The 144,179-nt window shown below is 37.4% G+C and overlaps 1 protein-coding gene, 1 long non-coding RNA gene, 2 other non-coding genes and 1 pseudogene across 5 annotated transcripts; 2 read left to right on the plus strand and 3 right to left on the minus strand.

The window, feature by feature from the left end:
• Positions 1-42,470: 42,470 nt before the first annotated feature.
• On the minus strand, positions 42,471-43,007 carry LOC149255134 (uncharacterized). The gene is made up of 2 exons (XR_016266339.1): positions 42,624-43,007; positions 42,471-42,501 (listed from the first exon to the last, which is right to left on the minus strand). It is a non-coding gene; the product is annotated as an uncharacterized LOC149255134 (long non-coding RNA).
• A 1,461-nt stretch (positions 43,008-44,468) lies between these two features.
• On the minus strand, positions 44,469-93,678 carry LOC149255135 (arogenate dehydratase 3 pseudogene; annotated as a pseudogene). Its single transcript, XR_016265495.1, has 3 exons — positions 93,667-93,678; positions 46,140-46,336; positions 44,469-45,680 (listed from the first exon to the last, which is right to left on the minus strand). The product of XR_016265495.1 is annotated as an arogenate dehydratase 3 pseudogene (transcript).
• On the minus strand, positions 49,051-49,132 carry TRNAS-AGA (transfer RNA serine (anticodon AGA)). The gene has a single exon. It is a non-coding gene; the product is annotated as a tRNA-Ser (tRNA).
• TRNAI-AAU (transfer RNA isoleucine (anticodon AAU)) lies at positions 71,975-72,048 on the plus strand. The gene has a single exon. It is a non-coding gene; the product is annotated as a tRNA-Ile (tRNA).
• Positions 93,679-98,798: 5,120 nt separating the features above from the next.
• Positions 98,799-99,197, plus strand: LOC149255138 (uncharacterized). Its single transcript, XM_089454958.1, has one exon. The coding sequence runs from the start codon at positions 98,799-98,801 to the stop codon at positions 99,195-99,197; it is 399 nt and encodes a 132-aa protein (XP_089311084.1).
• Positions 99,198-144,179: the final 44,982 nt, after the last annotated feature.

Here is a 144,179-nt window from a genome sequence, read left to right on the forward strand (position 1 = left end):
GGACAACCTGCCAATCATCCAGGTGCCATTTTTCCACCAGGATTTTTTCTCTAATATTTTGAGTTATTCCTTTCCAAACTTCTTCCTGGGGTTTATGACGGTCTTTAAAAATCCTACTATTTTTCTCATTCCATATAGTCCACAAAAGAAAGCCCAACGCCATATCCTAAGCTTTGTTTAACACCGAACTGGAGAATATTCCTTTACGCCATAACATAATAGATTTATTGACGGTTTGCTAGTCTCTGTCTAGGCAGCCAAAGAGGTCTCCTAATTGCCTCCATTTTTGGTCAACAAAGGGATAAGAGTTTAAAATATGTTCCAAGTCCTCATTATGTTGGCTGCATAAGAAAAAAAGGATGGACCATGAATACCACATTTTGAAGTTGATCCCAAGTGAGAATTCTCCGTCTACAGACCAACCATAAAAAATATGCTATTTTCGACCACATTCTACCAGTCCATATCTTCTTCCATATGAGGTTGTGATGGTTTTGACCAAATTCCACCCAAAGATTGTATGCTTCCTTGATGTTAAATATGCCTCGGGTAGAATATCCCCATCGTAGAATATCGGCCCCTTCCTAGATTATGATTTTCCTTGATTGTAATTATTTGTATAGATGTTGCCATTGATCTGAAATGGGTGGGTTTAGCCAATCCTGGAATTCTTTCCATTTCCTCCATCCATAGCTTTGCTGGGTGGCCTTCCAAAACTGGTCCACTGTAGAGAAGTTTTGGTTGTTTGTAAATAGGAAAATCTCTCCTAAATCTTGTCTACTAAACAACTTTTCTCTTTGTTTCCAGGAGTCCTGCCAAAAGGATGTCGTTCTTCCATTTCTAATTTCCCAAAAGAAATGATGGGAGATGAGGTCACGGTTCCTTGCTGCTAGATTCCATATTGATGATCCCTTGGGAGGATCTCAATATCTGAGAATATCTTCAGTTTGGATTGGCATGCCATATTTTCTGGTCCATATATTTTTCCATAAATCTGGGCCTCCCCTTATCCATCACCACCAGAGTTTAGCACCCATAACTTGACTCAAAGTGAAGGGATCTCGAAGACTTAATCCTCCCTCCATCTTGGGCTTCATGAGGTTAGGCCAAGAAACTAGAGCCCATTTCTTCAATTGTTGAGCTCCTCCCCATAATTTTTTTTTAAAGATATCTACCATCTTTGAACATGAGGTTTTGGGCGCAACCATCCCTGAGAGATGGTAGATAGGAATTGATTGAAGGATAGATTTTAGAAGAACTATTCTACCGACCAAATTGAGGGCTCTGAAGGACCAAATTTTGAGTTTCGATTGAATATTTTGAAGAAGGGTTTTCCAACAAGAAGTTTTTAAAGAATTGAATGCCAAGGGCATGCCCAGATACTTAATAGGTAATGAGCCAATTCCAAAGCCCAAAAGTCTAGCTAGAAAATTTTGGATGTTCATCGAGGTATTGAAGAAGAAGATACTAGATTTTTCATTCTTCATTATGGTACCCGAATCTGCCATAAAGTCATGTAGATTACCTTTGCTTCTCCTGGCTTCCCTCAGCAAGACCTGACAAAATAGCATGATGCCATTAACAAATTGATGATGGGTAATGGGGAGGTCATTTCCCCATGGGTGGAGGCCTTTGATTTGAGATGAAAGAACTGTCGATCTCAAATATCTACCCAATCCTTCGACTACTAAGATAAAGAGAAAAGGAGAAATCGAGTCACCTTGTCTTAAGCCTCGAAAGGGGTTGAAGGGTCTAGATGGAGAGCCATTGAGTAAAATGGAGAATACATGAGAAGAGAAAATAGAGAAGATTCAATTTACCCATTGGTGATCAAAATCAAAATATTTGAGGACGTTATTGAGATAAGACTAGCTAAGGAGATCATATGCTTTGGATAAGTTTAGCTTGATCATCGTACCAGGGGTTTTAAGACGCTTCAGGGAGTGAACGATTTCCTAAGAGGTGATAATACCATTAAGGATTTGGCGCCCTTCCACGAAGCCAGTTTTCTTAGGGGATATGAGATCAGGAAGAAGAGGCTTAAGACAGTTAACCGTGGATATAATCTTGTAAATAAAATTACACAAGGAAATGGGTTTGAACCCTTGAGGGTCTTCATATTTGGTTGTTTTGGGGATTAAAGCAATGAAAGTAGAATTAAGGCCAGGACTTACCTTCTGATTCTGACGAGACTCCTCCACCACTTCTAGGATATCCTGCCCAATGAAGCTCTAGGATGCTTGGTAGAATTTGATCATGAAACCATCTGGCCACAGGGTTTTGGTTTTTAGCCATGCCTTTGAAAACATCCTCTATTTCCTCCATAGTGACTGCACGCATGAGGGCCAAATTTTGATCTCTAGAGATGAGCTTAGGAATATTACGAGTGATTCGTTGGATGGCTTCTGATATGTCTTACAAAGGTTCAAAACACAGGGATTGGAAGTGATTGATTGTTAGTTCTTCCATTTCTTCATGTTGAACCTGTCTATTCCATGCTTCATATTTAAGAGATAATATCTGATTATGTTGTTGGTGTTGGATCATGGCTTTGTGGAAAAACGAGTGTTTCTCTCCCTTTCCCAAAGCCATTGTATTATGGATTTCTTTTTCCATATGATTTATTCTTGTTTTCTTCTTTCTTCCAACTGGTTCACCAACCAGCCTTCCTCCTCCACTATTGCTTCATATCTGCCCTCATTGATGATATTTTTTGGATATCCTACATTCTATCTTGCAGTTGTTGCTGGTCCTTCACGATGTTTCCAAACTCTTCCCAATTCCAATGCTTGATCTAATTCTTATGATATTTTATCTTAAGCTGAAAGGTATGCATATGATTACTACCTTGAGTTGTGCTCTCTTTCCACCAGCTTTCAACTTTTTGCATAAATGAAGGGTCCCTTAACCATAAATATTCAAATCAAAAGGGACGATTCTTGGGAGCTATTTTCAAATCAATCTCCATTATGATCGACCAATGGTTTGATCCCAAGAAAGGAAGGATAAAGACTTCTAGAAAGATGTCTCGACTAATCACTTGTTCAGAGACTATAAATCAATCTAGATGCGATGTTACTTGATGAGTGCCCCCACGCCGATTATTCCAAGTATACACGCCATTATTTGTTGGCATATCCACTAGGTGTAGGTCCATGATTGTGTCTCTGAATGCTTCCATTTCAACATCCATACAACAGAGGCCTCCCTTCTTCTCATCCAGCAATGAGATCAAGTTAAAGTCACTACCAAGGATCCAAAGTTCCTCTGAGTATAACCTTCTTAGTTTTCCTATGTTCTGAAGGAAAACCCCTTTTTCTCCTGAAATATTGGGCCTATACACTCCTAATATAGAGCCCAATCTCTGGTACCGATGTGGTGGGATTTTCTTGAGAGAATTGTGGGTATGTTGACCCAATCTTCAAATATGATCTCGACAGGATTCCAGAGAATAGACAAACCAAATTCACTTCCCTTGGAATCCCAAGCTACCACCTCGTACTGGGGTTTAAACCCTCTGACAATTTCTTTTAATCTACCTTCTGAGATTTTTGTTTCTTGGATAATCATGATGCTCAGTTTGTCTCTTTTGAGCCTGTCTTTGAGATACCTTTGCTTGCCTCTACTATTGAGGCCTCACACGTTCCAGGAGGTTATAATATTTAAGAAGGCTTATTAATTTGGTGGAAGACTGCTAACATTAGCACCACCCTTCTTGAGTTAACCAACATATCTCCCACCATCTAGATGGATTCATGCTTATTATTTCAACCCCTTTACTTGGAATACTCGGATCTACTCCCTGACTTGGTTGGGTTCTCAAGTCGTCGAGTTGATCGAGAGATATTGTCCCTTGTTTGGCTTGATACTGTCGAAAAGTCTCTTGATATAATTTCTTTTGATCTTCAAGGATGAATCGTTCATCCAGATGGCACCATTTGATGAGCCTCACTATTGCAACAAGAATATTGCAACTCCCAAGGTTACCAACTTTAATTATCAACCCAGGGTTCATACAAACTTAAGAGGTATCAGCACTATATGTGAAACATACAATGTGTCCTTCTTTTGTTGATCTAATGTAATGGAGTGAATGTCATGAAATCAAAGCCTAAGCTAATTGCAAAAATGGAATTGTTACTCTATTTGCAGGAAATGGAAATTCTACTTGCTCAACTTGTAAATGATAGCTAATCAATTCATGAAAGGACAAAGGTTAATCTACTTGCAGAAAGAAAGCTATTTTATCTTGCATAATTCATCAAACTACATAATTGCATGTACCATCTACCTAGTTCACACTTGTTTGTAAATTAGTAACCTACTCACATCATACTTTTGATAAAGAAACTAAGTCTACTTTATTTTTACAATAAATAAAATGAATCGTTGGAGTGGCTTAGGAGCTTCCTCTAATCATAAAATCATACCTGGGGGTCATTATTCATCTAGACTAAGTAATAGTTGTAGTGGGATCAAAACTGATGAATGAAAGTGGTGTTACATGTTTGCTACAAGAAGGGGCAAATTTGCTACAGGAGGAGATAAATCACAGAATGACCAAGTAAATAAAATGAAAATGGGACGGGACAAATTTTTTTATTGAGTAAGATGTCTTATGTCTCCATTCCAAGTGGAATCACTCCAAAAAACCCTTGTTCATACATGCTAAAAAATAGCAGAAAATTACTAGTCTAAAATCTAGAAATTTGATAATTAGTGAGTTAGTTAACCTGTAAAATGCCTAACCTAATCAAGTGAAAATGAAATGGGGTGAATTTTTTTACTAACTTGATTTTTTTTATGATCTAATTCAAGTGGAATCAAATGAAATTAAGCTCATTAACATGTTCTAAAAAATAGCATAAAATTACTACTATTTTGCTACAAGGACTTCCAGAAATTCTAGATTCATGAATTAGTAACCCAATCCAAGTAGCTCAATGATGAAAGTGAATTTTCAAAGCTATTATAAGGATGCATAATGCTTGTTTCTCTCTAAATGACCTGTAAAATAACTCACTTCAATAATTTAACCTAATCCTACAACAAAAAAAGCATTAATACTAAATGCAGAGATAGGAAAAACAATAATAAGAGATGCATGTGAATAAGAAGTGAAAAGAAGAAAGACAAACTATACAAAAGGGATCTGAGGCTCCTGGGATGGCCAAGCCCAAGGATACTCAGAGTCCTATGGAGGATAACTTTATAAGCTAAAAATGGCACCAAACTTAATTATTTGAATCAGTCCAAGTACATCCCTGCAATAAATGAAAGTGGATCTACAAAAATACAAGCTTTCTCCACAAGAAGACTAAAAATACATGCCCCTAGAGGAAAATTTGAAATGGTACTTATAAAAAATGATAAGGAAGAATTCTCCTTGAAAGAATGAATCTTTTCCCTCCAAAATCCCTCAAATAGTGGATCTAGTTCCAAACACTAGGAATCTGCATTAAATGACAGGGAGCACATTCCTAGATTTTCTCAATCACTGGAACTCTAGAATTTGTGCAATAATTTCATAATATCCTATTGATTTATTATCCAATTTTGATCCTCCTATAGTAGGGAGAAAGACCCTATATTATCTCCTCCTCCAAATCTTCATAATCTACCCAATATTCTCACAATATTATACAAAAATAAATAATATTAGGCACAAATATGCAATTATCTTTAAACCTTCATAATGAACATACTAAAGCTAAAAATACATTATTAAGTGTAGAAGGAGAGGTTTAATATAGCCTTAATGTGCCTAAGAAAGGTTAGATGAGCCTTAATTTGTGTCTAATTTAGGGCCCATCACCATTCATTCAATAATCTTCTCATGATTCATTCCTTTGTATTATGTTCCTCCTTGTTACTATAAATCTCTATATTCTCTTGCTTTATTGGTTGGATCAGTGCTTCTTTCTCCTGAGGTTCATATTCATCTTTTCTCTTAGCTTTGTTTCCTCCCTTGGGCGAAGCTTTATGATTTTCTTTGCCTATTGGATCACTAGGTTCGCCAGAATTCTTTCCTTCCTCTGTCAGAATTTCAAATCTCTTGGTGGTATAATGGGATTTCCGTGGTTGCAATTCAGCAGAAGTTGGGGAGGTCTTCGCATTACATTTTTTTTTGGACTTCGTAGAAACCCTTTGAATCTTCCCGGTGTTTAGTTGGGTCCTTAGCAGCTCAAGGCTTCAGAGTTTCTGGTTGATTCAGAGGATAGTCACGATACATATGACCATATTCATGAAATCTCTTGCACCAGAATGGAATATGCTCGTAATCCAGAGGTTGCTGCCAAACCTCGTATTGATACTCCAACTCAATAAATTTAGGAAGCAACTATGTTATATTCATATACACACAAATTTGGGCATAAGAACTACACCGTCCTCTCCGTGTTGAATTTGCAACCTTGACAAAACTCCCAATAGAGTTTCTTTTCCCCCCAAAATTTATGGATCCCAGAAACTGACCGGAATGGAAAATAAACAGACCCATACCGAGGCAACGATGAATTTATCCTGATCCATAGTGTAGAATTCTTCCCAATGTCGCATTAAGAGCCCAACATTATAGAAAAAATAGGGCCCATTTTCAAAAACCCTCTCCTTGTCTTTGAGACTGGTGAAAATTACTGTGAAGAAGCCCCAAGCACCCAAGTTCAGATCGATATGCCCTTTTGGCTGCCATTTAAGTTGGATCCATTTCACCAGATCTCTTTCAGTGGGCCAAATGACGATAAACTTGCAAATTAGTGCATTGTCTTTCATAAATTTCTAGTAATTTTCCACTTTGTTGCCAGGAATTACAAATCGGGGCTTTTCTACTTCTCTTAGGAGGCATTGTCAACGCATTCTCACCTTCCATTGTGCACCCTGAATTGGGGTACCCTTTCCGCCTCCTACAAAAGCCCCTGATGACGCGACCATTCCTTGTGAGCTCGATTCTCCTGCAACAATGTTGCGATAGGAGGGGATATCTCCCCTCCTCGCTTGCAAATTCATACACTCTGCCAATAGAGCGATAGAGACGTCAGATAGAAAATGAATGGGAAGATGGCACCTTCGCACATGATATAGAGTTTGCAGGCCGAAACCCTAGCAGAGTACATTCTCACCTTTCATAAAGTTATTATAGTAAAATACTTTTTTAAAAACTAGAATGCGTAGATTTTTTATATAAATATAGCGCGCCCATTCGCAAACAAAACCAAGATTTTACATAGTTTTTTCAAGCCTTCAAAGGGCTGATGATATATCATTTGGTTTTCAAACTTGTTGTATAAGTTTTCTTTGTTCTTCTCACAAAAATTCCCCATTCTAGAGCTCCTAAAACTATAAATTCGACAAAACTGAAGCATTAAATATTTACATTTACATTGTGCCATTTAGAAACTGTGAGAAAAAAATTATAAAAACTAAATATCCATTGGCGTTGGACTATTAAGGTTTAGGCCAGTGGAGACTTCTTCAGTGCCTTTGTTCAGGTCCAACTCGATAGAGTCCTCCTCGTTTTTCTTGCTTCTCTCCTCCACTTTGAGCTTCAGCTGCTCAATTTGTTGCTAGAGTGCATCTACTTCATCTTCCAACTGTCGAATACACTCCCTCTTTTCTAGTTGTCTCTACTACATAGTCAGGTTCTCTTACTGCTAATGATGTATGTTACGTTGCAATTCAGCCATGCCTTCCCTTAAATCCAAGTGGCCATGCACATAGTTGATGTAGGTTGGTTGATTTCTCCTACCCGCCAGAGAAATTCTCACCCGCGGCCCCTTGACCTCAACATGCAACTACCCCAAGAGCCCGATCAGGAACTATCATCTACACTCTACACACTTGAATCTATCTTCAAACTACCTAGAATGTCCCATAACCTTTTGTCACTCTTTCTCAATTCCAAGATGCACTTGACCCACCGGTCTAGGAGGCAACCTTCCACCACCCTATCCACCTCACTGGCCTCCAACCAAGCCCCAAGGATTTGACCTAGGACACTCTCACAGACCCAAGGTTTATAAACCTTCTCTCCAACAAAAATCTTAAAACAAGTTGTGTTCAAACAAAATTCCCTCTGCAGGTCTACGCTCAATTCTTCCCCGAGGTTATGGACCCAAAACTCCTCCCAATTCAAAAAATTAATGACACCCAACCGAGTAACGACGCTCAGACCCTTAATTTCACTTAGACCCACGACCCCCTGAAGCTCCCCACTCGAAATATCAAGAACATCCAACTCCTTGAGTTTCTACCCATCAATCCAAACCCAACAACAGGCTCGCAGTGACCTCAACTTCAACCACCAGGCCTTCGTAGAGGCCACCTGAGAAAAATAGAACCTTAAACCATAAAAATTGAATGTACCATTATTCCTTTTATAGCATCTGGAAGAATGTGTGATGATGTTGTACCGTGTGGAGAAGCTGATGTAGCTGAGATCCCAATTGACTTCCATTATTTCCTAGTCGTCCGCCATAAAATCCAAACACTACTCCTGGTCCATCCTTCCCATTCTAAGAATCCTCCCACGAGCAAACAAGGTTGTTTTGTGCACCAGAATTAAATGTTGCTCTGAAATCCCCATAATCCTACAATCTCCCGAGGTGGTGCGCCATCCTTTTCACCTTGAACCAGGGCGTGGGAACTGAATACACACGTAGAGGTCTCTTTCATGAACAAGTGTAGTACTAGGGTGATGAACACTGACACGTCGCAGATGTAAGCAGAGGACGCTCCTACCACGAGGCTCCATGATAAGCCAGGGCTCACATGTAATGATGTGACAGGGCTCAAGGGACAGGGGGATGAGGTGGGCAGGGGTGGAGAACATAGTAGGAAGGAGGGGAGGTGGGATAGGATGGGAGAGGGGAGCGACGGGGAAAATGAGAGGAGGAAGGCAGAGGGAAGGGATGGGGGGGTTAATAGGGAAGAGGGTAGGCGAAGGGAAAGGGAGGGGATGGAAAGGAAAGGGGGAGGGCTAAGGGGAGGGTGGAGGGGCCAAATAGCCACCCTAAGAATTTCGAAAGCAATATCTCTGATTCCAAAATTTGTTGGCTTGTTTGCAAGGTGGAGAGAAACCTCCCCAATCCAAAATTTGTATCTCATCAACACACTTATGGGATGATAGTCGCGCTCACGACCTCATTAACAATGCACCTTTCTTCTCTCAACTGGCATGCATGGTTAGCATGTTTGTCGGCTTCATGGTTATTTCCTTTAAGAATATGGAAGAAAGACACCAATTCAAAGGAGGGGATCAACCCTTGGGATCTCTTGATAATTTGGTTCAAGGTAGTGTTTTTATTTGATGAAGCATAGTTCATATGCCTAATAATTATCATGGAGTCTCCTAAAACCTGTATTGTTTTTATGCCCTTCTTTTGAGCTAGTTTGATGCCCAAGAACAAGCCATATGCTTATGTTTGGTTGTTGGTCTTCCATCCAAGCCCCCAAGAATATCTATATTCAATGATTCCTCCGGGATTAATGAGAATCCCTCCCCATCCTACCACCACAGGGTTGCCTTTTGACGTACCATCAAATTGAAGGGTCCATTTATTTGTGTGGATCTGAGCCAATCCACCAGAGCTTCCAAGGACAACCTCAGAATCCACTTGGCCCGAGAGGGAGAACTGCACCCCGGAACCTAAGAGGACAGGGAGCACACCCACAAAGCCAACCAAGCGGATTCTAGCTGATCCAAGGAAGGGTCCATAACTGGTTTATTCAATTCCATACAAGCTGAAAGGGCAGTCATGGCTATTACCCCAGTCGGGGCCGAGGTCTTTTTAAACATTGCCTTATTCCTTGATAGCCATATTTTCCAAAAACGTACTTAGGAAGAGTAGACCATATTTCTTTAAAGTTGCTTTTGGCCTGAAGGGAGCCCAAATAAGATTTGGGTCAAGAGCTAAAGAAGATCAGGATGTTTGAAGGCCAAGCAGTTCTGCAGTATAGAGGCCCAAGGACTACAGACCAAAATTATTTAGCCACATGATAATGGAGAAAGAGGTGAGAGATAGATTCCTCCACAGATTCACAGAGCGAGCATCTTGAGGGGATGATTTGTCCCCTCCTCCAAAGATTTTCTGCAGTAAGAATTTGTTTATGCGATAGCAACGTGAAAAATAATTAAATTTTGGGATGGCATTCGTTTCTAGATTTATCCCCAAATAGAGTTTTTTGGAGGTAATGGGGAGTTTAAGAGAATGTGAAAATACCCTTGTTTGATAGTATAGCTGGCATTCTTCCATCGCCACTTGTCTGCCTCTGAAAGGGCTATGGGGGCACAACCTCTTAGCTTATTTAGTAGATTTTCTCTTTGGAGGAGAAGAGCTTCCGGGATATTTTCTAGCTTCCAGCCCTTCTAGCCACCTTGCTAGTTCCACTCAACAATGTGATCCAAATTTTCCTCCCCTCTATGTCTCAAGAAGTTTTTAAGATCCACCAAGGAAATGGAAATAAAATAATCCAATTTTTTTAATTTGTTTTTTTGTGCATAATTTATTCAATTTTTATTTTGTAAGCTTGGTAGGACTCTGCAATTTTCGTGTTTACATGTCCATTATTCATCCTGCTACGGGGGGAGAGTAGCACAATATTTGAACCCAAGACTTCCGGTTCAATGAGACTTCATTTCCACAACCACTACCACTTGAGCTACCCCAGACGGACATAGTTTATTCAATTTTTAATATAAAATTGACACGTGTAATTCAAAAATATTATTAATAATAAAAAATATTCAATGTAGGTCATAAATAAATATTTCACTATACAAGGTTAAATAATATTGACAAGCCCCAAGGGTTAGCTCAACTGGTTGAGTCCTCGTTGTTAAGCACCTCGTCGATCGGGAGGTCACAGGGTCAATTCTCCTCGACGCCTTTGGGGTTAGGCCCTGCTACTCTGGCCGATGGACTTTAAAAGATCCTCTTCAGGGTTGATCTGCCCAGATTTTCCTATGGGAAAAAAAAAGGTTAAATAATATTGACATATATTTAAAAATATATTAATAAAGGAATAATTATAAATGAAATATATCAATGTCCATGTTAAGTAAGATATTTCAATGTCAACTATGTATATGTGTATATATTATATGAAGAAATTATAATTTATAATTTTTATTACTAGAACATTTTAAAACATTTCAATAGTTTCACTATTTTACGTTTTGACCTATGTATATTTTCTGTTAATTTTGTTTATAATCTAGCAAAGTTTTATTGGAATTGCAAATTTAAGTTAGGTATTCTAAACAATCCAAGTGTTTTTTAGGAACATTCAAGGCATTGTATCTATTTATGCATTCAAAAATACAATTTAAACAATGAAAAATTACATATGGTGTATATCCATATATATATGAGTAGATTTTTTTAGAGGGGATGATATAAAAATATTTCACTTTCACTTTTAGAACCATAAATAAAATATTTTATATAATTCTAAGAGATAAACTAATTAATAGTTAAAAGGAAAAAGAAAAAAGAAAAAATTTTATTTTTACCTTATAAAAATTTCAATATACAAACTAAATAATAGTTTAAATATTCATGTTAACCAATATATTTAAATATATGAGAGTATATTGAAATGCATTAGTTAAAATGAATATTCAAACTATTATTTAACTTTTATATTGAAATTTTTATAAGGTAAATATTATATTTTTTCATATATATGTGTGTGTGTGTGGGGGGGGGGGGGGGTGGTGTAGGGGTTGATTATAGTAAAATATTTTAATGATAGTAAAATAATTCAATTTTTTTTCACTGCATAATTCATTAATATAACATTGATATGTGAAATTCATAAATATTATTAATAATAAAAATATTCAATGTATGCAATAAATAAATATTCCACTATACAAGGTTAAATAATATTTGACATATATTTAAAGATATATTAATAAAAGAATAATTATAAATTAAACATGTCAATGTCCATATTAAGTAAAATATTTCAATGTCAACTATGTATATCTGCATATATTATATGAAGCAATTATAAATTATAAAGATTTCAATAGTTTCACTATTTTACATTTTGGTTTGGGTATATTTAATGTTAATTTTGCCTATAATCTAAAGATTTATTGGAATTGCAAATTTAAGTAGTGTAGTCTATACAATCCAAGTGTTCCAGTCAAGGCATTTTATCTATTTATGCAATCAAAATTACAATTTAAACAATGAAAATTACACATGGTGAAAACCCTTTTTCAAGTTTTACACTCTAAAAGAAGTTTGTTTATTAGAGATTTCATCCCTTTCGACGCTTCGTAGATACATGGCTAAGATGGATCTATACTGGTATTAAAACAAAACATGTTAAAGAAAAGATCTTCAACTTCATAATTGTATGAGCTTCCATTGTATATAATACAAATTTTTTAGTAGGTAACTTAAAAGCAATATAGATTTATGTTAACTTTGAATCTATTAAATTTGGAAAGGGGATCAAATCTTTTGAGGTGCAAACCTATTTCAGAGTGCAAAACTCGAAGAAAGATTTACATCTCAAGAAATTTGATTTCTAGGATTAACACTTACATTAGTAGATTTGGTTTATTGGTTTGGATTGGGTTGTTGGAGATTGTTGAGATATTCTCTCAACAACAATATCCAAGTTTGGAATTAGTTGGATCTACTTCCAACTATATAAATGGTATCAAAGCTATTTCAATCCTGACTCTCTTATGAGAGGGGTTGTGGTCATGCCAATTCTACAAGCTTAAATCCTTGTACATAAGTTAGCTTGTGAGAGTGCTTATTTTTAACGTGAGTGATTGTTGGAGTGTTGAATTTGATAGTTTCTGGTGTGTTTTTTATGTGTGATTATGAGAAGGAGCTAGAGTTCAAAATCATTGTCCAAGATAATTGTCACCAGAAAAAATTGACCAAGAAAGGCCATTCGTTGTAGTGCTTCCTGGGTTGCTGAGTGTGAGGATACATTAGAGAGAAATCACTGCTACATAGGTGTGACATCATGCGTGAAGAATAAGTCATTCCTATGAATCGCTAATTGTAAAGCATCTTAATATCATCAAAACGAGGCCATAGAAAACACAAAATGTTGTCAAGATAGTTTCATGTTCATCGCTTCAAATTTTCGACTACAATTGACACAAACATAACCACACTTCTCATTCCCTTAATCAAACCTCTTTCCTTGTGATGTTTCTAAAACCACATTATGGAAAAATGAATCGGAATTTAAGACTGGAAGCTACGTTGTAATGTGTCTTGGCGGAATTTGGTCGGCTTAACTCAAAACAGGAACCTGGAAAAGGAATTACCTATGTCTCTTATAGGGTACAAAAGTACAAGCATTTATGACAAACAATGTATGGTAATGTTTGGCATTACATTATTTTCACTCCGAGCCCCAATGAATAATAAGCTCATTGTTCCTAGTGTGGTTATTTCCCTCTATTATTTTGGTTGTTGTATAATGGTGATTCTCATATGTTTGGATCCATGGATGGTATGAGTATTTTAAGCTTCAGAAACTACCTTCAGGCTCTCTTTGGTGTTGTTGCAATTATGGTTTACAGAGTTAAATGCAAGTTTTGTTGCCCCTGCTTCCTGTGAATTAAATGATGCTTCCTGTGAATTAAATGAGGTTTCCATAGGTGGATTTAGGAGCTCTTTGTGGTGGTGAAATTTATATTAGTTTCATGTTCAAAGAGTTTGTTAAATTATGGAAGGAGGTAAATTTTGTAAAGAAGTTTTCTTTTATTTGTAAAATTTATATAATAAAGAACCAATTATTGAATAGAGTAACATAGTTCAAGTTAGTGGTTCTTGACATTCTTTAGTGTCGAAAGAACACATCAATTTAATGTTTATGTCCATAGTTTTTTATATGATGGTGGTCTTGTTGTAATTTGGTGCTTAAGAATAATACTAACATATTATCTTTAAGTGTTTGTAAGTTTGTGTATTGGAAGAAACGTCAAGTCATATGAATGACTATTGGATACATTTAATATCTAGATTACCTACATATATAACTGTCAAAATTGTATCTTGTTGCATTTTAATACATGAAAGTATGTCCATACAATGATTCAGTATGGAGACTATTATTTGGGGTAGTCAAGAATCGTCGATTCTACAAATACATCAATGATGGTTAGAAGCAATGGTGTCTTAAATAGTGGATTTTTCGATGTGAGTGATTGTTGGAGTGTTGAATTTGGTAGTTTCTAGTGTGTTTTGTACGTGTGATTATGAGAATGACCCAGAGTTCGGAATCATTGCCCAAGAGCATTGCCACTAGAAAAAATTAACAAAGAATGACCATCCATTACAATGGTTCCTAGGTTGCTGAGTGTGAGGGTACATTAGGGAGAAATCATTGCTACATAGGTGTGACGTCACACGTGAAGAATAAGTCATTCCTATGAATCTCTAATCAGAAAGCGACTTAATATCATCAAAATGAGGCCATAGAAAACACAAAAGGTTGTCGAGATAGTTTCAAGTTCATGGATTCGAATTTTCAATTGCAATTCACACCAAGAGAACTACACTTCTCATTCCCTTAATAAAACCTCTTTCCTCATGATTTTTCTCAAACCACATTATGGGAAAATGAATCAAAATTTAAGGTTGAAAGCTACATTGTAATGTGTCTTATGGTGGCATCTAGTCGGCTTAACTAAAAATAGGGAATTCGAAAACCATTTACCTATGCCTCTTATAGGGTACACATGTACATGCATTTATGGCAAACAATGTATGGTCATGGTTGGCATTACATTATTTTCACTCTAAGCCCCAATGAATAATAAGATCATTGTTCCTGGTGTGGTTATTTCCCTCTATTACATGGGTTTTTGTATAATGGTGATTCTCATATGTTTGGATCCATGGATGGTATGAGTATTTTTAGCTTAAGAAACTACCTTCAGGGTCTCTTTGGTGTTGTTGCAGCTATGGCTTACGAAATTAAATGCAAGTTGTGTTGTCCTTGCTTCCTATGAATTAAATGAGGTGTCCATAGGTGTATTTAGGAGCTCTTTGTGGTGATTAAATTTATATTAGTTTCATGTTCAAATATTTTATTAAATTATGGGAGGCAAATTTTGTAAAAAAAAATTCTTTTATTTGTAAAATTTATATAATGAAGAACTAATTATTGAAAATAGTAGCATAGTTCAAGTTAGTGGTTCTTGACGTTCTTTGGTGTCGAAAGAACACGTCAATGCCGTCAATGCCATGGTTATGTCCATAGTTTGTTATACGATGGTGGTCTTGTTGTAATTTGATGCCTAAGAATAATAATTACATATATCTTTACGTGTTTGGTAAGTTTTGGTATGTGAAGAAAGGTCAAGTTATATGATTGACTATTGGTTACATTTAATATCTATATTTCTTACCTATATAACTGTCAAGATTGTAGTTTGTTGCATTTTAATAAATGGAAGTATGTCCATAGAATAATTCAGTATCGAGACTATTATTTGGGGTCGTCCAGAATCGTCGATCCTACAAACACGTAAATGATGGTTAGAAGCAGTGGTGTCTTAAATAGTGGAGTTTTCGATGTGAGTGATTGTTGGAGTGTTGAATTTTATAGTTTATGGTGTGTTTTTTATGTGTGATTATGAGAATGACCCAGAGTTCAGAATCATTGTCCAAGATAATTTCCACTAGAAAAAAATTGACCAAGAATGGCCATCCATTACAACGCTTCCTAGGTTGCCGAGTGTGAGGGTACATTGGAGAGAAATAATTGCTAAATAGGTTTGACATCACGCGTGAAGAATATGCCATTCCTATGAATCGCTAATTAGAAAGCGACTTAATATCATCAAAACGAGGCCATAGAAAACACAAAACGTTATCGAGATAGTTTCTGGTTTATGGCTTCGAATTTTCGCCTGCACTTCACACACACAAAACAACGCTTCTCATTACCTTAATCAAGCCTCTTTCCTTGTGATGTTTCTCAAACCACATTATAGAAAAATGAATCAGAATTTAAGGTTGAAAGCTACGTTGTAATGTGTCTTATGGTGGAATCTGGTCGGGTTAACTCAAAACAGGGAACTAGAAAATCATTTACCTATGTCTCTTATAGGGTACATGCATACATGCATTTATGGTAGACAATGTATGATCATGTTTGGAATTACATTATTTTCACTCTGAGCCCCAATGAATAATAAGCTCGTAGTTCCTAGTGTGGTTATTTCCCTCTATCATATTGGTTTTTGTACAATGATGATTCTCATATGTTTGGATCCATTGATACCTTTATGCTATCTTTGGTGTTGTTGCAATTATGGTTTAAGAAATTATATGCAATTTTTGTTGCCCCTGCTTCCTATGCACTAAATGAGGTATCCATGGGTGGATTTAGGATCTCATTGAGGTGGTGAAATTTGTATTAGTTTCATGTTCAAAGATTTTGTTAAATTGTGGAAGGAGGAATTTTTTGTAAAGAAGTTTTATTTTATTTGTAAAATTTAAATAATGAAGAACCAATTATTGAACAAAGTAACATAACTCAAGTTAGTGGTTCTTGACGTTCTTTGGTGTCAAAAGAACACATCAATGTCATGGTTACGTCCATAGTCTATTATATGATGGTGGTCTTGTTGTAATTTGGTGCTTCAATAATAATAGTTACATATTATATTTATGTGTTTGTAAGTTTGTGTATGTTAAGAAAGGTCAAGTCATATGATTGACTATTGGATACATTTAATATCTATATTGCTTACCTATATAACTGTTAAAATTGTAGTTCGTTGCATTTTAGTAAATGGAAGTATGTCCATAGAGTGATTTAGTAACGATACTATTATTTGGGGTAGTCAAGAATCATCGATCCTACAAATACATCAATGATGGTTAGAAGCAGTGGTGTCTTAAATGGATGGAGTGGTAGCTAGAAGTTGGTGGTTGAAGAAAGAGCAAATTTTATGAGATTCCAAAGTAGATGGACATGCTAATGAAGACTAGTCTAGACAAAAATATCAATGTGAAATATGTTAATGTGACTTCAATATTGTTCTTTGTAATGTAAGCATTAAGGGAGGGTGTTAGGATTAATGCTTACATTAGTAGATTTGGTTTGCTGGTTTGGATTGGTTTGTTGGAACCACAATCTCCAAGTTTGGAATTAGTTGGATCTAGTTCCAAATATATAAATGTATCATATTTGTGATTGAAATGTATACAATAGTTTTTTGTGTGTTCAATTACATCTTTTGTCATTTATTTCTCTTGAAAATTTATATATTTGAGGTTAATATGAATCTATACTGAGTTTCTATCAAGTTTCGAGAAAGATCATATCTCTTGAGGTGCAAACCTCTTTTTGAAGTGAAAAACTTGAAGCAAGATTTGCACCTCTAGATATTTGATCCTATGTTGGTGTGTCTACACATACACACACCATGTGCCTAACTCCATGTTGAGGATGGAACAAATTACACATCTCCTTCATTTTGAGCAACACATCAATAAAATATTTTAAAGATTAAATATTAAATATTTTCATTTGTTGTATATAATAAATAAATAGTTGACATTGAAATATTTTATTCAATATTGTTATTGAAATATTTTATTTATCACCCACAATGTCCACATTTTTTTTATTAATATATTTTTAAATATACTACCTCATCATATTGGGAAGTAGAAAGCATATATGTGTGTGTGATATAATATCTTACTCTTTATATATACAAATTGAATTATTTTTGTTATTAATATTTTTTTAGATGTTACATGTGAACTCCATATAAAACATCAAACAAAATACAAAACTTGAAATAAAAAAAACACCTATTAATGCAATAAGAAATATCTTCCTCGTAATGTTTTCTTTTAATTAATATTTTTTAAATACCACATATCAAGTCATATTAAGAATTGAATAAATTATATATAATTTAAGTTACATTATCTTTCTCTATATAAAGTTGATATAAAATTATGTTACTTGATATGGATATTGAATTATTTTTATTTATGGCTAATAATATTTTTTTTTTTGTTATTTTTAAAGTCCATATGTAAACTCCATATTGAGTTGTGAAGGAATTACACATATCTCTTATTTTTAATTTTTATCACTAGTATTTTAGTATGTTTAACGTACAAAAGATATAAGAAGTGTGAAATATGCCAGAGATACCACATAAAATAACACAATGTGATGATAGGAAATGGAAATATTCTATTAAGATATGCAACAATATTGTTCACTTCCCTTGCTATCTCTAACTATATATAGTTTCATAAGATCCAAAATCTAAACTACTTGTGGTCCCTTTCATAATGTGGGTTAACCACTTTGTTTATTAGCTATGGCCCATTTATTCATCATCCTTAACTAAAATAACTAATCATGGTCCCTCTTTTAGAATGGGGATCAACCACTTACAATCATCATTAATGTGGATAACTACTTACGATATTTATTTACTAGACTAACGTATCATGACTCTTATGGGGCCCCTTGTGCCTATTACATTAATAAAGGAGTTGGGGTCGAACACTAACATGTCCTCCCCCTTCAAAATCAGCATTGTCTTCTTGGCTAGAGCTACTGAAATTGTTGGAGAATAGTTGTCAGTTCCCATGTCACATCTTCTGGAAAGGTGTCTTTCCATTGGATGGGGACTTCCTTGGTAGTGTGACCGCGAAGGTTCCTTTCCCATAAATCCAACACCAATTCTGCTCATAACCAAAGAGAACCTTCCTCATTCAATTCAGGGAGTATGGTCTTAACCTTGCAATTGTGCCCCACTACTTTCTTTAGGTAAGAGGCATGGAAGATTGGGTGGATTTTTGAAGTAGTTGTTAGGCATGTTTGTAGGTGACGTGACCAATTCGCTGAATCACCTAATAAGGCCTATACAATTTTGGAGCTAATTTTTGGAAGCCTTTTCCTTTGAGAGATCTCTGCTTATAAGGCTAGAGTCGAAGAAACACTTGGTCAACCACTTAAAAAGACCTTTCTAAGTGTTGATGGTCGGCCTATTACTTCATCCTACTTTGACCTTGATTGAGATTATCCTTCAGAAGAGCGAGAATGGCGGCGCGATTCTAAAGAAACTTATCAACTTCCTGTGCTTTTGAATATCCAGGGAGATAAGAAGTCGACGAAAGGGGGGGGGGGTTGGACATACACCACCTTATACAATGTCATCTTGGTTGCTTCATGATAATTAATATTATATTACCATTCTACTAAAGGTAACCACTGCACCCATTGATGTTGTTTATTTGAAGCAAGGAACCGTAGGTAGGTCTCCAAACATTTTTTTACCGCTTCTGTTTGACCATCTATTTGGGGTTATATGATGTACTCATTTGGAGCTGTGTGTCGTGGAGCTTGAATAGCTCCCACCAGAAATTATTAGTGAAGGTGAGATCTCAATAAGACATAATAGAAGTAGGCATGCCATGTAGTTTGAAAATATGATCAATGAAGACTTGAGCCACCAAGGTTGGAGTGAATGGGTGTGGTAAAGTACAAAAATGGGTGTATTTTAAGAATCGATCAACTACCACCTTGATGATGGACTTGTTGCCTAATTTACGAAGACCTGGAATGAAGTCCATGAAGACGCCTATCAAGATAGAGGCTGGTAGTGGTAAGGGTTGTAAGGTTCTAAGTGTCTTCATTGTTTCCCCTTTGTTGCGCTAGAAATCATCACATTCAACTACAAATATAAGAATGTGTTGTTTCATCCTTGACCAAAATAAAGAGCGGTGTGCATGAGCATAAGTCTTTTTAAATCTCGAATGTCCTAAAATTGGTGAGGAGTGCAACACCACTAAGATATGGGGTTTGAGTGTAGAGTTAGGAGAGAGCACCACATGATCCTTATATTGAAGAATATATTCCTATGTGCAAGTATAACCCACTAGGGGGTTAGGATCCCATTATATCATTTTAATTATTATAGATAGGGAGGGATGGGTAAATTGTTCCTTGCGTGCCTCCTCAATCCAAGTCGATATGGGAAAAGATAGGGAAAAGAGAGTGTCGTCATCCTGGAATTGTCTAGACAAGGCATATACAACAACATTTTCTTGCCCCTTCTTATAGACTATCTCATAGTCATAGCTCAACATTTTGGTAAGCAATTTATTTTGTTTTGGGGAGGTTAAATGTTGCCCCAAGAAATATTTCAAACTATGATTATTAGTATTAATCTGGAAGAGTTGGTCATGTAAGTATGGTTGCCAAGTGTCCACTACATGTAGGATGACCATCATCTCCTTCTCATATGTATATTGACCCAAATTCCTACCACTTAATTGTTGGTTTGTGAAGGCAAATGGTAGACCTTCTTGAGTTAAGACTGCTCTGATGCCAGTTCTTGAGGCATCACAATCTAGAACAAATGGTTTTGTGAAATCTGGGAGAACCAACATAGGGGTGGTGCACATGGCTCGTTTGAGGTCCATGAAGGTCTTTTGAGCTACTTTTTTCTAGAGAAATGCACTTTTCTTGAGAAGATTTGTTAAGGGTTTGGAAATGCATTCATAATTTCTAAAAAAAAATCGATAGTAGCCCATGAGACCCAAAAATCCCCTTATAATCTTTAAGGTCCTATCTTGTGGCTAGTATTGCATTTCCTGAATCTTCTTAGAATCCACTCCTATGCCTTCTCAGACCATAATGTGGCCCAAGTACTCCGCCCCCTCCATCCCAAAAGAACACCTAGACAATTTAACAAATAGTTATTTTCCTTCAAAAGCTACAATATCTTGTCAACATGTTGAAGGTGTGTGTCCCATGTGTTTTTGTAGATGAGTATATCATCAAAAAAGAATAGGACAAAATTTCAGAGATATGGCTTGAGAAGGTGATTCATCATACCCTGAAAGGTGGATGGTGCATTACGAAGACCAAAGGGCATAAGCAAAAATTCATACTAACTTTCATGGGTTCTGAAAGTTGACTTGGGAATTCCTGGTTACTTAATTTGTATTTGGTGATACCATGAATGAAGATCCAACTTGGTAAAGAATTTGGCGCCATGGAGTTCATCAAGGAGATCATCGATGACTGCAATGTGAAACTTGTCCTTGATGATGAGCTTGTTGAGATACCTAAAGTCAGGATAGATGTGTCACTCCCCATCTTTCTTTAAGATCATTACTACTGGTGATGAAAAGGGGCTTGTACTGGGACAAATAATGTCTGCTTCTAATAACTCCTAAATAATCTTTTCAATCTCATTCTTTCATGTGAATGGATACCTATAGGGGCGCACATTTGGTGCTTGACTACCAGGAGTCAAAGGAATTCTATGACCATGTTCACCACAAGAGGAGGTAGCTCCTTGGGTTTTATAAATACCTGTTGGTGGTGACCAAACACTTGTTGCAAATCTAGAGGAATGGTGGCAAGGCTAGATTCACTGGCTTGGATTGCATTAAATTGAGAAACCACCCCATGTGCACCTTTTTTAAGAGCTTTTCCATTCTATGCGAGTTGATGATAGTAGGTGCACCTGCCTGGAGTCCCCTAAGTGTATGAGTGTGTCCATTCTACTTGAAGCTCACATATAGCTCCTAGAAGTCCATGGTGATTGGGCCTAGTGTTCGAAGCCATTCAACTCTGAGGATGATGTCACAACCTCCCATTTTAATAGAAAATACATGGGTTTTAAGGGTTTCAAGACCTATTTATTATTGAGAAACAATGGAAAACCCTAAACATCCAAAAACCTAATCCCATGAGTTGAAGCGCCAAAACTATGGGCCTCATTTAGGTAAATTGGTACATCAACTTCTTGGGGTCGTAAATTCGGCATACGATCTATGTTTGACACGCACAATACCTCGTTAGAAATATTTATCCAAGGACTACAACTTTCAACTGCAAACATCGATCAAAGATTCATGCTTGCCCGTTTCCCCAAAAAAAATGTCGTTTAGGACCGCAAAATGGCTACAGAAGTTCAGGGCCCAAAAAACTACCAAAAATAACAAATTTTGTTGCAATTAAGGAAACTAAAAAACTAAAAGAAACAGTGGTGGAGATCCAAGTGGAATAGGCGGGTGGCCACCAATATCCACCTGGATCACCCTTGGGCCTATTACATTAATAAAGGAGTTAGGGCCGGACCCTTACAGGTACAACATTGTATGTTCCTCATATGAAATATATATATACTAACAATGTTGTCAATATTTGTCATGTCTCTTGTGGGAATTGAACTTGGGTGGGAAGGATTCCATTCATTCCTCCCAACCACTTGGGATAACCCCAATTAAAAGACATATCTCTCATACTAAAATACAAAAAACTATATATATATATATATATATATATATATATATATATATATATATATAACTTTATCTCTATATAAAGTTAATACAAAATTAAGATGGAAATTAAGGTATTTTATTTATGCTCATCATTGAAAGAGTTTTTTTATCGTTACTATTTTTTTTATTTCTCAATATAAACATTTGCATATGTTATTTTTTTATTTGTCACCAAAAATATTTGTGTATATAAATTTCCATACTTCACAACCATAATGATTAATACTTTTAAAAAGTATTCACAATTTTAAATACATAATATTATTCCAAAAACAATTAATCACCAATATAAATATTACTTTACTATTTTTAAATATATAAACGACATCTCCCCTATTTTAATCTATAAACCTCTTTCCATCCATCCAATTATTCTTACCGTTGAATATATATATATAAAAGCTTTTCCATCCATACTAAGCTTATGATTTCAAACAAGATGTTGGGAGCATGATCATGTGAAATTCTGAGGGGATGTAATCATAACTTGACTTTACGCATAAAACCAAAAAACTCATTGTTTTCATTTTTTATCGTGAAAATAACATTCTAACTCCATACAAAGCACATAGTACGTTCATTTTCCCAAACTACTACTAACCGTCAACTTTCCGAAGCCCCTGAACTCCAGACTACCTTGCAGACCTGTGTGCTTCCTGCAAACAGTGCATTGTCACCATTTTATTTTTCAAACAACCAGAACCAAGTATTTACCCCATTTTCACTGAGAAACCCTATTTTCTTGCTGAACCTGAACTGAATTGCTTTAAAAATTAAGTAATTTAGTAAATTAAGCTGCCTGGTAGTCCTGAAATACTCTGAAATAGACCAATTGTTCCCAATTTCCTTGAAACCCTTTGCCCCGTCCTTGAATCCACAAGAACCAAGGATGGAAGCCCCAATTGCACTAAATGTCATGCCCATTACAACTTCTCACAGAGATTTGGACCACCTTCCACTTGCAGACAAATATTTCTAGATTATAGACACCTATGTCTCCAAATCACCTTTGAAACTTTTCTACAAATACCGAGACCAATACTTAAACCAAGCAGACTCCATTGGACTTTGGGAATCAGGTTTGCCTAAGTACCAGTTCCCCAGAGTGCATGTATTCCCAGAAATTGTACATCACTACCACATGAACTATGATCCCATCCAAAAGGCAGTAAGAACTCCTGACCAGTCTGTTCTATTTACTATCACTGTTGAATCCATTAACCAGATGCTTCAATTACAGCCAAGCCAAGGTCTAACCCGCCTTTCCATTGGAGATAAGCTGAACAGATACCCTACACTCACTTCAAACAGACTAGCCCAGTTATTCCAGACTTTTATCAAAGAAGAACAGTATATTCCAAAAGACCCTCCTCCTTATATATGGACCATATTCTCCAGCCTTGGTCGAGATATCATAGATATGATTTCTAGTGTACTAGGCTGCACCACTAGTGAATTTTTCGATGAGATCATAATATCCATCATGTCAATCTACTCTCCTGGCTAACCACCAGCTATCATATTTGACTATGCAAAGTTTATCATTGACAGAATGCATGATCAATTCATGAGGTTGGAAAATGAAAGAGTGTTTAAGTATTCCTTAGTTCTGTATCACTTATTCTTGTACTACCAAGCTGATAGATTTCCAATTGCCCTCCAAAAGCTAGATACTAGAGGAAACCCCAGACCAGTGATTTTCTAGACTTCTTTGATTCATCAGTTTGATTCTCAATACTCCTACACAGACTTCATAGACCTCTTTGTACATCCAGTAGCAACCATGTTGTGAGGAAACCCTCCACCTAGAATTAATGCAGACATCAAGAGGGTCCTACAATTGTCAAAGTAGTACAAAGTAAGGGATTGGTACTTGTACCAAAACCACACTGAAATCTGAATCTATGGATGTGAGTTGCCACCTTACAAATTGCCTAGATACCTCGCCATGAGATTGTTTGCTCTGAAGTACTACAGGCAAATGATCAACTCAGATGAGGTGCACTTTGTAAAAGCCAAGAAGAAAGCCCAACTCAAGATAAAGGATCAATTGGGCCCATTTATTTGTAACAATAGGGAAGCAGGAAAGGAGGCAGATGAAATCCTCCAAAGGTTGAAATTGAAACAGAGTTTCATGTGGACCTATGACCCCTTCAACTTCATTTGTAACAGGAGACAAAAGAATAAACTATCTCCTTACATCCACCACAAGATCCTCGAAATTGAACAATATGCTAACCAATCTGAATGGGTGGAAGGCACTTTAATAGATCGAGATAGTACAGATGTTGTTGTTGATAATGTATTAATGGACTTAGATAGAAGACTTGATAAGGATTCCTTTGTACAGGTTCTAGGAGAGTCCCAAACTTAGAAACAAGAACAAGGCCATAGTGGGCAAATAGAAGAAGCAGGTCCATCAGCAGAGGTAAGACCATCAGGACAACCAGAGTCTTTAGAGGCAGGGCCATCAAAGCAACTAGAGCTTTCAGAATAGCCAGAAGAATCTGAACAGCCTGAAATTTCAAAGGAACTTGCTCAACCTAAACAAATCATGAGCAATCCCCCTATTTTGCAAATTCCTCTTAATGAGGAAAGGAACCCTAAAAGAGACAGAGAGGAGGCCACTCCTTCCAATAGGCCTATTGACCAAACCTATGCTAAGAGGCAGAGGTTAAATCCATATGTAGAGCAAGAATACGCTGAGGAAGCAACAGAGATTTCAGGGGCAGAGAGGAAAGAAAGCAGGCACAACACTTCTTTAGGAGGGACACAAGAACCTTCCACCTCTCAAACTCGAATGTTGGAAAGGCAACAGAGTGTGGAAGTATCCTCCTTCAGGGCTCCCACAGGACAGAGCCAAGACATCAAAGAAAGATACAGGGAAATCAAGGCAAGGAGTGAAAGGCTAAAGGTGCAAAGCTATGCACAGTATCTGAGGATGGCTCCAACCAACCAAACAAGGCTAATGTCAGCTTTTGATATAAAAGAAGGCAAGATGCAGATGAGCTGTCTCAAGCCAACCATACAGCAACCAAAATCAATGGCAGACTACCTTAAGACAGATTTGAGGTATTGGGAAAGGATATCCATCCTATTGACCAAATTGAGTTGGATAAACAAACTGGAGAAATGGTATATTCCACTTTGGCCAGTAAGGCCATAGTAGCCCACCAACTTCAGAATTCACTGAATAACATCTCAGCACAATTTCAGTTGGAAAAGGCCTCTTCTCAGGCTAAAGACACTAGAATAAAGTCCTTAGAGGACTTGGTCATAGAGCTGGGACATGATCCCAAGGATGTTAAGGCAACGAAGCAACTGATAAAGAAGAAAAACGATGACATAGTTGCACTGAAGAAGCAGCTCAAGATTCCTCCTCTTCATCATCCTCAAACAGCTGAAGTTTTAGAAACACAGAAAGAGGAAGAACTTATGGACCTAGTCCTTAAGTTAAATGACCAATTGAAGGAAACTGAGAAAGAATTGGATAATTTGATACAATCCAAGCAGAGTGAGTTGGACACCACTCCTTAGACTGCAATACCCATAGTTTCCACAGTAGTACCCTCTACCTTGGCAGCTGCCTTGGCACCTACACTTCCTCCAACTACAACATTTCCAGTAACAGGTACTACATCAGGCACAGGTACATCGACCAACACAGAGGCACCAACAGAAAAAACTGTAGAGCTGATCAAGGCCATGGAAGAAATGAGTATCCAGGCCATTGAGCTCAAGAAACTCAGAGAGCAAGTGACAAGTTTAGAAACCAATTGTAAACTTGCACAAATACAACACAAAGAAGAAACTCAGAGGAACCTAAGGATGGCAGAAAGGATAAAAGCCCTTGAGAAGGATTTAACACTGCAAGAACCATTGGGAGACATGAAAGAAATCCTTTGGGCCAACATCATTGATTCCATCAATTATGTTTGGCCTTTTATTCAGATTATTTTTGAGCAAACAGAATTAGTCAAAATGGCTACAGAGGCAATCCACAAGACAGTGGAAGAATTTGGAAACAAACCTGAAGAAGCCAATCAGTTAATCACTTTTTTGAACAACAAAAATAGATATCAACTTGATGAACTTGAAATTGAGGACTGAACAACAACGATTATTGAAATAAAAAAGGTTCTCACCAAGAGGAATTTAATGCTTAATATGGAGAAAAGATGTCAAAGAATTCAGGTAAACATTGACAGCTTTATGTTGAAGTATGGCATCTTGAGAGAAAAAGGACTTCCTAGTCCTGTGGTTATAAAGGATAAATTAATGACCTAGGAAGATTATATTTATAAATTAAACAAGATGGATAGGAGCCAAGCTAGTACTTCAGGAGTAAAATCTTTACCCACTAGGAAGGTGCTTTATGATGGCCTGGAGAATCTGTTCTACATAGAACATGAAGTCAATCACTTATTCACAAGCCAACCAAATTTCGTTAAGTACACAAAAGCCGATGAAATCTACAGGAAAATGATAAAGATGAGTTACCTAACAATGAATGGTGGACCAGTTTGATTGATTTACTATAAGTTATTGTAGTAAATCTATAAGATAAAAGATAACTTCCAGGTAAAATAGGTGAAAGAGGATCAAAACAACACAGGTAAAGAGTATCAGTAGGTCAAAGATGAAAAAGATTCCAGCAAATAATTACAAAACAACTGCAAGAGCCAAATCTGAGTCATAACAACCAGCACGGTCACAATAAAAGGGACAGCTAGAAGACAGTTCTCCATCTGTCTCTATCTTCGTGTTGAAGATATTTTTTGTTTCCTAGAATAATTCTCATGTAGTTATGAGATATTTTTGTAAACATTTTTGTATAAATACTTCACAAATTGAAGTATTTTGGGTGGATTAAAATACATTTCGGTAGACATATTATTTTTGAGACAAGGAGCTATTGTACTCAAGACTGGACTGATTTTACTGGAAATGAAATAAAGTTGAGGACATTTCACTGGATTCTTGTGCACAATTGGAACAAATAAGTATCATTTCCTCGTGTTGAAATACTGTATTTTCTTTATGTTATGAAATATTCATATGTGTTCCTTATACAATCCTAAAAGCAAACAAGGAATGATATCATCAGAATTAGCTTAAGTGCTCTCTATTTTAACTGTTTGCTTTATTTATGTTTTCTACTAAACTGCCTTGGTCTGGGGATTCTTAATTGCCCCCTTACTTCCGTAGTTTACCCCCTCCTTTGGCCCATAGTTGAGGATTCTTCATTGCTTTTTGCTACTATCCATTCTTCCTTTCTTCATCCAATCCCAGTTAAGGATTCTTCATTGCCCTTGGCCCTGGTTAGGACTTTCACCCATTTGAACTTGTAGATTTGCTCTCGTTGTGCTAGCCTACCCTGTGGACTCTTACCTCAGTGATAGATCAAATCCATTTAAGGCTTTCTTGATTGACTCCATAGCTCAATGGCCTAAATATTTAATCTACCCATTTGTCTTCTTAATTCCACCACCCAATCAAAACAAACAATCCTGAACATTAAGAACTAGCTTGAGATCTTATTTAAACAAAGTTAAATCATATAGAGAGAGCCCTCTCTAGACTTAGGTTGGCTAGAACTCGAGTCTAAAAGATTGGTTTGTGGTTACCTCGGACTATTCCTTCTTTGATAAATTCTAGGGAAAAAATCTAAGTGATAACACATGTAAAGCATTTGGATTGAAGAGGGGAAGAAACCACTACCAATAAGGCTATTTTTTATTTTTATTTTCAAGTAACTAATATATATTAAAATAATATTATATTGAAATAGTTGAATGTTTGAATAATATCTTAATCTCTTTTTCATAGAATTTTAGCCATTCTTTCTTAATATTGTGTTTCCTCTAAATGTGATATATAATTAGTTTAGAATCCCCATCATAATTCATTTAGTAATCTATATTTTACCAACAAGGGTTAATACCTAGATTACTACTTCATATTTCGTTTCATTGTTGTTGCAATGCAATTCTAATCTGAATGCATGAGGATACACGTATGACTTTCTCCAAAACCTTTGAAAAGTATTTTCATCTTTTTGTTTAACATCTTGAATGACTTTTGTATCCAACCATGATGCTACGCATCTCTCTACGAAAATGGGTTATATATGGGATGTATCCATGTCAATCATACATTCTATGTACTTAATAGTGAGAACTTATAGTGCAATATTAATTTAACAAACACTTGTCAAGAAACAATTAGAAGCAATAATACATGTAGCTATAACTTCCTTCTAGTCACAATGCACTTTACCAAACAAATTTAGGAATGATTTGTTTCATTACATGAGATACCCATGTACGACTTAAAAAAAACATAAGCAAGTGATAATAACTTATGAAAAAGGAACGTTGTATTCCACCTTTGGAATCATGCACATTCTTGGCATCTTTGCTTAAATCTTTGACATCTTTGTTTATTCTTTTTCTTTGATCGTCCATACTCACCCGTCATTTGTTAGATTTGTGAATTCTAACAAAATAAGTTCACTACCATATTAAGGTCATGAGTCTTAATATGTATACTAATTTAATTTCCAAGGCTATAAAGACAAAATCTCCCATTACCATGTCTTCTTGTGCTAAGCTCAAGAAAGCAATTAACTCAAACACACCAAGTGGTTCTCATACTACTGATAACACAACCACAACTTTCATTCAATATGATGCAATGTAGTCCATTTAACAATATTTGAAACACACATGAGATGAAAAGGAATGGACAAAATATCTATACAGATCCTTGCTTTCCAGGACACACACAAAAGCTTATCATCTAGAGTATTACCACTTCTTTCGTTGTTACAACTTTGATTCTTCATTGAGAAACACCATATCCTCAATGATTCGCTAACTTTATTTGTCAAAATTATCAACCATATTGACCTACTCAAAGTTACCTTTATATTTTACCTCTTCATCTAAAGTCTTCTTTCATCTAGTTATTTTCTTTCTTTTGGTTTGGCTACACCATCTCTGCTAAACTTCACTCCTTGCTACACTTCATCAAGATTTTATCTTTTGCTTGTTTCTTTGTGTCTTCATTATATATGGTACTCAATGATTCCTACAAACAAATTTTGAATAAAAATTCCCTAATATCAAAATGACTAGTTCCATCACAGACTCAAACTTGTGACAATAACTAGTCAAACTCAATGCCACTACAATGAAAACCTGACTTTTCTTCTACCTAGACTTACCATAATATATTACATTTACATACTCTTTATTTCCAAGACATCTTAAGACTTCATCATAAATTTCAAATTGAGGTGTCATATAATATTGATCATGCACCCCAACTTCTCAAGCTAAGGGGTTTTACAAAGACTATCAATTCACCATTATGGCCTCTTATTGACCTAGACACATGCAATTTGATTTAACTTCCCCTTGACAAGACATAACCCCACATGACCATTCTAATCACATTTAAAGTATTCTATATGACTCTTCATAGAGTTTATCAACAAGAACCCTCTTTAACCACCACAAAATGCCAAGAGAATTTGTCTTACACTTTTGATTTACATTTGCAAACTTTGAATGACAATTTGTTATGACATTTTGACTCTTTACATCAAGAGAGATTGTCTTGAATTTGATTTTCATAATGAATTCAAAATAAGGAATTTACACTCATTTATTTATAAATTATCTTGATATAAATACCTCACCATCATTTTCCATTTACAATATTCAATAAGAATGGTTTATAAATTATAACTAGTTTGGTTATTATTGAACCCTTACTTTAAACTATGACATCCATCACCAATATACCATTTGACCAAGATATGGTTTCTAAAAGCAATGAAAAAAGCATGACTTACTTACCATCACATACAACGTAATAAAAAAAAAAAATCCTTGCCTTGACTAAACTATAAGCTAATTACTTGCCTTGATTTAAAAATTCATTTCCATCACATCATTTCCATTTGATTTTTTAAAGTAAAACTCCTTTTTCTTAAACCTCCATGCTTATACCATGTATAAAGGAAACTAATTATTGATGTGTAGAGTTCACTCACCAAAATAAAACCTTTTCATTTTTATGGAGTCACCTTCTTCTATAGGCTACAATTTTTCATTGAGGTAATTAACCATGTGCATAGGTATCTTGTATGCACTCTAAAACCTTTTATGAATCACATTGTCTAAAAATAACCTCCATGTTCTTTGCATTCTTAACATCATTAAACACCAAGACAATGGTCAAATAGTGGCTCCTTCATGCAACTTCTCCTTTTTTACAATCTTCTCTATACTCTCAACTCATCCATAGACTGCTTCTCCAATTTCATTTTTGCAAGCCTTGGTGGATCCTTTAGTCCATGGTTACTCACATGCATCATTGATCTCTAATGGATATAGACCCTTCATACACCTCACTGCATTCTAATAAGGGTAAGCAATCTACCCCTCTAGCTTCATTTTCCTAGCATTACCAAGCTTAGGAGGACCAAAAATAATCCCACAAAACACTGCATAGTCCCTCTAGACATTGGCACTATGAATAAGACTATGGGGATATTTGGTTACCTTATCCTAAACCAACACAAAGAAGAATCCCAAAAAATTAGCAAATGAAACTACCTTCTACGACTTACAACACATCATAATGTTGGAACACCCACATGACTAGTGTCAAAAGCCATCCATATTCACCTTTGTGCGCTTGTATTACCTCATTATTACCAAAGCATGGAGTGAAACTAGAACAAAATGAGAGCGAATAAAAAAGGCTAAATTTTCTTAATCTGTTATGGCAAAGTTGCCAGATCATAGTTGGGTCCTCAACCAATGTGAGTTTTTAAGAAACATAGACCCTCTTTGCTTCAACAATTTTATGGACAAATGACATATTCTCGCAGACAAACCATGGCCACACAACACACACTACTCTACTCTTTGTATGTTCCTGGGACCTCCTATAAGGGAGTTAAGCCTAGGTCAAATCTAATACCATATTAGAAATGTGAAAGAGTTGATGTTTATTTACACACAACAAAGAATGTGTTGAGCACTCTATTCAATCAATGCAATAGAGAATACAAGTACATGAGGATTTTTCTCAAGATAGAAAAACTACCTCAATCATGTAACCCACCTAGTTGAGTGAATATCTCATCCTCATGCCATAATTCCAAGAAGCATATAGTTGGAGAGAATATCTCACATCCAACTAGTTTTAACAACTTCATACAGACTAGGAACAAACTCTTTGTATAGAGTGGCAACTCAAAGTAATAATGACCAATAATCATAACAACCACATATATGATCACACCTAAGACAAATAGGAGTTATATAATATAACAATTTACCTTGAACCAACTCTACCCAATCGAATAACATGTGCTCATAATAAAATAATAAATTAATTAAAATAAACAATTAAATTAACACATTTGTTTTGATATCATTGATAACTCTTTCTTGTCTCATCTAATTCTTAGGTTTCTCTTCTTTACCATGGTTACCTTAAGTAACAAGGCCTTTGCTACTAGTTAGTCCTTAAGGACAAGCTTTTAACCTTTAAATGCAAGTTAGTTAATGAGGAATAACTACATAAAGCATTGAGACCAACAAAATTTCCCATCACCACCTTCTCAAATGGTGATTCCACTAAGGAGGCTTGCAAATTTTCTATCAATGACCTTTAACCGTTTATTATATCATGGATTCACTATTTTGATTTTATGTGTTTTTGACGACATTTATTATTCCCTTAAAATATTATCTCTTATTTTTTCCAACTGTACAACCTTGTTGAATAGTGGTTTGCCAAAGGCTATTGCTTCTAAACCAAAGGCTTAAAATCAACTAATATAGAAGAATTATATTCATATCACCCATGCTAAAAGATCTCAACTTACATAGTCACAATTTATTGCTTTAAGCCATAATCGATATTCTTTTGATTATAATTGCGCTGAGAGGCAATGTCTACCTCAGTATGGTAGAGATGTTGTAATGTAATGTAATGTAATGTCTTGTAAACATTTTAACTTCGTCAAAATAAATTATTTTTTATTAATTTAATAAATTATTATTGGTGTTTTTTGAGTTTACGAGAACCCATGGTATTCATGTGGAATATATCCTATTTAAAGGGGGAAATTAAACCAGCCTAGATCCATCTTAACTATGGATCTACGAATTGCCAATAAAGATCAAATCTCTTAAGATGCAAACCTCATTTAAAATGATTTTTTTTAATCCCTCGTGACTCTTGATAAATCTAGAATTACGATGAATCTAAACTCATTTAGTCATTAATTTAAAAGATCTTGATCAATCTACTACATCCTTCACTATTGTTACGCGGTAAGGCATTCCCTTTGAAAACAACTCCCTCCCTGCCACCTGTCTCATTTTGAACCATCTAGTTTGATGTTAGAAGATTGACGATTGAGATATTATGGGCCATAAGATTAAAATCCCATATTAATTAGTTAGAATGTGTAACTAAATTTTGCACTACAATATTTGTCCCCTTCACATATCCTCTCAATTGGAAGCAACAGTTCGCTTGCTGTTGGGAATTCAAGAAGATAGTTGGCGCAACCAGCGGCTTAGCTCAAGTCAAACAGTGAAATTCGCTATTGATCTGTGACTTGCAATGATGGGAAGGGGTCAAACAGCGTGAAGCCGAGCCATACTCTAGAAATTCCTTTTCAGGCTCAACAATTCCTGCTGCCAAGGACTATCGGTACTTAAATCCAGAATGAATTCCACAAGATCGACGTCTGCCAAGAATTCCATGCCCTACAAAACGGCCTTTGCCAGCAAGAAATGCGTACGCACTGTAGCTTCTCGTGTGCAAACCCTGAGGGAGCCTGTGCTGGAAAGCCACGGATTAGAGCTGCCTGTTTTCTTCCAAGAGACCGGAAATAATCAAGATGCAGGAAATCGGTTGGCTGGTGAGGGTAGAATGTTACAATGTGTTCTTTTAACTGGTAGTTTTGTTTTAAATGAAGTCTCCACTATTTTAATGTTTTAATTGACAGTTTGGTAAGCTTCTGTTTAATGCGCTCTACAATGATTTCTGGTTCTCCTTTTCAGTTTTTTATTACGCTCTTTTCTCCATGTAACAACTTCTGTTTTAAATTGGGCTTACAAGATGACTCTTAGTGTTTCAGTTTTTTTTCTATGCCTTTTCAATTTAGAATTTAGTCGGGAAAATGCTAAGAAAGGTGTTGTAGATCCGAACGATGTAAAAGAATAAGTTGTGTGTGGACTCTATAATGTATTATCTGTGAGAAGCTTGCAATTGAGTTGTTACCCCAGCGTCGTGCAAAAAAATAAAGATTTGGGTTATATGAATGTTTTTGATGACCAGACAAGTTTGAATCTATTATTTTGGGAAACTTTTACGAATCTCCACATACATGTTGAGCCGGTTGAATGTGATGTGTTTCTTTTTGTGTTGACATTCATTTATTTGCAGGAGTCGCTGGAATACAATGCCTGTATTTTTTTCGTTGAACTCCATTTTCTTGGTGGTGCTGATTGAATGTAATGTGCTTCTTGAAAAATTTAAGATCAGCATCTTTTGATTGTGTTCTGTAGAGAAAATGTTTTTTTTTTTGTTTGAACTCCATTTTCTGGTTGGTGTCGCTTGAATCTTTGAGATTCCACTTCACGAAGCCATAATTTTTTGTTTGTCTGTGAGATAAGATGGACTAATAATAACCGACTAACTCAGTTTTGTTTCCCAAGAATTTGGGCCATTCAAACCAATTAATTAATTCATTTTTCTCAAATAAATGTACATTCATGATTTTTGGCATTTATAACATTGTCTCGACCCTCGTGGCTTGGAAAATAGTTGAATAGAATCAACGACTCGGTTTTAGATTCATTTCAATTTCATGTCAAGTAGGTTTTGTTGATCGCTTAGTATATTTATTATTACACATTCTATTAAGCTTCTTTGATATAAAATTTACCATTAACCTAATTAGCATTTGCACCAGATGTTGCAAAGGAAACGCCGTAAGGCATAAATTGAAGAACACAAATACAACACAAGATTATTTTGATAAATAATAAAAATATATTGACCACTCAAATCAATGCCCCATTAACTGGAACCACTTAGCAGACATATCTATCAACATTAGGATTATACACAATGATCAAGAAATTTCCCATATACAAACAACACCTTCCACAACAATCTTTTGTCACGTCCACATTTTAAAAAATGCCTTGGAACATGATTGGAATCTCCCATATTGTCTTTTTCATTATGCAGATAAATCTTCCCTATTGCTATTTTCATCATGAATATTGTTAGTTCATTGTTGTAAAGTGTTAGTGTGTTAAAATATACAAACAGCACCTTCCACAACAACCTTTTGTCACATCCACATTTTAAAAAATGCCTTGGAACGTGATTGGAATCTCCCATATTGCCTTTTTCAATATGCAGAAAAATCTTCCATATTGCTATTTTCATCATGAATATTGTTAGTTCATTGTTGTAAAGTGTTAGTGTGATAAATTCAATACCATAAGTTCAACAAGCGAAAAACATTCCTCAATTAGCATAATATGTATTTTTCTATCACCGTGTATTCTTCAGTCATGCATTACAAAAATTCCATCAAAGAGCACAAGTAACAGATTAACTGATTTTTTTCGAGATCATAAACTGGAAAAGCCCTGAAACTTTTTGAGTTCCATACCTAAACCAGAAAAATGAACCACCCTAAGAAACCCTAAACCAAGAAAATGAAAAACCCTAAGAAACTCTAAACCAAGAAACATTTCACGCTGGTCAACATTGCTGATATATTCATGACTGATCATCTCTGATGGGTGTGCCTTTTGCGGATAACCTGAAACTATCAAGCAATGCATTCCTTCCACTCAAAATAACATGAAAGAAGTCATTAACCTATTTAGAGAGAGGATCTAACCCCTGGGCAAGCAATTGTGCACTTTGTTGTAATTCCTGTATAGCAATTCTGATATGTTCCACTTTCTCTGTTCCATCGACAATGTCAGACTACACCCTTATTCATCTATTCTTTTTACCTGGCCTTTGATGATGATAAGCAATGTTGAATTGGAAATGTGTATCACAACATTGCCAAAAGTGGCTCAATATTTGCTAGATGTTTTATAGGTGATAGAGTAAGGCATTGTTTAGTACAAGTTTTAGAGGTGATAGAGCAAGGCACTGTTTGGTATATGTTTTAGAGCTGATAGAGCAAATCACTATTTGGTAGATGTTTTAGAGGTGATAGAGCAAGGCATTACATATAAGCTACTTTAAGAGGAGTTTTTCAATATGAAATACAGCTCCATTTTGTTATGAAATGCATTGTTAGATGGACATTTAAGATCAACAAGTATACTGTCATTAACTCTTAGGGCTTAGTAAACCAGTACAAAACCATCTTTATGTTTATAGGATTTTCCATGCGTGGAAGCAACCTTAGTCCTTAATGCACTTACTTTTTTTGTTGCTTCTTTCATTGTCTTTGGTGGTATCTTGCTAGAAAATCCTTACATAAATTCCAATATATGTTCTCTAAAACAATATAAAATTCTCTCAAACGCAAGACATGAGCTTGGATACCACTTGGAGCAAAACCACATCACAAAAGACACATTGTACATTGAACGCACAAACAATAAGTTCCTTTCTTCCAATTTTTGACATTTTGCATTAAAGTAAACAATATCCAAGCCACTAAGTAGATAACTCTGTTCTTTTTCCTATCTATGGGTGCACTGAGGCAAAGATTTTTGTTTTCTGAGGAAACTAAAAAAATAACTGTCCATAAATATCTAATTGATAAAGACTATTTAGTAATGATTTTTAACTTATCACAAAAACCACACTCATTTTTATGCCATCACTAAGAATCGAAGGTATGCTTTTGTATGAAAGTTAGACATGGATGGAAGGAGTTTGACTATATTTTGTGGTTCTAGATGTCTACTAATACGACCTAATTTGACCTTGAATGATGCAAGTTCTGGTTTCTTGAGCTTTTTATAAAGACAATGTTGAATTAAGATTTTGAGCTTTTTCTGATCTTGAGTAGAGTTTAGAGGATGTTTCCTTCATTACCAATACAAGTTTGGATCCATCCCATAACATAGCTGAATTAACCTGAATGGATTTTTCTCCAATATTGTTTTTTCCAAGCCATTATGTTCCTTAGTTAGCTAAAGTCATCTACAGACACAACAAGGACCTTGAAAATCCAGCCATTAATCTGAAAGGATATATGGTAAGACCCTATACTGTCATTATGAATGTATGGGCATTAAAATATAACAAGCAACACTTGAAATGGACGACAGATGGCAATAAATCATTTGTTCTAAATAGGATCATATAGAATGAAAAGGGGCGATTATATTTCTATATTGTGTTTTAACATCCGGAAAATCATGGTTCTTGCAGGTGGGCAATGCACTTACAGACGATTTCCACGATCTTGTAGGGATTTTTGAATTTATGTGGTCTCATGGTTTGATATCAGACAACACCTACCGGTTGCCCAATATTCACTGTGACTTTTCATCTCTTGTGCATCCATCAGCTCTACGTAATATGGTATTAGATCGTGCCAATGTGGAAACGGGGAATATTGATCCATACAGTATCTACACCCGTCCTTGTTTGAATAGTACTGGAAGATATAGAAAACAATAGAGAAAAAGATATGTAAGTATATTATATACATTAAGCATTGTATATGCCAGCAGATCAGTTTGAAGGTATGCTTAAAGTCCAATTTCGTATTTTTTGCATTTGGTAGTCTCTTTCCCATTGACATGGTAAACTGTAAAATAAAGACCAGAGAAAAAGATGTGTAAGAATATTAGATACATTAAGCACTCTATATGCCAGCTTATCAGTTTGAAGGTATGCTTAAAGTCCAATGCTATATCTTTTGCATTTGGTAGTCTCTTCCCCATTGACATGGTAAACTGTAAAATAAAGACCAGACTAGATGATTGAGGTCATTTGTTCTCAAATTAAACACATTCTTGCGTGCCATTGAGGTCCACAATTTGTTGCATGGTGAATTTAAATGACTGGTATCCATCACCTCTAGATGGGGATAATCAGATCAGCTATAAGAGCACTACTGCATTCTCTTTCTCACAGAGGCTTGCTGCATCCACAACAAATTTATCGTGTTCTTCAATAACACACTGGCACCCTAAGCATTTTATGGTAAAACAAAACACATAATTTCAGTCAAACAAAGATGGTTACAAAGTTCTCAATGATCAAGGATTTTCTGATCAAATTGTTTTCTGTCGCTTTCTCTCTATCTGCCCCATGAAAACAATCAAGCCCATTAACTGGAGTCCAGTTTAGAGCTGATAGAACCCTACTCAAGTTTGTAGGGTGCCATGGGGATGCTTTTCTTGTGCACTACAGACAGGGAAACAGGGTAGGGTCATTTTTAGTGTCGTTTGTTGTCAATGGATTCCTTGGATATGCCTCCTATGATGGAAGACTGTCTATGGGACGTCCCAAATGTCAGGGGTTTGTCCTTGCCAAATGGCTATAATGGGATTCTGTTAAAAAAATGTTTTTTAATCAACCACTGGTTAACATGAGCAAGATTTTCTTGATTGTGAGGTTATTAGTGGTGTATTTATTCGGCCAGAGTTTTGAAGGATTTGCAGGTCTTACTATTTTTTGTAAGCATAAGCACACAAATCAGTATGGATATGTTATTGGAGAAGCTTAAACTCTGGTGGAAGGAAGCCATCATTAAAATGCTTATTATTTTAACTTATATTTTACTTGAAGCCACCTTTTCCCATTAAAAGACCTCACTCTCCCAAATCCCTTAAAGCATAGAAACAAAAGTCATAACATTTAATGGAGTGGCTTATAATTTCCCCCAGTCATCCCCTGCATTTTTTCCCTTGAAACTTTGGTGAATAGAGGCATGAGGAAGCATCGAGTCCCATTTCTTTGGTTGATGTTTGATTAGAAATTGTTATACAGGTCGTAGGCTAACAAGGTGACTTTTTAGTCTTTTTTTCGTGTAGATATTCTAGTAGATTTTTCTTAAAATCCTGTCAGAAATCTCAAAAAAATGTAGTTTTATGTTGTTGAGTCTACACAACATATGTTTTCTAAAGACTTTTTACGGTGCTAAATCCATTTTTGCATTTAAAATTACAATTTAAATGACAAAATATTGTGGTCTCACCAACAATTGTATTACTAGATTCCGGTGAAAAGGACCAAAAAAATATTCGCATTAGACTACATCCTTATTCATCTATTCTTTTTACCTGGCCTTTGATGATGATAAGCAATGTTGAATTGGAAATGTGTATCACAACATTGCCAAAAGTGGCTCAATATTTGCTAGATGTTTTATAGGTGATAGAGTAAGGCATTGCTTGGTATATGTTTTAGAGATGATAGAGCAAGGCACTGTTTGGTATATGTTTTAGAGCTGATAGAGCAAATCACTGTTTGGTAGATGTTTTAGAGGTGATAGAGCAAGGCATTACATATAAGCTACTTTAAGAAGAGTTTTTCAATATGAAATACAACTCCATTTTGTTATGAAATGCATTGTTAGGTGGACATTTAAAATCAACAAATATACTGTCATTAACTCTTAGGGCTTAGTAAACCAGTACAAAACCATCTTTATGTTTGTAGGATTTTCCATGCGTGGAAGCAACCTTAGTCCTTAATGCACTTACTTTTTTTGTTGCTTCTTTCATTGCCTTTGGTGGTATCTTGCTAGAAAATCCTTACATAAATTCCAATATATGTTCTCTAAAGCAATATAAAATTCTCTCAAACGCAAGACATGAGCTTGGATACCACTTGGAGCAAAACCACATCACAAAAAACACATTGTACATTGAATGCACAAACAATAAGTTGCTTTCTTCCAATTTTTTACATTTTTCATTAAAGTAAACAATATCCAAGCCACTAAGTAGATAACTCTGCTCTTTTTCCTGTCTACGGGTGCATGAGGCAAAGATTTTTGTTTTCTGAGGAAAATAAAAAAATTACTGTCCATAAATATCTAATTGATAAAGACTATTTAGTAATGATTTTTAACTTATCACAAATATATGACCACACACATTAGCCTATAATATAGGATGTATTTGATTCTTTATTGTTGCTTGGAGCCAACAAAATGCTCTCCAACAGGTCCAATTCTTTGTACAATGCTTCCTTTCTTAGATGCAAGTTGATTTGACTTTCTTGGCTTTAAATATTCTTCATCTTCATTGTCATCTTCACCATCGACTTCCTTATCCTCATTGTTTTCTTCATCTGAATGTCCTCTAATTCATCTAGCTGGGAAGCTTCTCCAGTAAACCCCTGACACATCAAGTGGAATTAATTTAAAGTCCTAACATAAACTAATGGCAGATGTGCTCCTTTCCTTTTCCCTTGTGTGCACCCCATTTCCCCCAGGAATTGTTCTGCTTCTCTTTGAGTAACTTTGCTCAACTGAGAGTCTATCAAAATGTAGACGTAAACACAAGAAGAAAGACTTCGTTTCTGCAGTCGACAAATACATATTAGAGACATTCAAAGAAGCACACATTATCAATGAACATACTTCTAAAAAAGCAGATATTGATGGGATTCTTCAAACACCTATCCTTCCTAACTTTTGTAGCTCAAATATGAAAAGTTTAGATTTCAAAGTTTTTTTGAAACACCAATAAAGAAACAAAATTACATAAAAATTTAAGTTCATTTTTCTAAGCTACTCTTTCCTAAGCTACTGCCTTACAATGTTTCCTTTGCCACATGTGATGCAATTGCTAGTATAATTCCATCGTAACAAATATGAACTCAACATGACACATAAAGAGATAAAACTGAAATAGAGAAAACAACAACATTTCGTCGATCTATCTTAACTAAAACCCAATTCACAACAAAAATTTAATTACACCCTTTGAATTAATTTCCAATCTTTATAATCTTTAAATGAAACGGAAAAATCCCATTGCTAAATTTAAATCTTTGAAATACTCATAAAAAAAAGCATCTATAATATAATTCCAACCCTAGCTAAACCCAATTAACAACAAAGATTTAGCTACACCCTATCTTCAATTCATTTCCAAACTTTATAATCTTTAACGGCAACAGAAAAATGCCATTGTTTAGTTTAACGCTTTGAAATACTCATAAAGATGCAAGGATGCCTTCTATAATATAATTCCATGGTAACAATAATATAATATAATTCCATGGTAACAATAAGTCTAACAGAATATGGTAGGTAATTAAGCTATAGTAAGTAAATAAGGATATATATTTTCACTCTATTCAGGTTAATTATGGTTGCTAACATAGACATGGGATAAAATTAGTAAGGGTGGGGAACACCAAAAAATCCTAAAAATCGGAAAAATATCAGGTAAAAATGGACAAACATCGGTAAAATCAAGATACCATCAAAATATCTAACATCGGTAAAATCAAGATACCATCAAAATATCTGTAAAAATCCGAAAACATCAGCTAGGCCAAAAAATCGTGATTTCAAGATAAAATCTAGATGCTTAGAACACTGATGTTAATTCTAGTTTTCGTTTTACTATCAGTCAACTGGGGTGTCATGGATTATTTTTTGTCCAAATTCTCATTTGTGAGATGATGATGAGATATAATGCCTTGATAAATATTGACTTTAAATCTTGTAAACATGTAATTGATTTTAAATATACTTGTGAATTCACCTATTACCAACAACAACCATAAAAATTCCAGTACCACTATCAATACCGCTGCCCTTATTAATTCCAGGTTTTACTACTAAGACCGATGCCTTTGCATATAAAAATTGGAAGTACAATTTATAAATGTCTGCCCAGCGTAATTCAATCTAACAACTCTTGCTAAGTGGCAATATGAAATTGTTAAAGAAAAATACAATAGGTTGAAAGCACTAATTAGTCCCCCCTCCTCACAAAGAGGGTTAGGCTTTACGTAGAATACAGCACAACTGTTCAACTCGGGAATCCTTTATTAGTTTCATCTATTAATTTTGGAGTTGTAGAGGAACAAATGCATATTTATGCATACAGGACAGCGTCACAGGATGGAACTTGGCACCAATGTACAGAAAATAAACACACTATGGAAATTTGGCCTCGCATCTTTGCCTCATTTTTCACATTGCCAAACTCAGCCATGGTGAACAGAGGAAATACCTATATCATATGAAGATACAGGATTTCCACAATCAACAAAAAAATCCTAATAAACATAGTTGTCGAAGAGGCTCATTCAACTCAACCTCTTCTCAAGATAAAGTGTCAACCAGTTGTTCAAGATACTTTCTGCCACGATGTGGAAGATTTGTACATTTTTAAGTGTATGTGAACTCTTTGGGAGACTAGGTCCAGCATTAGGATCCTAAAGCTCTTCCTCCCAAAGTGACCTTTCTCTTTTGATGGTAATGGCTATCACAGGTGATAGCTTTACAGAACTTCAATTGCAAAACTAGAGAGCCACACCAAATGCATGGGCATGTTTGTAACTGGACGACTCTGTCTATCCTAGCTACCCTAGCACTTCTGCGTTAAAATTTTAACGCTCTTCACATTATTCTTCTTTACAATCATGTAGTTATCATTGTTTTTTTATTTATTGAAACTATTGTATGCAAGGTACAGTTACATTTACGTCTCGCTCTAAACTCAAGACTTAGAAAGACAAACCCCATTGCAATGTTTGTTTCTGTGACTAGAATATTCATTAGCAAGCAAGATCCTCCCCTCAAGAACATACAGATTCATATAGAAATTAATAAGGTGTTCCTCATCGATATCTACGCAAGAAGCTGAACTCTATATACATTATTTATGTTGGCTGCATTTGGGGCCATTGCAGTCAAATAGAAGGGTAGAAAATCATTCGTTTTTCTTCTCTGTATGAAGTAGCGTCTCCAGAATAAAGAAGACAAATAAGGGACCAAACAGGGGAGGCATAGGCAGCTTACTAAAGGCCGCAGCCAGCTTCCCTGAGCTTTGCTTCTCAGATATACTGGCTTCCTTTCCGTTCACATGTGGTTCTTTCACATGATATTTTGAACTGGGTTTGAAATACACCTTTGTCGGCTGGTTCTGCTGAACGAGCCATTCTGCAATACAGACATGCAATATGAATGTAGTCAGGTTCCTAAATTTTGGAAGATATTAACTCCACAACTGGGAAATCTAATTTGACATTTTCAAGAACCACAAGGCTTTAATTTCATTGTACCAGCTTTTCTTGGATAGAACTTTTTCAGGATATTCTTACAAAGAAACTCCGCAGTTATCCACATACTCTAGGGCTTCAGTTCAGAACACAAAAATGAGACTTTTCTTTTTTGGTTAACAACCAATGAATATCTCCAATGACCTGCAATCCAAGTCTACAAATTGTTTAGTATGTGTTCTTGCTTGCACATTGCACATAGAAATTTTGCCATTAATTCTATCTTATGAAGTTTACAGCATTTGTTTAGGAAAGTCCCAATACGCCAGTTTGAACCGATCATGATCCACTGCATAATTCTCACTATATTCGCACTTAGAAATTCAAATACACAAACTAAAACCCCAAGACATATTTGCAAGTTTAGACAGAAGACAGTACCTAGAACAAATTTGGTTTCTCAGGAAAGATATACCCAGTAGCAAAGAACTCTCATACTATCAAGGAGTGGCAGCTACTCTATAGAGTGGACCTATCAATTAAGATCATGTGTTCTGTCCTTTGAGAACAAATTTGGTTTCTCAGGAAAGATATAACCAGGAGCAAAGAACTCTCATACTATCAAGGAGTGGCAGCTACTCTATAGAGTGGACCTATCAATTAAGATCATGTGTTCTGTCCTTTGAAAACAAATTTGGTTTCTCAGGAAAGATATAACCAGGAGCAAAGAAATCTTATACTATCAAGGAGTGGCAACTACTCTGTAGAGAGGACCTATCAGTTAAGAACATATGTTCTGTCTTTCGAGATCACAAGTTTGAGTCTAGTGGGGGAGGTTATGTAAACCAGCATAGACTCAAATTATCACTGTGCATAGGTGATAGGGATTTCATCCATTAATTTGGTGTCTGACTAGGTCAATTTGAGTCTAGCGAGGGTAAAGTATGTACACCTGCATAGACTATGTAGTCAAATTCAAAAAATAACCAATCAAAATACATTAGTGGGATGCCATGCTTGAGGTAGCCAATCAAAATGCATATAGAATCCATCAAAATACATTAATGGTTTGCCTTGAAAAAATAACCAATCAAAATACATTAGTGGGATGCCATGCTTGAGGTAGCCAATCAAAATGCATATAGAATCCATCAAAATACATTAATGGTTTGCCTTGAAAAAATAACCAATCGAAAAAATAACCAATCAAAATACATTAGTGGGATGCCATGCTTGAGGTAGCCAATCAAAATGCATATAGAATACTATGGGAAGAGCAAGCAAACTATTCTGACAAAAATGGATCCAGAATACTGCATTTACATCGACATATTTCTTTCTGCAGTCTTCTTTTAAAAGGGCTGGATACCAACAGAGATATCCACAAATGTTATAAGCCTGATAAATAATATCAAATATATAAAAAAATCTAAGAAAAAATAGCTTATAAATTATAATTTAATTATGCTTGGAAGCACAGTAACTTTGATACACATAACTTAGTTTTGGATAAAGGCCAGTTATGCTTTGAAGTGGATGGATACCAACAGAGATGTCCACAAACGTTGTAACCTGATAAATGATACCAAATAAATGTGAAAAAATCGAAGAAAAAATAGCTTATGGTTTAGTTCCTTTGAAGCATAGTAGCTTTGATACACATAATTTAGTTCTGGATAAAGAACAGTTATGCTTTGAAGCACAGTAACTTTGACACAATTTAGTTTTGGATAAATGTCAGTTATGCTTTGAAACATAGTAACATAGTAACTTTGATGCACATAATTCACTTTTGGAAAGATCTGAAATAATGAACTCGAATATTTGTCTAGAAAATAAATGTTAATCAGCCATATGCTCCTCACAAGGCTAGTCCAGAAATTTTCGGTCCATGAACAAACAACACAGTTACAGTTCTGTAAATTTTCCTCAATGTTGATAGAGTAGTATAATCAAACAAAATACATTTGTGGGATGCCGTGATTGGGATCGGCAACAAAAAATACAAATGGAATACTAAGGGAAGAACAACCAAATACTACTCTGCCACAGAAGGCCACAGGATACTGCATTTACATTTACAGCTTTCTTTCTGCAATCTCCCTTGAAGGCGGCGGAATGAATTTACAGAGGAAAATCCTAAGGTTCCATCAAAACTATAACAACAAAAAGCTTCAAATCACGCCTTCATCTGCTATAGATATTCAACAATATCATATAAATCAATTCATTCTCATTGCCCAAATCGCTGTAAGTTGCTCTGCTCTGCTCCCTCCTTTAGGAACCATGTACCATGTACCAGGAACCAGGAATATGTTTATTGATATGGAAAAAATATAACTTCAAGATCCGGAAAAACTAGAACTAGAATTTCCTGATCAGAAAGACAAGGGGTTTTTAATATCATTGATTTATCAACAAGAGGATGGGGATGAGGATGAAGATGAGATATTATTCAAGGGGGTCATGTCCATAGGGTAGCTGCCCAGAACCCTAAGGAAGGAGGTGAATTCTTGGACCTCTTGAAGGGCATTCTGGGCTCTTGTGTCGGCTATGGAGACCTCAAAATCGACATAGAACATGTACTCGAAATGCTTGGCAGTGCCAATAACATTACCATCATCGACCACACGAAGTGGCTGGTTCCTGTGAGGCCTGCTCTCAATCTTGGTCAAACTTATATTCCTGAAAGCAAAGGCTGACAAGACCTTGAACAAGACGGAGGTACCCTTGTCTTGAGCAAACACAATGCTGGTCTTGAAGGGCCTGTCGGTTCTTGGAATGATGGGCTCCCTCGCCAGCATAACGAAGCGGGTCACATTGTTACTGTCGTCCTGGATGCCATCGAACAGGACGCTCATCCCGTAAAGTTCGGCTGCCCGAGAACTGGCTATGGCCGCCATGTCGCGGAGGCCGCTGAGGGCAATGAACTCGGCGGCACCGGCCATGTCATCGAAAGCCTCGCGGGCGACATTGAGGCCGAGCTTGGTGAGCGTCAGCTCGCACTGGGAAAGCGCCTGCGGGTGGTTGATCACCCGATTCAGATATTCTTTTCTCAGGCTAGGAAGCGCCAGGAGGCAATGATGAACAGGCAACTGAACCTCCCCAACAATGTGAAGCCTGTTGTCAAATAAAATCAAGAATCAGGTGCATGTTGTCAAATGAAATCAAAAATTGGGAATCAATTACAGAAATTCAAGAATCAGGTATCAGTTACAGAAAAGAAAACCAAGAATCAGGAATCAGTTACATCAAAATTAACTGAATTCAAATGAAATCAAGAATCGGGAATCAATTACAGAAATTCAAGAATCAGGTATCAGTTACAGAAAAGAAAACCAAGAATAAGGAATCAGTTACATCAAAATTAACTGAATTCAAAGCAATGCAAACCCTGTTGTCAAATAAACTCAAGAATCAGGCATCAATTACAGAAAACCAAGAATCAGGAACCAGTTACATCAAAATTAACTTAATTCAAAGCAATGCAAAGCCTGTTGTCAAATAAACTCAAGAATCAGGCATCAATTACAGAAAACCAAGAATCATGAACCAGTTACATCAAAATTAACCAGTTACTCTCTTGCACAGCAGCCACATTCTTCAGCGCCATTGTTTTCCTTGTCTCTTGCACAGCAGCGATTCTTCAGCGCCCCTACAGCCATGGCCTGTGCAGCTGAGGTTCCCGATTTGCAAATATGAACCAGAACTGAAACCCCACCATTAGCCTCAATTCCTCCAATGGCCGCCGCAGCCTTTTCTTTACACAACGAGCTCTGGGAGGGTTTTTAATGTTTTAATTTAATAAGAAAAATTAGACGGCTGATTATTGTTCAATCTTCTAACAAAAGATCTAACGGCTACGATTAAGACAAAAAAGCATTTGGGGGATTAAGACAGAAAAGCATTTGGGGGAGTTCATTTCAGAGGGGAAGGCAAGGCATAATTATATAGTAAATTACTTATTTATTTATTAAATTTGATAATAATTTTGTAGAACTTTGTTTTCCTTTTAAATTATTTATTTATTATTATATTTGAAGGTTATTCCTACTATCAAGTAAATTATGTTTATTATACTTTCAACCAATGTAAAGCCACTTTTGCATAAATATTTTAATTTTTCAAATATGTCATGCTTTTATGAAAGTATATAGATGGTTATTATTTCCTAATTTCATATAAAATTATTATTGGTTAGTTTAGAAAATTATAAACAAAATTAAGAAGAATAATGAGACATTGTGGATTATTAATTTATCTATGCAGTTTTGCGGAAATCTCATGCAATAACTTTGTTAGTAGTATTATATATGTTCTTTAGTTTTTACTGAATTATGAAGTAAATTATGTTCTATTATACTTTCAACCAATGTAAAGCCACTTTTTCTCAACTACTGTGATGTCTCCCATAAGCAAATGAAATATTTATTATTTCTCAATTTCATATAAATTATTATTGGTTAGTTTAGAAAATTATAAATACAATTAAGAAGAATAATGAGACATTGTGGATTATTAATTTATCTATGCAATTTTGTGGAAATCTCATGCAATAACTTTATTAGTAGCATTATATATGTTCTTTAGTTTTTACCGAATTATGAAGTAAATTATGTTCTATTATACTTTCAACCAATGTAAAGCCACTTTTGCTTAACTATTGTGATGTCTCCCATGAGCAAATGAAATATTTATTATATCCCAATTTCATATAAAATTATTATTGGTTAGTTTAGAAAACTATAAATAAAATTAAGAAGAATAATGAGACATTGTGGATTATTAATTTAGCTATGCAGTTTTGTGGAAATCTCATGCAATAATTTTATTAGTAGTATTATATATGTTCTTTAGTTTTTACTAAATTATGAAAGAAACTTCAATTCTTTAATTGTTAAATCTCATTCTTTTCGCAAAATAAAATTAAGAAGTATAATGAGACATTGTGAATTATTAATCTATCTATGCAGTTTTGTGGAAATTTCATGCAATAACTTTATTAGTAGTATTATATATGTTCTTTAGTTTTTATCAAATTATGAAAGAAACTTCAATTCTTTAATTGTTGAATCTCATTCTAGAAACTTCAATTCTTTAATATTTTCTATTGGAACTTGAAAGAGTATCATTGAAGATATATTACTCCGAAGATGAAATAATTAAAATGAAATAGTTAGTAAATAATATTAAGTATTTCATCTATGGGGATGTAAGCTTTTGATGAGTGAGACAGTTCAATATTGAAAAACAACTTATTTTTTATCAAATATTTTCTATTGGAACTTGAAAGAGTATCATTGAAGATTGAGAGACAGTCTATGTTGGATAAATTTGGCATAATATAAGTAATATTTCTTTATCTTCTCCAATTTATGCCTTACGGCATTTCTTTTGCAACATCTGGAACAATTGCTAGTTAATTAATCTAACCCAAAACATAAACCTTTTTCTCAATTTTCACTATACAACTACCTTAAAAAAACATACCTATTTCCTTTTCAAGAAATCATACTTCTTTGTTTTTAAAAAAAATAATAATTATATAACTTCTTTCCATAAACGCATGGTAATACCATGAGCACCTAACTTTTCAATTTCCCAAAATAAATTTGGAGAAAATTTCAAAAATCATACGTATTTATTCTTTAAAAGAGTTGTAATTATGTAGCTTCTTTCCATGAAGGCGTGGTGCCACCATGAGCAATAACTTTTCAATTTCCCAAAATAAATTTGGGGAAAATTTCAAAATTCTTAAAATGTAGATTTGCACACACAAAATTTCAAAATTCTTTAGTGGTAGATTTGCACACATCCATTATGAAAATATATATTTTTTAAATGACTTTATAGGGTTTAAATATAAAATTAATATATATATTTAAATGATTTTATAGGGTTTAAATATAGAATTAATATATATATTTTTAAATGATTTTATAGGGTTTAAATATAAAATTAATATATATATTTTTAAATGATTTTATAGAGTTTAAATATAATATATCTCATAACTTTTTTTAAATGGTTTTATATAGTTTAAATATAATATTCTCTTCTTAATTCGTGGGGGGATAAAATGAACTTCCACGAGAAAGGGTCAACAAATTTTCAATTTCCCAAAATAAATTTGGGGAAAATTTCAAAATTCTTAAAATGTAGATTTGCACACACAAAATTTCAAAATTCTTTAGTTGTAGATTTGCACACATCCATTATGAAAATATATATTTTTTAAATGATTTTATAGGGTTTAAATATAAAATTAATATATATATTTTTAAATGATTTTATAGGGTTTAAATATAAAATTAATATATATATTTTTAAATGATTTTATACAGTTTAAATATAATATATCTCATAACTTTTTTTAAATGGTTTTATATAGTTTAAATATAATATTTCTCTTCTTAATTCATTGGGGGATAAAATGAACTTCCACGAGAAAGGATCAACAACGTTGGAAAATATGATGGCAACACAGCTTCGTGGACGGCAGGATTCGAACCTGCGCGGGCAGAGCCCACATGATTTCTAGTCATGCCCGATAACCACTCCGGCACGTCCACTGGTGTGAAATGGGGTCTGGCATAATTTTCTTTTAACGTATGAAATTACGATGGAAAAACTCCGGCGAAAGTGGCGCCTCAATTGGCAGAATGCTGTCCCGTTAGCAGAAAGTAGCAGGTTCGATCATCGCCAACTTTACAATCAATCAATGATTTTTCTAATGTGGTCGCTTGCTTTTTTGGAGGTTTCCACGTAGTGAAAATAATTATATACTTACGAGTGCAAAATCTATGATTAAATCTTTAAAAAAATTAAATAATCCTTATTTTATTCTCCCCTCACATACTTAAAAATTAACCAATACACAATGGAAATTAAAGTACAAAATCGCGTGTATCTATGATTTCTTGCATAAATTTCCAAAAAGCATACTAAGCTTTCTTAGTCAGTGTCCAGCCGGGACTATAGAGCACTACTCCTCAAAGATATTGATTTTTAATATTTTTGTAATTTTAACTAAAGTTTTAAATAAAATGTTTAATATTTAATGTTTAATATTTAGTAAACTCAAAAACAATTTTTTTTCTTATTTCCAGAAAATATTATTTTTAATTTTCTATTGGCTGAGCGAGTTTTGATGGGACATAATCCCCTATAAAAATGGAGGGCATTTTGTTTTTGGTATTTGTCGTATTTGAAAAAAAAACAAAACTAATTTTGTGAGTGGTCATTTGTGGATGAGTGCTTACAATTCCTTCATGTATACTAGTGAAAGAGGAAAATGGACTAAATTAGTTTTCAATTAATATTGTGTGGACCTTTCCATGTGCGAAACTTTCCTTATATAAAAAAAAAATGGTAAAAGAAACATGATCATAACTAAGCTCTATTCATTAGTCTATACAAATTCTTGTGAAGTGATACTATGATCCATTTCATTTGATTAGATTTTGTTATGTTATGAAAGATCGACATACCACTTGTGAATCGTTGTGTGGAAGTGGCATTAACAAGCAGCAAACGATCAACCCAAAAGGCAAGGACTATGTTGTGTTGCAACTATTCCTCTTGTTAATATTCAAGGTGACAACACTTAAGATGGGAGATATGATTTCCTATAAATGTGATTTTTTTTACGAATTATGAATAAAGGCAAGGACTATGTTGTGTTGCAACTATTCCTCTTGTTAATATTCAAGGTGACAACACTTAAGATGGGAGATATGATTTCCTATAAATGTGATTTTTTTTTACGAATTATGAATAGCAATAGTAACGGTTTAATACTAAAGGTGGTTGATGATATTATTTTTTCTTTGAAAGGGAGTTATTTTTTTGTCATTGAGATATTAGTTGTTTAGTTGAAAAGTGGATATTCTATTCCATGGCATTAGAAGAGTCTCTAAAAGAACTTACCATGAAAAAATATATAGAATGTTTTGAATGATAAGTGTTCTTCCCTAGGAGTATCATTTGTTTTAAATGTTATTCCACTTCTTCTTCTTGTTTCTTATACCTCTTAGCTTCGTCTTATTGAAATTCTATAGCCTCTAGTTCATGGAAATGCTCTTTCTTCTATTGTTATTGTTCAATAATTTCACTCCTCTAAGACCCTTCATTATAATTCACTTATATTTTTCTCTAGCATTCTATCTATAGTTATTTTGTTTATTTTTTGCTAACAATTTGGAAAATATGTCAAGAGTAAACTGAAAATTCAACAAAACAATGTATCAAGAAATTCATTCCTAAACCACTTCCTATTTTCTTGGTTCGAAAAGAACGCATTCCTTCTTCTTCTCAAGATGAACTATAACTTCTTCAAACAAGTTATTCCTCCTTTCTTGTATTTTCCTTTTTAATGCAAGACCAATTTTGAGCCTGCTAGAAGCCCTACTTCCAAAACCCACAATGCCCAATCTGCCCTTAAAAGGCGCTTCCTTCAATCCCAAATTTAGGGAGATAAATCCCTTTTAAAATATTATATAAATTAAGTGGAAGTATCTTTGTAATAGCCACAGGAACCAATCTCTTTTTGGTGATACTGTGCAAGGAAAAAGTTCCTCCATATGAACTTACGTTATAATCTGGATCTCGACCCTTTAACTTTCGTGCACAACCTTTATATGTCAGGATAACTCAACCATCAATGGCTCCACTTCTATGTTTCTGATTGGCATTCATCCTTTGCTTTTCTACGCGATCGTTTTACACGTCAACCTGATCCTTATTGCCTAGCATAATGAAAATCAGGTTTACAAAAGCTGCCAGGTAGAACCCTCTGGGCATGACCTACTTAGATTCTCTATTTAATGTCTCTAACCTTCTCGCTATAGCCCGACAAGATGCAAAGGTGAGTTAACAAAACGTTTGGGTTATGAAACCTCCTTGGTGGGGTCCACTTAACCAAGTGAGTTGTACACAATAGCTTGACCCCTTTTCTATTGGTTGATCTCAACGTCAGGTCGATTCTAGTAATCTTGTTTATTCCATTAAGCGCTCTTCTTTGTCCTTCCAAGAGGGATCCTCCAACTCGGCACTATCAAACTCTGTCTCCCGACTCTTTCGAATTATGTCTCCCTGCACTATTAAGTGACAGACTTATGTCAGAACTCGAAGAAAACTAAGTGTTGTGCTCCTATGTTCTTTATAACTATTACCTTTTTACTTCCACTAGAATTGATTAGACTTCGTGCTTCTCTTTGTGTTCGATTGCTAATACTATCTTGTCCAATGTACTTGTTCCTTTATTTTGATTTCGGCCGTCTTCAAGCTTCCCTACTACTTGTACTCAATACTTAGGTACTCTAAAAAGACTCTTGTGACCTTTGGTTAATGGATCGTTGGTCCTTCACTAATCAACAATCAACGCCTTATCTCTCTTGAGCTTATTATTCCACCACGCTTCCATTGTTTAAATCTCTTTTGAGCTTGATCACGACGCTCTGCAATACTTCTCTCTCTTGGCTTCCACTGTTGCACACTCTGATTCTCTCCTCTGCAAACAACCATATTATATCCTAAGATTCAATCATGCTTGCAATAATCTCACCTCTGATCATTGTAATGCAATTCTATATGAATTAAATCGAAAGTTTGGCACACACGTTCCAGGCACAATTCTTCTATTAAAAAACAAAATACATAGAATTACAATAGCCCTCATTTTGCCCAATTTACAATGAATTGACCCTTTTGTCCTCGTGGCCTCTAGCCTCTCGGGTCTCTCCTTTATCAAAACTCTCTTTTTCCTCTCTACACAAATTTTGTTACATAATTATAAAATGGAATTCTGAACTACTTCTAGTTCAGATCCACAATCTTCTCACCTAAACCTCTAAACTAAGATTTTCTAGATCCACAAATCTTTCAAGGAATCCAACTACCCTCAAATCTCTCCAACTCAGTCAAATATTCTCGAGATCCATCCTAAGGAACAAATATGATTACAATTTCTTTCCTAATTACATATTCTTCTATAATTTTTTAAATACATAGGATATAAAAACCATTTAAACAAAATACCTCACTTAGGGAACCAAATCCCCTGTTAAATGAAATACCCCTAGTTTAGTCAAAATATGATTTTGACTTGGAAGTCGAATGCTCTTGCATCATATTCCCAAGGTTCAAAAGAATCATGTTCTCCTAAACATATGCTTTCATATGCTGATGAAAAAAAAAACATTTTTTGTCCCAAACTTTTGTTTGCAATTGGTATTCCTCCTCACTGTGTTGTTGTTGCTTTACTACTTCCAATTCTCCAAGTGTCCATAGTTTGTGTTGTTTCTACCCTTTTTCTTTGCTAATGCATCCTTCTTCACTCAACTACAATTATTTACTGGTTGTCTTCCTCCTTTTGATGTACCTTCTCCTAGATGTCTTCCTCATCATCATCCACATTTATTCTATCACCTCATCAATTTCCATCTTTGGATGAACTCCACTATTGTCATTGTCCTCAGGCTGTTGTATATCCTCCTTTTTCACAAAAATATTTTTCAGTTATGGCATGCATTTCTCATTATCATTTTGTTTCCCACACTTTGCAGTATGCTCTTCATTGTTTCTGAACATAATTTCCCCTTCCTTTAACTTTGTTTTTGCAATTTGAATATGTAAATTTTGCCTCTCTATCTTCAACTCCAAGAAATTTAACTCTTCAAACAATTCAAAATTACTTTGAATTGTCTCCATGTCCTCTATGCTTGAATTCCTTGCTAGTAGTGTGTAAATGAATTTTTTGGAGTGAAAAAACTTGGAAGGTTGTAGCAAGTGCGTTGGCACCATAGTGTGTAATTAAATTTTTGGAGGGAAAAAATTGGAAGGTTGGTTTTTATTAGGAATCAACTAAGATGTAAATTTTACTATTAAAATTAGGGGAAAAATTTATTTTAGAAATCAACATGAAGAATGGATAAAAGTTATCAACTAAATATTGGACTTTATACACATTAAGCCAAGATCAATCAATTTACTTGAACAAATAAAAGATTAGGGTGAGGTTTCAAAGTAGAATAGTTGGATTGATTTTTGCTCCAACCCTCACTCATGAATGATGGAAAAATATCTTCTTATACCATCCCCTCTTCCCTCTTGGATCACAAACCCATTGCTTAATCTTAAAGCTAAATTGAAACCCAAGACCCCTCCCCTTCAGATGTAATCCCTTCTAGTTCTCAAAGAGACTAGAGGACTTGATCATGTTTGAAAATAAGTAGTTGGCTCACTCTTTTTTGTTTAGGAGAAAATATTGAACATGTAAACCTTACTTTAAAGAGTTAGGCTAAGAATTTTTTTGTGCCTCCAATAAAAGAGAGAGGGAAAAAGATGTTAGTAGAAATATATAGATAGAATGAAAAATAAAACTCTTCATGGCAATACAAGGTTTGGAAATGAATCAAATTGTTCTCACAACTCAAAAAGAAGAAGAATATTGATGTCTCAAATCCATGAGTGTATGTATAAGCATAATAAATGATAATAATAAATTCTTTCACAATAATAAAAAATAATAATGTACGTTCAAACTATATAAATAACTTGATATGATCATGATAATAAAAAATGTAGGTGTGCATGAAAAGTTAAGTCTTCAACTAAAGGAAATGTGTCCTCTACTAATTAATCAACACTTCTCCTTACATGTATTCTTTATAATATATTTGATCCAGCTATAATCCCACTCCCATTTTGGATAATTTGACACCCTTTGAATTAATTCCCTATAAATGTGATCAAATGATATAACCCTAAAGATTATAATAAGCTCCATAACTCTAATCATCCACTGATCCAATAAAGGCGTGTTTAATGAAGTATAACCTTTCAGCTAATCTATAATGACCTTTGAATCCCTAGCACTTGTAAGTTTAGATTGTTGAAGTGACACAATTAAAATGACCAAAATAAATGACTAATTCATATTATTGTAGTACTTGTTAGGTAATCATATTTTTGTTCCTAGACTAAATTAGTCTGTCACGTTAGTCATTCTTAGTTGTATTAACTATTATTTAGTTGTATATTTTAACACATAACTAAATTAGTCATTTAAGTTAGTTGTTTTTAGTTGGGTCACTTAAGATTGCTCATTTTTTGTAGTATTTCACTTGGAAAAGCTACGATGAGTAATTTTTTAGTTACCTAGTCACTAATTTCTCATTTTCTACTAGTGCACTAGCTCTAATAGTGGAGTGTTAGAACCACTATTGACTCCCCAAAAGTACTAACTTTGTCTCTCTAATGCCTTGTGGGAGAATCTAAGGTTATAATTCCTTTACATGAGAAGTGAGGATATATTTATAACTTGAAGGATGACTTTTCACGTCCTCATCACTATTGACTTTCCAACTTCTAGTGACCTTTGAACTTATGCAACCTTTGGAATTCCAAATGACTTTTCGAATTACATATGACCTTTGGTATTACATGTCTTTTGGACTTTCATGATTCTTTAGTTCATACATGACTCTTGGACTTCCACTTATTTTTCCTTACAATGATTACATAAAATGTTATGACTTCCACATCATCAGGTGATGAGAACGTGACATGTCACTATTTTTTATGACTGAGACCAATAGTGATTGATGACATGGACTTCTCCTATGGTGACATCGTTGTCACATGCATCTTAATTCTTCATGCAGATTCAAATGTTTATGTCCTCACCCTCCTAATGGTATTTGATCCAATGGAGCCTCTGAAGTGCTTTTATCATCAAGATTCAAGTGTATTATTCGTTCTTCCCATGATTCCATTTTTTTTGTTCTCTTTGCTCGATCTTCCTCGTCCATGCCTACCATGTTGTTCCTGGAATACATGTATCTGCAATCACTCATGACAAGCAACCATTAGCCTAAAAATATCATAATCGACCATGCTTTGTGCATATTTTTTGTTCATTCCTTTTCTATGCACTCAAAAGTGGTAAAAGGAGCTTCTGGGCACATGGGCTCACTTTGAAAGGTTGAAGGGATGAGAAGAGGAATATTTGAAGCTTTGGCATGCACCCATGCACTCAAAAGAGGGAGACAGTCAAGGTAGGCACATGGCGCAAGTTCGAAGGATGAAGGGGAAGGCTTTGGGCTTCACTTGTGCGTTGTGCACTCAAGGGGGAGATGGAGGGTGTAACACCCTCATCCCACATCTACCCAAGTAACTGACCAACCGGGGTTAACATGTGACAAGAGGTTACTATAATGGGATTCAACCTCCTAGGTGACCTTAAGGAAGTGGAATCGACAAAAACACACCATACAAACCTTCCACATCAACAACACAACTCCCAGGAGCCAACCCAACCACTCAGGTAACCAACCCCTGAGACCAACTAAAGTTTTAGACCATTAAACCCTTGGAAGCTCACATGATATGGAAAATCATGCGTCAAGGAGGCTCCACATGCTCCCACATCATGGGTATGCATTCTTCTAGGGAATTTTCTGCCCAATGTTGTGCCGGTGTCTCCGGGATTTGAGCTACTTTTTCAAACCCAGAGCCTAAGGCATTTCCCAAAACTCAATGACACTTTTGGAACCGAATTTACACAACATAACAATGATGAATTTGAAAAAAAAAAGGACAAGGTCTAGACTGGACCCCTACTAGCCATGACAGGAATTTCATCAAACATGTCACAAATATGTAATCTACAGGTCTAAACAAGATATCTGAGCATATGGGTCTCATACTTATCTGAGAATCACTAAGAATCATTATTCCCTTATATCATTAGCTGAATTATCATCTATTACGTCATAGATACATTTTTCATTCATTTACAAATCAAAACATGAGGAGAGCCATATATCATCACTGTCATAAAACATGCTTATAACCAACATAATAGCCACAAAAATATCAAGGATACATCAGCCATAGAATCCACATATAAGCCAGTAAATTTACACATAAGAGTAAGGAAAAAACCTCTTATTCATGAATGCAAAAGCCAACCCAGGATGGGACTACCACATTCCACCTGACCATAGATTGGCTAAGGCAAATATCTCTTCATCTAATCACCCCCGTGCCATATTCCAAGCATGAATGTGGGACTCAAACCAAAAGAACCAACCAGGGTATCCCGAGCCTAAACCACCTCACCCTCATCAATAAAAACCAGGCTTTACCGAAATGCAAATTGTATCACTAGGCCAACACAATAAACATGTAATAACAGGCTTTACCATGATCTCTGTAAGATCTCTAGGCCAAAATAAGCATGGATTCCACCAGATTTCTCCACCTATACCGTGAGGAATTTTCATGTCTCTTAGTCTCTCAGGCTTTATCGCAATTCACAGTCTGATCCAGGGATCACTAGGCCCTAAACTGAGTCTCCACCCACTAGGCTTTACCATATATCCCACCATTCACCGACAAGGATTCCTAGGCCTAATCAAGGGAAACCACTTGTATTCTTTACCATATATCCTTCCAGTAACTAGTCGAGGATTCCTAGGCCCACTGAGGTACACAATACCTAGCTTTACATTAATCCACAATCAGTTTCAGGGGTCTCTAGGCCAGTGGCTTTATCGCAATCCACAGTTTGGTTCAAGGATCACTAGGCCATGTGTTCTTTCTTTTGGATATCCACCTCACCCAGCTTTGAATCCATCCAGCAATCCAACTCAACCAAAACATGAGAACCCCATCACACCATGGCTATCCAGAAATGGAATGGCTAGGCTTAAAACAATATCACACCTAGCAAAACCCATGCCATAATAGCAAAGAACCACATGCAATACCATGCATGCCAAATCTAGCAAGGAAAACACACATGCAAATAGATACTTGTGAAGAATCCTGTTGTAGATTCTTGATCCTGCTCTTCCTTCCTTGCTCCTTCCTTCCTCTGCCTTTCTTGATCCAATTTCAAAGTGTTCCAAGAAAAATCTAAGTGTCCAAGAGTGAGAGAGAGAGAGAGAATAATGAGAGAGCTCCAAAATTGAACTAACAAAAGGTACCAAATGATCCTTAGAAGCCTTTTTATCAATTAGACCTCTATTTTCTTCATTTTCCATTATTTTCCTTCATTTTTCTCCTCACATGCAATTTGTGACCTTTCACCTTCATTTTCTCCTAATTTCCATTGTTTTCATAAATAAATGTGCCAAAAATGCCATCTTGCCTTTCCAAAGCCTTATCCATTGCCTTTGCCAATTTCCTTAGCCATAATAACCTAAATGAACACCCACTAGGATGTTTTTCCCAACATTCAACTTGGAATAAGTGTCCCATCAACTGTGGTTATTATTTTTCCTTTATTAACTTTTATTACATGGATTTTTCACCAAGGTTGTTACAAAACTCTCCCCCTTGGAGGACACTGTCCTCGGTGTTCAACCACACCTATACCTCAACAAAACTTCTAAAAAGAAAACATACTACCCATGGAGCTTTATAACATAGCTCGATGAAGTGTTTACAATGACCCCCCTGCTGAAAATAAAACCAACATGACAACATAATAACATGCCACTTATTGGAGCATTATATCTTAGCTCGTTGCGGTATTTACATCCACCTACATATGTACATATATCAAAACATCACCAAAACATATACCAAACATCATACCAAAACTTCTTTGCCTCAACCAGCAAACAATGAAGGATACATAGCCTTCATGTGATCCTCCATCTCCCATGTAGCTTCATCGGTCCTAAAGTCCTTCCACTCCACTTTAACCTGCTTGATTGCTCGGTTCCAGAGCATGAGCACCTTTCTCTACAATATACACTAAGGCTTCGTCTGGAATTCTCCATCTGGCTCCACCTGCAATACAGACCAATCCATCACATGGTCAACATATTTATCATATTTCTTAAGAAATGACACATGGAAAACATCATGGACTTTCACTGTCGGAGGCAATGAAATTCAATAGGCTACTGGCCCAATCCTCTCAACAATCCCGGAAGGTCCACAAAAACGTGGTGTCGGCTTGGCACATGATCTAATCCGCAAGGATCTCTTCTTCGGTTTGATGCGCAAATACACATGTTCCCCAACTTGGAACTCCTTGAACAACCTGTTCCAATCTGCGTAGCTCTTCTACCTATCATGTGCTTCTTTCATATTCTTATTGATTACTTTCATTTCCTATTCCATTTCTGCCAACACGTCTGGTCCAATCAACACCCTATTAACCAGATCACTCCAACTAATTGGAGTATTACAACTCTGCCCATATAATGCCTCGAAAGGACTCATCCTCAATGGCCCCTGATAGCCATTTTTGTATGCAAACTCAACCAATGGAATATACTCTTCCTATATTCTCTACTGGTGCATCACCTACATCCTCAACATATCCTCCAAGACCCTGTTGATCCTCTTTGTCTGTCCATCTGTTTGGGGATGATAAGTGTTACTGAAAGCCAACTCTGTACCGAAACCTACCAACAACTCCTTCCAAAACTTGGAAGTGAACTTTGCATCCCTGTCTGACACAATCTTCTTTGGAACACCATGCAATCTGACCACATCTCTTATGAACATGTGTGCTACGTCACTAGCTGAATATGTAGTATTCACTAGAATGAAGTGTGCAACCTTTGTCAACCTATCATCAACAACCATGATAGAATCATGTAGTCTCATTGTCCTCGGCAATCTTGTCATAAATTCCATGGAAATGACCTCCCATTTCCATTCTAGAATCGCAATTGGTTGTAGCAGTCCACCTGGATGCCTACACTTTTCCTTTACCTGTTGAAAATCCAAACATCTAGCCACAAACTCTACTACATCCTTCTTCAGATTCGTCCAATAATAAAACTTCTTCATGTTAGGACTCAGAAATGTCACTTTTTCATCCACCTTTCCCTTCACTATTCCTTACATTCCATCATCCTATTAAACCCTTCATCATATCATTTTCATAAATTCATTTGGGTTTCATATTATTATTTTCCAATTTATTCATTTTAGTATTAAGAGTGAATTTATGATTAATATTAGAAAATATACATGTTTTCATATATATCTCAAATATGGGTGAGCTTTGTAATGTGTAGGAATATGAGAATGATTAATTCAAAGAGACTTCTCAAATATCTCCTCCACCATTTCAAGGAGATAGTTATTCAAGCCTATTCTTAAGGAGAAGACCATGGAATATTTGGTTGGCATATCTTATCTAAGATATGTGAAAGATGTGTGGAGGATTTGAAGGAACTATATTTTGTAATAATGGGAAAGTGGTTAAGAGTAGTTGAGAGAATAGTGGGTATGTAATTAATGCATTCTTATCTTATCTTCAAATACTCTCATGTATAAAGGAGAGTGCTCCCTCTCCATTGAGGGGGGGAGGAAAGTTGGAAGTTGTAAGAAGATTGATTAGTCTTAGATTCTTTCATTGTTATGCTCTCATGTTTGTCATTTGATTATTGTAATATTGATTTATGGATGTGAGCTCACATATGTCATTTGTTGTTAACTCTTCACATGTTGTAATGCTTTTCCTTCATGCAAATCTCCATTCATAGATTAAGTTGATTTCAACAATGTAGATTAGACTAGATTAGTTCTACTTCAGTCCTGCATATATAGTGCATGTGTTTCGTCAATTTACGTACGCCGGATTGACAAGTAAATAGTTGAGCAACTGTACTACAGTGCTATTATTACGACATATATTTCGCCTAACATTTTATAAAAGGAGTTTTTATAAAATTGCCCTAGGAAATAGGGAATTTTTATGATTTTATGGGATTTTCCATATTTTTAGTGATAGGATTGGATGGATTCGACTTGGATAGGTGGATATGGATAGATATAGTTGTTAGAGATACTTTAGATCAGTTTGTTTCATGATCTTCTATTTAAGCCAAAACTTTGAAGGCTTATGCATGTAGAATTTTGTATAATTTATGTGGAGACATTTGAATATTTGAAGTTAATTTGAAGAACATGTTCTACTTTCATTTTTCTGTTCAATGTGTGGATGATTGACTGAAGTTGCAGTAGTTGATAACCTCTTCAAGTGTGCAAGGCAAGGGTGGAGGGCCCCCACTCCAAGCTAAGTACACTTCATTGTTTAACTAGCTTGATTTTCATGAACTAGTTGCTTCAGATTTATTTACTTGTTTTGCTTCAGATTTTCTTACTTGAATTGATGTGTGATGATTTATGTTTGTTGATGAATCTTAGTCTATTTATCATTTTAATATGAAAGGACAACACAGTGTTCAATTTGAGCTCTCTTTCTATTGAATTAATGAATAAAAACTAGAGTTCACTTTTCTTGTTTTCAAGCAGTTTTATGCAATTTCAGTTTTCTAACAATAACATAACTATGAATGAATTTATGATGTGGAATATCAAGGATCTCCTAAGTTAGGATCTTATTTCATTGTTTATTTATGCATCTTAATCTGTTGTCAATTAATGGTTTTTTATTTCTATTCATCAAGTAATATTGTAGAAGAAGGACACAAATGGAATTCTTAAGTTAAGAGCCACTTCATCTCACATATATTGCAGAAGTGAATTAGAAACTATTTAATTAGATTTATATTTGTAATATGTGCTTCCTTAATTATTCATATTTTATCTTCTAAGCTTGACTACCTTTGATATCCATACTTGTGGACATGCCTCCAAGTTTTACAAACATGGATTGATAATGAAATACTTGTGTTAATTTGTGTTAATAAATTAGCCCAACACTCATTTCTATCTAGCACATATATCATATCTCTAAATCTTATCAATCCATCTGTCATGAGGCAATAATCCACATCTTGTGCACCTGCACCTGTACCTATACCTGTACTCTGTTGTAATCTATGCACAATCTCCATATACCTGACATCCTACAGACCTACCTATAAGATCCTTTCCTGTAGATCTGTCCCATAGGAACTCATAGTTGCTATATGATTTACCTGTATCCACCTGCTAAAAGAATCTGTGACCCTGTTCTCCTTTCCTTTGATGTATTTGATTTCAAAATCGAACTCACTGATTGTGGCCAACCATCTAGCTTGCCTGGCATTCAGATTTAGCTGATCAAATAGATACCTCAACCACTGTGATCACTCATCAATACAAACCTCCTACAAGGAAGATAATGCCTCCACATATTTAATGTATGTATGATCGCTGTTAGCTCAAGATCATGCGTCGCATAATTCTTCTTGTGCTCATTCAATTTCTGTGACTCATAGCATACCACATGTCCATCCTACATAAAGAATCCACCAAGTCCTCTCTTGCAAGCATTTGTACATACTAAAAAATCTTTGTCTAGATCTGCGATCTTTAATATTGGAGCATGTGTCAATAACTTCTTAAGCTGCTCAAAACTCACCTCGCACTCCTCTGTCCATTCAAACTTCTTACCTTTCCTTTGCAATGATGTAATAAGATAAGAAATTTGTGAGAAGTTCCTAATGAACCTCCTCTAATAACCTGCCAATCCCATGAAATATCTCACCTCGTCTACATTTCTAGGAGTTGCCCACTCCATGATAGCTCTTACATTTTCTAGGTCCACTGCTATGCCCTCCTTGGAGACAACATGTCCCAAGTAGCGTACCTCATTCTGAAAGAAACTGCACTTGTTGAGCTTAACATACAACTGATGCTCTCTCAAAAATATCAACACTACTGCTAAATGCTTAGCATGCTCTCCTTCATTTTTAGAATATACCAATATGTCATCAATGAACACAATAAAAAAATTATCCAAATACAGACGCAACACACTATTCATTAAACACATAAAGTAGTTGGAGCATTAGTCAAACTGAATGGAACTACAACAAACTCATAATGCCCATACCTAGTTCGAAAAGTTGTGTTGTAATGTCATCCTCTTTAATGTGTACCTAATGATACCCGGATCTCAGATCAATCTTCAAGAACATTGTTGCTCCCTTCAGCCGATCAAACAAGTAGTCAATCGTCGGCAACAAATACATGTTCTTGATGGTCACTTTGTTCAAATGCCTATAGTCAATGCATAATCTGAGAGTACCATCCTTCTTCTTCACAAACAATATTGGTGTGCCCCAAGGAGATACACTTGGCCTAATGTATCCCTTGTCAAGCATCTCTTTTAGCTACAACTTTAACTCTACCAACTTAAGTGTGCTCATTCTGTAAGATTCTTTGATGTTGGATCTGCCCCTGGCACCAACTCAATAGAAAAGTATACTTCCCTGTGAGGTGGAAACTCTAAAATATCTATGGGAAACACATCCTGAAACTGTTGTAGAACTGGGTACCTGCTCAAAACTTCTGCATCCTCAACTTTCTTACCTTTGTCGCTAGAAATATGCACTGCAAATAACACACACCCTTTCCTACAACTACACTTGGCTTGCATAGTTGTCACCATCCTAACTGATGTGGCCTTCTTCTTTCCCGGTAAGACTCTTGGTTCCCCATTTTCATCCAAGAACTCAATCGCTTTGTCATAACAATCCACCTTGGTCCTATGAAGGTATAGCTAGTCCATACCCAATAGTGTACTATATGACCCCAAACGCATTATGTTCAAGTGCGTTGTTGTAGACATGTCATTCAACTAAAATGCACTATCTCTAACCCAATGCTGAACTCTTTTCTTTGTACCTATATCAAACTGCACTAAGCAAGATTATGCATGCACTTATTTATTCAAACCACAATTATCCACCAATTCATGACTAACATAACTACAATTAGATCCAAGGTCAATCAAAATAGAAACAACTTGATCACAAAGCTCACAATCCATCTCAATGATAGATGCCTAATGGTCTTCCTACCTATTATCCAGTGCTGCAGAGATTTGAGGAACTCTCTAACAAACATCCCCAACAGTCTGCACCTCCTGTGCACTATAGATCTAGCCTACCACCCTGATTCTGTGGACAATGTCCCTTAAGGTGTTCCTTACCGCATGTCCAACACTCCAACCATCTGATACCATCACCTCTATGTTGTTGTTGTGATCCATCTCCATGTCTAGTTGCATTGAACTTATTTTGTGGTGCCACATTTTCCTTCTCTTCTGCATTATGAGGCCTTGTTCTTTTTAGATTCCATTTACCTTTACCTTTATCTTTCCCTTTCCATCCTTGCTAAGATTCATTCTTATGCCTTGACTACTCATAGCAATGTTTCAATTTCCCAATAACTTCCTCAAGTGACCGAGGCTCATCATACTCAATCTGATTTCTAAATGCTAATGGAAAACCACTGACAAATAAATTTAGCCTTCTCATATTTAAGATACCGTGCATACCTCAATAGCTCCAGGAACTTAGTCATGTACTCTTTGCCTGTCATTGATCCCATCTTTAGGTCATAGAATTCTTTGGCCTTACTGTCATAGTAACTTTCTGAAAAGTAATTCTTCCTAAAAAACCTCTTGAACTCATGCCAACTCATGTCCTCCGTCTTGATATCTCTGACCTGCTTCACATCTTCCCACCAAATATATGCTTTACCTTTTAGGCTGAAGATAGCAATTATGACCTTCATGTTTTCTGTGTATTCATGCAACTCAAAGAACTTGTTCATCCCAAGTATCCAAGCCTGTGCATATTTCGGCTTCTTCACATCTCCATAAAAAGTAGGTGGCTTTGCTTTCTTAAATTCATCTAGCAAGTATCCCCTATCACTCCTCCTATAAGGGTGATAACAATGACAATAATGATGTATGTCAGAACCAAAACTAGAATAATACATGTGGCCATCACCTCTCCTATCTGGAGTATCCAACAACCTTCCATCTCTAACCATGTCATCGATATCCGACCCGTGACCACCATGAGACTTACTTCCATATGCCCCATTAGTTCTGTCCTCCTACCCATGGTTGATTCAAAGTGACCCATATCGCTGCAATTATGACAAAATTTGAAGGAGTATTGCATTAACCTCTGCGTGTTTCTCTTGTGCATGCATGATTTTTTCAGTATCCGCCTTAATACTCCTTATTTATTCCTTCAAGATTCTCAATGTGTCTGCTAAGTCAGAAGAGTGCTCAACACCATGCTACACATCTGATTCATAGAGATAATCTATGTAGTCTACCATCTTGCTAGTCATTTTGATGTTTTTCCTGCAAGGCATACTATGTTAGCTAAACCAAATCACAATAAACCAACATACCTTAGCAAAATTCGGGGAGGATATCTCATCTGCAATATCAACCAATCAGTGTAATACATGTACAAACATAATTGTAAAAACATATAGACATATAATAAATAGGTGTATCAACACATAAACATCATTCTACCTAGAGTTCACTTATTATTTCATGACCATAACAACTACACATACCATGACCTCATGCATGACAACAAAAACCATACCAATGTACACTAAAAATACGCAAACATAAACAACATGTAACCAATCATACACTCATGATGACATACTTCATAACAACAACATCCTCTTTCACATGGTGACATCACTACAACCATGATTGACACCATGCATATGCAACAAGAATATAGACCACAAGGATGATTAACACGCGTGCAACCGACATGAATGCATGACCATAACACACCACCCATCTAGTCCAAGGGGTGAACCATGCTCTGATACCACTCTGTAACACCCTCATCCCACATCTACCCAAGTAACCAACCAACCGGGGTAAACATGCGACGAGAGGCTACTATAATGGGATTCAACCTCCTAGGTGACCTTAAGGAAGTGGAATCGACAAAAAAACACCATACAAACCTTCCACATTAGCAATAGAACTCCCAGGAGCCAAGCTAACCACTCAGGTAACCAGCTCCTGATACCAACTAAAGTTTTAGACCATTAAACCCCCAGATGCTCCCTTGATATGGACAAGCATGCATTGAGGAGGCTCCAAACGCTCCCACAACATGGGTACGCATGCATATAGGGACTTTTTTGTCCAGCGTTGTGCCTGCATCTCCAGGATTCAGGGAAAATTTTAAGGATAGAAGTTTATCTTAAAGTTTAGAAACCTTGGCGAATCCTAATAGTCCCTCATATCTAAATCTTAAAATGTTTGATGACAATTTTGTAAAAATGTTTAGATTTCTAATTATTTTATGTTATAAAATATATAGTTTTGGAAATTTTTAAGCTAAATTAATTTTATACTATAAAATTTGGGTGAATTCATTTTTAGAAAATGGAAATTGGTGAATCTTTTTTTTGGAAAAAGCATGGAATATTAGCCCACATGCGAATATTAGCCCCTAAAATTTTCCCTACCAGGATTTGAGCCACTTTTTCAGGCCCAGAGCCCAGGGCACTGCCCAGAACTCAATGACACTTTCGGAAACGAATTTACACAACATAACAAAGATGCATTTGCCAAAACAAGGACAAGGACTAGATTGGACCCCTATTAGCCATGACAAGCATTTCGTCAAACATGTCACAAATATGTAATCTACATGTATAAACAACATATCTGAGCATAGGGGTCTCATACTTATCTAAGAATTGCTAAGAAGCATTGTTCCCTTATATCATTCGTTGTATTATCATCTATTAGGTCATATATACATTTTTCATTCATTTACAAATCAAAACATGAGGAGAGCCATACATCATCATTGTCATAAAACATGCTTATAACCAGCATAATAGCCACAAAAATATCAAGGATACATTAGCCATAGAATCCACATATAAACCAATACATTTACACATAAGATATCAAGGAAAAAACTCTTATTAATGAATGAAAAATCCAACCCGAGATGAGACTACCACGTTCCACCCGACCATATATTGGCTGAGCCAAATCTCTCTTCAGCCAATCACCCCCGTGCCATATCCCAAGCATGAATGTGGGACTCAAACCAAAAGAACCAACCAGGGCATCCCGAGGCTAAACCACGTCACCCTCATTAATAGAAACCAGGCTTTACCGTAATCCACATCGAATCACTAGGCTAACACAATAAACATGTAATAACAGGGTTTACCATGATCTCCACCAGATCAATAGGCCAAAATAAGCATGGATGCCACCAGATTTCTCCACCTACACCATGAGGAATTTTCTTATCTCTTAGTCTCTCAAGCTTTACCATAACCCACAGTCTGATCCAGGGATAACTATGCCCTAAAATGAGACTCCACCCTTTAGGTTTATCGTATATCCTACCATTCACCTACAAGGATTCCTAGGCCTAATTACGGGAAAACACGTCTAGGATTTACCGCATATCCCATCATCAACCGGTCAAGGATTCCTAGGCCCACCAAGGCACACAATACCTTTCTTTATTGCAACCCACAATCCGATTCAGGGGTCACTAGGCCAGTGGCTTTACCACAATCCATAGTTTGGTTCATGGATTACTAGGTCATGTGTTCTTTCTTTCGGAGATCCACCTCACTCAGCTTTGAATCCATCTGAAAATACAACTCAACTAAAACATGAGAACCCCATCGCACCATGGCTATCTAGAAATGGTAAGGCTAGGCTGAAAACATTGTCACACCTAGAAAAACCCATGCCATAACAACAAATAACCACATGAAATAACATGGATGCCAAATCTAGCAAGGAAAACACACATGCAAATTGATGCATGTGAAGAATCCTATTGTAGCTACTTGATCCTGCTCTTCCTTGCTTGCTCCTTCCTTCCTCTTTCCTTCCTTTGCATTTCCTGAGCCAATGCCAAAGTGCTCCAAGAAAACTGTGTCCGAGAGTGACAGTGAGAGAGAGAATAATGAGAGAGCTCCAAAACTGATCTAACAAAAGATACCAATTGATCCTCATAAGCCTTTTTATCAATTAGGCCTGTATTTTCTTCATTTTCCATTATTTTCCTTCATTTTCCTCCTCACATGCAACCTGTGACCTTTCACCTTCCTTTTCTCCTAATTTCCATTATTTTCATAAATAAATGTGAGAGAAATGTCATTTTTCCTTTCCAAAGCCTTAATCATTTCCTTTGCTAATTTCGTTAGACATAATAACCAAAATGAGCACCCACTAGGATGTTTTGCCCAACATTCAGCTTGGAATAAGTGTCCCATCAACCGTGGTTATTATTTTGCCTTTATTAATTTTTATTACATGGAATTTTAACTAGGGTTGTTATAGAGGGTGTACGGTACACTCCTAAAGGCTGAAGGATGAAGGCTTTAGGCCTTCAAGGTGCGATCATGAGCTTAAGAGGACCAGGAGGGCACATGGCACACTCATGAAGGTTGAAGACTGATGTTTCGTGTCTTCAAGGTGCACTTATGCACTCAAAGGGTCTAGAGGGTGCATGGCACATTGGCGAAGGTTGAAAGGTGGAGCTTAAGGCCTTTAGGGTGTGCCTATGTGCTCAAGGATGGCGCACTTCTTCGAGTTGAAGGAGTGCGATCAAGGAAGACTTAATCTCTTGAAGGTCGTAGTTCGGAGCAAGGAAGGAGAAAGAGGCTTAAGGAGTGCGCGTTATGCTCTTGGAGGGCGCATGGCGCACTTCTGAACAACGTAGGATTCCCCATCAAGACTTTAGAGTGCGCTAATGAGCTCTTGGCCTCAATGGGTTGGCTTTGAACCAAAGATTTGTCTAAGCCTGAGATATAAGGCGAGGGGTGAACAAGCTGAGTTTAAACATAGAACCATGTGCAACACATACCAACTCGTTAAGAAAACTTAGACAAACTTGAACAATGATAAATATACATCAAAACATCACTTTATACACTTTCCCTAAGTACAATGAGTGAAGTATTTGTGATTGCGTCCGAAAAGTGTCATTTTACAACTACAAAGGTGTTGGGATCATGAAATGCACCTATAGGTGATCTAATCAATGTGACGACACTTAGACCAATCAAGGACACTTGAAACACATAGGATAACATGAAACGACATTTGATGATCGAAGTGGCACTAGGTACGATCGTGTTCGTAGGCTCCAAAATTCGAATATAGTGAAATTTTGGAGGGTGTTGTAGCAGCAAGAACAAAGTAATAAGATGGGTTTCACTAGCATTATAAGTTCCCATAGGATAAGGTAGGGGAAAATTTTAATAAGGGAACATGATTCGACTAAGAGAAACTTTATAATTGCTTAGGGTGTTAAAAAGGGACATATCCTAGGCTAATGAAAAGTCACTTTAATTTTATAAAGTGAAAGTCTCCTAAAGTGACTTAATAAAATATTAAAATAGTAAAATGGCGGAAAAAGTGGCCACTTAATTATAAAATGAGGAAATTGAGGAGTTTCTCCTAATTCTTTCACTTGCATTTTGAGAAAAGGAGCTCTTGGAGAGTTTTGGAGAAGAATCTTAGGGTTTGAGGATCCATAGCTCATGGAAGTTCCACCTAGCTTGTGTGTTGAAACTAGACACCCTAGTTGGTCTTGAGAGTAGAATCACTCATATTTCACCATTGGGATTCAAATTTAACGATGATTTATAGTGGATACTGAGGTAAAGAGGTCTTATCAATTGATTTTATCTACTGATATTGTGTTTTCTACATATCTTCTCACAGGTGGGGATTCAAGCCAAATCTAGGGAAGAATTTGCTAATGAAGAGGCCCGCACTTTGACATACTTTAGTGGGTTGAAGTTTAGAGATTTAAGGTTGAGTCTGCATAGCCAAAAGGTTTGAATACTCCCTCATTAGCTGAGGTTGAAGTTCCACATTCTAGAGGTCGAGTTTCATTTTGTTTAAAGGGATGAGTTCATTCCCTTCCCTGGTTCGAATTTATCACCATTTTGGGAGTTGAGTTCCACTTCTTTGGAGCCGAGATGATCATTGGTTGAAGACCAAACTTATTGTGAGATTGTTGAGGTTTTTTCGTCCATCCTTAAGTCCCTAGTTGCATTGGAACAACGTTCGAAGCCCTCCTTCTTACTAACCTAGTGGTCGCTCTTTCTAAAGAGTCAAAGCAATGATGATATTTGGGTTAGTGATTTCTTGAGGAAGAGCTGAGCACATTTCCTTGAGCTTTAATAGCTATTGAAGTTGTCATTCTTTGTTGGAGGCATATACCACATTAAAGGTTGATTCATGAACTTTTAGAATTTTATGGTTCTCGACAACTCTTGTATCTATATATATCAAGTTATTTGTACTTTATTCAATGTATCAACCCTTATATCAGTCTCAAATTTGGAGGTTGTTGCTTATTTACTCACAGGAAATGTTCATATAAATTTCTAGTGCAATATGAATGAAATCTAGTTAGCTTGAAGTGTTCTTCAAAGAGTTTATTCCTTATTGTGTATGTTACATTACATAAACAACCATAAAAAGTACCTACAACCATTCTTGCAAGCTTTTATAAGTGCACAAGGGTGGTGTAATTATTTTTGAAATTAATGGACATAATATATTTCTCATTAAGAAGTATTTGAATGTGTTTCCTCATCATTGTGTATCACTATTTTCTCTAAAAACAATTGAAGGTGCACCTACAACAATCTGCCATCAGATTGTTTGTCAAAACTCTTCACTGGAAAAATCCCATTTAACTACTAAAACACAGTGGTCTTCTTGGTCATTTCTAAGTGGGAATCTTACATCTCACTCTCCCATTGCTCCCCCAGCCCCTCTTAGTGCTTGGCCATCACATTCCCCCTTGGTCCCTAGTAGCTGGTTATTGCCACCCTCTAGTCATCATCCTCCCTGCCATTAGTGTGTGTGGTTGGTATCCCCTCGTGGCATTTTCCCTTTCATTCCTCCTGCTGCGACGATGTGGCATCTCCCCAAAGCCAAATCTATCTCTTTTCCCTCTTCTTTGCTGGCAGTTTCTTCTTGTCTCTTTTTCTTGCCCCCATTCCTCGTCAGCGAGATCGGGTTTGTAGGGGAGCGATCTATTACCAAGAGAGGGCCCATAGGGGAAAATTGCATATGCATCACTGCATAGAAGAAGCAACCACTCACTATCATGACCTCACTCTCGGGCCCATCCAAGATGAGCTCACCTGTGTTGAGATAGAAGAAACTTCTCACAAAATTCATCTCTCGAACACAAAGGTTCTTACTAAGTTGGATGATTAGGTTCTAGACACCCTCACACTCTTGGCAAGTTTAATAGGTACATGAAAACTATCGATCTCTACTAACATATGAAGTTCCTTCTGGGTCAACTTCTCCTGGATCGACATGAACATCGAGCGAACATCCTCCACTCTCTTGAACATCTACTCTTTCATATGAAAAAACTAGATCAATGAATGGAATGCATTAAGTAGCAGCTCAAGATACCCCCCTCAATGGGGGGCACTGTTGGAGACAACAAAGACCCCATTGAGGTTGCTACCACAAACTTAGATCCATCTACTTGATTGTATGTCATGGTTTTGCCTTTTGGATTTCTATCTCCTACTGCTCACTTTCAGCCAATTAGATGTGCTATTCCATGTTGTATATTATATTTTAATTATTCCTCCTTTCAGTTATCATGTACCTCTCTTCATAGAGTATTTTTTACTTTAGTCATATCTACCCTCTAATAGACTAACCACGAACTCTCAAAACTACTTTGTAACTCTCAATTTTAAAGAAATATAATTAACCAAAAAAATTAAATAATTAAAATTCCATGCAGAATAAATACGATACTACTTTAGCCATATCTAACCTCTAATAGACTAACCACGAACTCTCAAGACTACTTTGTAACTCCTAATTTTAAAGAAATATACTTTAGTCAAATCTACCCTCTAATAGACTAACCATGAACTCTTCAGACTACTTTGTAACTCCCAATTTTAAAGAAATATAATTAACCAAAAAAATTAAATAATTAAAATTCCATGCAGAATAAATACAATACTACTTTAGCCATCTTTATAGAAGTAAAATATAAAAATTTAAAAATGCCATAATAGGAAAAAGGAAACTAAAAAACCCAACTTGAATCCAAATTTGGAGAAGAAAAAAAATATAACTTCAATCTACAAGTGATTGAGATGTTGCCATGTTACAATGTGTAAGTTGCTATATCTGGATTTTAAAATGAATATAATATTTATAAAAAAATAAATTAAGATTATGATATATTACTGAAAGATAAATAGAAATATATTTATTTATTTATTTTAAATTGTATTATATGAAAAATATTATTATAATGTAAAATAAAAATAACAGAGTTGTGTTATTATATATTATATTTATTTGAGTTTTATTAAATTTAATAAAAATATGATTAAAAATGTATATATTAAGAATTATAATCTTTATAAATACCTTAAAACTATAAAAGTTACTTGGCAATACCCATTCAAGTATCTATTAGCTGACAAAAGAATAATTAATAAAATATGAAAGTATGATTAATAAATTAATTAATACTTGGTCACTTGAGCATGTTGTTTCGTTCTTCGGAGCCATAGAAGTTGCAGGCACGGCGCACAGCGTTATTTGATCAGATATATTAATGGAAATTAAAAATAAGAGTATAGTGTCATCTGGCCTATTAGCTCAGTTGGTTAGAGCGTCGTGCTAATAACGCGAAGGTCGCAGGTTCGAAACCTGCATAGGCCAATATCAACTGATTCTTATTGGTGTTTCCATAGGTAAGTTACCTTGTTTTCCTTTTCGATTATTTATCTGTTACTCATTATTCCCAGAAGTTTTGCTGATAGACACTTTCAGTTTGATCACTTTGGGCAGTAGTTTTAACAAACTGCTACAGAGACAGAGATAGCTAAAAGTTTAATTTTTTGATCTCCTAAGGTAAGGGGGGTTTATGACAGGGTATATAAAGCTAGAGAGCAATATATGCTTAATAAAAGCTTCTGGACAATTTCAGCTTGATCACTTTGGGCAGTAATTTTAACAAAACTGCTACAGAGATAGCTAAAAGTTTAATTATTTGATTTCCTTGGGTAAGGGGGCTTTATGACAGGGTATATAAAGCTAGAGAGCAATATATGCTTAATAGTGGACATGTCCAAGGCTTATATGCCTACCTGAATAATGGCTCTTGGTGAGAGTTGTGGAAGCATCTGTGACTTGCCTCAGGCTTATATCCCTTGCTGAATTATAGTTTTTGGTGAGAGTTGTGAACAGAAGAATAAATATAACTAGTACAGATCTATTTTAAATACGGATTTAACATGAGTTGAGAGAGATTTACAAGGTTACACATCATACTGGGTTGTAGAATGAGTTTCTTGGTTCAATGAATCATTGTTTTTCTCCTGCTTCTAGGTCAAGTTAAGTCACTGTTTTTCTTTGGCTTCTAGGTCAAGTTGAGTCACTGTTTTTCTTTGGCTTCTAGGTCAAGTTTGGATATTAGTATTCCAACTCCTTTTCTGCACATCATTTTAGTGGTTGAGACAAAGTAACTCTCCCTTCTCTTGTTTTTTTTTTTTTTTCTCATTTAGCTTTATATTATTTTAGTATTTGAGACAAAGTAGTTTTCTCTATTCTCTTTTCATTTAATTAGTTAAAAACTTAAAAAACTGATGTTGATTACTTTTTCCTAGAGTGCACTCTAGGCTAGGCTTTAAGCTCTTGCTTGGCTATCAGCGATTTATATGGTTGTTTTTTTAAATAAGATATTTTTGTATGATTGAATAATGGTTAGTATGTTTAAAACATATGAGTGTAACTTGATTATATGATTATATATTTTGGAATATTCGATGAATATGAAGACAATGGAAATATCTAACACATTTGGTGATTAACACGGGTGAGACTCTTTGCAAATCGATTCCAAACACCAAAACTCTAGAGGTCGGAGTTGGTGATGGGACTTGCTTATATATTTTAATATTAATCATGTTAAAATATTTCAGAGTATATATAGAAAGCGATTTTGAAAGTAAAAATTTGTGATTACATTAAAGTGACATATAATTTGAAAAAATCAATATCAATTATAAATAAAATATTTCAGTTTCTACTTGAAAATAAAGTAGTTTTATATCTATTTAAAATAATAATAATAATAATAATAATAATAAATAAATAAATAAATATATAATAAATAAATAAATCATAATAAATGAATAAATAAATCATAATAAAGTATACTATTTTAATTATTAATATTAATTATTAATTATGATGTGGTAATATTAATTAATATTAATTATCAAGTATTAATATTAACTACTGTTTATTAATTATTAAGTGATTATTAATTAAGTATTATTAATATTTATTAACACTATTAATATCTATTAACATTAATAATATTGATTTATTAACATTTATTAATATTAATTAGTTTAATATATTAATTAATTTATATAGCAATTAATTAATATATTAATTATTATTATTATTATTATAATTTCAAATAAAAAATTTAAATAATTTTAAATATTAATACAATATACTTATTTTTCTATTCTTTAAATACTAATATATATTAAAAATAAATAAACATTTCTCATACAAAATAAAATAAATAATATTATATTAACATATATTAAATACTTAATGAATTTTAAATATTAATACAATATTATTATTTTTCTATTCTTTAAATACTAATATATATTAAAAATAAATAAACATTTCTCATACAAAATAAAATAAATAATATTATATTAACATATATTAAATACTTAATGATTATTATTACCATTAAAGTTATGACTTTTAATAATTTAAATTAATATATTAACTCAACAGTAAAAATTAATATATAAAACTCAACAAAAATAAATAAATAAATAATAATAAAATTAATAAATTAATTAATTAATTAATAAAAATAAATATTTAAGTCGACATTCTACTGATCCTTAAATTTATTATCCTCATTATTATTTATTTCCTTCTAATCAACTCTTCTTTTATCATCATTCATAAGTCCTGATGATGGATCCCAGTTAGGATTTGAAACGTTGACATAAAAATGGTTAGTACTGTAGATTCTCGGGTAACTAAGTCAAAAGATACAAACCACAGATCTCTTAAATCCAGAGTTTTATATCTATTTTATATACATATTCATAAAGCAATTCGAAGTTAAAAAATTCTTACAATTAAAACATTTCAGTGTTGAGCTGTATAATTCATTCCGTGATTAATATGGAGTTATATATATATATATATATATATATATAAGGGCTTAACATAGAGCAAAATGAAAATTTGTTATGTGCGTGTGTGAGAGAACAAACAATTATTATTGTGTCCATACACACTTTTTACAACTAGTATGAGAGAGACGTGTAATTTCCTTCGTGTTCAATATGAAATTGTCACATAACATTTAAAATAAATATTTCAGTATCCACCATAAATAGAATATTCCTTCAATGCTAAATATGACAGTGGAGAGTAATAATTATGATTTGGGAAAAAATATTAATAATAAAAGAAAATATTTTAATATCAATCAAATTTCTGAGTTGAAAACCTTTTTTTAATTGTAAATATTAAGGAAAGATTTGCACCTTGAATAATTGAATCTCTAGACATATGATGGCTTGGAAGTTAATATAAATTTACTTTGGTAATGTAGCCTTATTAATAAAATTAAATGAAAAAAAAAGATATATTATTCTATCACTAGATTTTAAGGAAAAAAAAAACCAAAATGCAAAATAGTTAGACTTGGAATCCTCCATTGTAAGGAATTAGTTGTGAGTAAGTGTTTGGTTTACTTAGCTACATTTGGCCAAATGATACTTGAAGATTTTTTTCATACGATTGCCTTTTCTTATACGGGTTTTTCGGGTTAAAATTTTTGTTATTTCGGTGTTGTTTATGTTTTTCTCTCTCCCATTTGTCTTAACAATGATATCAAAGCTAGGGTTAATCCAAGCTCTCTGAGGGGAGTGGTATAATGTTGATGTGAAAGAAAAATTGAATGCTATGTGATGTGGTTGTTAAAGAACAAAGCTTAAAAATTAGGAAGAGCAGAAGGTCAGATATTCTTCATTTGAACCAACCCATCAAGACCTTGAATATGAAATTCAAAAGTGATCGGTCCCTCCGCTTCGGTCCCTCTACTTCTTCTCCATTTTGATGTATACATTTTTCCAAAAGTCTAATTCATTTGGTTTTATTAAAGGTAATGGTTATGTTAAAAGGTTTTCACTCTTAGACCTGGGAGATCCTAAGGTCGAGATACCAATGACTACATTAGCTCTTGACTCAAGTTTGGGAGGATTACCTATTATATTGAATGCTATTTGTTCCTTTGAATTATTTGGTTGGGTTCCTAGACCACCTTGAGGGTTACCTCATTTTCCTACCAATTTGTTAATATGATGAGTGCCTCCTACTATGCCATAAGAGGATTCTTGGTCGTGTTCTTGCTAATTGCATCTAGCATGACCTAATCTTGGATACTTTGGAAAAAGGGTACCAAAGGGGCAGTCAACAATTCCCTAAGGTTTCATTGGTCTAATATCTTTCCTATAACTATTCTAAAGCATGAATCCTAGTCCTTTGAGTGCCTCCTTGACAACGATGCCAAAAATGATGGCGTGTGTATGTGTTTTCGTATTATTGGGTCCACTCATACCATACAATCATTTAATTATCAACCCAGAGTCACATATTGTCTTGCGAGGCACTCGATCTAATATGCACAAAAAATGGAATTTTCTTTAGTCGCAGTCATTTACATGCAATCTAGTCCATTGAACATAAAAAGGAAATGGTAGCAGTTTCAATCACAAACCAATTACAAAGGAAAATGGAGTCTACAATGTTCTAAATGCCTTGCAAGGTTGTTGGCACCTCATATGGTGCAGTGCTTACGAACTATGCCCATGACTCCAACACTAACCTCAATTTACCAAGTAGAATCGAGAACAAGGTGATTCCGTAGCATACCCTATGAAAAACTTGAAACATAAACTAGCACATAGTACTGAAAGATATTAATGATATGAAAATAATTAACTTACGTCAACATAAAATAACTCAAGTATGTATATAAACCAAAAGCACAACACCTTACCTTGAATGAGCCCTCTCAAGACTCAGCTTATGCAAGTGCTTATCAAATCAAAGCACTAGAACATAATGAGTGTTATGAGTCACACATAAACCCAAAATAGTAACACAAGAACATAAACAAGCTACTCATTTTATTACTATTGTGAAAGAATTATTTTACATATATATTGATATTAATTATCCTTATTTGAGAGGAGTGCCCCCTCCCCCCCACACCTATATACATATATATGGGAAGTGAGGTTGTCAACTCCATAAATGGAACGGAAGGGCCTTTGGAAACTCAACTATAGTTCAAAATAGATATACAAACATTTAAAATAGTCACAAGTATAATTGGCTCTGCAACCAAGTCGTTCTAACAACCAATTTGTGGTTCAATCTTCAACCCATCAAGTCTTTGAAACATTTTTTGCTAGTTGGTCAATCCCACTTCAAGTTAAAGTTCACGAGCTACTTCCATATCTTGATAGCTTCAAAAGAATCAATGACAGTTCAATTGGGAGATACCTCAAACTAGCAATTGCTTCAATCTATAATCAGCTCAAATGATATTAAGTGCTTGTGCATGTTGATGCCTAACCATCTGGCATATAACAATATTCTTGTAACCCTTTCGAGGAGATTCCCAATGGTTGAAGCTTCACCAACATCTAGTGATGATTGTGACAATGAAAACCCTCGTGATTATTTGTTGGTAGAGTTTGAGGGTTATCCCCTGCATTGGCATAACCAATACACTAAGCTTGAGATACGCCTATAGCTAAACCTTTGTGTCAGAGTTACACTGAAAAGGTTTATAGTATATCTAAACCTATGTGGTAACTTGGAGTCACTCTTATAGGTTTTAATATATCCAAACTTGTGTGATGACTTGGAGTCACATCCACATGTGATTACCTTCATAGTACTAAGCTTTATGTAGTAACAACATATTATGTACAATAATACAAGTAATTCATAAAATACACCTTAATAATTAGCCATAAAAGAAAAGAAGATAATAAATGATAATTATATAATATTTTGAGCAAAACCATAGTAATGGTAAGGAAGTGAGTCATATGCACAAGAATAAAAGAGGGAAAAATGTGTCTGGATGGGAGGAAAAAAGAGAATGTTTTGTAGAAAAAAGGTAACAAAATGGGAATCCATCACCATGTTTAAAAACATGATGATACACACCAACATTAATACTCTTTACTTCTATATATAAATCTAGATATAATGACATTAAATAAGTATAAGAAACATTGTGTTTATGCTTTACCCCGATGGGGTATTAACAAGGTAATTATGAGGGTAGGGGTTGATAGGATAGGGCTTCCTATTACCCCAACCCCCCTCGCACACCACACAATAATCAAAATTTAATGGGATCTTACCTTCCAAGGATGGCGATGAAGACTCTCGAGTAGACCCTAATTTGGAAGTCAACAACATGATTAGGGACTCCTATAATGCTTTGCCTCATCAGTAATAAGTTTGGTCAATGCACAATGTCTCGATTTTGGGGAAAGTACCCTTCTCATCCATCTTTGGTGGTTTTTTTAGAGGGTGAGGGGCCTTCCCAACCTTTGACATAGATTCAACCCTCTTGGTATGATTTCTTAGTCATATTCCTCCTTAAGTTCCTCTTACAGCTCTCGACGCCACACCAACTAAGCATCAATTGTGTCTTGTTTCCTCGAGGAGCTGTGATGTGTCAACATGCACATTGTTGTAGGGGAGGAGGAAGGGGAGAAATAGGCAGCTCCATGGCACAATTTCAAGATAAGTTCTTTGTGTGTGGTTTTATGAGAATACCCCTCTTGATATCTAGAAAGAAATTTGGTTGGTGAAGGAGAAAATTCATGTGTATGCCATAATCACTACCTCCATACAATGGACCTCTATTAGGATGCCAATCTATTTCCAAACAAGGTTATGGTTGATCAACGTTAGTCACATATTAATCTTATGCATATGCTGGATGAGTTGAAGGGCCCCATATTGGACGTAGAAGGAAGGCTAGAAAGACTAGAGATGGGGTCACCACCGAACTTTCAAATTCCACCACCATGCAAGTTCAAGGAGAATCTCATTAATATAGACACTTCCTAGTCCTCCTAAGACACAAATCCCCCTTCAATTGTGTTGTTTAGTTTCTGGAGTTTTATGTTAGTTCTCTATGGGTGTTTACACCCCAACACAATTGTTAATTTGACTTTTTTCATCTTATTATCTCAAACTCTACAGATTGGAAAAGTCGTTGTTTTGGATTGGAATTATTGTTGGTTTCCCAACTATGGGGTAGAAATAATTTTGGTTGACTCTCAAGACATATCTTGTTATCTTTAGTTGGATTTTGTTATTTTTGACTCTATCATTTTCTATCTCTAGTCTGGTTTCCCCAATGGCAAGCCAAAGATAGAGAGTGTAGAATTTCCCACTGTAGATCACTTGATAATGCAATATACTAAAGAAAAATACTTGATCTACTTCTACAAACAAACTTGCAGAAGCTTAATCGATTTTGACCAAGATCAAATAAAACACATATAATAGAGAATGAGAAATCAATCACAAACAAACACTGAAGAATACTCTGGGGAAAGCCTCAGCTAAAAACCCCGCTATCTGTATTATCATACAAGTGGAAATATCTCCGGATTACACAAAGCTTTAGCTCACAAGCTATACAGCTCTCAATACAATCCCTCAATGCTGCTCACAGATTGAATAGACACAATATATGCCTTCCCTCAGTCCTCCAAGCATCCTATTTCCTTGCGCAATTTCTCCTGGGTCCTCTGGCTGCCACCTATGTGAATTCACCTCTCACACAACCCACCAAACTTAGAAATAACTACTCAATCCTCAAGGAATGAATTCCTTCTGCATGTAAGAGATATCCTCAATGGAATATTCCTGCAACTGATAGTACACTGTCCCATCCTCTAATCTCAACTGGGTCTCTGAATGAACTGACATGCATGAGTTATTTATGAGAGAATATTCAGTTATTTGAAGTACACTAGTTACATGCATGCTTGCATTAACTAATGGAACTCACAATCAGTCCCACAAACTGTTGGAACTAATCTAACTGGACTTAACTCAGTTAACTGAGCTAACTAATTACAACTCAAAGTACAACTGATCCCGATCTCCTTAATTAAGAGATAACATCCTCAATCAAGGGGAAAACTGTTGCATGTTTTCACATAGACTTCATGTTTGATTTTCTCCAACTAATTAGTTCAAGATGAATTAATTAATTAGTTTACAAACAACTGCTAAGATCAAATTCAAATTTTAATTCTCAATTTTAGTTCAGGGACTGACTAAAATTGGAATGTATCCCGAAATTCTATTTATAGCAATGCTATTTTTAGCACTTCTATATTTAGCATTTCTTGTTGCTATTTTCAACACTCCCTCTCAACAAGAAAGGGATTATCTGTCACCCCAATCCTGTCTCTGTGGAACTCGAATTTGCATTTTGACAATGCCTTAGTCAAAATATCTGCATCCTGCTCCTCGGTCGAAACATACAGCAACAACATGATCCTCTTCACCACACAATATCGAAGATGATGATACCGGATATTGATGTGCTTGGACCTGTCATGAAATACTGGATTCTCAGAGAGTTTGATACAACTCTGATTATCGCAATAGATCACAGTTGGATCCATCCTCTGATCAAACAATCCAACTAGAATTTTCCGCATCCAAATGGCCTCACATGTTGCCTGACTAGCAGCCATGTATTCAGCCTCTGCTGAGCTAAGTGCAACTGACCTCTGTTTCCTGCTATACCAAGAAACTGTAGTTGAACCAAGGTTGAAAATTCCTCCTGAAGTTCTCTTCCGATCTGATGGACTCCCTGCCCAATCTGCATCTGTGAAGCCCTAAAGCTTCACTCCCTCTATCCATTTGTACTATATTCCATACTGAGATGTGCCTATGAGGTATCTCAGCACATACTTCGATGCCTTCCAAAACAACTTGGTAGGTTGAACCATAGCTTGAATCAGCTGGTTCACTGCAAAGCACGAATCTGGTCGTGTGTTCACTAAATACATCAATGAACCCACAAGCTGCCAATAAATAGTAGCAGCTACTACCTCACTTGAAGTAGCATCCTCCTTCCTCCAGTTACCTGCTAGAGGATTCTGCATTGGCTTGCACTTCTCCATGTGGAATCTCCTAAGTATCTCATTAGCATACTTTCCTTGAGACACAAACACTTCCCCATCCTTCTGCCACACTTCCATGCCTAGAAAGTAGTGCATAAGACCCATGTCTTTCATCTCGAACTCTCTTGCAAGGTCCACCTTGCAAGACTTGATCAACTGATCATCACCTGTCAATATTAGATCATCAACATAAAGAACAATGATCAATGACTTACCTTCTACCATGATGTGGTAAAGGTTCGCATCCACTTCACTCTTTGTGAAGCCCAACCTGATGAAATAGTTGCCGATCTTGGTGTACCAAGCACGAGGTGCTTGCTTCAGCCCATACAAATCTCCCTTGAGTCGGCACACATGTGACTCACGATCGAAGGTATCAAATCCTTCCAGCTTCTCTATGTACACCTCTTCCTCAATCTTGCCATTGAGGAACGCAGTCTTCATATCCATCTGATAGATCTTGCAACCCATCTGTGATGATAGTGCCAACATCGATATGATAGATGAGTGTAGGTTTTAACCCTGTACAGAAATTACCTGCATACGAATTCTAAAACACAGAAAATAAACAATGCGAGAGCATAACACATAAAACACATATACACAGATATTTTCCTCTGGATCCCTAAACCGAGACTACCAGCTTGATTTTTCATTATATTCCTTTCAATGTTACAACACATATTTATACATGCCAAAGCATCCAATACCATGGACCGAAAAACCATCGCGTCCAAAACCATGGACCAAAAACCATAGGTAGGTTCGCCCAACCTAATATAGTGTCCAAAAAAAAAAAATTCCCAGGGCGCTGCCCCGGACCCCGTAGAAGGGGTCTACCCGCCCCCCTCAAACCCCCTGTGACCCCCTCGCTGCGCAATCGACGCAATGAAGGGGGGGCTCTGCCCCCCCTCTAACCCCCCAGTTCACTACGTGGGTTAGTCGTGGAAAGAATATAACACAACCCAACAATCTCCCACTTGTTGTTTTCTTTCCACATGGGGCCACAGGAGAGCTTAGTCATTTTTCCAGCCCTGAAATGCCCATTGTTTCTCTACACCAAGAGAACTTCTCAGAGCTCACAGATTTTGTCAATGCATCTGCAGTATTCTTCAAAGTGTCCACCTTTACTAGCAACACCTTTTTGTCTTCTATCATATCCCTCACAAAGTGATACTGAACATCAATGTGCTTTGTCTTTGAATGATAAGCAGGGTTCTTTGCCAAGAAAATTGCACTTTGGCTGTCACAGTCTATTCTTATAGCTCCCTGTACCAACCCCATACTTGAACACAATCTCTGCAACCAAACTGCTTCCTTGCTTGCATGAGTGGCTGCCATGTATTCTGCCTCTGTAGTTGATAGTGCCACTACAGATTGTTTCTTACTCATCCAACTGACTACACCTCCAAATAGGTTAAACACATACCCACTTGTAGATCTTCTCTGATCCAGATCTGCAGCCCAGTCTGCATCAACAAAGCCACGAATATCCAACACTCTGTCCAATCATGGTCTTCCTTGGTAGCACAAACCATAATCACTAGTGCCACGCAAATACCTGAAAACCCACTTCACTACTGTCCAGTGCTCCTTCCCTAGTTTTGACATAAACCTGCTCAATACTCCCACTGCATGTGCAATGTCTGGTCTAATACATACCATTGCATACATCAGGCTACCGACTGCACTCGCATATGGAACACGGGACATGTCCTCTTCCTCTTCTTGTGTCTTGGGACACTGTTCAGCAGATAACCTCACACCTACAGGAATAAGAACCTTCATCGGTTTACTATCCTGCATATTGAACCTCTGTAGTGTTGTCTCAACATACTTCCTCTGGTTTAACCAGAGCTTCCTCTTTGCCCGATCTCTTTTAATTTCCATGCCCAAAATATAGTTTGTAGCACCAAGATCTTTCATGTCGAATTTGGAGGACAATTGGGTCTTCAAATCCTGGATAATTTCTTTGTCATTTCCAACCATCAACATATCATCCACATACAAGACCAGATAAATAACACGGTCACCAATTAATTTAAAATACACACAGTGATCTGCTTTGCTTCTGGTGAAGCCAAGTCCCTGTATAAATGTATCAAATTTCTGATACCACATCCTTGATGAATGTTTTAACCCATACAGAGACTTCTTTAACTTGCATACCAGTTCTTTCTTACCATTCACCGCAAAGCCTTCAGGTTGCTTCATGTGGATTTCCTCTTCCAAATCCCTGTGAAGAAATGCTGTCTTCACATCCATCTGTTCTACCTCAAAATCAAAAGCAGCAGCAATAGATAAAAGTAACCTAATAGAAGTTACCTTAGCAACAGGAGAAAAAATATCACCAAAATCAATTCCCGGCACCTGGGAATAACCTTTTGCTACCAACCGAGCTTTGTATTTCTCCACCTTCCCTTCTGCATTTGTCTTCTTTTTGAACACCCATTTGCTGCCAATGGGTTTTCTTCCAGCTGGAAAATCCACCAAATCCCAAGCCTCATTTTTGTGCAAAGATGCCATTTCATCAACCATGGCCTCTTTCCAGAGTTTTCCATCCTCTGAATCTATTGCTTCCTTCATAGTTCTGGGATCATCATCAGTAACAGACAAAGCAAAATTTGAACAGAAAGCAGAAGGACTATACCTTTCTGGTTGTCTTCTTTCTCGAACTGATCTTCTCACAACTGGAGTTTGTGGCTCTTCATCTTCTGATTCCTCCTCTGCTACAGAGTTTGATTCTTCCTCCTTGAGCTCAAACTCTATCTTCTCAGGTTCCTTTGGTTGGACTTCATGTTTAATAACATCTTTTACCTCTCTGAACACCACATCTCGGCTGTACACAACCTTCCGTGTGACTGGGTTCCAAATCTTATAACCCTTTAAACCATCCTTATACCCAATAAAGATGCACTTTTTAGATTTACTATCCAACTTGGTTCGTTTCTCCTTTGGAACATGTACATATGCATCACATCCAAATGCCCTCAGATGTGAAAGAGAGGGTTTCTTACCAGTCCATACTTCTTGTGGAGTCTTATCCTCCAACGCTGATGAAGGTGACCTGTTGACCAAGTAACATGCAGTATCCACCACCTCTGCCCAGAATTCTTGTCCTAACCCAGCACCACTGAGCATGCTTCTTGCCCTTTCCATCAACGTCTTGTTCATTCTTTCTGCGACTCCATTTTGCTGAGGTGTATATGGAGTAGTCTTCTATCGTGCTATACCACACTTCTTACAGAATTCTTCAAATTTCTTGCTGCAAAACTCTCCACCATTATCTATCCTCAGCACCTTTATCTTCTTCTTTGTCTGATTTTCCACCAGAGCCTTAAATTCTTTAAACCTGTCAATGACTTCAGATTTGTTCTTAAGGAAATATATCCACGTATTCCTTGAGAAGTCATCTATAAATGATACATAGTACACAGACTTACCTAGTGATGGAACCTTCACAGGTCCAAACACATCACTGTGCACAAGCTCTAATATTTGTTTCGCCCTCTTAGCACTAGAGGGGAAACTCACCCGATTCTGCTTCCCATATACACAATTTTCACAGAAATCAAAATCCAGAGAGCTATTACTCATACCTTCTACCATACCTTTACCATGAAGTATTTGAAGGCCCTTCTCTCCAATATGTCCAAGCCTTTGATGCCACAGCATGGTCTTCTCTCCAGAGACCACTAAATTTTCAGCTCCACTTTCAGGAACTACAGAACTATTGCACCCATCAACAACAGTGCTACCTTGCAGCTTGTACAGAGTTCCAGTCCGAACTCCCCTCATCAATACCAGTGCTCCCCGAACCATCTTGCAGGTATCCTTCTCGAACACTCTTTTTACACCTGCAACATCCAACTTGCTTACAGAAATCAGATTTCTGGCCAATGCAAGAATATGTAGAACACCCGGAAGTGTTCTAACCCTTCCACCTTGCAACTTCAACTTTACTTTTCCACGACCAATGATTCTAGCCTTCCTATCATTTCCTAAGAAGACATCACCACCATCGTATTTCTCATACTCACAGAACCACTCTCTATGGGGAGTGAAGTGAAAGGATGCACCTGATTCAATCAACCATGCCTCATGATCTACATGTGTACTTGAAGAAGCCAAGTACACATCCCCACCTTCATCTGAGGTGGTTTTCGCCTCTACAGAAGGAGCATCATCAGATCCCTTTCCTTTATCAGGAGCTTTAGATTTACAATCCCTTTTGAAGTGCGCTTCCTTTCCGCATTTCTAGCACACCACCTTTACAGGTTTTCCTGGAGATTTAGATCTCCCTCTAGATTTAGATCTCCCACTCGATGAATTATTTTTGTTCCTATTCTGGGACCGTCCTCGTACAGACAAGGCATCACCATTATGGCTCTCCATATTTTTCCGTCTCATCTCCTCCATCAGCAAGGCTGAGACTATTTCATCAAACTGCAAAGCAGTTGCATTGCTACCTATTGCAATAACCAGACTATCCCACGAATCTGGTAGAGAACACAACAAACTAATGCACTTATCTTCATCTGAAATTTTTATATCAACAGATGCTAACTGACTTACCACAGTATTAAATGCATTCAGATGCTCTATCATCGAGTCTCCATCTTTCATCCTTAGGTTATACAGCTTTTTCCGCAGGAACAATTTATTCACCAGAGACTTAGATTGGTACAAAGTCCCTAACTTGTCCCACAAAGCCTTCGCCGTAGCTTCCCCTGATACATTTAGCAATATTGAATCTGAGACACACAATCGTATTGTGCTCTTTGCCTTCCGATCCAACTTCTTCCATTCTTCATCGGTCACTCCCGTTGGTTTAGTACCTGGATCTACCGCGATCCACTAATCTTTATCCACCAACAGATCCTCCATCTTGAGTTTCCACAACTCAAAACTCTGACCATTGAACTTCTCGATCTCTATCTTTCCGCTACTCGCCATCTTCTTTCACCACCAGAATCGATCTCACAGATCTCCCACTGAACAGGGTCTACCACAGGCCCGAGCGAAACCCCTCAGCAACAAAGGCGTCCCCTTGAAGCCAAAACAGCTCTGATACCAAATGTAGGTTTTAACCCTGTACAGAAATTACCTGCATACGAATTCTAAAACATAGAAAATAAACAATGCGAGATCATAACACATAAAACACATATACACAGAGATTTTCCCCTGGATCCCAAAACTAGGGCTACCAGCTTCATTTTGCATTATATTCCTTTCAATGTTACAATACATATTTATACATGCCAAAGCATTCAATACCATGGACCGAAAAACCATCGCGTCCAAAACCATGGATTGAAAACCATAGGTAGGTTTGCCCAACCTAATATAGGGTCCAAAAAAAAAAATTTCCCGGGGCACTGCCCCGGACCCCGTAGAGGGGGGCTACCCCCCCTGCTGCACAATCGGCGCAATGAAGGGGGGGCTCTGCCCCCCCTCTAACCCCCCGGTTCACTACGTTGGTTGGTCGTGGAAAGAATATAACACAACCCAACAATGAGTACCTTGCTACAGGAGCAAAAGTCTCATCATAGTCAATCCCCTCGACCTGTGAGAAACCATGGGCAACAAACCTTGCCTTATGTTTCTCCACACTCCCATCAGCTGCTTACTTTACCTTGTAAAGCCATCGGGAACTTACCACTGACTTGTCCTCTGGTCTTGGGACAACATCCCAAACACTGTTCCAAACTATGGAGTCGTACTCCTCCACCATAGCATCAACCCAGACTGGCTGCTACACTACTTCCTCAAAGGAAGATGGTTCGGTCTCTACACGCTCCCTAACAATGGCCATGTAACCAGTGTACCGCTCAGGTGATCTCCTATGTCTGCATTGAGAGGACGGTTGTCCCACATTTTCTCTCGCATCCATCACCAATCTGTCAGCTTCCCTTGAGCATTTCCACCCATCTCTGGAAGACTCTGCATGAGTGGATGTCTCCACTCCTGGATCCTCTGCATGCGGCTACTCCGCATCAGTCTGAGGCTCCTCCTCCTTAGGAACCAAAAGTTCCTCCTCTACATGCAACTTGAGCTCCCTCTCAAGGGAAACTCACATTGCTTTTGCTTGTCGAACTTTAGATCTCTACATACCACTGTCCTTTAACTGGTAGGCAAGAACACCAGGTAGTTGTGGGATGTATCAGTGTACCCCACAAGTATCCCCAACTCAGCTGTTGGCTCTAGCTTCTTCCTGGCATCTTTAGTCACATGGCAATAAACAGATGATCCAAAGATCCTGAAGTGACTCACATCTGGTCTCTTCCCGGAGAAGGCCTCCATTGGTGTCTTCATCCCCAGTATATGATGTGGGCTTCTATTCTGCAAGTATACTGCTGTATTGCATGCCTCAGCCCACAAATGAAGTGGTAGGCCTTGGTCATGCAAGATCACCTGAGCTGCTCCCACAGTCATTTTGTTCTTTCTTTTGGCCACCCCATTCTGCTGTGGGTTATGGGGTGCCGTCAACTCCCGTTTAATTCCTTCTGCTGCACAGAAGTCCTTAAACTATTGAGAGACATAGTCTCCACCATTATCTCTTCGCAAGGCCCTTATTTTCTTTCCAGATTCTTTCTCAGCCAAGGCTTTGAACTCACAAAACCTTGAGAAGGTTTGATCCTTCATCTGCATGAAGTAGATCCAACATCTACGAGAAAAATCATCAATAAAAATAACAGGGTACCTTTGTTTAGCGATGGAGGCTGTCGAGAATGGTCCACACACATCTGTATGAACTTGCTCCAGGATTGCTCCAGCTCGATTGTCTCGATCCTGAAAGGAAGATTTTACATACTTACCCAAGGTACAACCTTTGCATGTATCCACTTGCTCCAGTTTACCCTTGGGAAGTCCGGTAGAAATCTGTTGCATGATCTTCAAGGCCCCATGGTGCAAGTGGCCCAATATTCTATGCCATAGCTCACCAATATCTTGGCTTTGCACCAACTCTGCTTTGGAACTCAATGCAACACAGTCGTATACCTCCTGCTTGTAGAGATTCTTTACTCAAATCCCAATCCTCTTGGTCTGTCCAGTGTCAACGTGCCTCAGGAATGCCTCTCCTTTACTAAAGACTACATCATGGCCTTTGTCTTCCAACATAGAGACGGATACCAGGTTCTTCTTCAGTCCGGGCACATACTTTACATCAGTCAGGGTGAGAGGAGCTCCATGCTCCCTCTGAAACACAACCGTGCCTTCACCTGAAACACAGTACTTTCCATCATCGCCCATCTCTATGCGCATTTGGAGGTCCTTCTCCTCCAAGGTACTGAATAGACTCTTGTCGCCAGTCATGTGGAATGAGGCTCCACTGTCCAAGTACCAAACACACCCCACCATCAATGAAACCATGCATGTGATGAGGGTGAAATCCAATTCGAACTGTGAGGCCAGTGCCTCACCATCTGATCCTTTCGAGGATCCCTTCTTGGATTTCTTCTGTGGATAATTTGTTGCATAATGGCTCACCTCATGACAATGAAAGCATCGCACTTTCGATTTGTCAATCTTCTTCCCACCATGCGAAGAACTCAATTTGGAATGGGAAGCCTTCCCTTTCCCTTTCCTTGCCTTCCTCGCTAAGGCTAGATTTTCTTCATCATCATACTTTGATGAAGATCCATCCCTAGTGCTTCTCCTTATCTCCTCCTTCATCAGATCCGACCACAGTCATTCCAAATCTAGAAGTTTCTCTCTTCCATTTACTAAGTCTTGGTAGCTATGCCAACTCTTAGGAAGACCGAGGAGAGCAAGACTCACCATGTCATCATCGGCTATCATGATTCCTACACTTCCAAGCTCATCCCCGCAGGTGGTGAGCTTGTTTAGATATGTAGAGATCGTGTCGCCCTTTTCACACTTGATTTTCTCAAGCTTGTCTTTCAGCGCTAGCTTCCTCTGATCACTGCTGTTCTGATATAGATCCTTCAATGTTTTCCACATTGAAAAAGGTGTCTCCTTCCCATGGAGACTCGAGACAATGTGGTCTCGAACTCCCTCCATAGGAATCCTCCTCACTCTAGCCACACATTTCTTCCATTCCGCCAATTCTTGGTCATTAGCAGCTTCTCGCTTGGGGACTTCTTGATCAATGAAGTCCTTCAAACCGTTGTCCTCTAATATCGCTTCCATGAGATCCTTCCAGGCTATATAATTCGAGCTGCCATCCAAGGCATACTCGAGTCTCAAACCGTTGAATGCCATTGGTGAAATTTGAGATGTGATAAGAATTCGATTTCTATAATCAGGAACTTCAAATGTCAAACTTCTCCCTTCTTTGTATACTATTCTCCGCTTTGATCACCTTTGCTCTAATACAATGTATAATTTCCCACTGTAGATCACCTGATAATGCAATATACTAAAGCAAAATACTTGATCTACTTCTACAAAAAAACTTGCGGAAGCTTAATTAATTTTGAGCAAGATCAAATAGAACACATATAACAGAGAATGAGAAATCAATCACACATGAACACAGAAGAATACTCTGGGGAAAGCCTCAACTAAAAGCCCCGCTATTTGTATTATCATACAAGTGGAAATATCTCCGGATTACACAAAGCTTTAGCTCACAAGCTATCCAGCTCTCAATACAATCCCTCAATGCTGCTCATAGATTGAATAGACACAACATATGCCTTCCCTCAGTCCTCCAAGCCTCCTATTTCCTTGTGCAGTTTCTCTTGGGTCCTCTGGTTGCCGCCTGTGTGAATTCACCTCTCACACAACTCACCAAAATTAGAAATAACTGCGCAATCCTCAAGGAATGAATTCCTTATGCATGCAAGATATATCCTCAATGGAATATTCTTGCAACTGATATTACATTGTCCCATCCTCTGATCTCAACTGGGTCTCTGACTGAGCTAACATGCATGAGTTATTTATGAGAGAATATTCAATTATCTGAAGTACTGCATGCATTAACTAACTGAACTCACAATCAGTTCCACAAACTGTTGGAACTAATCTAACTGGACTTAACTCAGTTAACTGAGCTAATTAATTACAACTCAAAGTACAACTCATCCTGATCTCCTTAATTAAGGGATAACTTCCTCATTCAAGGGGAAAACTGTTGCATGTCTTCACATAGACTTCATGTTTGATTTTCTCCAACTAATTAACTCAAGATGAATTAATTAATTATTTTACCAACAACTGCTAAGATCAAATTCGAATTTTAATTCTCAGTTTTAGTTCAGTGACTAACTAAAATTGGAATGTATCCCGAAATGATATTTTTGGCACTTCTATATTTAGCATTTCTTGTTTCTATTTTCAACAGAGAGTCTAGTAGATATATTGTAAAAATATGAAAATTCTAATGAAAGGATCAACTTACAAACAAAAAAACATTGTGTTCATACTTTAAGTAAAAAGAGCTTGATGATACACGTTAACCTTAATACTATTTACTTCTATATATAGACCAAGATATAATGGCATTGAATAGGTAATATTTTGTTTATACTTTAAGTAGATCCCTTATTAAATATTTAAATGTTGTACATTCAAAATCTAATTTTCGCTACCTAAGGAGATCATTGGATCTTGTTATTGCATCAAGAACATCATTCCAAAATTGTTTGACAGTCATAGAAAATAGATGGTTTCAAGTTAAATATGGCTTAGATGGGGCATGGTTTTGTCGCATTCATCCCCTCTATCAAATATCAACATTGGAAAAAATGGAAATGAGCATGTTAGTTAACAAATCAAAGGATATATCTATTAATATTCCACAGACGCAACTAGAGTAAGAGTACTATAGAAATAAAAGGTACGTAAGTAGATGATCAAGCTCACTTATTCATTACTTTAACACATGATAAGGAGTAGGGGTTGCATGGAAGAATAAACTCAACTAACTATTTTATAGTGAGTACTATGTTTCATTGAGTCTAAGTTTCTTTTCTTTATTCATATTATTATTCTTCCTCTCCAACTCAATTCATATCAAATATTTAGAAACCATTCCCCCGTGAAAGAGGATATTAGATTATATAGTGATCTAGTGATTAAAAAAGCTTTTGCAATATAATGCCTAAGACCATATAAAATTTTTGACAAGCATTCTTGAGCAACAACCTCTCCCTGAAATAATGTCCAAAGAATGCAGGAGTTGTGTCACAAGTCAATAGATCTTGAGTATGATGAAGTCTTGGGTTCAAATCTCAGGCTTACATAAACTATTTTGACATAATATAGAACCTTACAAAAAATCAAATGAAGTTCTCACCAATTTTGGTGACATTGTTAATCCCTTACACATATCACTTGTTTTTGTCTCTTTTGTAGGTAGGGTCTCCTTTGTCTATATCTACAATAGTCACTCAAGGTCTGTATATCCTGTGATCTATGTCTCTTTAATCACCAACCATGTTCAAGGCATGTCGCTTGAGCTATCTCCTTACTAGTGGGCTTGGTATGAATATCTTCATAATATATCTTGGCCATGGTATATCTCCTTATGTGCACACTATATATTCAAGGTTATTCTTTTTGTTTCATTTGTTTTATATTTCTTTTAATTTGTTTATTTACTATTTCTAAGTTAGGGTGTTAGGCATTATAGTGTCGTCGTCATCAAAATGTCTAGGGCTTATAGCGTATAAGGGTGTTAATGTGTTAGGAGACAATTGTGCCAAGGGTCATTCTACATTTATGTTTTTTCTTTTTTTAGTGTGGTTCACATACACCAGAGATTGGTGGCTGCTACATCCATGGAAATATCTGAGTAGATCCATCTGAAGGGATCACTTCCTGTCGGATCATTAGCAGAGCCTAACCCCAAGAGCACCAAATAGAATTGACCCTGTGACCTCCCATTAGCAAAGTCCTTTTAATGACAAGAACTCAACCAATTGAACTAACCCTCAAGACTATCATATGTTTATGTTAGTAATGAGTGTTTTTTAATAGTTAGGATTATATAAATTAAATTAAAAAATCATAAAACGTCACTTATGCGATGTAACACCCTCCTCCCATATCTACCCAAGTAACCATGCCAACCAGGTAAACATGTGACAAGAGGCTACTATGATTGGATTCAACCTCCTATGTGACCTTAAGGAAGCGTAATCAACAGAGCACATCAACCAACCTATCCACATAACCAACAGAACCCTCAAGAGACATGTCAGCCACTAAGACATGCTGGGATGGGGTCCCTGGGGTCAATTTTTTTGAGTTTTGAGTCATTTTTGTAATACCTTTTTGTAGTGAAGGTAAAGTCTCTGCGAAATGTTGAAAGACGAGCGCGAAGCTAAGTAGAGTCAAAGGGGCTTTAGTCCCTTAGTTGGGTAAGTGATAGAGTTGTTTTGAGGTCCGCCCATGGTCCGTGAACCATGGTATTGTAAAGTAAATGCTATAAATAGATGAGTCATGGCGAATCTTAGAGATAACGGGAGGAAAAAAGAATAATTGTAAGGGAAAGGTGCTAAGGTAGGAAAAGTGTGTTTCCTGTACTTAGGCGAAAGGGGAAGGCTCTTGAAGTTGAGTGTGCGAAGACCTTGGTAAGTCCATAGCTGAGTGTGCATGCCCCTGCAGCTGGGTGCGTGGGGATAAGAAGTCTATATCTGAATGTTTACATGTAATAAAGATTGTTTTGGGCTGAAAGTGAAGCATTTGTGTTCTTTTGTTTACTTCTGCAAGGTTTATGTATCTTCGCTATGTAATATGTTTAATATGAATTAATGCTTATTTATTGCGTGAAACTGGTAGATTTGTAATATTTATGCATGATAAGTATAATTAACCACCTTCGCAAAGATCTGAAAGTAAATTAGATAGATTTGCAGTAGTTGTCTGCTCAGAAGGAATAAGGTTGTGCGAAAATAGATCTAAGCTATAAGAACCTTAGGAGACCATCACACAGGCCTTTGGATATTGAAACCTGGTTCTAGCATCCCCCAATACTGCTTCGAGTGAGACTGTATCTTGTGCTACACAGGTTGTTGCTGAAAGGGCCAACATTTAGGGTTTTGTTGGTTGGTGCAGTTAAAGTTGAACTTGGGTCAGGCCCCATCAAGCCAACAAATGGTTTTGTTGCCGGGACTGGGATCAATTTGAGGAATGTGTGATGTCGAATAAGTGGTTCCCTACTAACAAAGAAATTGAGAAGTGGCTCGATTGGAAGGAACACACATTTGTAGCTTAAGAGAACAAAAATCTGCGATTATCCAAGGAAAAGTGGTTGAATAGATACATGTATTTAGACGAAACTGAAGCCTTTTTTTGTTTCTTCCCCTGCGGACTACACGAGTGGTTGTCTCCATTAGCAGACATTCAGGGTACATGGAAGCTTGATAGTCCTATTGTGTGGACTCTAGAGCTGGTGAGGCACCTTGAAGCTTCAAAAAACAACATCGCGTAGGTTGTTGATCACTGGGTTGATCGCATCATAGGAGGATACGTCACTAAGCTCGTGATTGATACAACCATCAATTATAGTGAAGCAGAGTGCAGGATCTTCAAGGGACTGTGAGGTAAGTATTTAAAATCTCTAAAAACTTGGATTAAGATGATGTTGTGTGAAAAATGGGTTATGTCATTACCTTGATGTTTGGGACTACATGAAGTAGAAAACCCTTCAGAAGGAATGGAGAATCGGGCTCTAAATATAGTCCGCTATTGGGATCCTCTTCAAGCGATGACGAAGGAACTATTCTAAATACACCGCAAAGTGCATTGCAGTTGGTAAGTCAGGGTATCCCGCGGATACCTCATCCATCCACTCCACCTCCACCTCCACCTCCACCACATACACCTACACCTTCACCTCCACCTCCACCTCCACCTCCACCTCCACCATTCAACATGGAAAACACAATGAAGATGTCAATCTTTAAAGGGGTAGGGAGTGAAGACCCCAAGAAATTCTGGTTTGTTGCAAATGCTGTGTTGACATCATAGAAGATCAATGATTATAATCTAAAGAAAGCACATCTAGTCACAGCGCTGCATGATAGGGCACTGACTTGGTATATCAAGTATTGTCAAGACAAACCTCGCTCGACATTGACAGAGACTCAGCAAGTGTTAAACAGTGAATTTAAGAAGCCTAAATCTTAGGCACAGTTTGTTATAGAGTTTAAGGAAATACAAAAAATGGTAAATGAATCCTCATGGGATTTCGATCAGAGACTAAAATTCCTGATCTGGCAGGCTAATATGAACATCACAGATGAACAACACAAATATTGGTACATTTCTTCGTTGTTGCCTCACCTAATATTACCATTATCACAACAGAAGATAGAAACACAAGCAAAAGTTGTGGAGATTGCGATGAGGTTGGAAGCCTCGCCAGTACAAGATACGAACATTGGAGTGCAACAGATTCACTCGCAGCTGGCAAGTCTGCACCTGGAGTTGCAGAGCCTGAAGAAGGGAAAGGAAGCCTAGCCTGAAGTTTGTGCAGAAGTTTGGTGCTTGAAATGCAAGGGCCACAGTCATGATAAGGACCATTTTCTGGTTTATCATAATTATCTTATTCGAGGGGGCCTGTCCCCCTAAAGCCAGAGCATAGGAGCAGTGTCATGGTGCACTATTTGTCAGGTTACAGGACAGCATGCGACAAACAATTGTCATCTACTATATAAATTTGTACAGATCCCCCAACAATTGTTTTTAAATTTCTTCAAATATGTCGGTTGTGATGAGCGCCATCATCGAAGTTATGAATTAATGATGGATAGAACCCCCACCTATCGAATGCAAGTGGAAACTCAGCCTCAGGATGAGAGCGCAGGTGCATCGTGCAAAGGATTTCAATGCCATGGAAGATGAAGAGGACGAGGGGCTAGCAGAGGTCGTGGACAAGTTATTTGTTATAATTGTGGCGAAGATGGACATTTTGTGCATGACTGTCAAAACTCAACACATCCATCTTTTCAATATTGTAGATAGTTCGATCATGTGATAGAAGTTTTCCCGATACTTATATCAAAGATGCAAGAAAACAAGACGCAGACCCAACAACCTACGTGGAATACCCAGATGATGAGGGCGTAGCCTCACGAAGAGGATCATAACATCAATAACGTAATGCGCAGTGGTATGGCCACAAGTGAAGATAAGGGAACACAACCAGAGGCCAAGGGATGGGTGCGCAAGGCTGCTGAAAAGGAAGTTGGGTTTGACCTCAACCAGGCTAAAGAAACTTTGATGGAGCCTAAGAAGAACTTTGCTGAGGCTTCTACGTTGGGGAGTTAGGAAAAACTGGGTGGAAATAGTGAAGTGCAAGATGTGGATCCTTCGTTGTTAGCCACTTTTCTAAAAAATTGTATGAAGTTGTTGAGGGATCAAAAGGCAGTAGAAGGGCTCAAGGAGTTGATCGATAATTGCACAGGAAAAATCAAGATTCATTCATAACAGTGCACTGTGAGGAAACTCGATAAACACAAGAAGTGAATCGGGCGGGAGATGAGGCTGACCGTGCAGATCGGGGAGTATGAAATGGACCAAGTCATCCAGGATTTGGGTTCTGATGCGAACGTACTCTCGAAGTAGACATGGGAAAGGATGGGGAGACCTGTGCTACAATGGTCTCCTATACAGCTACACATGGCCAATCAGCAAAAGATCATTCATATGGGGCGCCTGTATGGGGTAACTGTGGACATTGAAGGAGTGAGAGCATTGGCTGACTTTGAGGTAATTGAAATAGTGGATGATAACAATCCTTACCCTACACTATTAGGAATTGATTGGGCCTTCGACATGGATGCAATGATTAATCTGAAGAAGCAAAAGGTGACATTTAAGAAGAAGGTGCTCGGGGTTATTATGCCATTAGACCCTGTTGAAGGGGCGCAGTACACTGAACTGGTCCGTGACTTTGAGGAGGACGATGATTTGGATCAAATATACAAGATTACTATGTGCGATGAAGATTAGATCAATCCCACTGTAGATGGGCAGATCACGTGGGATAGAGACATCTCTTGTACCTTAGACTCAGATGAAGAGCTCGAACACTGGAAGAATTGGTTGCATGAGGTCTCTATGCTATGTTGCAATATGATGACAAAGTTGCTGCAGTGTGTATCTATGGAGGTAAGGAAACTTCCGCATTATGATGGCTTAAATGATGTTAATCTTTTTTTGGATGAGTTTGAAAGGGAGGTGCCCGAGGAACATCGTTTCTAGGCACTTGAATTGGCACTATGCGCTATGCCTGCCCGTTGGTGGGGTACACATAAGGAAAGCTTTGCTGACTGGAAGGAATACAAGAGAATGATGAAGTTGCGGTTTGGATATGCTAATACCTGGATGACTGAGAAGTATAGCAGAAGGGATGATCCACGCGAGCACTTGGCATGATGGATTAAAGCTTGGGGAGAAGAGCCACAGCTAGAATGGGTGCATATCTTCTGTCATACCCTCGATACTATCCCAATGAACTGGTATTTGGAAATAGAGCTATGCCATGGGATGGCTGAATGGGATATCTTGAGGGAAAGCTTCTTATTAACTTTCATCTTTGAGGATGGATTCGAGTGCATTGATGAAGCGCTTCAGGAAATTAAGGCCACCATCTTTAGAACTCCTAAAAAACTAGTAGAATGGGTTGAACCAGACTGGAGTACATAGCTGTACCACGTGCTAGAATGCTACAATGTGACTATAGAAGAAGAAGAAGACGATCTGCAAAAATTCAATATCCCAGAGACTAAAGGACAACGTGAGGTTGAAGGACCTAAAGCAGAGAACCCTGATATGTCTAAACCTTTGAAGACCAGGCAAGTAAACATTGGATCCGACATGCAACCTAAGTTTTCCAAGATAGGGGATTATTGGGATGAATATACGATTGATAAAGTTGCGAAGTTGTTGCACGAATACCAGGACTTGTTTCCTACCAAGTTCTCAGACATGAAAGGGATTGTAGGGGATATGGGAGTGATGCAGATCAATTTAAATCTCGATGTGAAGCTTGTAAAACAGAGACCCTACCGGCTGAATCCGAAGTATAAGGAGAAGGTGTGCAAAGAGCTAGACAAAATGTTGGAAGCTGGAATCATTGAACCAGTAGAAGAATTTGATTGGGTGAGCCCTCTGGTTGTTCAAGAGAAGAAGCAGCAGGGTGAAATTAGAATATGCGTAGACCTGAGAAAGCTCAATGATGCATGCATTCATGACCCATTTCCAACACCTTTTACGGATGAATTTTTGGAGAATGTTGGAGGACAGGAAGCTTATTCATTCACTGATGGGTTCTCAGGGTACGATCAGATTAAGCTCGTGACAAAGGATCATAATAAGACAACCTATGCGAAGGAGTGGGGATGTTTCTAGTACACCATGATTCCATTCAGGTTGAAGAATGCACCCACGATCTTTTCAAGAGTTTTAATTGCAACGTTCAAAGAATTCATCCATCAATTCTTATAAGTGTATTTTGATGACTGGACTGTGTTTGGGTTGTTAAAATGCCATGTTGCGAGTATGCTCCTCATGTTGGATACTTGTCGCAGATACCAAATCACCCTAAATTTTAAGAAGTGTATATTTTGTGTGCCTTATGGGATATTGCTAGGTCATGTGGTCTGCAAGCAGGGATTAATGGTATATCCTGCGAAGATATAAATGATTGTCAATTTAGAAGCTCCGAAGAATGTAAAGCAGTTGCGCGCAACGTTGGGGCACACTAGTTACTATAGAAAGTTCATCAAAGCTTATGCACAAATAACCATGCCAATGGAAAAATTACTAAAGAAGGACGCGACCTTCTGTTGGGATGAAGAGTGTCAGCACAGTCTGGATGTGTTAAAGGAAAAGATGGTGACTGCACCGATTTTAGTGTTCCTCAATTGGAAGAAAGAATTTCATTTCCATGTGGATGCCTCTTGTATTTATTTGGGTGTGGTATTAACCCAACAACATAAAGGTGAGATAGATAACCCTATAGCCTTCGCGAGTAGGAAACTATCAAAGGCTGAGAAGAATTATTCAACTACAGAGCGTGAAGGATTTGCAATGGTCTATGTGCTACAGAAGTTTTGACATTATTTTTTGGGCACGCATTTCAAAATGTATATAGATCACTCTGCTCTCAAGTACCTAGTCAACAAGCCTATGTTGGGGGGCACGATCTGTAGGTGGTTATTACTATTTCAGGAGTATGACTTCGAGGTGATTGTGAAGTCTGGATGGTTGAATGCGAGACCAAATCATTTATCCTGGATTGAGACAAGTGAACAACCAACTAGTTTGGAGGAAGGGTTGTCGGATGCACAACTCTTTATTGTACGGGTAACAGATGATCACTTTGCTAATATAATCCAGTTTCTAACTACTAGAACAACCCCGGAAGGATATTCTACTCAGCGGAGGAAGGAATTGGTGGTTCACGCAGCTGACTTTTCTATGATTGTGGGACACTTGTATAAGATGGGTACTGATGAAATACTATGCCAATACGTTCCGGAATTTGAATGATCTAGTATCCTCGTTGTAGCACATGGAGGAGTGGTGGGTGGAGATTATGCAGGTAGAGCGACCACACAGAATATTCTGCGCGCAGGATTATGGTGGCCAACACTACATAAGGATTCTAAGGCATATTGCAAGGCATGCGATGCGTGTCTAAGGATGGGAAAGCCATTGCGAAGGGATGAATTGCCCTTGAATCCTCAGATTTCATTACAGGTGTTTGAAAAATGGGCTATTGATTTTATGGGTTCGATACATCCCTCGAGGAAAAAGACGAGCGCACAATTTATTATTACTGTGACTAAATACTTGACAAGATGGGCAGAAGCACAACCAGTGAAAGAATGTACCGCCGCTACAACCACGAAGTTCCTATTTGAGGATGTATTGATAAGTTTTGGGTGTACTAAGATACTGATAAATGATAGGGGTACGCACTTCCTCAAAGAAACTATTATTGTGATGCTCGAAGAATTTCAGGTTTATCATCAAAAGAGTACGCCCTATCATCCTTAGCCAAATGGTACGGTTGAAGCATTCAATAAAATCTTGGAGAATGCATTGACGAATATCTTCAACACACAAAGGAACGGATGAGATGTGCGTATACCCGCGGTCCTATGGGCATATCGGATGACATGTAAGAAGTTGATTGGAAAAACCCCATTCAGACTGGTCTATGGGATAGAGGTTGTGATGCCCATGGAGTATATTGTGCCGATTTTGCGAATTGCAACATTAACTGATATGGAGGACCGCGAGATTATGGAGGAGTGTCTTGCGCAGTTGTTGGAGTTAGAAGAAGATAGGTTTTTAGCAGGATTTCACCAATATGTGCAAAAGGAGGGCAAAAATGCATGGCACAATCGACATATTAAGTTGTGCACCTTCAATGTGGATGATTTAATGATACTATATGATAGCAAGTTCATGAATTTCCCCAGGAAGTTTCAAATTCACTGGTTGGGGCCCTATGTAGTCAAGGAAATTATAGATGGTGACACAAATCAGCTCGCAAAGTTGAATGGGGAAACATTTCTGGGAAGAGTCAATGGGAGTAGATTGAAGTTATATCAAGAGGATCCTGCCCCTGGGCAATGACTATATGATGGCAGGACAGTCTTAGTACTCTAGGCAGCTGCAAGGAAGTATGGGACTATAAACTACATTGCCCGAAGAATGGGGAAACAAAGTAAAGGGGTTGCGTGAGGGAAGCCAAAAGTGCACTAGAAGAAGCTGTGCTAGGAGGGTTGCGCCATGGAGGTTTTTGTCGCATAGATGGTTCCAAAAATAGTCGTTGGGTGCACTGTAGTGATTGGATGGAAAAAATATCATTAGGAAGAGCAGGTAGGCAATATTTATGGCACAAATGTTTGGCAATCTGCCACCAAAGATGCATTTATGATATGATTTTAGAGGGAACAGTCAGATTTGAATTCGAAAATACCTATACATATGGCATGTTGGCCTGTATTAGAAAACTTTTCCTTCTGAAAATTATTTGTAAGATCTATTGTCTGAAACTTATGAACCGAGAAGATTGGTAGAAAATTGTGTCACAGCCAACGTTTTCAAATTTGCCTGAGTGGAACTGTGAGCTCATCCTTGAGTACATGACTACAACTGATCCCACAAAAGCTGATTTCTCCGAAGCCAATGTCTTTGAAGCCGTTTTCTCTAACACCGCAACCCCTGAAATTATGTCGCCAATGGAAGCTATGCCTTTTGTGTCTACAGCGTCGAGGTCGCCTAGGCCTAAACAATCCACCACTAAGGAGAACCAGAAGAAACCACAGGCTGTACCGGTGAGGCAGTCACCAAGGAAGAACCGTGTGGAGCTTCGACAAAAAGGAAAAATGGATAAGGAAAAACAACCATACGAACCCCTAGATCTTGACGAAGAGGAGCTTCGCGACGAGGTTGAAGAGTTGGATGCTGAGGAGGGTGAGCCTATCACTAGGCTCCTGGAGTATATCCCTCCATGAAAGGGAAAAGCGAAGGTACCCAAGGATCCCGATTTAGGCAAATTTATGGTCTCTACCCCACTATTACTGAAGAAAGTGTCATTTGAAGGTGTGCATTTAGGATGTATCCCTAAACTAAAAATGGAGGATTAGGATCTCGCTGATCACGAGAAATTCCCGCATTTGGCCACAAACAAATATCTGGCAAAGATATATTATGAGGAGACTGGAGTCACATGACTAGAGACTATGAAGTGGGTCGCGGGGGTTGAAAAATCCGGGTTGCTGAATATGTTATGGGTACCACACATTAGCCAACCACTATCAACACGGTGTGCGTATGCCAATTGCTTGCGCTGGTGGATGATGGGTGTCTCTGGATGGGAGAACCCATCCCCATAATAGACATTTTGATCCAACGTATCACAAGGTTTCCCTACCAAGGGTTGGATCCCGCCAAGGATTTTGGAGGCAAGAGTCAAGAGAAGCAAATCACGGACAAGATGAAGTGCGAGTATGGCTTAGTGAAGAAGTTGTGAGGATACTCTATCCGCTCCATCACTGACAGGGCAATGCAGTTTTCCACCAAAATATTGGCTTGCAAGAATATGAGAAAGTGTCGTGCGGATGAGGTGCCAACGGCAGTCATTTCCTTGGTTGCACAGTGTGCGAAGGGGGTACAGTACAACTAGGCGCAGTACCTTTGCAAAGAGTTCCTACTGAATTGTTGCGAAGTGTAGGACGACGAAAACACGTTTTGATCAGCTGGATATTGGTGGCCACCCGCCTATTCCACCTAGACCCCCCAGTCAGTTTCATCTGTTTCCTTAATTGTAGCATAATTTACTATTTTTGGCAGTTTTTTGGGCCCTGAACTTCCAGAGCCATTTTGAGGCCCTAAATGACATTATTTTGGGAACATTCCTTAAAAATTTCTTAGTAGTTGTAGTCCTTGGAGAGATATTTCCAACAAGGTATCATACACATCAAACATAGAGAGTATGACCAAGTTATGACCCCGAGAAGTTGGCTACTCAACTAACCCCAATGGGGCCCATAAACTCTTGGTGTTACACCTCCTTGGGTTATGATTTTGGTTGTTTATGGTTTTCCCTTATTGTTCAATAATAAAAATTCCCTTGAGCCTCATTGTAACTCAGTTCAAAGGCATGTAGCTGCCACATCTCTCCTCAGAGATAAGTTACCATCGCCCGAGCTATATTATTTCCATTCTGTTTGTAAGCATAGTTCATTATTTTTCTATTAATGAAATAAAGTGTTTTTCTGCTGCATCTCTGTGTTTATGATTATCTCTGTAGGTTGTTGCATTCCTGTTTAAGCTTAGATCAGTGGTTTTAGAGAAGTCTTCTCTCTCTATTTTTCTTTTCATGTCCACAACGAGGTCAGGGTATAAGGAGTTAGGGCTCGATCAGGTTTAACCATTTCAGGATCAGCCTCGCAAAACTCGATGACCTCCCATGGAAGAAGAAAAGAAAGATGATGGGATAGGAGATCCTTTCAAAATATTGCTCGAAGAGGCCCTCAAGTGACAGAGGGATGCAATGATGGATAACTTTTCCCATATCCTTCGATGGCTACACACAGACGATGCATCTTCATCCAGCAGCCACTATGGAGGCGCCACTCCTTTTAAGGTACAAGCTTACTTTGATATTTCGATATTCGAAGGCCTGATAGATGCAGACGTCATAGATAAATGGTTAAATCTATTGGAAGGATATTTTTCAGTTCACGACTTTTCCAATCGGGAAAAGATTACATTTGAACTTCTCAAAGCCGCCCCACACGTCAAGGACTGGTGGGAAACCTAATGTGAACAAAAGGACGAGAGTGAACCCTCGTTGTTCTCAGCTGCACCCACTTGGAATTCTTTCCAAGACGCCATCAAGGAACAATATTACCCTGTCAGAAGCTATGAAGATAAATACATAAAGTGGACCATGCTACGGAAGGTAAGGGACCAAAATGTGTCGAAGTTCACAAATACTTTCCATGCCCTTCACACGAAGTTGGGTATCAAGGATACTGAGCGAAATTTGGTGCTCAAGTATCATGGTTGTCTACACAAGTACAACTAGGACGAGATGGACTTTCTGGACATTTCCCCGCTCGGCACGACATATCGATACACTATAAAGATTGAGAAGAAGTTTAAACAGAAGAAGTGGGACTTTGGATCTATGAATCTAAAGCAAGGAAAAGGCACCCCCAAACCACAGAACAAGGGACCAAGCCAAGGCTGGGCTACCCAAGACAACCTGCCGAAGCCGCAAGAAAAGAAAAACACTACGAAGACGAAGAAGGAGATGGGAAAATGGTGTGGGTTCCATAAGAGCTCCACTCACAATACAAGTGAATGTTGGGCCAAGTAGCCACTAGTGGCCGAGATGAAGGCTTCCGAATCAGACGTAGGTTCTGACCCTGAATCAGAACCTGATAAGGGGACTGACAAAGGGAGGCAGATCATTGATGCGGAGTCGAGTTGCATCGTGGCCACCACAAAGATATAGAAAATTGAGATTGAAGATCTAGAGGAGGGGGAACACCTCTTCCACTCACAGATGTGGGTGAATGGTTCTACTGCAGTTCATTGTCAACAGTGGGAGCCAAAATAACCTCATTTCAGTAAAAGTTGTGAAGCGGTTGGGTCTAAAGACTACAACGCATCCACAGCTGTACACCATCGGGTGGTTTCACCAAGGATGAGATCTTCACGTCAGCCAGAAGTGTCGGCTTCCCTATAACATCAAGCCCTTCACAGATGAGGTATTGTGTGATGTTTATCCTCTTGAAGTTTCTGATGTATTCTTAGGACAACCATACTTGTGGAAGCGAAATGATGTATATGATTCTAGAACTCGCTATGTGATTATTACTTTGGCTAATAAGTTGTACAGGATACCGGAGGTAGCCCTACCTAGTGTCATCACTGCAAAAAAATGCAGTAAGATCATTTCCCAAACCAAGGAAATTTTTTTCCTTATGATTCGCCCCCAAGGCAAGAAGAAGGTTGTGGCCACGACTTCTAGGCAGGGCTCCTCTACGCAGCAACAACAGATGGACAAGGTCATGGAGGAGTACAGGGACATTTTCGCCTCACCCACGGGGGTACCTCTACGCTATCAGGTAGGCACTCCATCGATCTAACCCCGGGTGCGCCACTGCCCAATGGAATGATCTATCTACACTTTGTTTTGGAGAACGATGAGATCAAGAGGTAGATTCAAGAACTACTACAGAAAGGGCACATCAGGTCAATCTCATCACCATGTGGGAGTCGATTGTATGGTATAGAAGAAGGATGGGACCTGGAGGATCTGTATTGACTATCGGGCGCTGAACAAGATCACTGTCCGGAATAGGTACCCAATCTCATGGATTGATGACCTTCTGGACCAGCTCAAGGGGGCCAAATATTTCAGCATGATTGACTTAAATTCAAGTTATGACCAGGTGCCTATCGAACCCTCTAATGTGTGGAATGTTGCCATCAAATCCAAGGAGGGCCTTTTTGAATGCTTGGTCATGCCGTTTGGATTGATGAATGCCCCTGTAACCTTCATGAGACTGATGGATGACATCTTACGGCCCTTCACCAATGCATTCGTGGTGGTGTATTTAGATGACATCCTGATCTTCAACCAGAGTTGGGAAGAGAACCTCCACTATATTTGACAGGTCCTCCAAACCCTTCGACAACACAAGTTATGTGCTAACTTAGAGAAATGCACCATTGGCTTGACCCAGGTTCAATATCTAGGGTACATCATTGATGAGCAGGGTGTACATGTGGACGCATCCAAGATACAAGTCATTTGGGATTGGCCAGCCCCAACCACTCTAACAGATCTCTGCAGCTTTTTGGGTCTTGCCAATTCCTATCATAGGTTTATGTTGGGGTTCTCTTATATCACTTGGCCTTTAAGTATATTCAAGAAGGGCGGAGGGAAAGAAAAGTTCTTTTGGTCGGAAACCCAACAATGAGCATTCTCCGAGTTGAAGAATCACCTCTATTCTGCACGAGTGCTCACATTACTAGACCTACAACAACCATTTGATATTGAGACACATGCCTCTGACTATGCTATTGGGGAAGTTATTACTCAACAGGGGCATCCAGTGGATTACTATGTTGTGACACTTTCAGACACAGTCCGAAAGTACCCCACATACGACAAATAAATGTATTCCACTGTGCAGGCCTACTGCCAATGGAAGCATTACATTCTGGGGAAGGAAACAGTCATCCACATGGACCATTGACCTCTACAGTTCATATAGACACAAGGGGAGTTGCAGAACGATCACCATTAGAAATGGTCCACCTATCTACAACAGTTCCATTTGAACATTAAGTATAAGAAGGGAAGTACCAATAATGTTGTTGATTGCCTCAGCAGACCACTGGTCATGGCGCTAATGACTGTGCTCGACTCCTATGAGCACGAGACATCGAGGTGGCCGCATATTTATAAGAGCGATCAAGAATTTAGCAACATATACCAGACACTCTTGGAAGGGAAGAAAGTTCCAAATTTTCACCTTTAGGATGCACTATTATGCCACTTGGGATACATATGTGTTCCTTGAAGTGACCGTGCCAAGATGATTTGGGAGTAGAGAAAGCAGTGGTAGTATTGCAAAAGTATTTTTATTGGTTGAAACTTCGTCAGGATGTTAGGAAGTACGTTAGATCCTACATCGCCTACGCCATTGCCAAACCAACCATCAAGAAGCAAATCCTGTATGCTTATGTACCTACTCCTAGTCAGCCTTGGGAGTCTATCTCCATGGATTATATGTCGGGCCTTCCTTCTACTAAGCACGTAAATGATTTTGTTTTCATGGTCGTAGACAGATTCTCTAAGATGGCCATCATGGCGACCTGCAAGAAGAGTATCTCAGTAGAGGCCACTGCTAAGCTCTTCTTTGAGAAAGTGTGGGTACACTTTGGGATCCCACAGTCCATTATCTCAGATTGGGATAACAGATTCCGAAGTGCATTTTGGTAAAGTCTCTGGTCGATGCTGGATACAAACTCACTAAGTCCATGGCTTTCCATCCCCAAACTGATGGAAAAATAGAGGTTGTCAATAGTATGATCGTACACATTTTTCACATGTACAACTCGAAGCATCCACACACATGGGATGAAAGTCTCCCCTATGTCCAACACAGCTACAACAAAGATCTCCACAACTCGACAAGCCGCAACCCCTTTCAAGTAGGGCTGGGATTTCAGCCATTATGCCCCATTGATGTGGCCAGACCATTTGTAGCCACTCAGTTAGATTCAGATCACGTGCAGTCAGAATCTGAAAGGGCTAACAACTTCATTGAGCACATTCAACACATCTGCCAATAGTTCAATGATATATTGGACAAATCCAATGCTAAGTACAAGCAGCACCATGATCATAATCGAGTGTCACACAAATTCCAGGTGGGCGACAAAGTTTGGCTTCATTTGCAGAAAGAGTGCCTTGCTGGACCCCACCGCAAACTTTTCCCACTTTGATATGGGTCATACACCATCACCAAGGTTGTTGGTGACAATTCCTTTGAGTCAACATCCCACCGTTCCTTGGTCTGCACCCAATGTTCAATGTAGATCGCCTTTGGTCATAATTCCCACCATTGTTGGACACATCTGACATTGCAGAACAACTCACACCAACAAAGCTCAACCTGGACTGCATGGAATAGGCCACAACTAATCAGGCCATGGACATATATATCAAGAACATAACAGAGGATACAACTATATCGAGTTTTCAAAGCAAGCCAACTCCATCACTAGGGCAAGTGGTTCACCAGGGACTCGGTTCAACAAAAATTTCCTCACCTCATTGAGGCTCTCCACGCAATGGGGACCATTGCTTCCTAAGGGGGGAGTAATGATACAGGTGGATATTGGTGGCCACCCACCTATTCCACCTAGACCCCCCAATCAGTTTCATTTGTTTCCTTAATTGTAGCACAATTTACTATTTTTGGCAGTTTTCAAGTCCTAAACTTTCGGAGCCGTTTTGAGGCCCTAAACGACGTTTTTTTTTGGCAAAATTACTCTAGTAATTATTATGGAAATCAAATCAGAAGTTGTAGTACTCGGAGAAATCTTTCCAACAAGGTATCATACGCGTCAAACGAAGATAATATGACCAAGTTACGACCCCAGGAAGTAAGCTAACCAACTAACCCCAATGGGGCCCATAAACGCTTGGTGTTACATCTCCTCGGGTTAGGGTTTTGGTTGTTAAAGTTTTTCCCTTATTGATCAATAATAAAAAGGCCCTTGAGCCTCATTGTAACTCAGTTCAGAGGCATGTAGCCACCAAATCTCTCCTCAGAGATAAGCTACCATCGCCTGAGCTATCTTATTTCCATTATGTTTGTAAGCATAGTTCAATATTTTTCTATTAATGAAATGAAGTGTCTTTCTGCTACATCTCTGTGTTTATGATTATATATGTAAGTTGTTGCGTTCTTGTTTAAGTTCAAATCACATTCCATTATGCCTGGCTGTTGTTATTGATTTTCCTCGTTGTGTGGAGACTCCCAGAGGACGTCCTGTTCCCTCCACAAGATAATGATTTAGTGGAGGCCACGAAGTTCGCTTCTTTATGGGCAACGAAGGACCCAGAGAGGGTCATGAAGATGAAAGTATTCTAGGTGCTGGTCAAGATGGACATTCGTGCCATGATCAGCCAGAGGCCAAGGTTGTCACCAACATTGTTTGGGAAATTGGAGGCACGTGCGGAGTTTAAACCATATTTTCATAACGTATCCATCCGCGCGAGGCGGGATCCTAAGAAATTATGGTACAAGTTACCATACCTAGCAGTGGATGCCAATGAACAAGAAGTCGTAGGAAAGTGGCCAGCTAAATGGAGGAAGCCATCAAATCTCGACGTAGGAACAATCATGGTTGGGGAAAGTTCCTTCACGCAAGCCACAACAACACAGAATAAAAAAAAAAAGATGTGTAGGTTGTTGCTCGCGAGAAGGAAGCGCAAAAAAAGAAAGAGGTTGAGAAAGAAGCATCCCAAGAAAAAGCAGAACGGGAAAAGAAGGGAGTTGTTTCTAAGGCAGCCGCTGAAAAGGAGCGCATTGCAAAGGAGGCCACATCGAAGTTGAGGAGTCTATTTCTCAATGTACTACAGACAAGGAAGGGTCCGAGGAGGAAGGAGGTAGTGGCGGGGAGTAGAGCACTCCCTTTATATTGCAAAAACGGACCAAGGAGACCACTTTCGAGTCCCGGAAGAAGCAGAAATTTGATAAGCATGCACATGTGAATCTAATGGTCCTCACTGATGGGGACTTGGATGAGATTGGCGACAAGGTCCATGACACCACAACGTAGTTTTGGACTCAATTCGGGCTGCAGTACATGCAGACACTGAGGAGCGTCAAAAATGATCTGCGTGAGTTGCAAATTCAAATAGGTCAAATTCAGACGAGCGTGGGACAAGCAAGCAAGATTCAAGCGAGCCTGCATCAAGCAAGTGCGTCGGTACTGGACACAGACAAGACTCTAGACCTTAGAGTTGTCTTGTCACCAGAAGGATCACTGTGCGTAGAGGCAGATGAAATAAACACCCAACTCGGACAGATAAAAGATGTGGGTGTCAACTTGGCCACGCTACCCATTCAGACCCTCCACGCACTTCATCAAGGGGTATCAAACGAGCTCAGGATCAGGGAGTAGCACACACTATCAGTCATCAACGAAGTCAAGATGAAAAATGAGCATATTTTTGCATAAAAGGCTCAAGTGCTGAAAGAAAAGGAAGAACTAGTTGCGTGAAACCAAAACTTGGAGGCAGCAATTGCACAAGCATGCAAGATGCTGCCAGAACTTCACATTCCAAAGGATGAAAAAGTAGCAGTGAAGAATCGGAAGTTGGATGTCGCAATCAGAGAATCAAAGGATGAGATCAGCCAAGTAACCTTTGACTATCAAATGAATATCTTATAGTTTCATTTGAAATCGTAGCTAACCACTCCGCCAGAGGTCCAGGAGCAGCGCGGAGCCACCATCAGGGAAAGCATGAGAACTTTGGATGCAGTAGTCATAGGCTGCACATTGATATTTCAACAGACCATGGAGTTATGGACGAATTTGCAGGAGGATCAAAACCTACAGAAACTTGGTACAGACATCTGGGAGACACAGCGACATTTTGATGGTCAGGGTGACTGCACGCACTTTGGCATCAATCCAATGCCTCACTCGATTGCAGGAAGGAAAAAACTGCAATCACAAATTGAAGAGATGTAGAGAAAAGAGGTCATTTTAAATGCCATAATACAACCATGGATAGAGAAAGCATGTCAACTTACTCTGTCAGTCCAAGACAAGTTGAAGACCCTCTAGCAGACACAAAGAATGATGTGCCTGGCAATGGAAGGCCCGACTACATAAAAGCTAGTAGAGGAAGTGCAGCAGGATGTGGTACAAGGTTTTGTTGACTTCACAACATTGCAGATCAAGTTCAGTGAAATCTACAACAAGATCGAGACCCCAGCCGAGTGACTCGAGGGCAAGTCACCATATTTGTGTTGGGGGCCTATTGGGATGGGGTCCTTGGGGTCAATTTTTGATGAGTTTTGAGTCATTTTTGTAATGTCATTTTGTAGCGAAGGTAATGTCTCCACGAAATGTGGAAATTGGAGTGCGAAGCTAAGTAGAGTCAAATGGGCTTTAGTCCCTTGGTTGGGTAGGTGATAGATTTGTTTTGAGACTCGCCCATGGTCCGCGGACCATGGTATTGTAAAGAAAATGCTATAAATAGATGAGTCATAGTGAGTCTTAGAGATAACGGGAGGAAAAAGGAATAATTTTAAGGGAAAGGTGCTAAGGTAGGAAAAGTTTGTTTCCTGTAATTAGGCAAAAGGGGAAGGATCCTGCAGCTGAGTGCATGGAGACCATGGTAAGTCTACAATTGAGTACGCGGGCCCCTGCAGCTAAGTGTCCGGGCCCTTGTAGCTGAGTGCGCGAGCCCCTCCAGCTTGGTGTGCAGCGATAAGAAGTCTTTATCTCAACATTTATACGTAATAAAGATTGTTTTGGGCCGGAATTGAAGCATTTGTGTCCTTTTGTTTACTTCTGCAAAGTTTATGTATCTTCGCTATGTAATCTGTTTAATATGAATTAATGCTTATTTATTGTGTGAAACTGGTAGATTTGTAATCTTTATTCATGATAAGTATAATTAACCATCTTCGCGAATATCTGAAAGTCAATTATATAGAGTTGCAGTAGTTCTCTATTCAGAAGGAATAAGGTTGCGCAAAGACAAATCTAAGCTATAAGAGCCTTAGGAGACCATCACACAGGCCTCTAGATGTAGAAACCTAGTTCTAGCACCCCGTAATACTGCTTTGGGTGAGACTGCAGCCTATGCTATGCAGGTTGTTGCTTAAAGGGCCAGCAGTTAGGTTTTTATTGGTTGGCACAGTTAAAGCTGAACTTGGGTCAGGCCCCATCAAGCCAACAAGAAATTATGTCCATGGGTCCAACTGATGTTTTTGACATCTTAGGCCTCAGTCGCTCCCATGCTATAGGAAAGAGAGCGTCCAGAAACCTAAAGTCGCTCTCACAGGCTTGCCTGCCAGCAACCAAAGACTAAATTTGTCAGTGTTATGCCAGTGACCCCAATATTTGAGACAATTTTTCAGGACCAGAGCCTGGGTCATTGCCCATAATGGAATGATAACTTAAGAACAGTAAGGGAAACAATGATGCAAAAGCAACAAGTTGAACAAAACCTTAATCAGACCCCTACTAGCCATGCCATGCATTTCGTCAAACATGTCATCAACATGTAACCTACATGTGTAAACAACATAATTAAGTGTAGGGATCTCATACTTATCTGAGAATCGCTATGAACCATTGCTCCCTCATGTCATTTGATGCATTATGATCTATTAGGCCATAGATACATTATCCATTCATTTACTAGTAAAAACATGTGGAGAGACATACATAGTTGTTGTCATAAAACACATATATAACCAACATAATAGGGACATAAATATCATAAGCATATCAGCCATAAAATCCACATATACATCAGTACATTTACACATGAAAATCAAGGGAATGAATTTCTCATTAATGAATGCAATAAACCAACTAGAGATGGGACTACCACGTTCCACTGACCATAGAATAGTTGGGCAAAATATCTCTTCAGCCATTCACCCCCATGCCATATTCTAAGCATGAATATGGGACTCAAACCAAAAGAACCAACCAAGGCATACAAAGGCTAATCCACCTCACCCTCATTAATAGAAACCAAGAGTTACTGTAATCCATCCTGGATCACTAGGCCAACACAATGAACACATCATAATAGGCTTTACTGTGATCTCCACCCAATCAGTAGGCCAAACAAGCATGGATGACACCATATTTCTCCACCTACACCATGAGAACTTTTCTTGTCTCCTAGCCTCTCAGGCTTTATCGCAATCCAAACCCAAATCACTAGGCCCTAAGCTGAGACCCACTCTCTAGGCTTTATTGCATATTCTAAACCTAGGATTACTATGCCCAACGAAGAAAAAACCACCTCTTGGCTTTACCGTATATCCTGTCATTCACCAGCAAGGATTCATAGGCCCGTCGAGGCAACACAATCCTAGATTTACTGCAACCCACAGTCTGGCTCAAGGGTCACTAGGCCAGTGGCTTTACCGTGATCCACAGTCTAGTTCAGGGACCACTAGGCAATGTGCTATATCATTCATAGATCCACCCCACTCAGCTTCGAATCCATTTGGAAATCCAACTCAACCAAAACATGAGAACCCCATCATGCCACAGAAATAGAAATGCTAGGCTGAAAACATTGTTACACCTGGAAAAAACCATCCCATGATAGAAAAGAACCACATGCAATACCATGCATGCCAAATAGAGAAATGAAAATTCACATGTAAATTGATACCTGCAATGAATCCCGTTGTAGCTACTTGATCATGCCTTTCCCTTCTTGATCTTTTCTTCCTCTTGCCTTCTTTTCCTTTCTTGCTCCAATGCCAAAATTCTCCATGAAAACTCGTGTCCAAGAGTGAGAGATAGAGAGAGAGAGAACAATGAGAGAGCTCCAAAACTCAACTGACAAAAGGTTACCAACTGATCCTGAGAAGCCTTTTTATGAATGAGGCCTCTATTTTCTTCATTTTCCATTATTTTCTTTCATTTTCCTCCTCACATGCAACCTGTGACCTTTCATCTCCATTTTCTCATAATTTCCATTATTTTCATATATAAATGTGCCAAAAATGTCATTTTTCCTTTCCAAATCCTTAGCCATTGCCTTTGCCAATTTCCTCAGCCATAAACAACCAAATGAACACCCCCTAGGATGTCTTTCCCAACATTCAACTTGGAATAAGTGTCCCATCAATCGTGATTATTGCTTTTGCCTTTATTAACTTTTGTTAAATGGAATTTTCACCAGGGTTGTTACAGAACCCTCCCCCTTGGGGAACATCCTCCTCGGTGTTAGACCACACCAAGACCTCAACAAAACCACTAAAAAGAAAACATATTGCCCATGGAGCTTTATAACATAGCTCGATGTAGTATTTACAACGATCACCCTACAAAAAGCAAACCATCATGACAACATAACAACATGACAAAGTAATAACATGAAACCCATACCACTTATTGGAGATTTATAACTTAGCTCATGGCATTATTTACATCCATATACATGTGTACATATAGCAACATCACTAAAACATATACCAAAACATATACCAAGGCATATACCCAAAACACCATAGCAAAACTGCTTTGCCTCAATCGGAAAACAAGGAAGGACACATAGCCCGCATATGATCTGCCATCTCCCATGTAGCTTCATTGGGCCCAAAGCACTTCTACTATACTTTAACTTGTTCGATTGCTTGGTTCCAAAGCATGAGCACCTTTTTCTACAATATACATTGAGGCTTCAACTAGAATTCTCCATCTGGTTCCACCTGCAATACAGACCAGTCAATCACATGATCAACATCCTAAACATACTTATTAAGAAATGATACATGTAAAACATCATGGACTTTCACTATCGAAGGCAGTGCAATTTGATATACTGCTGGACCAATCCTCTCAATGATACTAAAGGGTCCACAAAACTGTGGTGCCATCTTGGCACATGATCCAATCCATAAGGAGCTCTTCTTCAATTTAATGAGCAAGTACACTTGTTCCCCAACTTGGAACTCCTTGAACAAAATGTTCCTATTTGCATAGCTCTTCTTCCTATCATGTGTTTCCTTTAGATTCTTCTTGATCACCTGCATTTATTGTTTCATGTCTTCCAGCATTCTGGTCCAATCAATACCCTGCTAACCGGATCACTCCAACTGATGGGAGTGTTACAACTCCCCCCATACAATGCCTCAAAAGGACTCATCCTCAATGACTCTTGATAATCGTTGTTGTATGTGAACTCTACCAAGGGGAGATACTCTTCCCACTTCCACTAATGATGCATCACATACATCCTCAACATGTATTCCAATATCTTGTTGACCCTCTTTGTCTACCCATCTGCCTATGAATGATAAGTTGTACTGAATGCCAACTTTGTGCCCAAACCTGCAAATAACTCCTTCCAAAACTTGGAAGTGAACTTCGCATCCCTGTCTGACAAAATATTCTTTGGGACACCATACAATTTGACCACATCTCTAATAAACACTTATGGCACATCGCTAGCTGAAAATGTAGACTTCACTGGAATGAAGTGTGCAACCTTTGTCAACCTGTCCACAACAACCATGATGGAATCATGTTGTATCACTGTCTTCGGAAACGTTGTAATGAAATCCATGAGAATGACCTCCCATTTCCACTCTGGATTTGTGATCAGTTGTAGAAGTCCACCTGGATGTTTACACTCTGCTTTCACTCATTGACAATAAAAACACCTAGCCACAAACTTTGTTACATCCCACTTCAGATTCACCAATAATATAATTTCTTCATTGCAGTCAAGGTATTCTGATAACCTGGGTGACCTGAATAATGTTTCACATGAAACTCTCTCAATATCACCTTCTTGATCTCACTATTATTTGGCACGTATATCCTGTCTCTGAATATGACTAATCCATCCACTGTAAGACAATAATCCATACCCTATGCACCTGTACCTGTATCTATGCATGTACCTGTACTGCCACCTATACATGTACCACTACCTATACCTGTACTAGTAACCTGCTGCAACCTGTGCACAATCTCCATATACCTGACATCCTGTTGACCTGCTTGCAAGGTCCTATCTTATAGATTTGTCCCATAGGAGCTCATAGTTGCTAAGTGATTTACCTATACCCGCCTGTTGAGAGCATCTGCCACCCTTTTCTCTTTGCCTTTGATGTACCAGATCTCGAAAACAAACTCACTGATCATGGCCAACCATCTAGCTTGCCTGGCATTCAGATTCAGTTGGTTAAACAAATATCTCAACCCAATATGATTACTCATAAGTACAAACCTCCTGCCAAGAAGATAGTGTCTCCACATCTTCAATGCATGTATGATCATTGCTAACTCAAGATCATGTGTCGGGTAATTCTACTCATACTCGTTTAGTTTCTGCGACCACCTATCCATCCTAGATAAGGACTCCACCAAGTCTTGTCTTGCAATCATCTATTTATACCACAAACTCTTTGTTCGGATCTGCAATCTGTAGCACTGGTGCATGTATCAACAACTGCTTAAGTTTCTCAAATCTAGCCTCACACTCTGTTGGCATTATGATGCATGTGTTGTCCTTAATGACAACTCATAACAGAATTCACAGGTCAGTTGAGAGGTGACAAAATGAATTCAACAGAATACCATAATGAATACAAATGTGACATAATGCATGACAATGGAGGAATCAATTTAGAGGAATGATAAAGTTGGATGTTCAAGAACTATATGTGGGTTCTATTAAGCCTAGTCATGTATGCACGCGAGTTTAGTGAAGAAAAGTAAAGTATGGTTTTTGTACCATGGTATTCTAAATACCAGGGGTCCTTACCGTGGTATTGGCCCATAATAATGAGCGCGACAACAAATATTGATCCGGTCAAAGATTACCACTGGCACTAATGTTTTTTGACCTGTGGTATTGGATGAGGAATAAACTATATAAATAAGTGAAGATCAAAGGGCTAAGTGTGCAAGTAAAAGAGTTTTTGAAAAATGTTTCAATCTGAAGTATATTTTCATTGTAAGGGCAATAATTGTCACATTGATATGAAATAATTATGAACCGATGAATACAATGATGGATCAGGATCATGAGACCTGAAATGAATTTTCATTTTATGATATGTTCAAATATTGACTTGATCTAGGTACTGACACATGTTTTTATCTTTGATTATTATGATCTGGGTGTTTCTGAAGTTCTGAAGAGATGCGCAATTTTAGGTCAAAATTTGCAAACCTATACACTGGTTGGTTTCAGGAAAAGCGCATATATACGCGTGTTAACTTCTACAAAGTCACGCACATAAATTGATAAGTTTATGTTCATAAATCACTGATCAACATAATCAGTGTTGTTGTTTCTCTGTTGTCTGTCAATGATGTCCTCATGTGGATCTGGGTTGAGTGATAATTTCTGAAGTAGATATGACTAAATGATGAAGTCAAATTTGGGTATTAATTAATTGATGAATGTTAAGATTCTTGATGATTGTGACTAAAGATCCGAGACAATTTTGTGATTGGTTCAGAGTGTTGCAGTAGATATAAATGTGATTCAGTGTTATTTTTAGAAATTGCAGTGGTCAAATTTTCAGTTTTCAGTATATTAAGATCTAAACGTGGGTTTCTCTCCAGAAAAGTGTGTATGTACGTGGGTTTCCTTAAGTGAAGTAGCATATACATTTTGTAAAATGAATGATCAGGGTTGTAGATGATTCTGTGTGTTGATGCAACATTCTAAGTTCAGTTCTGTGTATTAGTTATAGTGATTTAACCGTTCTAGTTGATTCGTTAAGTTTTGATTATGTATCAATTGTTTAGGTTTCAATGATTAGTTGATATGTGTGTCAGAGATTGATAATTGTTTTATAATGATGAGTGAGCATAAGTGTTGATATTGGATCCAGTCTGAAAATTTGATGAAATTTGGTCCATGGATGTTGTTGAGAATGAGTGAAGGTTGTAGGCTTCAGTAGGTGGGTGCCTGCATGCTGGTATGAGTCTGCACTAGTACAAGAATGTAAGCAGTTTTTGATATTAATAAGTTTTGAAGACTAAGACGACATCAACAGTGGTTTTCTCCCACATTAGGTTTCCACCTGAAATCTTGGTGTTCATGTGTGTTTACTTATGTGTGATACTTTATTCTGTTCTTACTGCACATGTTTACTGCTTATCAAATGCCTAATAAATCACTTACATTCTGGTTCAAATTTTAACAAATAAAGAATTATCTATTTTACAAAGTTTACTGGTTATACTCTAGTTTCTTTTACAATAGTCGCGTACGTATGCTAGTTGGGTTCAATCAAGTTGCATATACATTTCAGAAAATAAAAATTATTATTGTGAGTTTTTAAAACACTGATTCAACCCCCCTCTCAGTATTTTCCCAACAATTGGTATCAAAGTAAATCCTTCAAAAGAAGCTTGATCGCTTGAAGGAAGATCCCACAAGATGAGCAATCAATACGGATCGACATCTATTAGACCACCAATTTTCGACATAAATAATTTTATATATTGGAAGACAAGAGCTAGATCCTATCTTCAACCTCTTGGAGCAGATGTTTGGGCAATTGTGGAAGGAGGTTACCAATATCTAGTTGTAGTTCCCACAGATGTAGCAGAAAAGAAGACGTATGAAACCAATGCCAAAGTTGTCAATGCTTTATTGGGAATTCTGACATAATCAGAATTTGTCAAAGTTATGCAGCTAAACACAACAAAAGAAATATGGGGCAGAATCATTCAAAGCTATGAAGGCGATACCAAGGTTAAAAGTGCTAAAATCCAAACTCTCAGAATTCAATATGAAACTCTCATAATTCATAATGATGAAAGTATTAATAGTTTCTTTCTACATATAGATGAGATTGTAAATCGCATGAAAAATATGGGTGAAGAAATAAAGGACACTACTTTAGTAGAGAAAATCTTAAGATCTCTAACTCCTAAATTCGAGTCAAAAGTGTCTGCCATTGAAGAGAAGCAAGATTTGTAGACTCTTACTAGATTTCAACTTCATGGGATCCTGACTGCTTTTGAAATGAGGAAAGGAGGTTCCTCAGAAGTTAGAGAAGCCACATTTAAAGAATCTTCAAAAGGAAATAAAAGGAGGAACACAAGGAATTAGGATACATATTAGAAGAAGATGAGGTGAACTTTGTAAATAAACTTCAACTAGGCACTAGAAGGTTCAGAAGTAAGCTTCCCTTCAAATGTTTTTCTTGTGGTAGAGTTGGTCATTATGCTACTAAATGTCCTCATAAAGACAACCATGACAAAGGGAAGGATTCTGCAAAAGTTAATAGGAGACGGTTTGACAGTAGAAGAATTTATTATACTCATGAAGATAGTGATGGCTTTTCAAATAGTGAAGAAGGTGAATCTGATAAAGATCTTAAATTACTCATGGCTTCTAAGAAAAATACCAATAAGTCTAATGATAAATTTGTGGATGCATTAGAAGAAAAGGATTTCTTTGAAGAAATTACTCAACTCAAAATTTGCTTGGAAGAAAACAAAGTAGCCTTAGATACTTTGAATCATCAACTCTTAGAAAAATAAAAGCATAATGAGAATTTAGAATGTGAAGTAGTAAGTCTAAGAAAGGAACTTGAGAAAATAAAAACTCTAAATCTTAGATTTGTTAAAGGATCTGAAACCTTAGATGAAATTATCAAGGTAAAATGCTCTCCTCTTATGAAGACAGGTCTTGGATACACTGGAGAAACATCTCAACCAGAAAAAATTTCAGCCACCACTGAAAGCTACCTAAATGCAAAAAGAACCAGTGATCAAAGATTTAGTAATACAACAAAAATCAGTCAGCAAAGCTTCAGTGATACAACAAAACATAGTCAACAAAACTACAGTCCTCAGTAGAAGAATAAAGGAATTCCATAGGTAAATCATGTTGACTCCAATCTAAGGATGAAAAACAACAGAATCTCCAGTCAAAAGGTAAACAACACTAGAAGATTCTATGGTAACAGGAATTTCTTCTTTAATGGACAATGTTTCTCATGTCATAATTTTGGTCATAAGGTTGCTCAATGTGTTGCATACAAAACTATCATGACTAGAGAAGCAAGAAAACAAAGGAATGAGACAGGATTCAAGAAGAACTCCTATAATATCTTCTCACCTCTTATAGATGAAATTGAATGCTCAGTTTGAAATAACTTTGGTCATGAAGAATCTGAATGCAGGAGAAAATTACAGCCAACATCTCAAAAGGAGAAACTATCAACAAATTCCAAGGTATGGAAAAGGAAGGAGTTACAGTCTGAAAGTTGTGGCATAGCATTGTTTGTAGAAGGACAAGAAAATCAATGGTACATTGATAGCGGATGCTCAAAACACATGACAGATGATAAAGATAAACTTATTTCATACAATTCTTTAGAGAAAGAAAATAATGCCACTTTTGGAAATGACTCGCCTGTTGTTATTAAGGGTAAAGGTTCTGTTTTTCTAAAAGAAAAAGTTAAAGCTGGTAATGTTATGTATGTTGATGGATTAAAGCATAACTTGTTGAGTGTTAGCCAAATGTGTGATCAAGGAAATGAGGTGGTATTCTGATCACAATAATGTGTGGTTCGTGAACTTGACATAGGAAAGACCATAATAAAAATAATAAGAACCCCGAGAAATCTGTATATATTGAAAGGTGGCCAAGAACAATGTTACCTAGGAAAGGCAGAAGAAAATTGGTTATGGCACAGAAGGTTGGGACATCTAAGCTTCTCTCAAATAAGCAAATCAAGCAGGCTCAAAGTTGTTCGTGATCTACCCTACATCACCATACCATAAAGTACCATATGTAAGTCATGCCAATTTGGTAAGAAAACTAGAGTTCAATTCAATGCCAAAGAAGGATCAACAAGTAAGCCTCTTGAACTTATACATACTGATTTGTGTGGACCAGTAAGGAAAAAGTCACCTCGTGGAGAACAATACTATATCTTATTCATTGATGACTTTTCTAGAATGTGTTGGATCGGTCTTTTGAAACACAAAGATGAAGCATTTGATAAATTTAAAGTATTCAAGGAATTAGTTGAAAATGAAGTAGATATAAAAATCAAATGTCTCAGATCTGACTGAGAAGGAGAGTACATATCAGATGAATTCTTTGTTTTTTGTGAACAACATGGCATAAAAACACAATTTTTTGTAGCTAAAACTCCTCAACAAAATGGTGTGGTAGAAAGAATGAATAGAAATGTTCAACAAATGGCTCATTCTATGCTTGACGAGTCTGGAACACCTGACACCTTCTGGGGTGAAGTTGCACATACTACAGTAAATATTCTCAACAAGGCTCATGCTTGTGTGAATAGTGGTAAAAATTTGTATGAACTTTGGTATGGTAAGCCTCCCATTGTAAAGCATTTTAGAGTTTTTGGAAGCAAATGTTTCATCAAAAATAACGATGAAAAACTTGGTAAGTTTGAAGATAGAGCAGATGAAGGAATACTTCTTGGTTACTCATGTAGAAGTAAAGGATACAAATGTTACAATAAGAGACTTCGGAAAATTGTTGAATGCATTGATGTTGTGATTGATGAAGCACACACTGGGCCCAAACAGGTAACATCAACAAAAGAGGATGATGATGATGAATGTTTTCCCACATAAAGTCGCAATATCAGAGAAAGAAAAGGCTCCATCCAAGTATGTTCAAAAGAATCATCCAGAAACTCAAATTATAGGAGAAAAGGAATCTAGGGTACAAAGAATAAGAAATCTTGTAGGATCTTCTAGTTATCTAGCTTTATTATCCACCATTGAACCGAAAAATGTAAATCAAGCTAGTAAAGATGAATTTTGGGTTAAGACCATGAATGAAGAACTTGATCGAATTGAAAAGAATGATACTTGGGAATTGGTTCCAAGGCCTCATGATAAAAATGTTATAGGGACAAAATGGGTATTCAAAAAAGAGTTGAATGAAAATGGAGAAGTCATTAAGAACAAATCTAGACTTGTTTGTAAAGGTTATGCTCAACAAGAAGGTATAGACTTTGAAGAAACATTTGCACCAGTAGCCAGACTTGAAGCCATAAGAATGTTTCTTGCATTTTCAAGTTTCCGAAATTTCAAAGTTTATCAAATGGATGTAAAATATGCCTTCCTTAATTGAGATCTAGAAGAAGAAGTATATATTGAACAACCAGAAGGATTCATTTTGGTGAATGATCAAAACCTTGTATGCAATTCTTTATATGGGCCAAAACAAGCTCCACGGGCATGGTTTTATCGTCTTGACAAATATATTCAACAAAAAGGTTTCACAAAAGGATCTGCAGATAGCAACTTGTACACAAAAATTGAGGATGATAAACTACTAATTATTGTTGTTTATATTGATGATATCATTTTTGGCAGTAATGAAGAATATATGAGTCAAAACTTTACTTTTGTTATGCAACAAGAACTTGAAATGTCTTTACTTGGGGAACTAACCTATTTTCTTGGTATACAAGTACAACAAGCAAAAGATGGCATCTTTCTCTCATAAACAAAATATCTCAAGCAAATTTTGAATAAGTATGGGATGGAAGAATGAAAACTTGTATGTACTCCCATGATGACAGGATGTAGCCTCATTTCTAATGATGATTCTCTTGCAGTAAACCAACCAGAGTACAGGTATATGATTTGTAGTCTACTTTATCTAACAGGTACCATACCAGATATCATGCATGCAGTTGGGATTGTTGGATGTTTCCAAGCCAATCCAAAGGAATGACATCTTCAGGCAGTAAAGAGAATATTCAAATATCTCCAAGGAACCTAAGATTTTGGTCTATGGTAACCTAAAGATGCAGATCTTACCCTTCATGCATACACAGATGCAGATTGGGCTGGAAATATTGATGACCGGAAAAACACTAGTGGAGGTGCACTTTATATGGGGCCCCGATTGGTATCTTGGTTCATCAAGAAACAAAGTCTCATTGCCTTATCTATAGCAGAAGCAGAATATGTAGCTGTTGCACGCAACTTCTCTGGATGATGCAAACATTATAGGATATACAAATCAAATATTCTCCACCCATATCCATCCTATGTGATAATACAAGTGCTCTTAGTATTTCAAAAAATCCTATTATGCACTCCAAGACCAAGCATATTCCTATTAAGTATCACTTTCTATGAGAACAAGTGCTTGAGCAAAATGTTAAATTAGAGTATGTTCCCTCCAAAGAACAAGTTGTTGATATATTTACTAAACCTCTGCCTAGAGAAGCATTTGAATGTATTAGATAGAAACAAAGAGTTGTCTCTGTCTCACTTTGTTGTTAAATCAGTTTTCTTTGTCTACAGGTGAAAACTCAGAAGGTTGTTGGCTATACACGAGTTTCATGAAGTATAGTTGCGTATATACATGTGTTTCTTTGCAGAAAGGCACATATGTTTTTCTCTGATAGAAAAACAGTGGGTCAGACTCAAGATCAGCCTCTGACATGCTTCTGAAAGCTATGATTTGATTTCTCTTGGTATGATGATGATGGGTACATTATGTTGCTACGATATTGAATTATGCTTTTCTCATTGGTATTTCTATGATTGATGAAGATGCTTTGATGAATGAGTTGTTGAATATGAATAGGTAGCATAGGTTTAGGGGGAGTAGTAGCCTTGCAGAATATAATGCATTGTTGGCATTCTCGTTGTTGAGTTATGCTATTTTGAAGGTCTTTTGGTCTTTAAATATCATGTATATCATTTGATGTAAAGGTCATGTAATAGTTTTCATATTCAGTCATGTATGGACTCTTGAGATGGTGTCAAATATGTAATCCCACTTGGTTGGGTGATTGTTGTAAGAATGGGTCCTTGGTGATAGGAAGGTCATAGTTATACACTTCACTTTACATCCATCATAGAATTCAGCATTTGCTTAGGGGAAGCATGGTCAGTATGCGTATTCAGCAGTTCAGATATGGAAGTCTTCATTTAATATTGGTCATCCCTTTGCACTTGATGTCAAAGGGGGAGAGTAGCTTGGTGTTTGGAGAATAGCTTGATGTTTTGAATTGATTTGCGTTTGACTTGCTGTTATTGAAAGGTTGTGGTGACCAAACACCAAAGTGGTTTCCATCAAGTCTAAAGGGAGAGATTGTTGGCATTATGATGCATGTGTTGTCCTTGATGGAAACTCACTTATAACATAATTAATAGGATAGTTCAGAGGTGACATAATGAATTCAATAGAATACCAAAATTAATACAGATGTGACAGAATGCATGACAATTCAGAGGAATCAATTAAGATGAATGATAAAGTTGGAAGTTCAAGAATTATACACGGGTTTTGTTAAGCCAAGTCATGTATGCACGCGAGTTCAGTGAAGAAAAGTAGCGTTTGGTTTTTGTACCATGGTATTATAAATACCAAGGGTCCTTACCATGGTATTGGTTCATATTAATGAGTGCAAAAATGAATATTGATCCCATCAAAGATTACCACTGGCCCTAATGTTGTTTTGACTCGTGGTATTGGATGAGGGCTAAACTATATAAAGAAGTTGTTGGAAATAATACTGAGAGGGGGGGGGGGGTGAATCAGTATTATCAGATCATTAAAACTTTTTCAATGCTCAAAAACATATACGCTACTTCAGTTAAGTGAACCCGCGTGTACACGCTTCTGTGTCTAAAGAAACTAGCGTATATCCATAAATGTTATGATTCAGTTAGCTTATCTTCAGTAAATGCATCAGAACATTATTAACCATATTAACAGTAAACAGGTGCAGTATAACAGAACGGATCATCACACAAAAGCCACACACATGAACACAAAGATATAAGGTGGAAACCCAATGTGGGTGAAAACCACCTGCTGCAAGTCATCTCAATCTTCTTCTTAATAAGAAAATCCTTTTACAATATTTGTACTGGTGCAGTCTTATACCAGTACGGGAGCTACAACCCCCTTTTCTTTTGTACTAGCTGATCCATTTACTAGTACACAGGCTGCTACCTGCTACAATGCTCCAAAGATCTCCCTTAGCTTTTGTACTAGCTTAGATACTAGTACGTAGGTGCTTGCCTACAATATTCTCTCCTCCAGGTACCACGTTTCATCAATTTTCAGACTGGATACACTGAAGCACAACACATAATCTGAAAGGCCACATTTCATCCAATTTTCATACTGGACCCATAACTATCATTGAAGCTCAAAACAATCATCAAACTCTGAATCACTGAAACCCTGTTAACAACACCGTCACCAGAACACAGAGCAGACACTGAACTCTGTAATAACCATCAGACCCATCTGCAACTTCAAGTATCAAGCTTTACAATGTATACGCTACTTCGATGAATCAAACCCGCGTGTATACGCGCTTTCGCCAAAGACAACCCGCGTACAGATCTAAAAATAATTTCTCATAACTTGCAGCTGTACCAGACATCAATCATACTCATAATACTTATAGAACAATACATGCGTCAGTATGTAGATCTAGAATAAGCATCATAAAGATAGTTCATTTCAAACCATTTGATCCCGATCTCTCCTTAGATCTTGCTCTCCATCAACCGATGAGATCTCTCCTTAGCTCAGATCAAGCAATGCATCATCAACCCATAACCTGCATGCTGGATCTAATGCTTCATCAGATATTCAAGACATTTCAGATACCCTTGCCTAATGATTTCCTTCCCTTTATATAGCCTTAGGCCTTGTTCAATACCAAGAGCCAAAACCGTAGAAATCCAATACCATCAACTTCAAAACTAGGGATCAACACGTCCGCCGAGACGCCAAGGTCCAAAACCATAGGCACAACTTCCAAGGAATAACCGCCATGGACCAAAGGTACTTTTCCACATACACGCGCTTTTGCTGAAGCCAACCAGCGTGTACACGCGACTTGGGCTTAACGAACCTGCGTGTATGAACTTTCTCTTCTTCTTATAGTCTGATCATCAATTCCTTGCTGCTGACCTTCTGTACTATGATTTGTCATCAGTGAGGTTTTCCATCAAGGACAACACTTATCTCATAATGCCAACAATCTCCCCCTTTGGACTTGATGGCAAAGCTAACTTGTCACACTTAGAACTATCATCTGATTCCTTTGAGCTGTCCTCCATCAGTCACATCTGATATCTCTTCTGAAGATTCATCATCTGATTCCTTTGAGCTGTCCTCCATCAGTCACATCTGATATCTCTTCTGAAGATTCACCCAGTTATACATAAGTGAGATATTCTTCTATGAGAGGGTTGCCATCAAGTACAACACATGCATCATAATGCCAACAATCTCCCCCTTTGGACTTGATGGCAACAACACCAAATCACTCTCCCCCTTTGACATCAAGGGCAAAGGGTGGACCAAGATATTCTCTTCCTTTGCTGAATCATTCCACTGTCCATACTCCCCCTGAGTACCTGCTGAAATCTCTGAATAGTCTCCCCTTTGTATATGCCAAGGTGTACCAATCTGTCCATGCTCCCCCTGAGTACATGCTGAATCTCTGTACCGCTGAAGTGTGTTGTACATGCTCTTCCTGACTGTAGGCAAGATCTGCAAAAGATGTTCTTCAAGAAAAACATGACTCTATACATCATAAAAGACCTTCCTATCACCAAAGACTCATACATACATCCATCTCTCAACTAAGTGAGGATATACAAAAATTGACTCATCCACCCAACCAAGTGGGGATACATCAAAAGTTTACATATGACAACCAATCATATTGAATCAATCATCCCAGGCATAGTGGGGAAACCAAAATAGGCCGTTACATGACCTTGACACCATGAAAGAGATACCACAAAAGAGATATATGACATAGAGACGAAAGACCAAGATTTATGAAAGTTACTATCAGCATCTGATAATCACCATTCATATCAGCAACCAATTTCGCCTTTGTTCCACTTGAAACCAACAACAAATGTGAACTAGAACCAAAAGCTTTAAGATAATGCCAACAATGCATCATTGGAAGATTATCTGCTCCCCCTGAATCTGTGCCAGATGATCTCTGTCGGACCCATATCAGACTTTCTGCAACCAACATCTGTCCCTGCTGATTTCCTTCAAAACTCCATATACGCGTATTCATCCACATAAACAAGCGTATATACGCGGATAGGCCTTATGAAACTCGCGTACAACCATTTTCATATCAGCAACCTGTAAATGTCCTGCAGCAAGGTATGTCTGAACATAGATGTCAACTCCTCCTTTTTAACATCATCATGAAATCATTCACATTACATGTGAAACCACCATAGCCATTTCATCAACGTCAAGATCTACATGATCCAAGTATTATTACTTGGGAACATCTGCATCAATCAACATATGTAAGTATCAACCTATCATCATATAGATATGAACTCATCATCATGTCTCCAAGACAGTGACTTTGAGGAGTCATCCATGTACAACACTATGTATCTTGAGCTCAACTCTTTTGACAAAGCTTCTTGATATCATCATCAGCAACAATCCTTATCCACATGAGTGCCTGCATCATAACTGTATGATCTTTATGCATATGACAACAACAGTATATAAGTGACTCATCATCAAGTGAGGAAGATGTGTATTCAAGCTTTGTACTTCTCCTTGTCCTTATGAAGATCACCATGTAAGCACCATATATGCATCATCAAAGAATCAACCATAAATCTGATCTGAACATCTTATATGTAACTTCAAGAATCATATGAGAGTTTATCATAGACAACTCACAACCACATCATAGCAAGATATATCATTTAGCCATATAAGAATCATCACCAAGGATTATTAACCATAATGCCAACAACGAATTACTAAAGGCATATGCTCCCCCTCAACCAGTGCCATCTGTTAGATCTGATCATGCATATATCAGCAATAAGCATCAAAACATCATCATCCTCAAGTTAGGATCAAAAACACTTCTAGACATCATACAAGTAACAAAACATTTCCACACATCCTCAGCAGACTGTAACCAATAGAGCAAATAACAGACTGAATCATATCAGATCCTTTTTCTGATCTGTCCCCACTGCTTTTCCTCAGACTGACATATACGCGACTTTGCAGTGTGAAACTCACGTATATACGCGGCTATACTTCATGAAACTTGCGTATGAGAATTAGAACACTGAAGTTTTACACCTTCAGCTCCCCCTGAGTCTGGTATGTTTGTGCTGTGCTGTGTCTCAGTACATTGTGCTGACTGTACTTCCTTCTTCCTCCATATCTTCAAGTGTGATGAGGTTTTCTCCTTTTGATGTGATGTCCATCCTTTGTTCCTGCATTCCTTTGCTATATGTCCAAGCTTGTTACATGCATAACATCTTACATGTTTCATATTCCTCCTGTAGCAATCAGCAGCTTTGTGACCATACATATTGCAAGCAAAGCAATATCCATTAAAGTACCTTGATTGAGATGACCTGTCCGCATAATAGTCTTGAACTCTTCTTCTTCTACATCTAGCTGCAACATGTCCAAGATTATGACATACATAACATTCAATATTATTCATAGGAGGAGTAAAAGATTTTCTTTGAGGAGTCTTTTTCTTTGATTGTTGATGGGGTTGACCTTTCATCTCCTTGTTGATCATTTTAGTTTTCTCTTTAGAGTTCCTTGCCTCACCTTGTGAGCTAGATTCACCTTCAACAGATTCATGAAAACCAAGACCAGTCTTGATAGCAGGAGACCTTTGACTATTAAGAATATCATCCAAGGCTTTAGTACTATCTTGAAATCTCAAAAGTTTATCCTTTTCTTCTAATTTACCTTTCAAGATATTTACCTCAACTTGAAGTTGTTCCTCCTTTTCTAGACATTGTTTCTTCATGTCTTCTCCATCTTTCCTTCCTTCTTCCAACTGATGCCTTAGTTTGAGAATCTCCTTTTCTTGTTCTTCATTCAGATCCTGCTGCATTTGACGAACTCGGAAGGCACATTCTAGTTGAGATTTTAAGCTGGTGACTTCGTTTTCTTGTTTTGCAGTAGCTTGGAGTAGATCTGTATTCTGCTTCTTTGATTCTTCAAGATCTCCTTTTAGTGAGAGGATTGTAGCTTCAAGATTTTCATAGTAGCTGGATCTATCTTTGAGTTTCTTGATGGTTGTGTTTTTGTCATTGACTTCATTTCTTAGAGAAGTTGCTTCAACCTGCAAATTTTGATATTTCTCCTTGAATAACTCTCGTTGAGCCTTAGCAGTATTATCCTTTATGTTCAGAAGATCTTCTTGAGTTCTAATTTTGCTTCTTAGTCTTCTAAATTCTGCTTCTATCTCATTTCCTTCTTGTTCACCCATAAGAGCAAGTTCAGTAGTTTCACTATCACTTCCATCTGTCTCACAAGGAAATATGGCTGGAACATCAGAGGATAACACATTCATACCTGATAATGATTCTGAATCTGAAGAGCTTCTTATACCTAATCCCCAATCGATTCTCCCACTGTCATAGATCTTCTGAGATGTCTTCTTCTTCTTATGAGCTTTCTTCTTAAGCTTCTTTCCCATTGTTCCACGGATCTCCTTCAAGCGATCAAGCTTCTACCAAAGGACCTGCTCTGATACCAATTGTTGGAAATAATACTGAGAGGGGGGGGGGGGTGAATCAGTATTATCAGATCATTAAAACTTTTTCAATGCTCAAAAACATATACGCTACTTCAGTTAAGTGAACCCGCGTGTACACGCTTCTGTGTCTAAAGAAACTAGCGTATATCCATAAATGTTATGATTCAGTTAGCTTATCTTCAGTAATGCATCAGAACATTATTAACCATATTAACAGTAAACAGGTGCAGTATAACAGAACAGATCATCACACAAAAGCCACACACATGAACACAAAGATATAAGGTGGAAACCCAATGTGGGTGAAAACCACCTGCTGCAAGTCATCTCAATCTTCTTCTTAATAAGAAAATCCTTTTACAATATTTGTACTGGTGCAGTCTTATACCAGTACGGGAGCTACAACCCCCTTTGCTTTTGTACTAGCCGATCCATTTACTAGTACACAGGCTGCTACCTGCTACAATGCTCCAAAGATCTCCCTTAGCTTTTGTACTAGCTTAGATACTAGTACGTAGGTGCTTGCCTACAATCTTCTCTCCTCTAGGTACCACGTTTCATCAATTTTCAGACTGGATACACTGAAGCACAACACATAATCTGAAAGGCCACATTTCATCCAATTTTCATACTGGACCCATAACTATCATTGAAGCTCAAAACAATCATCAAACTCTGAATCACTGAAACCCTGTTAACAACACCGTCACCAGAACACAGAGCAGACACTGAACTCTGTAATAACCATCAGACCCATCTGCAACTTCAAGTATCAAGCTTTACAATGTATACGCTACTTCGATGAATCAAACCCGCGTGTATACGCGCTTTCGCCAAAGACAACCCGCGTACAGATCTAAAAATAATTTCTCATAACTTGCAGCTGTACCAGACATCAATCATACTCATAATACTTATAGAACAATACATGCGTCAGTATGCAGATCTAGAATAAGCATCATAAAGATAGTTCATTTCAAACCATTTGATCCCGATCTCTCCTTAGATCTTGCTCTCCATCAACCGATGAGATCTCTCCTTAGCTCAGATCAAGCAATGCATCATCAACCCATAACCTGCATGCTGGATCTAATGCTTCATCAGATATTCAAGACATTTCAGATACCCTTGCCTAATGATTTCCTTCCCTTTATATAGCCTTAGGCCTTGTTCAATACCAAGAGCCAAAACCGTAGAAATCCAATACCATCAACTTCAAAACTAGGGATCAACACGTCCGCCGAGACGCCAAGGTCCAAAACCATAGGCACAACTTCCAAGGAATAACTGCCATGGACCAAAGGTACTTTTCCACATACACGCGCTTTTGCTGAAGCCAACCAGCGTGTACACGCGACTTGGGCTTAACGAACCTGCGTGTATGAACTTTCTCTTCTTCTTATAGTCTGATCATCAATTCCTTGCTACTGACCTTCTGTACTATGATTTGTCATTAGTGAGGTTTGCCATCAAGGACAACACTTATCTCATAATGCCAACAGAAGTGAAGATCAAAGGGCTAAGTGTAGAAGTAAAATATTTTTTGATGAATACTTCAATTTGAAGTATATTTTCATTGTAAGGGCCATAATTGTCACATTGATCTGAAATGATTATGCAACGATGAATACAATGATGGGTCAGGTTCATGAACCTGAAATGATTGTTCATTGTATGATCATTTCAAGGATTGACTGGATCTAGGTACTGACGCATGTTTTTATATTTGATTATTATGATCTGGGTCTCTCTTAAGTTCTGAAGAGCTACATAATTTTAGGTCAAAATTTGCGGATCTATACACTGGTTGGTTGCAGGAAAAGCGTGTATACATGCAAGTTCATTTCTACAAAGTCAAGTGTATAAAGTGAGAAGTTTATGTTCATAGATGATTGATCAACCTAATCATTGATGTTGTTTCTCTGCTATCTGTTAATGATGTCCTCATGTTGATCTGGGTTGAGTGATAATGTCTGAAGTAGATCTGGTTGAATGATGAAGTTGAATTTGGGTATTAATTGATTGATGAATGTTAAGATTGCTTAATGATTGATTTAAGATCAGAGACAATTCTGTGATTGGTTCATAGTGTTGCAGTAGATCGAAATGTGATTCAGTGTTATTTTTAGAAATTGCAATGGTAAAATTTTTAGTTTTCAGTATATTAAGATCTATACGCGGGTTTCCCTCCATAAAAGTGCTTATGCAAGCGAGTTTTTTTAAGTGAAGTAGCGTATACATTTTGGAAAATGAATGATCAGGGTTGCAGCTGATTCTGTGTGTTGATGTAGCATTCTGAGTTCAATTCTGTGTACTGGTTACAGTGATCTGACTGTTTCAGTTGATTGGTTAAGTTTTGATTATGTATTAGTTGTTTGGGTTTCAATGATTGGTTGATGGCAGATATTGATGACTTTTTCACAGTGATAAATGAGCGTAAGTGTTGATATTAGATCCAGTTTGAAAATTTGATGAAACATGGTCCATGGATGTTACTGAGGGTTGGAGCCTTCAGTGAGGAAGTCGAAGCTTCCTGCCAGTAGTAGTTGGTGATCATATGAGGGGGTTGGAGCTCCCTTCCAGTAATAGCTGGAGAATGGGTGAAGGTTTTAGCCTTCAATAGGTGGGCGCCTGCATACTGGTATGAGTCTGCACCAATACAAGAGTGTAATCAGTTTTTGATATTAATAAGTTTTGAAGACTGATACAAAAATAATGGTGGTTTTCTCCCATAGTGGGTTTCCACCTTAAATCCTAGTGTTCATGCATGTTTACTTATGTGTGATACTTTATTCTATCCTTATTGCACTTGTTTACTGCTTATCAAATGCGTAATATATCTCTTACATTCTGGTCTAGTTGTTTTACAAACTTTACTGGGAATACACTAGTTTCTTTTACAACAGTTGCGTATATATGCTAGTTGGGTTCAGTCAAGTCACGTATACATTTCAAAAAAAAAGAAAAAAAGCTAAGCCAAAGCACCTAAGAGGTGTGAGCTATGAGTTCGTCTCTCTTGTTCCCTTGCCAGCTGGGAAGGCCAGAGCGAGGGATGATGTCGAGCACGAGGATGATATTCCTGTTCAGTCCCCGATGAGCAACCTAACTAAGATATCCTACTCTTCCCCTGGATTTATGGTCCAGTTCCCGATTCATCTCGCTCATGCAACCATCTATATACGTAGGAAGTATCCTCTTCGCCCGCCATTCAGAGTGAATTCTTTCTATGAAAGAGAAACATAATGAAATGTCATTATTCCAAAGCAAAAAACATCTCCCTTATGGTTGAGCCCCTCTCCTTATTAGTCGAGCGTGCTTACGCACGCTACCGGTCCTCACTTTTAGTGCCCAAATGAGGGGGATTGACTAAAAAAAAACGAGGACCGTAGGGACTCTAAAGAGGTACGAGGGTGAGAAATATTTTTTTTTTATTATTGTGAGTTTTTAAAATACTGATTCACCACCCCCCCTCTCAGTGTTTTTAACCACACACTCCTCTTTCTATTAAAAATTCTTACCTTTCCTTTGCAATGATGTGATAGGATAAGCAATCTGCGAGAATTTCCTAATGAACCTCCTATAATAGCCTGCTAGACCCATGAGAGATCTCACTTCATCCACACTCTTAGGAGCTACCCACTCCATGATGGCCCTTATCTTCTTTGGATCTATTGCAATGCCCTCCTTGGAGATAACATGTCCCAAGTAGTGTACCTCACTATGAAAGAAACTACACTTGTTGAGATTAGCATACAACTGACGTTCCCTCAACAACCTCAACACTATTGCTAAATGTTAGGCATGCTCTTCCTCATTTTTAGAATATACCAGTATATCATCAATGAACACAATAACAAACTTATCCAAATACAGACTCAACACGCTATTCATCAAGCACATAAATGTAGCTGAAGCATTATTTAAGCCAAATGGAACTACAACAAACTCATAATGCCCATACCTGGTCCTGAATGTAGTCTTGTAAATGTCCTCCTCTTTGATGTGTACCTCATGGTATCCCAATCTCAAGTCGATGCTGGAGAACACTGCTCCTCCCTTCAGCTGATAGAACAAGGTATCAATCCTCGATAAAGGGTACTACACTTGGCCTAATGTATCCCTTGTCCAACATTTCCTTCAACTTCAACTTCAACTCAACCAACTCATTTGTGCTCATCCTGTAAGGTTATTTTGATGTTGGAGCTTCCCCTGGTACTAATTCAATAAGAAAGTCTACTTCTCTGTGCGGTGGAAATTCTGTAATGTCCTCGGGAAATACATCCTGAAACTACTGCAAAATTGGGTACCTGCTCAACACATCTACGTCCTCAACCTCCTTTCCCTTATCACTAGAATTGTCTATTGCAAACAAAATACACCCTTTCTTGCGTCTATGCTTTTCTTTCATAGTTGACACCATCCTAACTGATGTGGCTTTCTTCCTACCCTACAAGACTCTTGGTTCTCCATTGTCATCATAATACTCAATAGCTTTGTCATAACAATCTACCTTGGTTCTATGAAGATACAACCAATCCATTCCCAACAACATATTGTATCATCCCAATAGTAATACATTCAAATGTGTTGCGGTAGGCATACCATTTAAATAAAATGCACAATCTCTTACCCAATGATGAACTCGCTTCTTTCTACCTGTAACCAACTGCACTAACAAAGACTCGACATGCAACTCTTTACTCAAACCACACTTATCCACCAAGTCAGTACTAACATAGCTATAATTAGATCTAGGGTCAATCAAAATAGAATTAACTTGATCACAAAGCTTACCGTTCATCTCAATAATAGATGCCTAGTGTTTTGCCTATCTATTGTCCACTACTGCATAGATACAAGGAATGATCTGCCCAACATCCCCAACAGTTTGTGCCTCTTGTACACTATATATATGAGGCCTACCACCCTGATTCTATGGACAATCTCTCTTAAGGTGTTCCTTGCCACATGTCCAACACTCCAACCGACTAGTACCAACACCTCTATGTTGTTGTTGCGACTCATGTCCCTGTCTAGCTACATTAAATCTCTTTTGCGATGCCACATTCTCTTTCTCATCTGCATGCTGAGGCCTTGTCCTCTTAGGCTACCATTTACCTTTACCTTTGTCTTTTCCCTTCCATCCTTGCTGAGATTCATTCTTATGCTTTGACTATTCATAACAATGCTTCAATTTCCTAATAACTTCCTCAAGTGACCAAGGCTCATCATACTCAATCCGATCTCTAAATTCTAATGGAAAACCGCTGACAAATCACTAAAATTTAGCCTTCTCATTAGTAAGATATGATACATACCTCAATAGCTCTAGAAACTTGGTCGTGTACTATTCGTCTGTAATTGATCCCATCTTTAGCTCATATAATTCTTTAGCCTTACTATCGTAGTACCTTTTTGACAAGTACTTCTTCTTGAAAAGCCTCTCGAACTCCCGCTAACTCAAATCATCTATCCTGATGTCTCTGAACCACTTCACATATTCCCACCAAATGTGTGCTTTACCTTTCAAGTTGAAGATCACTACTCTAACCTTCATGTTATCTGTGTACTCATGCAACTCAAAGAATTTGTTCATCCCAAGTATCCAAGCCTCTGCATCTTCCGGCTTCTTCACATCTCCATAAAAAGTAGGTGGCTTCACTTTCTTAAATTCATCTGGTAAGTATCTCATATCATTCCTCCTATAAGGATGATAGTGATGACGATCATGATGTCTATCAGAACCAAAACTAGAATAGTACATGTATCCATCACCTCTCCTATCCAGAGTATCCAACAACCTACCATCTCTCACTATATTAGATCTATCCGACCTGTGTCTACCAGAAGACCTATTTCCATATGCCCCAATAGTTCTATCCTCATGTCCATGGTTAATCCGTAGTGTCCCTTGTTAGTACAAGAATGAAAAATCCTAAAGAAGTATAGCATTAACCTCTGTTTGTTTCTCTTGTGCCTTTATGATTTGGTCATTATCTGCCTTACAACTCCTTATCTCGTCCTTCAAGCTTCTTAGTGTATCTTCCAAATCAGAAGGGTGCCCCAAACCACACTGCTCATTTGATGCATAGGGAGATTCTATGTAGTCTACCACCTTGCTAGCCATTTGATCTCTTTCCTATAGTGCATAATATGTTAGATAAACCAAATCACAATAAATCAACATACCTTAGTATAATTTGGGAAGGATACCTCATCTCCAAGATCATCAAATCAGCGCGATACATGTATAACATAATCAAAATAACATATATACATATGCAATTAAATGCATCAACACATAAACATCATTCTAGCTAGGGTCCAGTCATCAATGCAAGGCTATATTAACAATGCATGACAACAAGCAACCATAAACATGCACAAGCAATGCCAAATCAACTACACATATGCATAGATGCATGTAGTCAAACATAAGCGATCAATTCTTATAATCAACCTACAAGACTGATATATGTAATCTAATCTATAAGAATGTAGCCTGACATACGAGGATGTAATTAGGCGACATAAAATCAACATGTAAGCAACCTGTAACAATATGTAACTAGTCATATACTCATGACGATGCATTCCACAAAATCAATCATCAAATTCTCCATGACAACCTTACTTCAACCATAACCAATCATCAAACAAATGTAACAAGCACATGGAATGCAAGTGTAAAAGACACACATGCAACTAACATGCATGCATGACCAATACACACTGCCTATCCAATTCGAGGGGTGAACCATGCTCTGATATCACTTTGTAACACCCTCCTCCCCCATCTACCCAAATAACCATGAAAACCGGGTAAACATGCGGCGAGAGGCTACTATGATTGGATTCGACCTCCTATGCAACCTTAAGGAAGTGGAATTGATGGAACACATCAACCAACCTATCCACATCAGCAACAGAACCCTCAGGAGACATGTCATCCACTCATACATTTTGTCCCTGGGTCCCACTGACGTTTTGGACATATTATGCCTCAGTCTCTCCCATTCTATAAGCAAGAGAGCATCCAGAAACCCAAATTAGCTCTCACAGGCTTGCCTGCCAGTGACCAAAGACTAAATTTGTTAGTGCTATGCCAGTGACCCCAAGATTTGAGCCACTTTTTCAGGTCCAGAACCTAGGTCTCTTCTCAGAATGGAATGATAACTCAGGAATAGTAAAAGAACAAGGAAACAATGATGCAAAAGAAATAAGTTGAACAAGACCTTAATCAAACCCCTACTAGCCATGTCAAGTATTTCGTCAAACATATCATCAACATGTAACCTATAGGTGTAAACAACAAAATTAAGTGTAGGGATCTCATACTTATCTGAGAACCACTATGAACCATTGTTCTCTCATGTAATTTGCTACATTATCATATGTTAGGCCATAGAGACATTATCCATTCATTTACAAGTAAAAACATGCAGAGAGCCATACATAGTTGTTGTCATAAAACATACATATAACAAGCATAGTAGGGATAGAAATATCATAAGCATATCAGCCATAAAATCCATATATATATCAATACATTTACACACGAAAATCAAGGGAATGAATTTCTCATTAATGAATGCAATATACCAACCAGAGATGGGACTACCACATTCCACCTAACCATAGAATGACTGAGCCAAATATCTCTTCAACCATTCACCCCCATGCCATATTCCAAGCATGAATGTGGGATTCAAACCAAAAGAACCAACCAGGACATACCAAGTCTAATCCACCTCACCCTCATCAATAGAAACCAGGCTTTACCGTAATCCATCCCAGATCACTGGGCCAACACAATGAACACATCATAATATGCTTTACCGTGATCTCCACCCGATCACTAGGTCAAACAAGCATGGATGCCACTAGATTTATCCACCTACACCGAGAGGAATTTTCCTGTCTCCTAGTCTCTTAGGCTTTACCGCAATCCAAACTTGGATCACTAGGCCCTAAACTGAGACCCACTCTCCAGGTTTTACCGCATATCCCAAACCTAGGATTGCTAGGCCCAATGAGAGAAAACCACCTCTTGGACTTACCATATATCCTGCCATTCACCAACAAGGATTCCTAGGCCCACCAAGGCAACACAATCCTAGATTTACCGCAACCCACAGTCTAGCTCAGGGGTCACTAGGCTAGTGGCTTTACCGTGATCCACAGTCCAGTTTAGGGACCACTAGGCCATGTGCTCTATCATTCAGAGATCCACCCCACTCAGATTCAAATCCATCCGGCAATAAAACTCAACCAAAACATGAGAACCCCATCAAACCATGGCTATCCAGAAATGTCAAGGTTAGGCTGGAAACACTGTTACACTTGGAAAAACCCATGCCATGATAGAAAATAACCACATGCAATACCATTCATGACAAATCTAGAAAGGAAAATGCACATGCAAATCGATACCTACAATGAATCTTGTTGTAGCTACTTGATTGTTCCTTTCCCTGCTTGATATTTTCTTCCTCTTGCCTTCTTTTCCTTTCTTGCTCCAATGCCAAAATGCTCCAAGAAAACTCTAAGTGTCCAAGAGAGAGAGAGAGAGAGAGAGAGAGAGAGAGAGAGTAATGAGAGAGCTCCAAAACTCAGCTGACAAAAGGTTACTAAGTGATCCTCAGAAGCCTTTTTATGAATGAGGCCTCTATTTTCTTCATTTTCCATTATTTTCCTTCATTTTCCTCCTCACATGCAACATGTGACCTTTCACCTCCCTTTTCTCCTAATTTCCATTATTTTCTTAAATAAATATGCCAAAAATGCCATTTTTCCTTTCCAAACCCTTAGCCATTGCCTTTGCCAATTTCCATAGCCATAAACAACCATACGAACACCCCCTAGGATGTCTTTCCCAACATTCAGCCTGGAATAAGTGTCCCATCAACCGTGGTTATTGTTTTTGCCTTTATTAACTTTTGTTACATGGAATTTTCACCCGGGATATTACATGCAATGTTAGTTTGACAATATTTTTTTTATTTACACAAATGAACTTGAATAAGCATCACATCACTTAAGTAATGTTAGTAATGCCTTTAAAGTGAGGCTAAATAGTGCATGTTGCTTAAGTGAAATTAATAAATAAATAAAAACATTGATTTCACGCTCTCTTTTTTCATACTAGATTTCAACATTAAAAAGGTTTTTTTCATCAAATGTCTATTGAAACATCGAGTTTTGGGCCCAAATGTTGTGGCGAGTGTTTTCAAATTACACAAAAACATAACCTCGTTTTCAAGCCATACAAATTCCCTCTCCAAACACATCTCATAGTTTAACAAATATTAAATAAGTAATTGGAATTCTACTATGTGAATTGGAATCTTACATAGTGAAATGCTCATTCCTCGATCATGAGTGTGAATCTGCTTCTGTGGCTATTAAGGGTTTGCCTTTTATTTTGTGATCGAATTGAGAGGTTCATTTTACAATCCAGTATGAGGACGATAAGTAATTCCATTCGTGCTCATCTTGGAGTTGACATGCGTCCCTTAAAAAATACTTTAAATGAAAAGACATTCTGAACTATAATAAAAACTTAAATGACTATATATATTTGGTTAGATTTAACCAAAAGCATTATAAAACATTAATAATAACATTAGATCATTGTGCTCATTTGGTTCGTTGATAGTTTACTTTCACTCTTCCGGTAACAAATAAAATATTTTGATATCTATGTTAAATAATATAATTTTATATAATTTTACATAGATAAAGTAATTAAATTTTTGATCTCGGACTTTTGTGATCCATAATGATTGTTTGAAAATAACTTTCGGATTAATCACATAGAATTTCTGGTCGATGTTTCGAAACTAGTAATGAGGTTCATCTTCAAGACCAAGATGAAAAACCAATCAATCAATAGAATTAAATAACAACGCGAATTATACTATTATTTAATAAAATCTAATATTGATGACTTGTTTTTGGTTAAGAAATTATAACTAATATAGTCAATTGTAAGAAATTATTAAATAATCTATATTAATTATTAATTATTAAATAATATTTAATCAAAACTAACATTAACAGTTGTTTTCTGGTTAATATATAAGAAATTATAACTAATTTAGTCGTAAGAAATTATTAAATTAGTAATAATTTAAATTAATTATTAATTATTAGAAGTTGTTGGTTGTGAAGGACCCAAGCTCATTGGTATAGTCATTACTCTTCTCTTCTATGTTGATGATATCGTTCTTCTTGTCAGGAGTCCCGACGATCTCAATAAGCAGCTTAAAACCCTCCATGATTATTGTTCCAAGATGGGTGTGTCTGTTAATATTGACAAAACTAAAGTTATGATTATTAAATCCAAAAAGATCGCCTATGATAATTTCATTTATGATAACAATTACTTAGAGAATGTTTCTTCTTACAAATATTTAGGTATTGGCATCCACCATCAGCTAAACTAGAACTATAACATTGAGAAAATGATTATAGGAGGTTGGAAAGCTTACTATGAGCTTGAAAACAATTGTAAGAGGACTTATCATTGGGTTTGGAGTAAACAAAGTTCCTCTTCGAGGCTCTCGTCACCCTTGTTATTTTACATGAATGTCAGGTGTGGGGCTGCAGTCTATCTATAGATTCATGGAGCAAGATTGAAATGATACAAAAGCAATTCATAACCTACAACCTCAAGATTAAAGGTAATAATCCCTACCCTATTCTCTTAATTTAGGCTAGCCTCTCCCTCATTGAATGCATAACTATGTTTAGGTATTTGATGTATAAGAAGAAGTTGTACAACATGGAAGCTAAGAGCCTCCCAAAAATTGCTTCTAACTCTGGTCAAAACCACCTTTAGATCAAGCAAGGATGGAATAAGGATGTAAAGTCCTAGCTTGATTATTAGGAGATAAAGGAGGAGATCATCTTGGGGAATAAGGATAATATTAAAAATGCCATTACTTCCAAATTTAAGGATAAGTTATGGAGTGATAAGGATTTAGAGGAGAAAATAAAGTTAAGATACTATAAGGAGGTTATCAAACCCATGCTTGCTAACCAGAATTACCTTTCTACCCTAACCAGTGCCAAGAAGAGAATGAATATTGCAAGGATTAGAACTAATTCTCATGAACTTCAGAGTGAAACCATACGTTTGTCTATTCCCAAGATAACAGGGATGATAGAATATGCCTCCTTTGCGATACTAAGAGAGTCAAAGATGAAAAGCACTTTCTCTTGGATTGTCTGTCCCTTACATCTGCTCTCATTTCCAAAACATTTTCCCCACTACCAACCTCCTTGACTTGTTCAATCAGAAAAATGACAGTGATCTCAGAATGCTTCTCTCCCTCCTTTTTGATCACATGAATACAATTTTAAAGAATCCCAATTAACTGCTTCTTTCTTAAGGTCCAATAGACCATATCAGTTTTAGTGGACATTAATCATCATCACCATCATTAAATTATTAATTATTAAATAATTATTATTAAAAAAAAGGAGAAGGGAACAAAAAGTTTATTTTTTTTAACATATAAAATATAGGACATAAATTTTTTTAAATTAAAAATAGAATAATAATAATAATAAATAAGAATTAACATATATATATATATATATATATATATATATATATATATATATATATATATATATATATATATAAGCCTTAAGGGTTAGCTTAGTTGGTCGAGTTCCTGTTGCTAATTACCTCGCCAGTTGGGAGGTCACGGGGTCAAATCTCCTTGACACCCTTAGGGTTAGGCCTTTCTTGTTTGGCCAACAAGTAGTGTCACACGGAATAAGTCGATCTTGTGGACAAGATAGACCTTCCTAGAATCTAAAGAAGACCTAATGACAAGCAAACCAACCAGACACTATCTTTCTCTAAATATGCTTTGATAAACAATGGCAAACAAGTGTTTTTAGGGCCTACCTTAGGACCAACGCAAGCTTGTGGATGCCCTCACTCCTTCGATCCAAATGAGGTCCTTTGTCGCGAATCTGCAAACACAAACAAGGCAAACAAATTAAATAGCACCTAAAAAGCCAATTGCATAAAACATATTTAACATGAAAGTCAAGGAGTCCATGAAACAAATAACATGAGATACTTGTTCAGAAAAATAAGTTTGATTGTATTAATTCAAAAGAAGAAGAACTTTACAACCTTTGCCTTGACGATGTACAAGCTCCTCCCAAGGTCCAGCAAGAAGTCTCCTCTACTTTGACAAGTTTCACTCACTCCCCAATGAAGCCAAAAAGGTATGTGATCTCTCCTCTTAAGCTCAACTAGGAAGTCTTGATTTCACCAGCATTTACCCTAAAAAATGTTCAGCTTCTAACCTCTCCAGCAACCAGCCCAATGCCTGTATTTATAGTGCAATGGAGGGAGGTTACTAGGTCCTCCTTCAAAGGGATAAAGCCCTCCTTCAAAGGGATAGCTCCTCTCATCAAGGGATTAGCTCCTTCTCTTTTGGGATGCATGAACCACCTCAGAGCGAACAATCCACGTCAAAATTCCTTCTAGAAACCTCTAGAATTAACCCAAAGTGAGTTTTTTAAGATAAAACTTGCGCCTTTTGACTTTCACAGGGGTCCGCACCTACACCGTTAGGGACAGAGCGGGCAGGTCCGCAATTTTTGTAAACAGAAGGTGCGGGACTGCAGGTGACAGTGAGAGAAAGTGCGGAACCAGAGTTACATTGATTTTTAATGTCTTTCTCTCATTTCCAAAGCTTGACTTGAAGAGCTGAGGTCTGAGACTTGCTTAGGAGGACAGTACGAGTGATGATAGACCCATACTGACTGCAAATAATCATGGTGACGATATTTTTGTGTAACAAATTGCCCCCTAAAGTGCGAAGTCTGTAGTAGATGAGGATTTCATTAATCATTTAGGAAGAGTGAAGTACTTTATCATTTCGAGGATCATCTTGTGGATAGCCCGGTTGGAACCTGTAAAAACATTCAATGCAAGATATATATATGAGATCATATCATTGCTGAGGTAGGCATTCCCATACTCAGATCAAAACTGACTAGAAAAACTAACTACTGCTCTGATACAGGAATGATCTTGTAAAACATCACAAGTATAGACTCAAGTGGACACAGTATGGACGCAACCATCTGTTTATGAATCGTCCATTATATAATGAATACAAAATTCCTCGCAGCCTGGATTGTGGAAACTAGATCCAGGGTCTTCATTTCTACTTCCCGAAACAGTACGATTCCATCCATGCGAATGAATGTGTTGATGTCGAATATGGTAGAAACCACTTGATTACCAGTCAATGATGTAAACTGTTAACAAGTGTGAGAGAAACCACCAGTGATGTCAATGGCTTTCAAAGTACCCAGTACAATCCATGAGATGCAAATAAATGTGTTGATGTCGAACATGTCACGGAATCCTTTGATCGAAATTCAATGATGTAAACTGTCGTCAAAGGCGAGAAACCTGCCATTGAGGCATGCAGATCTCAAGGTACTGACGATTTCTAGACCATATTTCTAGATAATGAGCTGATGTCGATAGAAAACGATCCGTCGTAGGCAAGCCCACAACACGAAATCATAGATCAAGTTGGAGAAATTTAGTTGCAAGAACTGACTCAGGGATGGTCAAGATGGATGTCAGATATTTTGCAGATGAATGGCTTATTGGCAGTGACCTCTTGAACACATAACGACACGACAGATGGCTTGGTGACAATTGACCCAAAGTTAATACCCAGAAACCGGCTGAAGACTTTCAATGTGGTTTGATCAACTGTTAGGCAAAGGATTTCCCAACCCAGGTGAATAAAAGTGTCGTGTTCAAGAGTGGTTACAAAGTATGACAAACAGACTCATTTCTCTCTCTTTTCCCCCACCATTTCTGGCAAGTACCTCTTTATTTTTGACAAGCTTGAGGAGGATAACATTTGCTTGATTATAAGCTCATCCTTCGGATGAGTCCAACTTAGTTTAAATTCGAACCCTAAGAAGGAGTGGTTCGTTCCTGTTTGTAATTGAACAGGTCCTTTACTATGAAATTTTAACGAGTCCAGTATAGGAGAAACTCGACGTTTTTCAATTTTAGAGAGTCTGAAAAAACTTAAGAAGACTCCAGGGTTGACCTTTTTCGTAAATTTGTGTCTCCCAAGCCCGAAAAAGTATAAAATAATACTTGAGAGAACCGCTTGATCTTTTACGACCAAGGAGTACTTTTTGTCATTAGTGCCCTTGATCCGAAAAAGTAAAAAAGCGATCAATGACACGTCGTTTTATAACCGATATCGAATTTGAAACGACAAAAATCCGGCAATCTTTTCATGTTTTTACGGTCGCAAAAGAGCTGTAAGTGGACCATCTTTTAATTCCGTTTTAACGAGTTTAAGAGAAACACTCGGCAATCTTTTCATGTTTCAGGGGTCAGAAAAGAGCTTAAAGGTGACTCTAAATGTTTTTTCGTCAAAAATGATAGATTTTGCCTGAATAATCCGTTATCCTGCACAAAAACACAAACATTACTCATACCTGTTTGAAATAGATAAAAATGTCGCAAAAATACCTTTTCAAAGTGAAACATAAACAAATTTGCAATTTATTTACTCAAAAAACTTATAAAAAGGGCCTTTGTCAATTCATTTTTACCGTTTGAGTTTGGGTGAGAAAATAGTGCTTTTGCTCAGAAAACTTCCCGTGAAGATTGCGGAAAATCCAACCGTTGGAATCGAACGCCGTCTTCTCCAGGTAATCCACATCATCCCACTCTTCATTTTTAACCGTTTCATTTTTTGTTTTAGTTATTTATTTCATTTTTGGGAGGGTTTTTAGGCATAAAACCCGCGCGCGGGGGCCCGCAGGTTTACCACTGCTCGCCTGCGGACCCCGACTTTTTCTCCATTGGGAAAAAGCTCGAGGTCCGCACCTTCCATGTAGACAAAGTGCGGTCCCACGCACTGTGTCTAACCCGGAGGGTGCGGTCCCCGTCGCAAGGGTTTTTAACCCAAAAATTCTCAAAAATGGACCAAACAAAACAATTTCTAGCAATTTAATTTATCCTTATACTTGATGCAGAGAGTACATCATGCTAGATTGGCGTGAACGAGAGCATGAGGACGTGGATGCTACCGCATGGAATCATCAGCCTTCACTTGATGCTTTGAGGGCGTGCGGCTTGTACAAATTCTGGGCCATTCCTGGCATGAGGGCTCAGGTGGATTTCTTACAGTGGATGGTTGACAGATGGAGTGTACAAGACCAGTGCTTCTTCATTGGCGGCCACCAGCTCGAAATCGAGCTGGCGGACATATATTTCTTGACTGGTTTGCCTAAGAGAGGCGAAGACTTGACTCTGTTTGGGGCTAGGGCAGGTGGCCAGTCTGTCGATAGCCTAAGGCTAGAGTACTGCAACATCCAGGCTAGAGACAAAGGGATAGACATAAAGACCATATCCCGTCTTGAGCTCATGGTGATTGCGTTCACTGTCACCAGACTTTGCGGAGCTGCCGCATTACATATTGCCACCGGATCCCAGATGCTTATGGCAGTTGATTGCTTTCGAGGCACCATCTTCAACTGGTGCAATGCCGTGTTGGCCAATGTGAAAGGCCAACTGACCAGGGCCAAGAACGGACGACTAAAGACCTTTGGTTATGGGGCTTTGATCGTGAGTTTTGGCCTGGAGAGGGTTCCTATGCTGATCCCGCAGCACCTTACTGTTGGAGCTGGGCTTCCTCGAGAGCCCAAACTGATGCGATGGGTCGCAATTATGGCCTGTCACCGGACGAGAGGACAGAGGTTGCTCGATTCAAACCTGAGTATTTCCAATGGCTGGAAAACCAGGTCTTTTCTATTCAGGACTTCCCTTACGCTGGGATAGATTTTCGTGGTAACCCAGACATGGTTCTTCCACCAGGAGAGCAGTGGGATGAGTCAGGTAAAATCCTTTTCAACATTTTTCTATTTTTAATTTTTTTTTTATTTTTCCATCGTCTCAAAAATGATAGTAAAAAATTTCAAATGCAGATGTGGGTCCACAACGACCAGCCGCTCTCCGGCCTTACGAGAGGAAGCAACCAGTTGCACCCACGCCAGCCCCACAGGACGAATCAGCAGAGGTTTTGGCCGAGTTGGAGGGTCATCTCGAGCGCTTGACAGGAGATATTCTTGAGACCACTATAGATGACATTCCTCGTCGACTTCAGCACTATGTGATTGGGGTCCCGGGACCTTTTAGGAGGTTCCTTTGCGGCCCGTGCAGTGGTTTCTTATAGAGATCATCACCAGTGATAGGATGATCGCCTATTGTGGGCACATGTGACATTTTTGTTTTTTGTACTTATCATTTTTGCCGATCATAAGGTGTTTTTCAACCTATGATCGAGGACGATGTATTTTTTGACACATTCCTATATATATATATCACTATTACTTGCTTATCTTGTAAATCATGTTATGGAATGGTTTTAAATTTACATGTATGATTATTGCAAATGTCTATTTAACATTCGAGAAGCAATTGCATCTGATAATGTATTTAAAGATCTTGGAATATGCTGATATTCAATATAATCAAATTCACGTTCCAAGAGACGCACTCTCAAAAATAATCTTAATAACACTGGATTTCTAATGGCATACACTCTATTAAGTTGTAATACAACGAGTTCAGAATCTAACCTCACTATCAAACTCTGAATCCCAAATGAAATAGATTCAGATAATAACTCAATCACTGCACTATACTTGGCAATGTTGTTCATTGTTTGACCGAGGCTTACCCCATGCATAGATACTAACTCGTCAGAGGGCGAATAGATAACCCAAGCTGCGGAAGAGATGTTTCGTGTATTACGACAAGCACCATCAGCGAAACCAATGTATTTTTGGAGAGGCATCGACATCTGCAATATCAAGAGTAAAACCAAGATAAGCAGGAATAATGACGAAAAACACTCTCTAAGCTAAGCACACTGTTTAAACTAAAACACACCAGCTAGAAAGAAAAACTATCCTAACTAAAAATCTCCATACCCATTCTTTTAAGCATAATACCTCTTCAAGTAAAGGCCATTTCTGGGTTTACCCAAAGAGTCCCCGTCAAAGTCTACCAATTCATAGGCCCCTTTGGCTAGCTTTCGCTTGACAACATAGGGACCATGCCACATAGGAACGAATTTTCCAGCGCCTAATTTATCATTAGCTTGATCGTAAACTAAGACTAGATCTCCTTCCGAAAAATTTCGAGGGGTCACATTTCAATCATACTGAGCTTTCATTCGTTTTG

Source organism: Pinus tabuliformis, chromosome 7 (assembly GCF_031772625.1).
Source record: "Pinus tabuliformis cultivar Carrire ecotype Pingquan chromosome 7, CPIR1, whole genome shotgun sequence".
NCBI lineage: Eukaryota > Viridiplantae > Streptophyta > Pinopsida > Pinales > Pinaceae > Pinus > Pinus tabuliformis.

Bases quoted from the DNA above. Each gene is read 5' to 3' on its own strand.
- LOC149255138 (XM_089454958.1), top strand. From the start codon at position 98,799: ATGGAGTATATTGTGCCGATTTTGCGAATTGCAACATTAACTGATATG.